At 45.6% G+C, this 143,314-nt stretch overlaps 2 protein-coding genes and 1 non-coding gene across 4 annotated transcripts; 1 reads left to right on the forward strand and 2 right to left on the reverse strand.

Annotated features, from left to right (window-relative positions):
- Positions 1-2,303: 2,303 nt before the first annotated feature.
- On the reverse strand, positions 2,304-6,712 carry LOC100721058 (ATPase MORC2-like). The gene has a single exon (XM_063249353.1). The coding sequence runs from the start codon at positions 5,568-5,570 to the stop codon at positions 2,454-2,456; it is 3,117 nt and encodes a 1,038-aa protein (XP_063105423.1). The 5' UTR covers positions 5,571-6,712; the 3' UTR covers positions 2,304-2,453.
- A 30,240-nt stretch (positions 6,713-36,952) lies between these two features.
- Gpat3 (glycerol-3-phosphate acyltransferase 3) lies at positions 36,953-95,851 on the forward strand. 2 transcript variants are annotated; one of them, XM_063249354.1, is made up of 13 exons: positions 36,953-37,397; positions 46,295-46,361; positions 60,296-60,349; positions 75,781-76,051; positions 78,346-78,420; positions 78,987-79,076; positions 81,073-81,166; positions 85,202-85,317; positions 87,686-87,741; positions 88,707-88,792; positions 90,389-90,517; positions 91,353-91,432; positions 94,468-95,851. In XM_063249354.1, exons 1-13 carry the CDS (start codon positions 37,257-37,259, stop codon positions 94,574-94,576), a joined length of 1,368 nt encoding a protein of 455 aa, XP_063105424.1. In that variant the 5' UTR covers positions 36,953-37,256; the 3' UTR covers positions 94,577-95,851. The 2 variants fall into 2 exon arrangements, with proteins under 2 accessions (XP_063105424.1, XP_003469448.1); XM_003469400.5 differs by lacking the exon at positions 60,296-60,349 and having other exon boundaries at positions 36,955-37,397.
- A 42,256-nt stretch (positions 95,852-138,107) lies between these two features.
- LOC111756733 (small nucleolar RNA SNORA2/SNORA34 family) lies at positions 138,108-138,244 on the reverse strand. Its single transcript, XR_002791144.1, has one exon. It is a non-coding gene; the product is annotated as a small nucleolar RNA SNORA2/SNORA34 family (small nucleolar RNA).
- Between the last annotated feature and the right edge of the window lie 5,070 nt (positions 138,245-143,314).

Consider the following 143,314-nt stretch of genomic DNA (forward strand, 5'->3'; position numbering starts at 1 on the left):
GGTGCCAGAGAGAGATGGCTGCAGCCTCTGTAAACACAACTGACAGATCACATTGGCTGTCACAAGTTTGTTTTGAAAATAAATCACTATAAAAAAAGAAAATGGGGGCTGGAGATTTAGCTCAGCGGCATAAGTGCCTGCCTTGCAAGCAGGCAGTCGTGAGTTCGATCCCCGGTACCGATAAAAAGGAAAAAGATAAAAAAAATAAATCACTATCTTCACAAAGTTGTTGGAAAGTTATTCACATTTGGATTGGATAATTGTATGGACATAGTTAAGAGAAATAGAAAATGCAAAAAAAAAAAACCTTACGAAGCAAAGATATTTAACTACTTAAGTGAATGGTTTGTTGAGTCCACTGCTGAGCAAATGAAGCAGCAAATGAAATAAGGACAAATGAAATAAGGACAAATAAGGGCAGGGGAGTACCAGGTATTGAACTCATGACCTTGCTCCTGCCAGGCAGGCATTTATGCTATTGAGCTAAATCCTGGGCGCAAGGACAAACCGTTTGAGAGCTGAAGAGACAGAGAAAATATATATAATTCCTTCTGCCCTTTACACATATGCTTTTCCTTCTAAAGTAAACATTTCCTTCTTTAGAAACTAGGCTGATTAACTTATTGTGTGTGAAGATATGGACAACTATTTTGAAGAAAACAAGAGACATTATGGTAGCCACAGTTGATTTCTTGCTCTCTTTTTCTGAAATCCTGTTATTTGCATTGTTTTACTATGCTCTGTTTTGTTGTTTTTTTTTTTTTGTTTTTATTCTCCTTAAAACAAAAAAAAATTAAAAAAGAAACTAAGCTGAATTTTTGGCTTCTTTAAACCACTAATACGTACCCTAAGTGATTCTATGCCTGTTCCATACTGTATTTATTCATTTTTCTTAAGTTTTTATCGGTACCAGGGATCGAACTCACAACTGCCTGCTTGCAAGGCAGGCGCTTATGCCACTGAGCTAAATCCCCAGCCCCCCATTGATTTTTCATTACTGTAATAAAGTACCTGAGGCAGGCTACTTTATAAAGGGAAGAAGTTCATTTTGGTTTATGGCTCTGAAAGTACAAATTTTAAGGGCTTAATCTGATGATGGCTTTTTTGCTGGCAGAGTCACTGGGTGGTGTGCGACAATACAACATTGCAAGTGCCAAGGAGTGTGTGTTCTCTGTCACCTGTTTTATTTTGAGACATGGCCTTGCTATGTAGTGCAGCCTAGCCTTGAACTCACTTATGCAGCCCAAGATGGCCTCGAACTCATGGTCCTCCCATCTCAGCCACCTGAGTGCTGGGATTACAGGCATGGGCCAGCATGCCCAGCCTTCTCTGTTTCTATCCTTCCCTCTGTTCCTGTATCTGACTTGCAGCTGGGGTTGAACCCAGGGTTTCACAGGTGCTTTCTTCTCTTTGAAGCCTGTTGGATTTGATCATGGACCTGCCAGCTGGATGCACCCTTGTAGCTTTAGATGTGACACACAAAACAGATTACCCAATTTAGTTCAGTCATCCACAGAACTATGAGAAATCATTTATGCTGAAGACAATGCATTTCAGTTACTTTTGTGAGGGAAAACACCCTAAGTGATTCTATGCCTGTTCCATACTGTATTTATTCATTATCTGACTTTTATATGGTGCTATGGTTTGCATGTGCCGCCTGAAACTCATGTGGACACGTCATTGCCATTGTGTCGTCACTGAGAACACGGCCTTTGGGTAGCTGACAGGGCCTTGTGAAGGGGTGTGCTGTCACTGGGGGAGTGTTATAGAAATTAGTGGTGTTGGTCTTTCTCTCCCCCTTGCATGGTCACGTGCCCTTCCCGCGTGTGGCGATACTGCAGGAAGCGCCTCGCCAGCTGCCAGTGCTGTGCTCTTGGGTTTTCCAGCCTCCAGAGTCCAGGGAACAGCTATTGTTTATAAATTCATAGTTTGTGGTATTATGGTATTGTTGGTTTGAGACAGGGTCTCACAATGTGGCCCAGGCTGGCCTTGAACTCACAGCGATCCTCCTGTCTCAGCCTCCTAAGTGGTGAGATTAGAGGTGTGTGGCACCATGCCTCACCTGCATTTTTAAAAATGCTACTTTACAAGTAATATTTTTACTTTGGGTTTTGGCATGATCTACATGGGAAGAGAATGTGTTAAATTCTTTCCTTTTGTTAATATACTAAATGTTCTTTTGTGAAACTTTGAACTACAACCTGAATTTTAAATTGTATCTCAATATGTGATTTCTTCTGGTATTGTACAAAAACAAAATGAAACAAAACAGGCTTTAAAGTTTATTTAAGCCTTTGTGATATTTGTACTTGTTTTCTTTTAAAAATACATATTTATAGAGAGAAAGATTAAAAGAATTAAGGTATCTTTCTCTTCAAAAGCACACATCTCACAGGAATCAAGTCAATGGCAAGTCCATCAACCGCTAAGTGGAATCCCCTTGCCAGAAGCTACTGTTCTGAGGGCCCTGTGGGCAGGGGAGCTAATCTCTGGCTCAAGTCGCTCAAATTCCCTGTGGTGACAAGGTGTTCAATGTACGCATCCAGGTCATCCCCAGTTTTGAAGTCTGGGTCTTTTCCCAAGAACACCATGATGTTGGTCCTCAGCTTCTGCAGCTTCTCCTGGACCTCTTGGAGCTTCCTCTCAGATGCATGTAGGCTTTCCTCAGAGGCCCTGACCCTGGAGTCGGCTTGGCTCTGGTAGAAATGGCACAGGTTCTGCAAATGCTCTTCATAATGCTTAAAGTATTGTTCCATAGGAAAAGATAATATCTTGTCTAAATTCATAGTTTTCAGCTCCTTTTTGGACATGGGAAACTTTGGAGGCCGGAAATACTGTAAGCAGTCCCGGAGAAGCTGTACCAGGAAATCTATGGTTTCACACTTTTTATTCACAGTAGTGGTGTCAGGCTTGACATGGATGCAGTCAGGGGCAGAGGGCTCTGCCATGGCTGTAGTCTGCTGACCCACCACAGCTGCTTTTTCTTCTCTGTTTTCCAGCTGTGTGGTGGGGGGTTGATACTCTGCAAAAGGTGGCTTCATCAGCCGCACACTGTCACTACATTTCTCCACCCAATGATTTCCTGGAGTTGCATCTGCAGTCTCATGGTCAAACTCCACTTTCCACCACACCACATTCTTTTCCACCTCTGTGGCTGTGACATGGCCTGTATACCACTCTTTGTTCACCTGTACTTCCACAGGAAGCCCTAAATCTTCCTCAGCCCTTTTGAGGTCAGCTGAGTCCTCTTTCCCAGCACTGTGTGAAAGTTCTTTTGATTTCTTTTCCTTCTTCACAGCAAATTTGCCCTTCTTGCACTTCTTCCTTCTTCCAGGCTCTTCCTCATCAGAGTCCTGAAGACTCCGCTTCCGACCAGTGGTATCTCTGGAGAGTTTAACAGGTGACTCTAACATCCTAACCATTGGAGTCTTGATGGCTTTGGGTTTGGGGGGCTTCCAAGAAGTCTTGGAGTTGGGCAGTGGAGATGATAACAGTGGCTGCACCAGAGGAGTGGTCAAGGATGCAGTCTTGACTGGGGTAGCGACACACTTTTGGGATGCCTCAGGTGACTGGAGTGGGCTGAAGGTACTAGGCTTTCCCCGGGCTGTTAGTACAGGAATCTTTGGGATTCTGATGATCGGAACCTTTTGGGGTGGAGTTTTGGGAACTTGCAGAGAAGAAGATCTGCTTGGGGGTTTTCTGATCTCAGGAGATAAAGGTGGTGGCCAACGACGCTGTGATTTACAAGCAGGTTCCTCAGAGGAAGGTCTGGTTGTCACCTCCAAGGGCAATTTCTTCAAGTCTGCTTGGGAGCGGATGGGGGTGATTTTCTGAAGGGCATCCAGCTTTTCCTGCTGCTGGCGAATTTTCTCTGCTAGCTCCTTTTGCTTCTTTTCCTGTGTCTTTGCAACTTTTTTGTATGTGCCCATCGGAAACTTCTGATTTTGTTCAGGAGCTTCACAATGATCTTGCTCAGGATCAATGTTCATGGAACAAACCCAGGTGTTAGGATAATCTTTTTCTACTGAGTTCAACTGGAAGGGGAGGGTCCTCCACTTCAGACACAAATCACACTGGATGGTGGTTGGGATTTGCATTGCTCTCTTGCGTTTGTAATGTAGCTCATTGGACGGGGGCTGGTTCCAGTTGGCAGAAAGATAACCAAACTCATCCCAAAACCTGATGATTCCACGTTGGGCAATGGCAGTGTCCTTCCAGTACTGTGCCAAATGCTCCCCCATTGCCTTCAACAGGTACCGGAACTCCTTGGCATCAGCAAAGTCCTGCTTGTTGTGTGTAGGCTCCAGGACCAGGTAGGGCACATCAACAACCCCAACAACTCCACCACAGGCCATGCCCCCTTCCAGCTGTGGGCCCACTTTCTCATACATCTTGATCAGGCGGCTACAGTTGTAGATGAACATGCCATCTAGCTCCCGATGTTCAATGTTGACCCCAAAAACAAAATTCAGTTCCTTAGGTTCCTTGAGCGCTTGCTCCTTGGCTTCCTTGACCCTCTTCTTGATATTGGCTTCTCTGCGCAGGTTTATGGCAGTGTTCTGAACCTGCCTTAACATCATCTTGGATTCCCGAGTAAGATTGCCACCTATGCGTACTTCTAATGTTCGAGCTTTGCTCTCGGCTTCCCAGGCCTTCTCTTGAGCAATCCATGCTACATGCTCTGCTTTCTCCACCTCCTGCTTTGCGCGGGTCTTGAAACGGTTGGATGTGTACTTGTACATCCTGGGCTTGTATAGACAACAGGCAAGCCTCTTGGTCTGCACCTTGTGCCCGTGGATGAAGATCCTCATCCGGGGATCAATGTAGAGCACAGATGTGTAAGCTCTGAAGGACCAGCGTTCTGGCTTTGTGCCCACGGGGGAGGCCTCTGCCATCTGGATATCTTTTGGATTTGAGACTATGTCTAGCTCAGGCTCTCCATTATCCATGAGTTTGAGATTAAAGATGATCACTAGTGTTCCACTGTCCCCAGAAATCTTCATGAACTGTCTCATTACTTCCTCCTCAGTGTGGAAGGGAGAATACTTGTAAATGAGTTCTGTCTCAATGGAAAACTTCTCCATATTTTCTGTAACAGCTTCCTGGGTCTGAGCATTCCAGGAAGGCAATGGGACTATCACTTCATCAATGCCTTCTTCCTCGTGAAAAGTTCGAGAGAGGAAGAGACAGGTCATGGTATCTTTCTTCTTGGTGAAAAGAATAAAATCCTTCCCAATGCGCATTGAGCCAGATTTTAACCCATTCCCGTACTGCCCAATCTGGGTGGACTCTGGTGCTCGTTTGGTTGATCTCCCAAACTGAGTAACACCGGCAGCCTCATTGGGATTCATTCCTACTCCATCATCCAAAAAACAGAGCATAAATCCCCCTTGAAGGTTCTCTCGTCTTTCTGCATAAATATCTATTCTGGTGGCATGTGCATCTCTTGCATTATCAACCAGTTCAGCAAGAGCTCCAAATAAGAATTCATGTGTGGTTGAATTTGTGTGCAGATATTCAAAGGTTAACTGAGCTCGATTCAGACTGCTGTAATATGAGGAAGCCATGACTGCTGCAAAATTGCCAGGTTTTTCCAGTAAAGGTGAAGTCTGCTTCTTAAAGTCTGCTGAAGCAAGTTACCTAGTGTCTATCTGTAATATATTCAGAGATGTTCCAAACTACAAGTCATTTCTTATGTATTTTAAAATTATCTATGACAGAATATTTGGAAAGAATTTCATATTAAACCTGCAGTCCCAAGGCCCTTTTGGCATTTCTACACTTCAGTTCAGGCAATCTGAGTTCAAGGTGGATAATCCCGGAGTGGACAGTCACTGTGCTTATTGATGGTTATTTCTTCTCCATCTTAACGTTCGTCCAGTTCTTCCAGCCCTTTCCTTGTTGCCTTACCTTTTCTGAAAACAAAATATGACAATCCGGAAGCGCACCCGCGTCTGTCATACAATTTAACAGTCCTCCACGCTCGTCTCGGCCACCAGAGTCTATGTGACCTGACTGGGGTGCAGCTGAGCCGAGCTCTGAGGGGGGTTTATGACGCCACTTCCGGTCCCTGCTGCCCCGTATAAGGCTCAGTGACGCGGTTCCTTTCCTCAGGGCTGGAATAAAGCCGCCCGGTGCGGCCCCAGCCTCTGCAGGTCGGTGGGTCCAGTCACCTCCACGCCAGGATCCCTCCCAGCAGCCCCTCGTCCCCTCAGCCACCGCGCTGCCCCGCCTCGGCCGCCTCGGCCCAGACCTCGCTGCAGCTGCCCTGGGTCTGGCGAGGCGGCTCGAAGGCCCGTTTGCCAGGCGCGTGAACGAGTCAGGTGGGCGTTGTGGGGCTCTCGCTGTGCTGTGTGTCCTTGGGCCCAACCGCCGGGGGCTGCTGCCGCGCGGCCTCCGCACACCAAGGGCGCTGGTGGGAAGGGCTGACTGACGGGAATGGCTGACAGAAGGGCTGATGGGAAGGGCTGACGGAAGGGCTGACGGAAGGGCTGACGGGAAGGGCTGATGGGAAGGGCTGACGGAAGGGCTGACGGGAAGGGCCGCTGTACGCGGGTTCAAGGAGGCAGCTTTGCATAAGGGGAAGACTGCGGAAGGGTTTTTTCTTTTTCTCTCGTTTTTTGTTTAGTTTTGCTTTTATCCTTTCCTCTCTTTGGTTTGCTCTACAGAGCCAGTTTTCCCCATCCCCTATTTTTCAAATAAACTGTGGTACCGGTTTTGATTTGTCTGTTTCACTTCTTTGAGATAAGAAGAATCTGGGCCTGGGATATGTGTAATTGGCAAGCCATTTCTACAAGAACTACCCAGTAACAGTGGCAGTGTCAGAGCTTCAAGTGATTTCTTATCAGCCAACTGCTTTGCTCTTGGTATTGCTATTTCTAACTAAACAACACTTTGAATTTATTTGTCCTTATGTAACATAATAATCCCCAAGAAGGTTTACAGTGACAAAAATTTTAAAAATATTGAAAGGTTTCTTTCCTAGTATAAATTGCTAGGTAATATTATGGCGATAGTCTAACGTGGAAGAACAAAGCAGAAACCTCACTTATCCTGATAACTGCTTCCTCCTTCCTCTTTCCTCCTCAGCCCTGAGTACAACTTCCTCCTTTTCTTTGAGTGAAGAAAATTCCAATCAGTTCCTCATAGGTCATCAATGCCTGCCCCAAACTCCACTTCTGGCCAGAGATCATAAAACTTCCTTCCATGCTTGTCCTTGGTCAGGGCACAAAGCCCAACCCCAGAAGTTGTACACTGCTCTCACATCCTCAATAAAGGCCTCTTTTTTTTTTGGCCTCTCTGTTGTGCCAAAAGACCCTAACAAATAGGTCTATTTAGAGATATATAGTCTATCTCCAGAGTCCTTGATTAAATGTACAACAAAGAAAGAATTGAAGATGATTAGAGTCCACAAATAATGTAGACAGTGCTGGAAAATACAGATGCCACACCTGCTGTTCTTACACACAGGACTGTGATGATATGCAGGAACATATGGCTTCCACAGGGAAAAGAAGCTGAGAGTGGAAAGTGGCCTGGAAACTCAAGCCTCATTGCTGAAGGCTTACAGGTGTGGGAAAAGACTGATGTAAAACTATAAGAGCCTTTCATGAACTTTCTGTGGTCCCAAATCAACACTACTAGTACTGCACGAGTCCCAGCCCCCTACTCTGGGTGGACTTTAGGACTCTCATCCCTCAGATCTAAGCCTAATGACAGACAAGACAAAGGATAGGTTGTGTTTCCTGCTTGTGATGAAACCTACACCGTGCCTAGGAAACCATTTCTTTCCCATCACAGTCGGGAAAATTTATATTTGTGATCCCATGGAGAAGTTACTGGAATTCTAGGGAGTTAATTCCAATCTACTACCACTTCCAGTGCACCCCAAGCTGAGAGTAAAGACACTAAGACATATATATATATATATATATATATATATATATATAGAGAGAGAGAGAGAGAGAGAGAGAGAGAGAGAGAGAGCGAGCGCCCAGGGAGGTCCTAAGTCCAGCCAAGACCATGGTTCAACAGAACAAAGGCCATGATCCAGAGCTCAGGCTGGGTTTTATTACTTCTCCATGAGGGGAGTGGCTTGGGGATTAATGACTGTGAGAGTGGCAGGAAATATGTGACCCCCATGAACTGGATTAGGTAGAAAGCATGAGATTACCTCTGCAATATTCAGAGGGCAAGAAATGCAGAGAGAGTGCTCTGCATAACACAGCTGAGGTAGTGTCTAATACTTTGGGGTCAGTGCTTCACAATCTTTTTACCCTGAGAAGTCATAGCCTCTTTCTCGAAGTTCAGTGTGGGGCATGGTTTGGCTTAACTGTGTTTTTCTGGGAGTCACTGAGCAGGGAAAACCGTGACTGTGCAGTGTGGCCTTGCTTCAGAGATTACACATCAGCAGCTCATCCAGCCCAGTTTACCTTGCTTAAAGCCAATTGAAGGGACAAAGAAATGGCCCAGCCAGCTCTGTACATATCAATACATGGAGATACAGTCAAGTTTATCCAAAATGGATATAATTGCTCTTCTTTCTAGGAGACTCCTCCCCATGATTCCCCATATCTTCTTTCTTACTGTCCCAGGAGGGCAAGGGAGAATAGCACACCTCAGGGAAACTCTTTGTGGGCACAAGGAAATTGTGGCCTTTCCCTTCAAATAGCTCCATGAAAGTTATCTGGCATTTGAACCCAGCAAACATCTTCCTTCAGTGGCTGGCATCCTTGGACAATGAAATGGCATTTGATACCCATTTTAAGTAAGTTAATTTAGTTTCCATCCCAACTAAAAATAATGTACTAGGACCAGTAAATGATGATTTTGTATAAACAGCTGATGAAGAACAGTGAAATTAGGAAGTAGTTCAAATAGTAGGGACTGGGCAATTGGGTTTTAATAGACCAGGAATTCATCTGCTTGTGGAACCATATTTCTGTACAAGACTTCTCTAAACAGTGTAGTCATTAAAGCCTCCCCAAGTAGGGAAAGTATAAGAAGGCAGAGCCTAAGACTGTGATTCTACAAAAAAATGTAAGATTGAAGATAAAGTTCAATTTTTGCTAGTGCATGTTGCAATACATAATGATTATATCCCTTGCTACATGTACATACACATTGTTTCGTTTTCCATCTCCTTCCCTCCTCTCTCTCACTTCCCTCCACCTCCTAGTCCTTTCTTCCTTATTATTATTATTATTTTTCCAGTCGAATTTAGCAGTGGGGGGTGGTATACCAACTTTAGTGACACTAATGTTAGTAAGTTCTGATAACCCACTGCCATCGGACCAGCCCTTATTTTATTATTATTACTTTTATTTGATTTTCTGAGAGGGGTCTCACTATGTAGCCCAGGCTGGCCTTGAACAAGTGATCTTTCTGCCTGAGCTTCCTGAGTGCTGGAATTATAGGTGTGCGCCACCATGCCCGACTTGTCCCCTTCATTTTTGCACAAGATCTGTCTCCCTGTTTCCTATGATCTATTTTTTATTTTTCTCTTTATTTATTCCTCGGGTTTCTCATATAAGAGAAACGTGATATTTAAACTTGTGTGTTTGATGTTATTTCGCTAAAACGATGGTCTCAAGGTGCATCTGTTTTCCTACAAATGACTCAGGTTTGTCCTTTATTGCTAAGTATTGTGTGTGGGTACTTTATTTTCTACCTGCTCCTCTGTTGATGGGACATATGGGCTGCTTTCAAGATCTAGTTACAAACTGTGCTGCTGTAAACATGCGTATGATGTCTTCAGCTCTTTTGGGAAGATCCTTAGAAAGGGAATGTCTGGGTAGAATGGAATTTCCAGTTTTATTTTTCTGAGAAATGTTCCTATTGATTTTTTAAAAAAATTCTTTATCGGTACCAGGGATCGAACTCACGACTGCCTGCTTGCAAGGCAGGTGCTTATGCTGCTGAGCTAAATCCCCAGTCCCCTTCCTATTGATTTTTATAGGAATTGTACCAGTTTACACTCCCACCAACAGTGTAGAGAAGGGTTCCTTTTCCCCTACAACCTCACCAGCATCTGTCAGTGTTTGATTTCCCAAGTGGAAAAGCCTCAGAGAGAATTCAGGGATCCTTGAGAGCATCCTGTGTCTCTTGTGGGTTTCTGGGATTTCACAAGGAGAATGTCAGGGAAGAAAATTGATTTTACCTGATCAAGAACAAGTTATCATTTTTCTTGGATTTATTTATTTTTTGGTTTTGCCTTTTTTTTTTTTAAGACAGAGTCTTGCCATGTACTTCAGATTGGCCTTGAACACACTGTAGAGTCCAGGCTGGTCTCGAATTCAGTTTCCTGCCTTAGTCACCCGAGTGCTGGGATTATAGGCCAGTACCAGCACACCCACCCGGCTGTTGGATTTATGTTGAGGCTTTTCCCAAAGTAAGAAAAACTTTTCTAATGGGTTTTATGGACAGGAATAGTGGAAACAAATGCAGCAAGGAATTGTGCCAAGAATTAAGGCATATGGTACCACTATGTTTGCAACTTTGTTCAGTTAACTCAGGTTCAACAAGGAGGTGTTTTCCCTTCCGTCCTCCGGTAGACAGGATCAAGAGGAGATAAAATAATGACTGAAGGGTTGAGGGTTTAGCTTGGTGGTGTAAGCACCTGCCTGACAAGCATAAAGTCATGAGTTCAATTCCCGGTGCCACACACACAAAAAATGATTGAAGCATTAAAATAAAAGACTGCAGCATTATAAATAGTGACGGTGAGTGATGAGGCATTATGGTTGAGGGGCTTTATTTTTAATAGAGGCCAGAGTACAGTGAGGTTACTAATTAGCAGATTGTTTTCTATTTAATTGTTGTCACATAGTTGTTCTGAGTGCAGAAGTGAACTTCAGCACAGTCTATCACAGGGTGGGGAGAGCAGTTGATTAATTGGAGGCAACTGTCACGATTTGAACTTATGAATTTGCAGAATAATAAGTAACAAAATAAAAGATAAAGAATAAAAGGAGGGAGGCAGATCTCTCTTAGATGAGAAGCAGACCAAGAGATGAAGGAAGGGAAGGAAAGGAAAGGGAGGGGAACGAAAAAAAGACTTAAGATGTGTTGGGTACATGTGCCTTCTCCACACAAGGGATGCAGAAATTATGCACTGCAAACGTGGGTAATAATTTCTGTCTCTCACACACATACACACACACATACTGACTCCAAGATTAATTCTAGGATAAATTTGGTCTCCTTAAATATTGATCTCCTTATCTTTATTCTGCTTTAATAAATGGACAGGATGCCTCTGAACATTTTAAAATGCCAGTTCCCAGCTATTCTGTGGATCCAAATATTAAGATTTACTTATTTATTTTTTGTTATTGTTGTTAAAATTTTTTTTTATATTCTGGGGCTGTGAAGCCCTGGATTCCATAGCTAGCACGCGTGTGCACACATACACCTATCAATGAATCCAGAAATACGTTAATCTAACTTTTTATCCCCAAAGGTTTCATTTTCCTTGGACTGTGACTACTGTAAAGACAGAAGACAGAAAAAAAATATATGACAACTTTTCTAATCACAGTGTTTGATTTTACTACTAAAGATAGATTTATTTGTTTATTTATTTATTGTCTTTTCGAGAAAGGGTCTCTCTACAGTTCAGGCTGGCCTTGAGCTCACTTTGTAGCCTAGGCTGGTCTCGAGCTCACAACAATCCTCCTGCCTCAGCCTCCTGAGTACTGGGATTACAGGTATGAGCCACCACTCCTGCCTGATACTAGAGAATTATAATCATGTTTGAAATCACCAAATCAAAAAATGAAAGAAAAAAAAAGAAAATCACCAAATCATGTGATTTGGGATGTGTGTGTGTTCAGAAGATTTTTACTGACTGAAAAAAGGTTAGTATCAGCAACTAAACAAAATGTCGCTATCACTCAGGGAATTCTCATATAAAGTCAATTTTAGAAATTCATTGAATTTTTTATGATTTTTGTTTTAGGTTTTTTGTTTGTTTGCTTTGTTTTAAGATAAAATCTCATATAACCCAGGCTGACATTCAACTTTCTTTCTTTTGGTATCAGGGATTGAACTCAGATCTTGCATTTGCCAAGCAGGTACTTGTGCTACTGAGCTAGACCCCCAGCCTCTGACCTTCAACTTTTTATCTTCCTGCCTCAGTAAAAAAGTAATTTCTCCTTAGCCATAAGTTTGTGGTTGAATAGATCTGTCAGCCTGCTTTATGTTTCTATGATGGTACCACTGACTGAGTGATTTTAATGAACAGAAATTGATTTGGCCTATGTGTTAGTTTTCTTATAGCCAAGACACAATATCTGACACAACTTAAAAGAGGAAACTTGATTCACAGTTTCAGAAGAGTTTGGTACATGCTGATCAGGCTCCAAGGCAGAGTCTTCATGGGAGGACAGCACTGCAGCTGGGAAGCAGGGCAGGAAAGAGTGCTAGAAATCACCTGAGGCTGTGCCTCCTGACTCACTTGGACACACCCAGAGAGTGTGCTTTATTAATATGTTAGGCATTTCTTAATCTAATGAATCTGACATATCAGCCTTAATAGTCACAATCCACCCGTTTCTGACGTCACACTCAAACACTTCTCTTTAAACCATGCTTCAGCTCCAAGTAAAGATAATAGCAAATTCATAATCCCACCTAACATAATGCAGCTACTCTGAATATAACTCAGAATGCAGTAATCTCTTCCCCAAAGTCTCAATGATTTTTCAAAACTTCAAGTTCAAGTCTCTTCTGAGATTCAAGGCAAACTCTTATCCGTGAACCTCTGAAATACAAACTCAAGGTGCAAGGGAACATGGAGAACATTCCCTTTCCAAGATGGAGAAATAGGGGGATAGAAAAGAATCAAATCAAAGCAAGACCAAAACCCACTAGGTTTGGGCCAGATATGGTGGTACATGCCTGTAATTCCAGCACTCTGCTAGGCTGAGGCAGGAAGAGCACTAGCCTGGGGTACATAGCAAGTTCAAGGCCTGAACTGCCCAACGAAATGCTGTTTTAAAAAAACAGAAAAAAACAGGGCAATGCTGGGGGTTTAGCTCAGTGGTGTAAGTGCCTGCTTGGCAAATGCAAGGTTGTGAGTTCAATTCCTGGTACAAAAAGCCCAAGAATACAAAAAGCCAAAAAAACCAAAAAACCAAACCAGGGCAAGCTTTAAATTCTATGTCTAGCATCTAGAAAACATGATGATAAAACCTGAATTTAAAGGGCATACCCCAGCCCTTGGCCTTGCTCATTGTAGACTACAGATCCTCCCTTTAACTTGCTCCTCACAGCCTTAAGCTTTCCTTGGACGACTGCTACATCCTGGCAGCTCTGATTTTCTTAAGTCCATTGTACCTTTTGCTTCATTCCTACAACTTTATGCGCTCTCCATGTTTCCTTGCCTGGCCTTCAAAGCCTTCCTTTAAAATCTGCATTTTGTTTTGTTTTGTGTTTTGCTTTTTGAGACAAGGTCTCCCCTACATAGCCCAGGCTGACTGTTAACTCATGGTGATCCTCCTGCCTCGGCCTTTGAAGGGCTGGAATTCCAGGTGTTTACCAGCATGCCTGGCCAGAATCTGGTTGCAAATTTCCTGGCCCCCACAGCTCCTGCATTATGCATGCTAGTAAAATCACACCCCATGGGTGATGCCATGGCTTGTTGTCAGTGGTATCCAGGCCTCCTTGGACCATGGCTACAGCAGCCTCTGAGTACATGGGTGTCCAAGTACAATAAACTCAATCCAGGGAAACCAGTTTCCTAGGAGATCCTTTTAGAACAGGTGTTTCAGGACTCTTTTCTCAAGAGAGGTTGACACTTTTGAACCTGGAGGCAGTGGGGAAGATTGCTGATTCCTGAAATGTCTTCAGGGCATCTTTTTTCTCCCTGAACAAAGTAGGTACTTGGTTTATTTTTAACAGTGCTAATCTCTTTAGCAGCCAGACCTCCTTTGGCACCCATTTTACCCTAGCTCCTTCTAGGCCAACTTTTAAGCTTTTCAAACTTTCCTGTTTTCTTTTTTCCCCAGTTGTCACTGCAAATCTGTGAAACCTGCCAGCAGTATCCATGCCACAACCTCAATGTTGGGCTCTCATGAAATTTCTTCTACCTGATGAATTAGTCCCTGCTCTGAATCTTAGCACCCTGTGTAGTTTAAGGACATGAGTGAAGTATAGACACATTTTCTGTAAGAGTGACTGGCTTCAAATCCAACAGCCAGAGTCCTTGTTCTCAGCTAACTCTGAGCTTCCTGTTTACCATCTTCATTCTTATCAGCACCCTGGTCTTCTGAGATATGACCACAATCAGGTATCAAGCTCCATTTACAGCATTTTAGGGCTTCTTAAGTCTGAATCTCCAAATCTTTCCAAACTCCTCTCCCAAAACGTTTGCAAAAGCTTCAAACCTCACGGTTGCGTACAATCTCAGGAACAACCTCATGTCTACGGTGCCAGTTAGTTAGCCCTCCCATTGCACAGGTACAACACCTGAGGTGCACAGTTTAAAGGAAGAAGGATTTAGGTTAGCTCCTAGTGTCAGCAGGTTCAGCCCACGGCTGGCTCCCAGGCAGACGTCCATGGCAGAAGGGTCTGGGAGACAAAGCTGCTTCATTCACAGTGGTCAGGGAGCAGAACAGGCAAGCAGAGCCAGGGAATGGGCCAAAAACCATGGCTGATACTCAGTGGTGTGCCTCCACAACATGCTTGGATACCCAGAAGCTAAGCCGAGCTGAGCTGCTAAGAGTTTCTTGAGATGCCAAAGGTTTTTTTTTTTTGAAGTTTTTTTTTTCAAATTCCATTTTATTCAAGGATAAAAAGAAAGAAAAAGAAGAAAAACAAGGGAAAACCCTTACAACAAAACACATCAATCAGGGGGCAATAATGGTGCATACATTGCACATTGTCATCCCCAAATCATTCACCCAGAGCACCAAACATCTTCAATCACTTGTCTGAACAATGCCAGCAAAAATTTTACTTGCTAAGAGTTTCTTAATGTAAAAAATCTTACTTTAGAGGTCCTAGATTGACTTGATGATCTCTAAAATGTCTTTAGGATTTTTCTCATATTGCCTCTAGAAATAACACTAAGCTTGCTCCTATTAATGTTAATTCCCTTATCAAAGGCTTCTTGGCTTGCAGTCTGATAGTTTTCTTCTTTTTTACATGGTCAAGCTGTGACTATTCCAAATGCTTGTATTCTGATTTTTTTTTTGGAGTGAGGGTCTCATTTTGTAGTTTAGGCTGGCTATCCTCCTTGAGCTCACAGTGGTCTTCCTGCCTCAGCCTCCCCAGTGCTAGGATTATATTCATGTGCCACAACATCTGGATATTCTGCTTCCTTTTAACTGTAGATTCAATCTTCTAATCATTCTATCCTCACCCATTATTACAGTTGAATTACAGTTGAATGGGGCTATAAGAGTCCAGGTTCTTGTGTACAATGAGAAAAGAATTACAAAGTATGTACCTGGTAGTACACAAAAAGCAGCTGTATCTGCTGCAGCTTGGGGAAGTTATGCTCAGGGGCTGTGAGTGCCACACAGAGGTGCCACACAGACAGAGAGAGGTGCTGGGCCAGACAGAGAAGCACTGCGCTTGGTCCACAGCAGAGAGGAGGTCAGGCTTCCGGAATGGAAAGGCCAGAATCGCCTCCCCTGGGGTCTTCAGGTGGATTACAGGGTGCTGAGCCATCCTGTGGTCAATCAACACACATGCTCATCCCAGAGCTCCCTGATCTTAATTGGGGTTATGAGATGCAGTGCATATTTATGAGCTTGTAGCAAGACGGAAGTAGGGCGAAGGTGATCAAAAGGGAGTGGGAGGTAGGGAGAGGGTGGGGAGGGAGGGGAGAAAAAACAAGCAACCATCCTTTTTCTTGGGATTCAGTTCCTAGAATACCAAACTCTAAAATCAGATTCAAATGCTAAGAGAGGTTGTTCTGGTGATAAAAATGAAGGAGTAGACCAAGGTTAAGAGAAAAAACTGATAAATGCTTCAGACTGAAATAAGAGATCAGGGCTGGGACAAACAGATGGGATTTACAGAGACGTGCACAGAATACAGGACTCACAGTGACTGCAGGGCTCCCGAGCCCTGCACAGAATCAACCAGAAAGCAATGTTCTCAGTCCCTCATTTGAATCTGGTCTGTCTTCAGGACAAACCAAAATTAGGCTTAATCCTTCACCCACACATAGACAGAGGCAGGTGAGGCTTTCCATAGGGCAGTTCACATCTGACCCAAGGTCAAGTTGGGGTTTGAGAGGACACTGTCCTGCTGCATTATTTGCACTACAGGGAAGCCGGCCAGGAATCTGGGATACAAAACCCCTACCCTTATTCTCAGGCCACTGGGAGCATCTGTTCCCTGGCCCCTCATCTACTCACTCTACAGGACACCTCTTCTCCACCTTAAATAATTACTTTCCAAGACCTGGGATGTAGCTCAGCAGCACAAGCACCTATTTGCCAAGCGAGAGGTTGTGAGTTTGATCCCCAGTGAAAGGGTTTGGCCCAGACAGGACACTGTAGCCAGGAAAGCTTCAACCAGAAACAGGAAGCCCCTAACTCCCCTGCCCCATGAAGTTACCTGTGACGTCATCTTCCTGCCCCTGGAAATTTACCTATGGCACCAAACCTAGGACCAATGGGCTACCTGTGCATCCCTAATGCCTGCCTTAGGTTCCACTCCAAACCGAGGCTACTTACATATCCCTATGCCACGTGTCCGCTGGAGAGATCATCGGATGCCAGTGGTTGGGGTGCCGGTCATCTCTCTCCGTGTTGTCAGAATAAAGGCCACTTTTTGTTTTATACTTCTCATCTTTTGGAAATATTTTTCATCTTTTGGAAATAATCCTAGCATTTGGTGCCGTGACCCGGATCGGCAGTCGATTGACTCCTGGGACACACCTAGTTGAGTCCCCTAGCCAATAACCAGATAACATCCTGGATTAATTCTGAGCTTTTTCCTCTCCCGAGACGTCCTTGTCACCAGCCGCCTGTACTCACCATCAGCCAGATTGATTTCAGGTGAGCACTCGTGGGGAACTTTTGGCACTGGGCAGCCCCTGTCGACTGTTCTCCCTGTTTGCGTGAGTCTGTGCATTTTCACATCCTTAGGACAGCCCAGGGCAGGGTTCTTTCTGGGCAAACCTGTGTCCACACTCTAGAAAATCTCTCATGTTCTTTGGGTTCGGATAGCCCAAAGCAGAGATTTTTGGACCACCCACACTGAAAGGACCACCTCACTTCCCTTAAAGCCTTGCACTTTCACAGGCAAAACTGTTACTGACCCCACATGGGCTGCACTCATAAATCTTTCAGTGACCACTGGAATATACGAGTTTTTGGAACCATAGCCGCCGTGTGGTGCCACAAACAGGTGACAGCTTGTTCTGGACCATGGCCTATTTCTTGCCTGAGTCAGTCATGGGAAACATATTTTCTAACTCCCAAAAGACACCTTTACAATGCCTAATTTCCAATTTACGTACTCTAAAAATTAAAAGTATCATAAAAACTAAACAATTAACTTTTTACTGCCAGGAGTTCTGGCCAACCTACCCAATTATTGGCAAGCATTGGCCCAAAGAAGAAACATTTGACCCCTGCATTCTCAGGAATTTGTATGATTTCTGTCAGGCCGGTGACAAGTTATTAGAACTCCCTTATATTCAGGCCTTTCTTATTCTGAGAACACGCCCATCTCTCATTAAGTCTTGTGCTCCCCCTCAGATACTTTTAGCTAACTCTACTACGCCACAAACTTTTCTATTTTGCCCTCCGGTGTTTTCCCAGCAACCGCCTGCCTACCCCAAACTCCTTCCCTGCTGTTACCTCCCGCCAGACCGCTCTCCCCTGCCCCTATGCCTGATTCTCTCAGCAGTCCTGGTCCCAATGTGTCACAGTTATCTCCTGCTGTGTGATCCTCTTCCCCTCTGTCTCCCAGGACCCATAACTCTCCCAGAGGCTCTAATCCCTCTGTTAGCTCTTCCTCACAATCTCCAACTTCTTCTTCTCCTGAGAATTCTCTATCCCCTACAGCATTCTCACTGCCCGCCCACCATACTAGGTCTTGGTTGCTATGTCCTTTCAGCAGGCCGCGTGATTGTTTCAGCTTGTGCTGGGAACAGACACCATGTTGCAACCCTCTGCCATGTGGCATGGAGCCGCCATGTTCAGGAGGGTCACATGGCGACAGGGCGCCGCAATGTTTGGGGCCCCATGACAGGGTGCCGCCATGTTCCCAGGACCCTGACTGTCAACGGGCCCCCCCATTGTGGCTCCTCTTGTGAACTTCAACAGCCGCCCTGTTGCAATGCACATGACGCTTCATTGTGCTGCCGACAGCAATCCTCTCTCTGCAAGGCACACAATGAGATGCCATCTGCCTGTTTCCTCGACCCAGGTTGATTGGCAGCCACTCTATAGCCGCTCTACAGACAACTGCTCACATGCGCCTACGGGACGGATGGCTGTCCAGTGGCCCTCTGCTCCGGAATCTTCTCCTCAGGCTCTGCTACCACTTTGGGAGAAAGCTGGCCCCAAGGAACTTGTTAACATCCATGTGCCTTTTTCCCTTTCTGATCGATCTCAGATTACCCATAAATTAGGTAGCTTCTCTATTGACCCACAGAATTATATCAGACAATTTGAATTTATTACTAATTGTTATGATGTACATTTTAAGGATGTTTATGTGATTCTAAATACCACTCTCAGCTCACAAGAGCAAAATCAGCTGTGGCAAGCAGCTCGAGAAGAAGCTGATCACAGACATAAGGTAAACATCACTGATAATGACCCTGGGCCTATAGCTGTGCCAGAGCAGGACAAGCATACTAACTATAACAAACTTTTAAAACAGTTCCAGGAGGCTAATCAAAACCCAGCTGTGTTCCTAAAATGGCTTTCTAATTCTTGAGCCCCGTGGGCAGTTCCAGCTTTTCGCACTGTGTTGGGCCGCCTCATAGCCCCTCCCCCATGTGCCCTCAAAGCCACGCTGCCTTACGCATTTCTGGGGGCAGTCCCATTCCGCCCCTGCATGCTGTGTCCTGGTGCTCGCCCACCCCCACCCTGGGCGTGCTCTGCCGGCACGCTGCAAAACAGCAGCTCAGTGGCTCTGCTCAGGCATGCTATTTTTTTTTACAATATAGCTCACTCAAGAGATGCTATTTTTTCAGTCACAATTCTCAAACCATTTAATCAAGGTTACTGGCCACCTGATAATTATACCAGCATTGTTTATCAATCAAAGCCTTCACCTGTTTAACAACTAAGTTTATAAATTCCTTTTTGCTGGGAACCACTAGCTCTATTTCAAGACAAGGGTTTTCTTCAAAGTTTTATTTTATTTGTCTTGGTTCATACTACTGCAAATAACAACTTTAAAAAGTAAATGTGTTCAAAATTTGACAGTATTAGATCAGTTTTGATAGATTTATTCATAAGATTGCTAAAACTTTACTGCAAAATGTTTCCATTAAAGCCTTTTTGGGCAGACTAAAGTTTTTTTTGGTTAATTGTATGTGTCACCCTATAAAAAAGCAGTATGCCATCCAGATAAAGCCTGCTCTCTGATCTGAAATGCCAATATTAAACTCCAGTATACTAATTCTACAGATACCTTTTACTGTAGTCCAAATCCCAAACAAAAAGGCAAAACTTGACCTTCAAACCTTATAGAGATCTTAATATGGTTTTTCATATTTTTAACACTTGTGATACTTGGAGTTCTGAGGCAGGTAAACCTACAGAAGGCAGAGCTGCCTGGTCCCCCCATGGACCATGCTCAAATGCAGCAGAAGACATTGGGCAACAAAATGCCCCATCCTGGTGTTCTTTGAGACCTTACTCCAGGGCTGCTGGACTGTCCTAGCCACCAAAGAGTGGGTAAGCCATCCTAACTTATAGCTCTCACAGGAAATGTTGACACTGCCAGATTTGTCACCATCAGAATATTGCTGCTGAAGACTGAGAGGGCTCAGAGCCAGCATCCCCCTTTGTGGGTGTCCGTCTCGGAGTCCAAGTTCCACTAAAACTCTCAGGTAAGATATTCTCTATATTTGTGAACATAGAGGCCATATAAAAAGAGTTCTTCCTGAGTTTTCAGGCTGCTATATTAAGTCCTCAATCTCTATGATGGGGTATTGATGGTCAACCTATGCCATTTATAAACAGGGCCTATTTTGTGCAGGTCCCAGTCCTAAATCTTAAAATGCTTTCACTGCCTTATGTTTATGCAGGCTCACTTAGACACACTGAGGCCTCAGCAGCTTCCACCTGTTGTCACTGGTAGACCTCTCCTCAGTGATATAAGACCACCCCCTTACTTTCTTATTCACCAATTTCTCAGACAATCCTGGTCAAGACTGACAGATACATTTTGTCTTCTCACTCTGTTTATACTTTTTCAGGGTACATAAAAGCCTTTCTCACAACCAGGGAAACTGTTGATATACTTGCTAAAGTTCTGTTGCAACAAATCATTCCAAGGACTACAACCAGGTTACAGTGACCCATGCCTAAATCAAAGTTGTTAGACTGCCCTTCTGGTTTCGCATCACTCAAGCCCTAGATCTAACCATCCTCTTCCTACTCACCTCTGTCTTACCAAGGCTTCACAGTCACAGTTAACAGGGTAAGTCATGTTTTGTTATCCACTTTGGTTCCTAATTTCTTATGTTCTATTAATGATCATCTTCATAATCTTCTATATGATAACAGTCGCAGTCCTTTCTACCCTTTGCTGTCTGGTTAAACATGACATCCCTGAAAACCTAAGCGCTTACCTTCCTTATACTGGTACAGCCACCGCCTTCCCTGCTCCCCCTATTTCTTCCAGTTCAACTCCTGAACCAGAGACAAGTTTTATACACCTACTCTCTTAACTTTTATGCTTTCAGATGGGGGAGTCATCACATCATCAACTTCACTCCTCCTAATCCCACATTTAATTTTCAGAATTCTGCCTTACCGTGGAACATGTCTAAATCAAAGGCACCTTTCCCTCTACCTCACCTGGGTCCTTAAATATGACAGTGCCATGTCTCCTCATAACATCTTGTCTCTTTGTTTTTCCAGTCTAACATATGTGCATTCACCAGTGAAGTTGTCCTGGCTAAAACACCTGGCACCAGCGTCTACCTAGGCATCAACCATCATCCTGTCGACTCCCCTAGTCTTCAGTACAGTGCCCTCTGCCAGCAGGAAGTAGTTTAAGAGAGAAATTTTCACCCCTTTTCATAATAATAATCATAAGATGGGATATGAAAGGGTTTTGGCCCAGATAGGACACTGTAGCCAGGAAAGCCTCAACCACAAGCAGGAAGCCCCTATCTCCCCCAACCTAGGAAGTTACCTGTGACGCCATCTTCCTGCCCCTGGAAATTTACCTATGGCACCAAACCTAGGACCAGTGGGCTACCTGTGCATCCCTAATGCCTGCCTTAGATTCCACCCCAAATCGAGGCTACTTACATATCCCCACGCCACATGTCCGCCGGAGAGATCGCCAGATGCCAGCAGTGGGGCATGCTGGTCTTCTCTCTCCATGTTCTCAGAATAAAGGCCACTTTTTGTTTTATACTTCTCATCTTTTGGAAATATTTTTCATCTTTTGGAAATAATCCTATCACCCAGTACCAAAAAAAAAAAAAAATGGTAATTTAAGAATGTGTGCTTTCCTTGCCTTTTTTGTGTATCTTGTCCAGGTCTTTGTTCAGGACACCAAGAACCTTGAGAGGATCCCCATGCATCCTTCCATGTGTTCATAGACATGAAGTACACATCCTTTTAAGTCTGTCCTACTACGATGACAGAAGGAGAAGGGACAGTAGAGAGGCTGTGTCCCAAGGATTGTGAGCTCAGGGCACTGTGCCACCCTGTAAAAGAAAGCACAGGGCACTCTGAAACACACGTCATTATTGTGTGCTGGTCTCGGACTCTTCAATCTACTCAACCCAAGCAATCTGTTTGCCCTTGATGGCTCCTCTTCTCCCTCCTTCTCTGCTCCCCCATTGTCATTTCACCTTCCACTCTGCTCATCACACTTGTTCTCTCTCAGCTACCCGGTAAACCAAATGGTGTTTGGCTGCCATTTTGGGACCCTGTCCCATATGATCCTCAGCAGCCATCTTGCTGTGAGTCACATGGATTGTTGCCACCAACTTCTGGTCTTCTACCATGTGATGGCCTGCTGCCATCTTGTGACAGGTCACATGGTAAACAGCCACCATTTTATAGTCCCTTATCATGTGTTCAGCAGGAGTTGTCTTGTTGCAGGCCACATGATGACCAGTTACCATTTTGTGCTCCCTTGTCATGTGACTGACAGCTATCTTTTCATGGGTCATGATACCCAGTTGCCTTGTTGTGCTTCACTGTCACATGGTGATGAGCAGCCATCTTATGGTTGATCACTCTATAACTGCCCACAAATGCCTCCTGGGTGATTGGCCATTTGGTGTCCCACTTTTCCCAGTCTTCTTAATTCCCTCTTCAGGAACAGGGTGGTTCTAAGGGACTAATTCATATATGTTCATTTTTTCCTTGGTAACCTATCTCAGATTAACCATAAATTAGGTTCTTTTTCTGCTGATCCACAAACATATTAGAGAGTTTAAATTTATAATTAATTGTTATGAATTACATTTCAAGGATGTTTATGTGATTTTAAACACCATCCTCAACTCACAAGAGAGGGCACAAATATGACAAGTGGCTCAAAAAAAAAGCTAATCATAGATATAAAGTAAATACTACTAAAAATGATCCTGTGCCTGCTATTCTTCTTGAAAGAGTTCTCTGTTAATTGACCTACCAAAAGATTTTCATTAGTTTTTGTATACTTACAAAGATAAACACTATAAAGGACTTATTGTAATTCAAATTGGTCAAATATATTTGAGTGCACTTTGATTGTGTAAGGTGTTTGTTAAGCTGTATGTGTCTCTATGTCCAAATCTGTACAGATCACCCATGTATGTTTCTGTTTGTCATATCCACAAACAGCTGTTCTTTTTTTATTTGAGCTCAATAATCTTTTCTCTTTTCCTTTTCCCTTTGTATTTTAAGGTCATTTAATCAAGGTTTATTTGGGTTATGCCTTTTTTTTTTTTTTGGTACTGGGGATTGAACTCATGACCTTGCACCTGCCAGGCAAGCACTTGTGCTGCCAAGCTAAACCCTCAGTCCTGGGTTATGGATTTAAAAAGCATCCTTCCACCTGGGTTGCCAGCAGGTCAAAATGATGTTAAAATTCGTTACATAAATGTAATATACATTATTGTTTATTATTGACTTGAGTCTCGTTTAAAAATTAATGGGTTAAATATTATGATTGGGTTTTTCATGTAATCAAAAATGTTTAAGATAATTAAAAAATCTGTTTTGTCAGTGAATAAGAAAGTAGCTGCTCAGTAACATTTAACCAGTTCTTGTTCAATAATCAGAGGCTTCAATGATCTCCATAGACTTATGGGAGCTACCTCAACTAAAGTTACAAAAATATATTATTGTAATATGTTCATAGTGGTCATCATCAAAAGAAATAATACAATAAAGTTTTTGATTTAAAGATGCTCTAATACAAAGATTTCATAGGCTAAGACAATTGATTATTGCTGATCTTATGGTATATTAAATGTATTCATGCCTTCAAGTATAAAAATCTTCTAAAATGTAAAACTGAGATTGTTTATGATGATAGACATCTTCTTTCAGATCCAGACATCTCACCTTTTTCTTGTGCTCCAGCCAGGAGATTCAAGTCAAACTAACATGAGGTCTCCAGTCAAATGATAATTTTTTAAACAAAAATTTATATACTATATATGTTACATATGTGCCACTATACTTAGAGATGCTTAGACATTGAGCAGTACAAAGCATGTCACAAATTTCTTCAATGACATTCTACTAAAAGACAAGTTAAGCAAAAAGCTTCTTATGTATTACATAGGAATGACTGACCAAAAAGGGAGTATCTTATGTAAAAAATGCAAATTCAGGTGTTACAAAATGTCATCGTGATTGTCATGCTTTAATATAGTTATGGATTTGATTTCTAATTTTCTGTGTAAAATGTGCAACTTTGTTAACATTCTATAAGGATTTTAAGGTTAAAACACTCATGGTTAACAGAAAATAACAGTTCTATTTAATGTTCTAACATGCTTGGTATTTAGATAAGACAGTAATGTTAAGCTTACTGCCTCTACTACTCTGTACTGTTATCAGTCTCTTTTTCTGGATGTTCAACAACTGAAGTTTAGAGACCAAAAAATTAGACAGGAAAATCAGCTAAGGGAATAGCCAGTATTTTGGCCCTCAACCTCCAAGGTCAATGAGGACTCAGGATATAAGAGAACCTCTGCTGTGACATCTGATACTCAGTGAATCCCTGGTCTTCTGGTCAAGGAGATTGTGAGACCATAGAGAAAAATGATCATCAATGTCTGGTGTGCCTAAGGAGAGTCACCAGGAAAAAATCTCCCAAGCTGTCACAGAAAGCAAGTTGGTCAAGCAACGGCTGTGACTTGCCCAGATGGCTGACAGACAGTAGAGCTAAGAGGTGCCGTGCATCATTCCAAGGTAAGTCCTGAGGACACTTAACTGACCTTGATAGATAGCAAGTGACTAATTAAATTTAATACACCTTAACTTGGTCTTGAACATCCTGCAGAAAAGTATAACTTCAAGAGGTATAAGACAATACCATAGTAATATGTTAGCTATAAAAGGCAAATCACTGACACCTTCTGACAATTGTTGGCTATACTGGTGACTGTCTACTATTAGAGATTAATGGATTGTAAACCCCAACAGTAAACTCTCAGGAGGCTATAAAACCTCATTCCTATCCCAACTCCACAATACACACTTCGCCTCGGAAACAAGGGCCCTTTGTGTTGCAGTTCTTGTTGGTGCAGGTATTGTCTCTGTACCAGGAGCTGGTCTCAGGGCCAGGGAAATAGGCACAGCAGCCCATATTTATCACCAACTCGCTCCGGAGCTTCACCAACAGATACAAGACATAATCATCTCCATTCACTCACTGCAAAACCAAATAAATAGCCTTGGAGTGCACTTTCCAGAACCAACGAGCTCTAGATGTCCTTATGGCAGAAGAGGGAGGTACCTGTGCTATGCTGGGAGAAGAATGCTATTTCTTTAGAAATGAGTCAGAAATCATGGACAAGGTAAGAAGTCTCTGCAACTACCTAGGCAAAAATCGCCAACAGTGAGGCTGTGGGTATTTCTTTTCCTCATTGTAGTTCGGGTGGAATGGCACATTTGGATCATGGTCTCCCTGACTCTCCCTCTACTGGGTCCTTTATGATAATGACTTGCCTCCTCATAGCACCTTGTCTTTTTAAACTTTTTTGAGGTTTCTCCAATCTAGGATGTGAGCATTCACCAATGGTAAATTCCCTGTTCTGGCTGAAACACCTGGTACCAGCTTCTACATGGGCATCAACCATAATCCCATCAGCCCTCCCAACCCCCAAGGTGATGCCACCCATTCAGCAGGAAACAGTCTGATCTGAGCCGTCGCCCTTTCTTAACGATGAAAGATGGGAATGAAAGGTTTCTGTTCTAGTATAAATTACTGAATGTTAGCCGGGCATGGTGGCTCATGCCTGTAATCCCAGCACTCAGGAGGCTGAGGCAGGAAGATCGTTGTGAGTTTGAGACCAGCCTTGGCTACAAGGTGAGTTCAAGGCCCGCCTGAACTGCATAGTGACCCTGTCTCAAAAAGACAAAAAAAAAAAAATTACTGAATGCTATGGCAGTGGTCTAACATGGGAGAAGGCCAAAACAAAAACCATAGCTTACTTCCCTGGTGATCATTTCGTTTCTCTTTTTCCCTCAGCCCCAATGATAACTTCCTCTTTCTTTTCCCATAGGTGATGAAAATTCCAATCAGTTCCTCAGGCATCATCAATGTCCGCTGCAAGCCTCTGTTCAGAGGTCCTATAATTTTCAGCCTGCCTTTGTGTCCAGCCAGAGAAGGAACCTAGCCCCACAAGTTGCACACTTCTCTCCTCAATAAAAGCTTCTTTTTCTTCTTTTTACTTCCCTATTGCACCAGAAAATCTAACATGCAGTATTTACTAGGTGACTGTACATTAAAAAAGGTAAGTAATCGCATTTTCAGGGAATACTGGATACAGTTTCTAAATTGATGCTACTACCTAGAAATCTAAAATGTCACTTGGTGCACTAAGGAAACTAGGAATTTAGGGAAATCGGTGCCATTTTAGCTTAGGATGATCCAACACTGGACCCAAGATCTTTGAACCCATCCTGCGGTTTATTTCCCCTGCTTTGGAAGGAAAACATGCACAATCATAGTCAACAACTGGGAGGGTTCCCACGGTGGGCTCCTGACCCACTTGGAGTGAGAGATCTGAATGAGAGGACAGGAGAGATGTGTGTGTGCGGCACAGTGGAATTGTGATGTGTCAGAGAGCCAGACAAGAGACCCTACACAAAGCAGAGAAGGCCAAGGTTTTTCTGGAACATGTTGGGAATTAATGCAGACTCTAGAGTGTGCAGGGATCAGGGGAAATGTCCCCCAGAATATGGCACCTTGGTGTGCTGTCTGTTCTGTCCTGGTTTATTCTATTCTAATTTGGGTGCTAGAGATAGAACCCAGAGCCCTGAGCATGCTAGCTATCCTATCATTGAGCTACGCTCCAGCCCTGGCTATTTTAAATTGGAAATCAGCAGATGCTTCTCACAAGAGCTTTTTTAGAGGGAGGTCTTTTTTTTTTTTGGTACTGAGGATTGAACTCATGACCTTGTGAATGTCAGGCAGGAGCTGGTGCTGCTGAGCTAAATCTCTCCATGGGGGGAGGTGTCCTCTTTTCTTCTTGGTATTTTTGAGACAGAATCTCAATACGCAGTTCAGGCTGGCTCTGAAAGTCACTTTGTAGCCCAGGCTGATCTCAAATTTGGTACAATCCTCCTGCCTCAGCCTCCCAAATGCTCTAGGATTACAGGCATGCACTACCATACCCAGTTTATAAGAGCTTGTGTTGAAGTTTCATCTGCTTAAAAACCACATCTCCTAAAAGTGTACACAATGGCCTTCTAACCTTTATTTTACCAAGAAAACTTAAACTCAGATAAGAGGCTGAAAGTCAAATACTACATATATAGCTTAGAGCAATTTTGTCCCAGACCATAGTCTGTTATTGGAGCTCAGGGAATAGTACATATGTAACCAGCAGAGACCACGAGGCTTGTGCAAAAGCATCATGGCATGGAATGTATCATGCATGACTTTAGGCTGAGAGCATGATTATGACCATCTGCCCTGAACAAAGAGGAGTGTGTCCCTTTTACAGGGATGGAGAAAAGGCAGGAGATATTACGGGGAGGACCTCAATGAACATCGTGGTCAAAGTTCTCTGGTAATCTTGCGTCTAAGGGGCAGAGTCTTTGAAGTGTCTGATGTAAGCTCTCAAGTGTCTCCAGATGTCCCCAGGACCTACACACTTCCTAGTCCTTTCTTATGTCTTTTTTTGGTGCTTGTGAATGACAGCCCCGGGGGCGGGCGCTGAAGTGAGTTCGCTGTTTGAGAATTGAGTTCCTTGTGGACAGCAGTGCTTCTGCTGGCAAGTAGGGAGGGGCTGAGGGAGCCAGGTCCAACTACAGACTTACAGGGTTCAGACACCAAGGCGTGGGGGCACACACTTCTCCTTAGTTTTCTTTTAAGAGCAAAATATATTTTTTAAAAATACATTTATTGAGAGAAGGAAAACTGAGGAGAAGGCGTCCCAAGTGGGTTGCCAAGGACCCTGCCTTTTCTAGGGATTTTTATAGAGCAAAACCACGAGGTGAGGCAGATCCAAGGTGTAGAAAAATAGGAACTCGCAGGGTGGACATGAGGTGTAACAAAACTATTGGTAAACAATAAGGTTATGAGTGTAATTGCTCAGGTAAGATTAAGTCAGAATCCAATAGAGCACCAAGTCATGTAGCAAGAGGATCAGGGCCTTGACCTGCAGGGTTTGGATTAGTCGCTCCTTTGATCTAAAGAAAAAGCTTGCATTCCTTCGGGCCATCCAGTGCTGGGAGAGGCTCTCTGGAATTCTCTATCTGCATGGAAGCCAGGTGACAAAAGGGGACAAACTGCCTTGTACCCTGAAGTCTCCTGGTCAGTCTGTTTGTAAGAAACTTTCTGGACACACTTCCCCCAAAGATTCCTCTACAAAATGACACTGGCCCCTTGTGTTCAAATTCCAAATAGAATCTTCTTGGATCCTAAATCCCCCTTTTTCCTCCTCCTAGGTAGAAAAAGAAGCTTAAGTTTCTGAATGTTACTGCTAATGATGGTCACACTCCTGTGATTTTCTCCTTTTGGCATGTTAATAAAGGTGTATCCTTTTTCTCCTATTTAATCTTTGCCAATTTATTCCAATGAACCTTCAGAGGAGGAGGGGAAATTCACCTTCACCCCAGAAGTGTCCTTGAGGCTTGCCTTCTAAATATCACCTAGGGGCTACAGTCCCTAAGTCCCCTTTGAAGAGAGGAGCCCTAAACTAAACTGCCTTTATTGTTGAGTGGTCACCTTCCTGTGATGCCCTGGGCTTGTGGTGAGCTTGTTGTTAGAATATTCTGGTGCAATAGAGAAGCAAAAGTACAAAATGAACACGTTTATTGAGTTGAGGAGGCCCGGAAAGGAGCATATAACCCATGGTGGCTGGGCTGTCTCCTTCAACTAGGTACAGAGAGGCAGAGAGTTACATGAGCTCTGATCGGAAGTGGCACATGGAGCGGATATTGATGAGTATGAGAAACCATTGGAATTCTCTGTGCATGCAAACAGGAAAGGGAGTTGCAATTAGGGCTGAAAAAGAAGCAGGAAGTGGTAAGCACTCCTGCCTTCCACCATGTTAGACCATAGACCATAGCTGTGCAGTAATTTATACTCAGCAAGAACCTTTCACTTGTAGGCTTCTTCTGTGTTAATTTTTTGTCTCTTTCCTTTTTATCGGTACTGGGGATCAAAATCACGACTGCCCGCTTACAAGGCAGGCACTTATGCCACTGAGCTAAATCCCCAGCCCCCTGTGTTAATTTTTGTCAGTTCGTTTTTCAACCGCTAACATCTCACCTGGACAGAATGGAGAGAAAGGACTCTCTTTCCTCTCACAGGTGTGTTAGTTCCAACCTGACGTGTCCCAGTTTGGGCCTTAATCAGTGGCTGTTAGTGGCTACTGCTGGCTTTGCCCCTGAATGTGGGCTGAAATGACTTTGTGTGTAGGATGATGAGCAGGAGATGGAGATGACCATGCAGCTCTTCAGGCCAATCAGTCAGAGAGGGGCAGCTCAGCAGACTCACACATCCAGAAAGATGCGACACGAAGTCAGGATGAACACCTCCGAGACTGGAGACCAGCATTGCAAACACCTGGCTGTTGAGCTAAACACCTCAGCCATCTGCTCTGCTCCAGACTTTCTGCTGCACTCTACTGCTGTAGTGTGGGTCTTTTTTGGTGAGTGTGTACTGGGTGTTGAACTCAAGACCTTGCCCTTGCCAGGCAGGTTCTTATGCCATTTAGCTATATCCCTGGCTATAGTTCACATCTTTTTATTTTTTTAAATCGGTACCCTAACCCTTAGGGCAAGCGCTTATGCTGCCGAGCTAAATCCCCAGCCCCTATAGTTCACATCTTAAATGTCCCCCCAAATCCTTTGCTTACCAGCCTCTGGTCTCACTGGAAAGTGGTGGAACGAACCCTTAGGAACCCATGGCCTAGAGAAGGAAGTCAGGGCACTGGAGGGTATGCCCTTAAGAGGGACCCCAGCCCCTTCTGCATGGCCTCCCTGGCATCAATACCTCCTTTCCACATACTCTTGTGACGGTACCTTGCTTCCCTGTAGGGCTGTAAGCCACTGCCAGACAGCCATTGACTGAAATCCCTGAAGCCATAAGCACAAAATTGTTTTGCCTCCAGATATTTGGTCTTTCATTATCTCTAAGTTCCCCTAACCTTGTTGAGATCTGGAGTTTATAAATTATAATCCCAGGGAAAAGTTATTGAAATTTCTGTGAGTAAATTCTAATCTACCACTTCCAATGCAACCCATGGCGAGAAAAAAAGAGACTGAGCCATATCCACAGTTGTAGGGCACCAGAGTACCAAGTCTAGGTGCAAAGAAGGATAACTGGAACAAGGGCAGTGACTGGGCACCAAACCTAGGCTTTATTAATTCACAAAGAGGAGGGTAGATGGGGTGAGTGACTGTGAGAATAACTGAAGCTATGTGAATTCTGTGAGCTGGGCTAGGCAGGAGGCACAAAGGCACCTCTGAAATATGCAGAGAGAGAAGTCTGCAGAAAGAGTAAGGGATTCAGGTGACAGCTTGTCCTTGTGGAAGAATCTGTATAACACAATTTGAGGAAGTATCTGGTGTTTTGGGTCTGCCGCCTGAGCTCAGATGCTGGCTTTATTTGCTCTGAGACATCACTGCCTCTTGCTAGAGGCTCAGTCCTAGCTGACAGCTCCTTGTCTTGGCCTAGCTCACGTTTAGTAGGAGAGAGCCTTAGGCAGTGAAAGGGTTTTGGCCCAGACAGGACACTGTAGCCAGGAAAGCCTCAACCAGAAGCAGGAAGCCCCTATCTCCCCCACCCCTAGGAAGTTACCTGTGATGCCATTTTCCCGCCCCTGGAAATTTACCTATTGTGCAAAACCTAGGACCAATGGGCTACCTGTGCATCCCTAATGCCTGACTTAGGTTCCACCCCAAACCAAGGCTATTTACATGCCCCCACGACACGTGTCCACCAGAGAGATCGCCAGACGCCAGTGGTGGGGGTGCTGGTCATCTCTCTCTGTGTTCTCAGAATAAAGGCTGCTTTTTATTTTATACTTCTCATCTTTTGGAAATATTTTTCATCTTTTGGAAATAATCCTAGCATTTGGTGCCGTGACTCGGATCGGCAGTCGATTGACTCCTGGGACACACCCAGTTGAGTCCCCTAGCCAATAACCAAATAACATCCTAGATTAATTCCAAACTCTTTCCTTTCCCAAGATGTCCTTGTCACCAGCCGCCTGCACTCAGCATCGGCCAGATTGATTTCAGGTGAGCACTCCCTGGGGAACTTTTGGCACTGGGCCGTTTTCCCCGTTCACGTGGGTCTGTGCATTTTCACATCCTTAGGACAGCACAGGGCAGGGTTCTTTCTGGGCAAACCTGTGTCCACACTCTATAAAATCTCTCATGTTCTTTGGGTTCAGATAGACCAAAGCAGAGATTTTTGGACCACCCACACTGAAAGGACCACCTCACTTCCCTTAAAGCCTCGCACTTTCACAGGCAAAACTGTTACTGACCCCACGTGGGCTCCACTCATAAATCACTCAGTGACGACTGGAATATACGAGTTTTTGGAACCATAGCCGCCGTGTGGTGCCACAAATGAGTGACGGTTTGTTCTGGACCTCCAGCTTTATTTTCTTGCCTGAATCAGTCACGGGGAACGTATTTTCTAACTCCCAAAAGACACCTTTACAATGCCTAATTTCCAATTTACGTACTCTAAAAATTAAAAGTACCATAAAAACTAAACAATTAACTTTTTACTGCCAGGAGTTCTGGCCAACCTACCCACTTATTGGCAAGCATTGGCCCAAAGAAGGAACATTTGACCCCTGCATTCTCAGGAACTTGTATGATTTTTGTCAAGCTGGCAACAAGTTATTAGAACTCCCTTATATTCAGGCCTTTCTTATTCTGAGAACACGCCCATCTCTCATTAAGTCTTGTGCTCCCGCTCAGAAACTTTTAGCTAAGTCTACTGCGCTGCAAACTTTTCTGTCCTGCCCTCAGGATTCGCTTGAGGACATTCCTCCAGTGTTTTCCCGGCCGCCGCCTGCCTACCCCCAAACTCATTCCCTGTGGATACCTCCCGTCGAACTGCTTTCCCATGCTCAAATGCAGCAGAAGACATTGGGCAACAAAATGCCTCATCCAGGAGTTCTTTGAGACCTTACTCCAGGGCTGCTGGACTGTCCTAGCCACCAAAGAGTGGGTAAGTCATCCTAACTTCTAGCCCTCACAGGAAATGTCGACACTGCCAGATTCGTCACAGACAGAAAATTGCTGCTGAAGACTGAGGGGGTTCAGGGCAACAACAGCCCCCTTTAAGGTGTCCCGTCTCAGAGTCCAAGTCGCACTAAAGTCTCAGGTAAGACAATTCTCTATATTTGTGGACATAGAGGCCATATATACAGAGTTCTTCCTGAGTTTTCAGGCTGGTATAAAAAGCCCTCAATCTCTATGACAGGATATTGATGGTCAACCTATGCCATTTACAAACATTTTGTGCAGGTCCCAGTCCTAAATCTTAAAATGCTTTCACTGCCTTGTGTTTATGCAGGCTCACTTAGACACACTCAGGCCTCAACAGCTTCCACCTGTTGTTGCTGGTGGACCTCTCCTCAGGGATATAAACCACCCCCTTCCTGTCTTATTCACCAATTTGTCAGACAACCCTGGTCAAGACTGACAGATATATTTTGTCTGTATAAGTATAAGTATAAACTGTGTTTATACTTTTTCAGGATACATAAAAGCCTTTCCCACAACCAGGTAAACTGCTGATACAACCAGGTTACAGTGACCCATGCCTAAATCAAAGTTGCTGGACTGCCATCCTGGTTTCACATCACACAGGCTAAGAGATGCCCTTCCAGCCCTAAATCTGATCATTCTGAGTGGTCATCTCATCTTTTGTCACCTACCTGTCTCTGTCAGGTAGAGGCCTCGCAGCCACAGTTAACAGGCTAAGTCATGTTTTGTTATCCACTTTGGTTCCTAATTTCTTACATTCTATTAATGATCATTTTTATAGCAGTATCCTTTAACAGTATTGCCTATAGACTCCAACATCATGCGTACCAGAGATAAGCCTTACCAACCTACCATCTTGACTTTTATGCTTTCACTTGGGGGAGTAATCTCCTCTCATAACATCATTTCTCCTAACCTTACACTTAATTTTTCAGAATTCTGCCTTACTGTGGAAATGTTTCTACCTCAACATGGTCCTGATATAATGACATGTCTAAATCAAAGGCAACTTTACTTCTACTTCACCTGGGTCCTTAAATGTGACAGTGCCATGTCTCCTCATATCCTCATGTCTCTTTGTTTTTCCAGTCTAACATACGTGCATTCACCAGTGAAGTTACTCTGGCCAAAACACCTGGCACCAGCGTCTACCTGGGCATCAACCTTCATCCCGTCAACTCCCCTAGGCTCCAGTACAGCGCCCTCTGCCAGCAGGAAGTAATTAAAGAAAGAAATCTTCGCCCCTTTTCATAATAATAATCATAAGACGGGATATGAAAGGGTTTTGGCCCAGACAGGACACTGTAGCCAGGAAAGCCTCAACCAGAAGCAGGAAGCCCCTATCCCCCGCCCCTAGGAAGTTACCTGTGCCATCTTCTTGTCCCTGGAAATTTACATATGGCGCCAATCCTAGGACCAACGGGCTACCTGTGCATCCTTAATGCCTGCCTTAGGTTCCACCCCAACCTGATGCTATTTACATGCCCCCACGCCACGTGTCTGCCAGACAAATTGCTGGACGCCAGTGGTGGGGGTGCCGGTCATCTCTCTCTGTGTTCTTAGAATAAAGGCCCAGAATAAAGGCTGCTTTTTATTTTATACTTCTCATCTTTTGGAAATAATCCTAGCAGGCAGGACTGCACTCAGACCTGTGGGTTTGTTTCAGGCAGGCGCTGTGCCACTGAGCTACATTCCCAGCCCTTGTGGCTTCTGAGCTACATGCCCAGCCCTTGTGGCTTGTTTCAAAGGCTACACACTGGCATGCTGGCTAGATGGTCTGCACTGATTAAAGCCAATTGAGGGGGTCGAGTGTCTCCCTAGCCAGCTTTGTGCACAGAGCATTCAGACAGAGGCTAAAAGCAAACCAAAACAGAGGCAAGCTGTCTCCTTCCGGGGAGCCATTTCTGTGGTCCTCCATAACTCCCTATTCAGCTTCCCTTTTTGTTCAAACTCTGAGGCTTAATACTCGAAATGAGAGCTACAGACTGAAGTCAGAATCACCTGGGTGCTTGGTGGGACTCAGCCTTGTAAGCCCCAACCCTGCCTCTCAGAATCCACTCTCTTGACCATCTTAGGAATTTGCATTCGCATCAACAGAGCTCTGGCCCCTACTCCAGGCCCTTTCATTCCTTCTGTACTTTCTTGGGCTTCAGGTGGTGACAAAGAGCCTCAACACCCACATTTAGCTGGGCGAGGGGAGGACACTGAAGGATGGACTGGCTTCACAGTGAGCCATCACAGAAGGGGACATTTCGGGGTGCAAGGGGCACCAGAAACTGTGCAGCATAAGAGAGTGTGTGTGTGTGTGTGATTTTTTCACCCAAACTAGGCTATTTTGAGAGAAAAGGGGAGTGCTATTAAAAATACATGCCAGAAAAAAACATGGACAGAGTGGATCAGGAGACGAGATCCATCAATATCCTAAATACAAGGAACACATTTGGTTCGAAAGAAAATTCATGGACTGAAGGTTGGAGGAGAGAAGACAATGTTCCAGAAAAATGTAGGGGTAGCTTACCCATCAACCATAACCACAGAATGGACCAGAAAGATATAGTATTTCTGTGCAATGGAAAGCTACTCAGCAGTAAAAATGGATAACCTTGAGACACTCGTAGGTAAATGGATGCAACTTGAGATCATGCTCTTGGGGTGAAATGGTTTGGACTCACATGGGTGAACACTGTGTTGTCTCCCTAGTATGAAAAACTGAAGGAGTTAATGAGTTCCAAAATGTATAAGAGGAGGGCTGGGGATTTAGCTCAGCAGCATAAGCACCTGCCTGGCAAGCACGGGGTCATGAGTTCAATTCCCAGTATCAGAAAAAAAAAAAAAGTGGATTCACACCAAGATGTATAAGAGGTGTTGTAAAGGAAAAAAGAGAGAGAAAGTCTAAAAAGGGAAGGTAGTAGCCATTGTTAATTTCCTGTTACCTTGTTTTCAAGTCTTGCTCATTTTCATTGTTTGGTTTGACTTTATTCTGTTTTGTTAGATTCCATTATGTCTGATGGTATGGGCAGCTATTTTGAAGATATATATTACACAGCTATTTTGAAGATAACAAGATGTATTACACAGCCATTGTGGATTTACTATTCTTGTTTTGAAGTCTGCATTGCTCTTATTGTTTTGTTTTGATTGGCTTTTTTTTTGGTGGGATTTTTTTTTTGCACCAGGGATCGAACTTATGTCACTGAGCTAAATCCTCTGCCTCCTTGTTGTGGTTTTTTTGATACAGGGTTTTTATTACGCAGTTTGGGCTCGCCTTGAGCTCATTTTGTAGCCCAGGCTGGTCTCGAATTTGCAATGATCTTTCTGCCTCAGGCTCCCAAGTGCTGGGATCACAGGCATAAGCCATGAAGCCTGGCTCTGTTTTGACTAGCTTTACTGCTTCAGTTTGTTTGGTTTTGTTCTTTAAAATAAAATTTAAAAAAAATGCATGCCAGCTCAATCCGTGAAAAGGTGGATTTTGTTTTATTCAGGATTTACTATTGCTTCTCAGTCTTTTGACTACATTCAAGTGTAGAACATTTCCTGTCAGTTAAATTTTATTTATTTAGTCTTTTTGAAACAGGGTCTCAATTTGCAGTTCATCCTGGCCTTGAGGTCTCTCTGTAGCCCAGACTAGTCTCAAACTTGCAATGATTCTGCCTCAGCCTCCTGAGCGCTGAGATTACAGGTGTGTGCCACCATGCCTGGCTTTAAATTTTAAATGATAGTACATAGCTCCAGTCCCAGTTACAACAGAGAAGGAAGTGCAGTAAGGTGAGCTGTAGATCTGGCTGAGCCCTGATTCTTGCAGCCCACACATGTGACCTTATCTGGAAAAGTCTTTGCAGAAAAAATGTAATTAACTGGGGGATCTTGAGATAGCACAGTGCTAGATTAGGGTGGGTCCAGAATCCAAGATTAAATGATGCTGTAAAAGAAAAGAGCTGGGTGTGGGCGCATGCCTGTGATCCCAACACTCAGAAGGCACAGCTCAAGTCCAGCGCAGGCAACTTCCTGACTTAGGGAGACTTGCCTCAAAATATAAAAGGGCTGGGGATGTAGCTCAGTGGCACAGTTCTTACGCAGAACTCACTAGGTCTTGCATTCTATTCCCAGCACTTAAGAGACAGACAGGCACATATTGGAATTATTCAAACAAAGGAGGAACCCTGGGAAAGGGCCTCCTCTCGAGCTACTGTAAGGGAACGTGGCCCCTCAGACCCCTGATGTCAGATTTCTGGCCTCTGTGAAGTCACTAGATGTGGGCGATCTGTTAAGCACACAACCTCGTGAGTACAGAGTCCCACAGGCTTGAGCCCCTGGGCCAAAGAGACACAGCGGAGGCCGAGCCGGCCCTCCGTCCTCATCCTGGCCAAGGTGAGCTGCAGAGCGAGACCCTGCCTGGCCGCGCGTGTCCTCGGCCCGGAATGCGCTAGTCACACGGCGCTCCGCAGTCGCTGAAGTTGGAGCACACACCCGAGGGTGCGGCTCACGGCTCACCACCCGGCGTCTGTGCGGTCAGGGTCCTGGGTCCACGCACGACCCCTCCTCCGGGCCGCGTGGGACCGGCGTCCCCGCAGCAGGGGCGGGGCTGCCGGCAACCTGGCGAGGCGAGGGACGCGCGGGCTCCAAACCTGGGGCGCCGCCGCCTGAGGTCCCGGTCCACGCGTGAGACGCAGGTCCAGCAGGGTCGAGCGCCGCCCAGCGGAGCTGACGGCCACCGGCTCGGTCTCCTCCTCTGCAGCGCGCGTTCTGCACTCCTGTGACACGCCCTCCGCTCTCCCGCGCGGGCTGGGCGGAGCCTCTCGGCGGGGTGGGCGGAGCCTCCGGCGCTGGAGTAGGGTCTGGGGCGGGGCCTGGGCGGGGCCAGAACGGGGCCGGGGCGGGGCCTGGGAGGACCTTGGGCTTGCGGGGCTGGGCAGGCGCCGAGGGCTCGGGCTCAGAGCGCTGGAGTCGCCTTCTTCAAGCTCCCTGGGGCTGCCCTGCCCCGGCCTCCGCCCTGGCCCCTGGCGGCGAGTAGACCGCAGCCTGGTGAGCCCGGAGGAAGGCTGCGAGGAGGAAGGAAGGCGGGCTCGGCCGCGCAGTTCTCAGTCGTCCTTCCTGTCCCACCGCAGGGTCGTGCGAGGCGGGCCCGGCCACCAGGGGACAGTGACAGCGGCCGCGCGTGTGTTCCGCGGGGCGGGCATGGAGGGCACGGAGCTGGCCGCCAAGGTGCTCTCCACCTGGCTGACGCTGGTGCTCGGCCTCATCCTGCTGCCCTCGGCCTTCGGGGTGTCACTGGGCATCTCCGAGGTCTACATGAAGATCCTGGTGAAGACTCTGGAGGTGAGGGCCGGGGGACCTGATGGCCGGGAAGCGCGCTGCGACGGCGAGCCGGGCAGAGCCGGTCCCAGGCAGCGGCCGGGCGGGAGGTCGGTGTCCCTGTTACCCCCAGTCTTCCCCATGGCGTCTCCTCGGATGAGACCCCCGGATTAACTTGTGGGGCCACCCCGCCCGGGGCCTGGCTTGGGCATCCTCTTACTGATTACTGAAGCAGCCTTTGGCTCTGGAGCACCGGCTCACAGCCCCTGAGCCCTGCGCGGTCCATTCACTGCCCTTGGTTTACACAGCTCAGGTTCCAGAGGTCCTTGGGGCACTGGACATCCTCGTCCGGAAAGGCATCGGGTTCTGCTTTACGCCCAAGATAAGAAGCCAATTGCTAGGTGTTAGAAGGGTTTAGTGGAGTCATGGAAATTTTATCTAACCGATGACATTTGAAATGCCATTGCAAAGGTGTATTCTTTGACCTCAGATCTGCTACGTTTTGTTTCCAGATTGAGTGGAGAACGGTGAAAGATGGGAGAGTTTGTAGGGAACAGCTTCTCTCGCTCTGTTAGCCGGCTAACCCTTACAGGGCTGTTTTCAGTTTCAAACGACCTGGTCAGATAGGGAGGGCAAGCGGCTTTCCAGTGAGAGGTTAGTCTCCAAATCAGTGCTTTGCTGGCATTAAGGTGAGATGAGTGGACTGAGAGCCCCAGCTCGCTGCATCCTTTTGTTTAGCTTAGGTACCTGGATCCCAGCTCTGGTTCTCGGTGTGTATCCTTGCAAAGGTCACCTATCTGTTGTGCCTCATTGTGCCCCTCTTTATGATAGGAGTAACAATAATACCTAAATTCCTGGATGTCTTAGGTGCTGGCTATATGTTTGCAGCTATTAAAAAGTGCATGATTACTCGGAGACTACCATCTTTCTCCAGTTTCTACCTTATGATATAGGTTCTCATTTTTCTGCCCTTATTTTCTGTCTGTCTGTAGGACTTCATCCATTCTTCCTTAATATTGGGGTGGCTTCCAGACATCTCTAACTGGCTGCTGGCTTCCATCTGCTGATTCCCTTCTTTCTGTGGCTGTTTCTTCGCTGAGGCTTTGCTCTCATACTTGGGTTTTCATCCTCAGCTGTCATACTTTGAAGTTCTGCTGTTTCTGGCTGGGAGATGTTTCTCTGGGTTGGCTTTGCTGACTGCTGACCTGTTCGGAGTGCAGTCACACTCCAGTTTCTTGGCTGCTTCCTATTGTCAGACCTTTGGAATTCCTGGCCGTAATACAGTCCTCTTGGCCAGTGCCCTAGGTCCTCAGGACTCTGAAATGGTCTACCGTCCTCCTGGCAGCGTGGCCCTCCTCTAGTGGGACCTGATGAAGCTGTGTCATACCCACCCAGGTACTCATCTGTCCCCCTATAGTGTTTCTGGGACAGCTAATGAGGTGCTAAGGGGAGAGATCAGCTGGTTGTTTCAGCCCTTGAATTACTCTAGCTGGTGGGATTATCTCCAACCTGAGTTTGACCTTCAGTTTTACCAGGCTCTAATTTTAATTTCTGTGCACCAGGAGTTAGACTTGGAGAGATGAATTCATGTTCAATCAGGACTTTTATTCCCCTGAAGAACTTCCAGTTAACAGTGGAAGACACACCCTGGAACTTGGAAGCTAGGCAGGAGGCAGTGTAAGGAGAGCCTCTGTTGCTAAGTGAGGAGGCCAGAAGGAATCTTTGTGTACAATGAACTGAATTGGGAATTTCTTTGATGCAGCCTCACTTGTTGATCATGACTGCCTGGAGTTTCTGTGTTTGTCTTTCCTTAGATTACAGTTGCAAGAATATTCTTTGGGCTATTAAAATCAGAACTGGATAGTTTTCAGTTCTTTGGTTATAATTTACATGGCATGCATACTTTAAATTTATTTACCTTTGCCCACTATGTATTTACTTATAGAAATTTCACTGTCAATGGATGGCTTTTTAAGGACCATAAATTCAAACTAGAAGTTAAACTGTATATGTAGCAAACTTTCCAAATAGCTGACCGTGGTAGCCGTTACTTGTCAAGAGTCTCCCAAGCTGTGTGCTCTTCTCTGTCCCCAAAGCGTGACAGTATATGTGATAATCATTTATTGTGCACCTATTGTGTACCTTCTGTATCCTGGGGTCTCTAGATGTATATATAGTTTCCAGACAAGACAAACTGCGTGAGCACCGAGTTAAATACTTGGCCTAGAATAGTTGAGTGAGTCTCTAAACCAGTGATTTAATATTTTGTTAGGCAATATATATGTCAATGTGATAATATTTTTTTTTTTAGTTGGTACTGGGGATTGAACTCACGATCAAAGGCTTACAAGGCAGTCACTTATGCCACTGAGCTAAATCCTCAGCCCCTATTGTGATAACTTTGTATCACTGGAAAATTTCTTAGGAATACAGGCTATGAGAAATACAAATTTCCATTGAGGGAAAATGGAGAGGGCAATCCATGCAGGTGTCAGGGTGTGTGTGTGTGTGTGTGTATGTGTGTGTGGTGTGTGTAAAATGTGTGTTTAATCCAACAGGAGCAACATCAATGGATTACACATTGAAAGATGCTTCTTTCAACCATGAAAATTAATTATAAGGGCAATGACTAGAGGCAGAGTGGGAAGGCTATTTGTAAGACATGTTATGTGTATGTGCTAACTTCTTGACAATTGCAATCAGTGTGTACTGCAAACATGTATTAATATACCTTTAGAAAAAAGAATCAATGGAGTGGAAGGAAGGAAATGATATATAAAATAAAAATTATTTAATCTAACCAAATAATAAAGACAGTGGACATACGTAGCAAGGACTCATTTCCCAAACACTTTTGAGGAGTAAAAGCACAAACAGGTTCCTCCAAATTTCTAGCTTTGTGACTTGAGGCCGATCCCTTGGCATCTGGACCGTGGTTTATAGGAACATGCCCTGTTATTCTGCAGACTAAGCGAGGAGAGGGAAAGCACTTTGCTGTATGTTTTGTTTTGGATAGTAGGTGTCCCAGGTACCGTAGGCTTGGAATACTCCTGCCTGTCACCTTTGTTCCTCCCTGCGCCCCTTGGGATGCTTCATCAGTGTTTGTTCCGCGAGGCTCAGCGTACATCTGTCCTCAGATCTGTGCTATGCCAACAAAGGTGCTGACCTCTGTTGTGTTGTTCCCCTTTCTCTCTCCTCCACCTGCCTGTTAGTTTTTTGTCTTTTTAAACAGGAATGTCCCCGTAATTCTCTGATAGTTCTCAATGCCTCTGTGTAAGAGATGCTTTCTCCCATGTTGGAAGTGTACTGTGCTGGAAGGCCCTGATGTTTGGGCATCTTACACTTCTTACAAGACTCGACTCAGAGAAGAGTGGCCCACTCTAAGAGCTTCCTTCTTTTTTTTTTTTGTCTTTTTCCTTTTTATTGGTACCAGGGATCCAACTCACGACTGCCTGCTTGCAAGGCAGGCGTGTATGCCGCTGAGCTAAATCCCCAGCCCCTAAGAACTTCCTTCTAAGTGAATCACCTCTGTGAAGGCCACATATCCCAATATAAGGGACCTAGGTACTTGTTGAAGTACAGGGCATTCCAGCTTCAAATTTGCATTTCAGGGTAGGGTAGAACAGCTATAAACTGCGGCAAAACACCAGTACTTTCCACTGTATGTGTGTGTGCAATCATTGTTCTAGTTTAAGATGGCTACATGTATTTAAAATACAAAATCTTTTGTCTACAATCAAAAAGCGAGTTATCACATTAATAATAATGGATTGTTTACACACTTATTTTATCTTTGGTTACTTACAAATGATATTGGGTGCCAAAGATTGAAATGAAAAGCTACATAATTTAACCTTTACCTCAGCAGGGAAGAGATGGGGATCAGCGTTTGGGAAGTGCTGCACCGAGCCGGTGAGAGTAAAAAGGACACAGCCAGATGGTCACTGGGAAGGATGGGCCTCTATTTATAGGTCCAGCCCGTGCCTGGTGGGGCCCACTTGGCTTTGGGGCTGCTCTGCAGGGTTGAGGCAGCAGGCCAGGGACAGTCCCTGACCTTCACACACAGGTGTCCAGCTATTCACCCTGGGTTGTTTTTTTGTTTATTTGACAAAAGCTTTTGGTTCCTCCTGTTAATAAACCTGACTTGAGCCTTGCAATAGCTGAGGTTTTAATCTTTACTTAGTAATAACTGTTATCTTGGCCCTCCTTGAATGTTGATTGCTAATCATAGTTACTACAATGCTTTCCTCTTTCTTTACCCTTTCTTCCCTCTCAGATCAGTCAGATTAGGCTTTGCTTGTGAACTGTGATGCTGTGGATGTCATTATAATTATGTGTTTATTTTAGGGCATGGTGGTTCTGAGCAGTGCACCTAGGCCTCCTACATACTAGACAACTGTCCCACCACCGAGCTGTGCTTATAGCTCTTACCTATTTCTTAAACTAGAAAACAGCTTTTGAGGATTTTCTAGAATTTGAGTTGAAAAGTTCACTTATACTTTTGAAACTGTGATGTTTAAAAAAGAACATATAGGGGCTGGGGATTTAGCTCAGCAGCATAAATGCCTGCCTTGCAAGCAGGCAGTCGTGAGTTTGATCCCTGGTACTGATAAAAAGGAAAAAGACAAAAAAAAAAAAAAGAATGTATGACATTAAAGAGTAAACAGTGTATAAATGCGTAGGAAATATATAAAGAGACATATTTAATCCTAGTACTTGGGAGGCTGAGGCAGGAGGGACATGTATTTAAGGCCAGCTGAGGCTACATTGTAACTTCAAGGCTGCCTGGTGGACTACACGGTGAGAGCCTATCTCAAAAATCAAAGCAACAGTGACAATAGTAACAAAGAGAAAACCCCATCTTGGTACATTTCCTTACACTTCCATGTATATTCAAAGTGAAATATGGGATGTATCAGGGTCCCAGTGTTAGGGTGAGGCTGTCGAGCTGAGCTCAAGTCAGTGGCAGACCCGGGAGCTGAGTGCTGGCAATAGGCATACGGAGCGCTGCAGGCTGAACACACCGGGTTCCAGCCTCACAGCCACAAACTGGCCTGAACTTTGGGGAACTGAAGGTTCCTGGGATTGTCCACTACCCCACCATAAGGCTGTAGCTGTTTGCTGAGATTAATCAGCACAGATCTGGACTCCGTCCACCCACATTGTCTACCAGTGACAGCAGGGACATGCCTCCAAGTGAATGCTTTTTTCCTTTGTCCTCCAGCCTTGTTTATTATTTCTTTCTCTTTTATTTCTCTATTTCCCCCCTAACCTCTTAAATTTTCACCTCTGAGGGTAAAATTGGTATATGGAGGACTTATTTACTGTTTGCAATATTCTAGGTTTATTATATATTTTATTATGTAGGCAATAAATAAGTGTAATACACCATATTAACAGCAAAAGACAAAAACCATATGATCATCTCAATAGATGCAGAAAAAACATTTGACAAGTCACTCATTCATGATAAAAACACTATAGAAAATTGGAATAGATGGTCTTTGTCTTAGTCTCATAAAGGCTGTCTATGACAAACCAACAGCCAACATTATACTAAATGGACAAAAACTGAAAGTTTCACTAAAATCAGTAATAAGACAAAGATGTCTACTGTCACCACACTTTTTCAATATAGTTATGAAAACAGCCAGAGCAATTATACACGAGAAAGAAATCAAAGGGATAAGGGTAGGAAAGGAAGAAGTTACATTATCATTGTTTGCAGATGACAAGGTACTCTTTAAGACCTCCAAAACTACCAAATGCTTCTAGATTTAATAACCAAATTCAGTACCATAGCTGGATACAAAGTCAACACTCAAAGCTGGGTGTGGTGCACACCTATAATCCCAGCACTTGAGAGGCTGAGGCAGGAGGATCATTGTGAGTTTGAGACCAGCCTGAGCTATAAAGTGAGCTCAAGGCCAGCCTGAACTGCATAGTGAGATCCTGTCTTAAAAAAACCAGAGATAAAACAAAGCAATAGATTAACAAAAACAAAGTCAACACCCAAAAATCAACAGCCTCCCTGCATACAAATAATGAACTCACTGAGAAACAAATTAATGCAATAACATTTTTTGCCAAAGCATGCAGAATAAAGAAATACCTAGGTATCAATCTAATAAAGGAAGTAAGACCTTTACATTGAAAATAACAGTACTTGGAAAAAGGAGATTGTAGAGGATATCAGAAAATGGAAAGATATCCCTTATTCTTAGGAAGAACCAATATAGTGAAAATGGCCACACTTCCAAAATCATTATACAGATTTAATGCAATCTCAATCAAAATACTAACAGCATATCTCACAGAATTAGAAAAAACACAGTCCTAAAATTTATTTGGAACCAGAAGAGATCTAGAATAGTAAAAGCAATTCTGGGCGACACAGGTGAGGCTGGAGGCATCACAATCCCAGTAGTAAGTTGAAATTATATTACAAAGGTACTGTGACATAAATAGCATGGTACCAGTACAAAAAGAGAGCCAAGGATCAATGGAACAGAACAGAAAATAGAGAAACAACTCCAAGCATACTTGACAAAGGAATCAAACACCTTCACTGGAAGAAAAGTCACTTCTTTAACAAATGGTGCTGGGAAAATTAGCTTTTCACATTCTGAAAATTAAAACTAGACCCATGTCTTTCACCATGCACTACACTAAAATCAAAATGGACCAAAATAGATCAAAAGTTCTACATATTAAAATGGAAACCCTAAATTTGCTAGAAGATAGAATAGGTAGATCTCTTCAAAATGTTAGTGTAGACAAAGACTTCTTGAACAAAACCTGGATTACACATAATTATCACAAAGAATCAACCAGGCTGTCATCTTATTAAAAAGCTTTTGCACAGCCAGAGAAATCACCAACAGAATGAAAGAACAATCCAGAGTGTGAGAAAATTTTTTTTTGCCAGGGGTTCCTCAAAGGACTGTTATCTAAAATATATAAAAAAACTCAAATAAAAAAATCAGATGCCTCACATTTAAAGACCCAATCCAAAAATGAACAACCGAGATGAAAAGGGATAGAAATGGTGAATAAATATATGAAATAATGTTCAGCATCACTGGTCATTTGAGAGGTGCAAATTAAAACAACACTAAGATTCCATCTCACCCCAGAAAGAATGGCTGTTATCAAGAAATCAAACAAATGCTGGAGGGGCTGTGAGGAAAAAAGAATACTTTTCCACTGTTGGTGGGAATGCTCACTGAAAATCAGGGTGGAGATTCCTCAAAAAATAGGATAGGGGCTGGGGATTTAGCTCAGCAGCTCAAGCACTTGCCTGGTAAGCACAAGGTCATGAGTTTGATCCCCAGTACCAAAAACAAACAAACTAACAAACAAAGGAGGTCCCATTCCACCCAGCTATTCCCCTTCTTGGTATTTTCTCAAAAAGATTAAAAACATCATAACATAGCAATAAATGTATGTCCATGTTTATTGTGGCACAGTTTGTAATAGCTAAATCTTGACAATGCCCAAATGCCTATCAATCAATGAGTGGTTAAAGAAGATATGTTTTTTTTATACAATGGAAAACTACTCTTCCATAAAGAAGGATAAACTTGTGATATTTCCACTGAATAAATGCACCTTGAGACCGTGCTCTTGAGTGAAGTAAATCAGATACACATGTTGAACTATCCCATTGTTTCTCTGCTGTGAGAAACCAAGAGTAAATAAGGACCCAAATGTGTAATGGGCATTGAGAAATGAGAAGAAAATGTTCAAATGAAAACAAAAGGGGAAGGAGGGGGATAGGAAAGAAGGAAAAAATGGAAGAAAAAAGAACAAAAAAATGGAAACAAATCATTTGTAAATAAGCAGAGGAAGAGGGATTGAAGGGTGGGGAGGGGAATTGGAAAAAATAAGCAAGCTATGTCTTGCATAGCTACAAATTAATATATATATGTAAAATGGACCAATAAAATAAAACACATGCAAAAAAGAAAAGAATGGCAAGAAAAAAGTAAAGTGAGAGTTGTTTCTCCAGTTTTCCTTTTAATTTTATTTTTTACTTTATTTTGTCTTATTTTTTTGTGGGTTCTAGGAATTGAACTTGGGACCTCACACTTGCCAGGCAGACGCTGTGCCACTGAGCTATATCTCCAGCCCAAAAACTCTGAATCTTTTTCTTTTTCCAGTTTTTAAATTCTTTCAACTCTGGATCCTCATAGGCATCATGCCATCTTCCCTAGGCATCTTAGTAGATAAGCAAGCAGGGGGATGCACAGTTTTCTTTAGCAACCGATTCTTTGGTTCCTTTGCAGGCTGAGGATGGAAGCCAGGGCCTCCTGTATGCCAGACAGGCACTTTACCACCTGGCTGCATCCCTGTGCCTCTGCAAGCTTTTGTCTCATGTCTATTTGAGTGTGTCGCACACCCAAATGCCCAGTTTCCTGTGAAATAGCTAGTTTGCTCTGTGCCCTGTTTTAGCTCTTTGCATGTTGTTTAATTGCGTCAGCTACCCTGTGGGATGGGAATGTTTATCCTCCTGTTAGGATGAGGAAACTGATGCCTCTTTAACAGTGCTGGGGATCAAACTCTGGTCCTTGGCAGGCCAGAGCTGCACACCGAGCTGCACTTCCAGCCCTTGTGCCCAGGTCTTCCGGACACTATCACCTGTTTGGCCCACTGTGCCTCACGACCTTCAGGGAGTAATAGATGGATGCGAGGGGATTTAGATAGGGTCAAGATTGCTCTGTATTTATGGGGGCTTCCTGAGTGACTAAAGGAATGTGTATACCCAGGACTTATAATGCCACAATACCAGATCAACTGGGGTGGTTCGTTAGAGCAGGAAGTGCCAGGATTTAATGTTTAATTTCACTTGTGCATAAGCATGGTTTAAGTATTTCCCTGTGTCTTTGGAAGTTTAAACTAATACCTGTTTCTTTGAACAGTGGGCCACACTCCGAATTGAAAAAGGTGCCCCAAAGGACTCGATGCTTAAAAATTCCGCTTCTGTCGGTAAGTCTTCCTTTTCATTGTGATTGTTAAAATACTGAAATTAGGTGGGTTTTACCATTTGAAATTGTAATGTGCAGAGGTAAGTGCCCACTGCAGGCTTGAGTCATTTGATTCTGTCCTCATGCAGAATAGTAGGTGCCTGAATTTTGACTGGCTTTTGTGGTAAAGGCACTGGGTCACTGTGTGTGGCTTCTCTTCCTAAGTGCATTTGAATATGATTGCCTGGGTTCCTAAGGTGCATTCGGTGGTTTTAATAAGGGGGAGGTGGTGCTAGGGCAGCTTGTCATCACTACAACAGAACGCCTAAGGGACCAGCTCACAGCTCTAGAGATTCCAGGCCCGGCACCTGCATCTGCTCTAGTCTGGGGAGGACCTCAGGGTGGCAGGATCACTTGGTGATAGAGGAGCAGAGAAGGTGACTCAGGTCAGCCTCAAGCTTTTCTAGCAATGTTTATTTACGGAAACCACTTCAGGGCAGCACCCTCAGCCGACCAGGGCCTATCTCTGGGCCCCACCTGGAAGGGACCGCACCACCTCAGCCCAGCAGTGTTGGGGGCCGAGCTTCAGCCCATGTCCAGACAGAGCGGGAGTGATGGGGGAACCTGCACATTGGCACCTGTGACGGAGGTTCTGTTAGCACTTAACTCCTAGTGTGAGGTTCTCACAGGGCATCCCTCAAAGCAGTGCTTCACGTGAAGGCCAGCGGTAATACCATATGTGGAATTTAAACCTTGGCTGGTGGCGTGGCGGGCTGAGTGGGTACGAGGCCTTGGGTTCAGTCCTCAGCAATAAAAGCCCCTCACAGCAATGACGATGACAACAACAAACTACCATCACGTATCATCCTTTCCTGCGAAGGATGGTACCGTTGCATGGTGGAAAGGCCTAGTGAAGTCCTGCAATGGAAATGAGACGTTTAATTTTATCTAACGGAGTGTTACCTAAACATATTTGACCACGGTGCTCCTTTTCCCATATTATACCAGTTAGTTTTTGGTAGAAGTAAGCGATGAGTCAGCCTAGCTCACTGTCGCCCCAGTCTCTGTGTAAGTTTTGCCTTTGTACCTGGGGCAAGAACTCTAAGAATTGTTTAAGATTCTGGCTTCATTGCGGAGCAGGTGCTGCAGGAAGGGTGGCTAAGCAATAAGGAAGAAATATAGCACTAGATTAGTGAACAGGATAAATGTCTATGTGCTTTTCTTTTTTTTTTTTGTCTTTTTGAGCCAGGGTCTCTCTATGCAGTTCAGTCTGGCCTTGAGCTCACTTTGAAGCTTAGGCTGGTCTTGTACTCACAACGATCTGCCTCAGCCTCCAGAGTGCTGGTATTACAGGCATGAGCTACCATGCCTGGCTATGTGCTTTTCAAAAACTGGAAAAGTTTGTGCCCATCTTAGGGTCTCCCACACATACGCACACACTAATGGTAAGAGTGTCCAACACTTCACTAGAAGGGATTTATCTTTGGAGGCTTGTCTAAAAGGAGTTGTTGAAATTGTGTACTGTCACAATGTAACTGGGACATTTCTGACTCTATGTGATCCTCTTTTTTTGCCAGCCCTTTCAGATATAGCAGATCTATTAATTTTTAATTTCTCTGGGTACATTTGAAAATATGTGTCCTTATGATTTAGGGAAAGAACAAACTTTTTTGCCAGTTTTCTGTTGTACTTGGTGAGACTTGAGTGAATTCTGTGGGCCCTGTATTGGGGTAGCTACACAGCTGACCCGCTGTGTAGGTGAGGCGTGGTTGTCACGTGTCTCTGGTTGACACAGGCCTCATAACAGCACTGGGTGAGCTGCGGGACAGAGCCTGGCTAGCCAGGGCCAGCAGCAGCCGTTATTTCCTGCACACACAGGCACACACACACACATACACATACACATGCCTCGGGCCATGAATTTAAGAGGGTGCAAGGTGTTTCAAGGTTAAAGGGATTAAAAGAATCACTGGGGGCTAGTTCAGGGGCAGAGTATTCGTTCAGCATGCTTAAGGCCTGGGTTCAACTCCCAGGACCAACACCAAAAATCACTGGGTGAGTGTGTCTGGTGGCAGAGGTGTAGGGGGATTTCATTAACACCTCCATGTGTCATAACTTCTCTGTTCTTTGGTCCTGGATTTTCGTGGTCCCTCCAGAAAAGAGTGGATGTGAACAGGAGGAGAAAATATGAATCATACTGGGTCTAAGTAAGGCCTGCACCTTCTAGAGGTGTCGTATTTCATCCAGAGTGACTGCCTTTCCTTTCGGCCTGTGAAATTGGGAATTGATGCTTAACAGTTATTGAGCACAGTGCATTGAAGGCTGTCATGGAGCTAGAGATGACAGGGAAGTGTGGTTCCTGGGAGACAGACAGACATCGGTCTCGCAGGCTGCTGTGATACCCGCTCACCTGAGCCCATGAGCAGAGGATAAGGCGATATCTGAGTTCGTCCCTCAGTCCCACAGCAGTGCCTTCTGGGCACCTCAGCTCCCTGTCTTACCCTGTGCCTGGGTAGCTGGGACTCCCAGGTATGTGCCCTGCAGATGCAAGCTGGTCCTCAGTGTCACCATCCCGGACCACAGAGAGAGGCGACAGAACACACTGAGCCCTGCGTGCTTGAGCAGGGAGCACGTGGTCTTCAGGACAGGGCGCTTCTGCCCAGAGGGGCCAGGGCTTCCATAGTTTGCGCTGAGCCGCTGTGTAGGTGAGGCCTGGTTGTCACGTGTCTCTGGTTGACACAGGCCTCATCACAGCACTGGGTGAGCTGCGGGACAGAGCCTGGCTAGCCAGGGCCAGCAGCAGCCATTATTTTCTGCACACACAGGCACACACATATGCACACGTACACGTGTGCAAGCCCTCTGCTGCTTTGCTTAGTGAGGTCTGGATTGTGGAACAAATTTCAAGTCTTCCTTCCCGTCAGGACCATCTCCTGTTCTGTTTCTTCTGTGCTTTTATTAAATAACCATCTGAAACTCCTCGAGCCTAGGGAAACATTATTTTTGTAGCTAAATAATTCTCTTTTCTCTTTAGCCATACTCTGCTGAACCATTTATTGAAAACTGTCTTGGGCTGGGCATTTAGCTCAGTGGCACAAGCACCTGCCTGGCAAGTGCAGGTCCTAAATTTGATTCCCAGTACAGAAAAAAAAGAAATCTTGATCTAGACATGATTATGAATAAGCTCTCCTTAAGAAGCTGTGCTGAGGTGGGTGTGGTGGTGTAGAGCTGTAATCCTAGCACTTGGGAGGCTGAGGCAGGAGGATTGCTAACAAGTTGGAGGCCAGCCTGAAACTACATAGTGAGACCCTGTTTCAAGGAGAAAACAAAATCCCACTGTACCTTCTTCCTCCAGGCTGAAGGTACAAAGATGAAGGTGATTCTTCCCCCTCAATTTAACCTTTTACCCTGAGCAAGGGCCTCATGGAAGTGTAACCCCCCTTCTGGTCCCGAGAGTGGACGTGGTCAGACCATGGTCCAGGAGCTCAGATAGAGAAGATGCTGATGGTGATGAAGCTTTGCTTCCCCCACAATGGCCACAGGGGAAGGCATTCCCTTGGCCTACGACTGCAGTCCTGCAAGGTTGCGGTAGGTTTCGTGTTAGCCTCTTGGGAACAGGGAAGGACACTGCTCACTCGGAAGAGCTGCGCGGCCCATAACTCAGTGCCAGGAAGCTGTTCAGCGTGACTCAATAATTTTGATTCTATCACTACTGAGATGGTTACTTGTGTAATTCTGGTGACTCAGAATGAATTCCACTGTAATTGTATGATGACACCAGGACACTGTAATGACTGATTCAAAGTCAGCAGATGTGAATGAAGGCACTAGTCTGACTTGAGGGTGAGACCTAAGCACTGCAAATACTGTGCAGAGAGCAGCCCCGGTGTCATCCCACCTTGTTCCTCCTCCCGGTGTGGCGGCCTGACTCAGCCTCATGGGTGGCGGGAACGCCTGCAGCCTTCACAAGCTCCCCTCGGATGGGTGCCCCATGTGGCCTGCCGTTCCCATTCATCAGCACCCTGGCCACCCTGCTCTTTTGCTGGCCCCTCTGCACCCTGCCCTGCCCCTTCACCCCTGCAAGCCCTTAGAGAGCACTGAAGGCCGAGCTGAGCTTTCTTGTTCTGCGTGTTCAGAGAGCAGTCAGGTTGCCTAACTTTCCTCCTCCCTCTAGTACCCTTGTACTGTTTTCCTGTGAGGTATTGCACTAACCAAATTGGTACCCTGACTACACCGACAAATTCTTTCAAATTCACAGAAAAACAACAGAATTTGAGGAGTGTTGCTTTTTCATACTTTTTAATTTTTTTTTTTCTAGTACCGGGGATTGAACTCACGACCGCCTGCTCACAAGGCAGGTGCTTATGCCGCTGAGCTAAATCCCCAGACCCCCATACTTTTTTGGGGGTTGGTTTGGGTATTTTTTTTTTTTTTTTGGTACTGGGAATCAAACTGGCAACTGTGTTTTTTGTTTTGATACCAGGGATTGAACTCATGACTGTGCTCTTACAAGGCAAGCACTTAAGCCACTGAGCTAAATCCCCACCCCTTAGTTTGGGTATTTTTGAGGTGCCAGTGAGGGACCCAGGGCCATTGCTTGCTAGGTAAGCACTTTGCTTGCTGAGCCACTGACTGAGTCTCTGGCCTGATGGTTTATTTAAATCTATTAGGCTGAAGTACTGAGGTCTTTTTTTTTTTTCTTTTGTCTTTTTGAGACAAAAAAACAAAGCAGTTCAGGCTGGCCTTGGGCTCACTTTGTAGCTCAGGTTGGTCTTGAACTTGCAATGATCCTCCTGCCTCAGCCTCCTAAGTGCTGGGATTATAGGTGTGTGTCACCGTAGCCAGCTAATACTGCAGTCTTGATGTAAACTCTCTGAATGGAAAATCAGCTTCCACTGCCCCCAGATGGGGAGTAGAGCACACTAACTGGGCATCTTACCGATTAAGCACTAGAACCTGCCTTGCTGTTTGTAGAGATCATAGATGGGTTAGGACGGTGCTTCCCTCAGCATTTCATCACCGTGACAGAATTCAGAGATAGCACCTTAGTGAGGAGAGTTTTATTTTGGTTGGCAGTTTGAGGGCTCCCTGCTCGGTAGTGATAGTGCAGTGCAGCGTGGTAAGGGAGTGCGGTGGGGAGTGGTGGAAAGGAGCAGACACAGAAGGGTCTCCGTGACTTCTTGCAGCCATAGGACTTCCCCACGGGGACCCAGACCCCTTTTGGAGGGTGCCACTGCCTCCGAGAATGCTGAGGGGCTGAGGGGCGGTGACCAGCTCGGTAATGCACGAGCCTCTGGGGACGTTTGGGTCTAGGCTGTTGCAGAGGGGGGTCGCCGTCCCTCCTGGTGAATCCTCTGCTGAGGCTGGTGATTGCCAAGCACAGGCAAGGCAGAGAAAGCCCCATGGAGGCCCAGCACAGCTCAGGGGTCTGCTACACTCATGCATTTATCACCCTTTCCAACTTTGGCCAAGTGTTTAATTTGAATGCATAATTTCATGTCTTCTCATACATTTTGAAAATAAGACATTTCCCAAGAACCACAATGCTATTGTCTCTTTTAACAGGTCAAAAACTTCTTTTTTCTTTTTGGTGGAACTTGGGACTGAGCTCTAGGCTTTCACACTGAGCTACATCCCCAGACTTTTTAAATTTCTGAGACAGGTCTCACTAAGTCTGCGAGTGGTCCAGGCTTTCCCCAGACTTTCAGTCTTTTGCCTCAGTCTCCCAGGTTGCTGGGATTACTGGTATGCACCTTTGTGCACCTCTGTGCGCAGCCCAAGTTTAATAATTTCTTAACATAATTCAATTTATATTTCCCTAATTCTTTCAAGATATTTTTATAATGTATTTGTTTGAATAGAGATTGAGTCATAGTCCACAAAAATATTTGGTCATTTTTTTTACATTGTCTTAATAGAAAATAGCATAGCTTTGGGGAGAGGAATGAGGCACAATTTTTGTACTTGGAACAAAAATTACTAAACAGCAAGTGACCCTGAGAAAATCATTAGACTACTATACATTTTTATCTACACATCTTAATATCATTTCATAGAATCCAACGGTTTATTTGTCTCAAAACCTTCAGATTAGTCATCTGTATTTTTCTTAAGTACAGTGTAATAAAACCTTAGTTCAATCAGTGTGAGAGCAATTTGCCAATATCTAGTGTAGCTCAAGACTGCGAAATTGTACTGCATCCTACATTCAGCTTCCCTCTGCTGTCCAACCTGCAGAGGCCTTCAGAGTGGCTGTGTTGGGTGACCGACTCAGGTGTATACACTGAGCCCATTTTCACACGCCAGGAGGACAGCGAATATGTAAATGTGCAAAAGTACCATCAGCAGTCATGATGAATGCACTGATTTTAAAACTTACAGCATGGGGATGGGTGTTGCTCAGAGGGTAGCACCTGCTTTGTACATGCAAAGTTCTGGGTTTGATCTTTTCTTCAACCACAGATGGAAGCCACACATCTGCGCAGAGAAGTGTAAAATACGTGTGGAAGTGATGCGTACCACATGGGCCTGGTTATCTTCTGGGAGGAAGGGGGGAGGTGGCCAGGTAGGGTTTAGCTACATCTAATTTTTTCTTTAAAAAATGCCTAAAAGCCAGTACGACAATGGAACTCTTATGAAACTCATATTGTTGGTTAAACTTTATAAAGATTAAAAATATATAACTAGATAGCTGTTGTCATTCAGGTAAAATCTTTAATTTGACAAATGGTGCTAGTTTTATATGAAAATAGATGCTTGCTGTGTGGGCATACTTGGTGCTGACCTGCTTCAGAGCATGTCCCCCTCCAGCCACCCAGGAACCCAGGAGCCCTTCTGGGAATATGTTGTCACCCAGCTGGGTGTTCCCTCCCTGGCACTGCAGACCTTCCGGACCTGATGGTCCTTATCACAGGGCATCAGGCTGGGGATTTAGCTCAGCAGCATAAGTGCCTGCCTTGCATGAATGCAGTCGTGAGTTCAATCCCTGGTACAAAAAAAAAAAAAAAGTCTACCCACAAGGCGCCATCCTCTGCTTTGTGAGCATCCTCGGTCCTAAACGTGACCTTAGTATCTCTCTAGTGACAACCAGTACTGTGTACAGACGTTACCACATGTCCACCCGGGGTGGACTCCTCCTGTCCTGCTCTTAGAATGGTGTGTTTGGTACCAGGAATTGAACTCAGGACGTCAGCTTGCCAGGTAGTGCTGGGCTGCTGAGCTGTCTCTGCAGCCCTCTCGGATACTGTATTTGTTGGTCGTTACATACTGTCCTTAGTAGACGGAGTTTGGTCTAGCAGAACTTGATTTTTAGTTGGTGGTGTCTGCCTTGGTCAAGGATGGCAGGAGCAGGTGAGCCACGGGTGGAAAAGGGCAGGCAGGCTAGGTGGCCAGGGGGTGAGCAGAGGGTTCCAGAAGCCACACAAGGGAAGGCAGAGGCAGGCAGCCTTTCAGACTCCTCCTCCTAGATCCAAGGGCGTTGATTTCCTTTACAGTGGATGAAAGTCTTGCTTGTAACTCAGTTGAGCATGGACTGAATGTTTGTGATCTCTCTGCCCACCCAGTTGATATGTTTGAAATCTTTTTCCCATTTAATACTATTGTATTAGGTGGCAGATCCTTTGGTGGGTAATTAAGTCTTAAGGGTAGAGCCCTAAGATATGGAATTAATGTCCTCATAAATAAATAGTTTTTTATACCTTGTGAAAACACCGTGAGCGTACATAGAACTGAGGGAGATAAATATGTTTTTGTACCCAGTCTGTATGGTTCTCTGTCCTAGCAACCCCCATTAAGACACAACTCCAAAACGCAGAAACTAACACAGTGCTTCCTCTGACCAGCCGGGACAGTGAAAGAGCAGGTTAGATGAGTGGCATCCCCAGCAGAGGTGGCACACACCTGTGAGACCGAGACAGGTTAACCACAAGTGCAGCTCAGCCCAGGCAGTTTAGCAACTTAGTGGGACTCTGTCCAAAAAAAGCCTCTGTCACAGGAGGAAGGTGGGCCTCGTTCCGAGATCAGAAGGTCACAGAGTGTACCCTGCTGCTTTCAGACTGCTGTACCTTTCATATAGCAGTGAGAGCGGACAGTGTCTTCCTCTGTACCCCTGCCGCTTTCAGTGAGGTTAGTCTTTTTTTTAGTGTTAGCACTAACTGGTGACCGGAGAGCTGTGTGGTGGTTTAGTGCATCCTCAGCCCCTCTGCAGTGTGGAGAGGGTACCTGCTTCTCAGAGCCCAAGGCTCAAACAGTCCCGGTGGACACAGAACCCAGACAGGAGCTGACGGAGAGCGGGTAAGGGGACCAGAAGGCAGATGTTGGCCGCTGACAGGGCCAGGTGGTAGTTCTCGAGGGCCAACTTGAGTCTACTCCTTGTTTACTTAGAAAAGTGTTCTTTATTCTGTTTAGCATAGCATAGCACGGCATAGCATAGCATAGCATAGCATTCTTTATAGTAGCAGGGATTCAGCAGGTGTCTACCCAATTGAAAAATCACCTGGTTGATCCAGAAGTGTCCTCTCCAATTCTTCCTGGCCACCTGCTCCCTTGAAAACCCTAATCAAAATTCCAGGCAAGAACCTAGCCATTGTCGTCACCACTACCACCACCACCATCATTATGATGTCACCACATTTGCTGTGCATTGGCCCCAGTGTGCAAGATCACTTACAGGAAGGAGGTCTTATTAATCCTCATTTTAGTCAGGTGTGGTAGCACATGCCTGTAATCCCAGTAACTTAGGAGGCTGAGACAGGAGGGTCACTGAGTCTGAGGCCACCCTGGAGTACATGGCGAGACCCTGTCTCACCCCCACCCCAACAACAACTGACAAAGCCTGACTGCAAAGGAATCACAATCTGGCTGTCCTACTCCAAAGCCCTTTGTTATCACTTCCTGTCACCAGGCAGGGTCTAAGGACATCCCTGAAGAGGAGATGGAAGTCTGAAGCTGGACAGGTTGCTGGCCCATTGACTTCCAGCACAGAAAAACAATTTTCATGAGGCATCCTTAAGGGGCATCAGAATGTTTATTGGCAGAATTTAAAAAAAATTTTTTTTTTCAAATCCTTTTTTTGGGAAAACAATCAGAAGAGGAATAGCTGGATTGAATGGGACCTCTAGTCCTAGTGTTTTTGAGGAATCTGCACACTGATTTCCAGGGTCCCTTTACAGTAGAAAGGAATCAATGGCCTGAACTTACTGTATCTTTAAGGACCTTACAAGTTTTGTGTGTGTATGTGTGTGTGTGTGTGTGTGTCTTGAATCTGTAGTTTGTATTACAAGTGCAGCCTAAAAGTCTGTCTTCCTCTTCTTTCTGCCTATCTTGTCTTCCCCTCTTGCTTCACTCCCTACCCTGGGCCGTCATCTTCCCTCCCTTCTGGTCAATGCCTGCTCTTTCTCCACAGATGGTTGTGGGGATTGTTCTACAAGTGGAACCTCATTGCACAGTGTCGGCGTGGTTACTGTACCTTACCCTTTCCTGGCTCTTGGCTAATATTGCCGCAGCAGGGAAGCAGGGCACAGAGCAAGGGTATACGGGAATGCCCTTAACTTCAGGTTTTCCATAACTTATGTAGAAAGAACAGAGGCATTCCTGGAAAGACGGGAGGCACCTGTCTATGCATTATCTGGGCCCACTGGACAAGGTGGCAGCAACTACAATATAACCTCAAGCTGTTGTTTATCTCCCGTGGACTTGCATCTTGAGGCCTGGATTCCTTTAAACTCACCTCCAGCTGCAAATTTCACTGATTCCCTCAGGGGCCAGTTCCCTCTCTGTTTTTACCTATATAAGCTGTTTTTTTTTTGTTTTTTTTTTTGTCTTTTTCATTTTTATCGGTACCAGGGATCGAACTCTGGGGGAAACTCTTCACATCTGGGGCCACAGAAGTGTTCTGTGTTATGTTAAGGGTATAGTTGAAAACAACACCTCCCCATTAGTTAGGAGAATATTTAGCATTATAATTAGAAACTGTACATAAATGTCAAACATGAGGCTGATATTTTTGATGACTCATTTGACAATGGAATTTTAGGAACCCTGTGTTACAGAATTTCTCATTGAATCAAATTAGTTATGTTCAAATCAACAGAGTTAATGTGGACTCTCAGCAGTCAACAGTGTAATGAGCGAGCTGTAAGATGTTTGCTGTTTGAATGGAAGTCTGCCCATTAGCCTGAGTGAGGCCTGCTGGTCGCTCTGGGGTGTTCACTGACGGTTGATTACAGTACCCGCAACCTCCCACTCCCATTTATACTTCAAAATGAAGTTGATTCCAAGATTAATATTTATATTGGGAGTTAAAAATGTTCCCATGTTACCATCAGGACTGATTGTTTTCTGCTTTCCGTGGAAAAGGATTACGTGAGAACCAAAAAGGGAGTCAATTTTCTCATGTGCTCTTTTCAGGAGAACGAAGTAAATCTCTAGGACTTCAAACTTGGTATTTTTTTGGTCTCTTTGGGCTGCTATATCACAGCACCGTAGCCTGGATAGCTCGTGTGCTTCTGAAACATTTTTGGGGCATCTGAAGGCTAGAAGTCCAAGACCAAGGGTCTGCTTGACCCAAGCCACCTGCCTCCCCCCTCGACCTCCTAGAGTGGAGGGGTGGAGGGCCCTCTCCAATCCAGTCACAAAGTGGACTACTGAAAACTAGGATTTTCCTTTTTAAGGCAGTTTCTCTAGGCTTGCTCCTGCTTAGAGGGTCAGCAGCCACCCCCAGGCCTGAGAACATTATGGTTCAAGGTTACCAGCCCCTTGGGCCCAAGCTTTGCTAAGTCTCCAAGAGGCAGGAGAGTAGGGTGGGCAAGTGGGCATGACCTGTCAGTCACCACAAGCGCAGTTGCTGTGCCCAAGCCCTGCACTTGGGGCCAGTCAGAAAGTTCTATCTTCAGTTCTGGCATCGGATCAAGCAGGTTTTTGACAGGACGGCCTAGATGTGACGTCAGCATGTGTGGGTGGGCGCACAAAGGATGGCAGCAGTAGGCTTCCTGGCCGCTGTAGTTTCTCAGTGGTCCACTCTTGCTCAGCAGCGCGTACACTTCTTTCTCTACCTTTAATAAATGCAGAACCTCATTGCCTTTACATGTGTCTTGACGACAAGAACCTGGAAGAAACCTCCGAGGACGCCACAGCGCGGGAAAGCCCTTGCGCCAGCATGGTATTGAGCTGGAGTGCGGCAGCGCCTTGCTGGGAAGGGCGAGGGCTGCTGTCCTGCTTGCTTGGCCCTACTGGAAATACACACGCTTTTCTGTTTTCGTGGTCTTTTCTCACTGAACCTGGTACCTGATTAGCTGAGGCCCATGTTTGGGCTCGGCAGAGCGCTGTCGTAGGCAGAGGGGGCAGGCTGTGCTGTTAAGGGTACGTGAGCCAGTGGACATGAGAATGTGGAAGGCACTGCCATCTCGGGAAAGCTTTGATTCCACTCTAATCCCAGGTAACAGCCAGCAAATCCACTGGCCACCCTGGCAGACCTCACTGGTCAATGAAGTCTTTGTCCCTGAACGGAGGTGTGGTCGCAGAGGTCCCCACACCATGCAGCTGACTCAGAGCTGGCTTCCCACGCGCCAGGTGCTAGGCTGAGTGAGTGGCTTACACCCTATGTGTCACACATCTCTGTTCAAAGGGGAGGAGCCTGCTGAGGAATTGAGTTTTGGCCTACATCTGTTTCCACTGTTTGAGGTGTACCTGAAGTTGACATAATTGAAAGTACTGTGTAGCTGATTGACTGCTTTTAAATTATTCAGGGTTTTAAAACTAAAAAACAAGACTTAATCCTGGGGTCTGTAGCATTATGGTAATGTTTGGCAGGCCTAAGGCCCTGAGTTCAGTTCCCAGTGTGCAAAAGAAAAAAGAATTTAAGGCACCTCTGCTGTTTTTTATGAATGAGTGATTACAGGGAGGAACTTATTCTGGATCATTTACCCAAAGACGCTGCTTTGAAAACAGAATAGAAAAACCAGGCTTGTTTACATAGCAGAGGAAGGCTGGCCACAGTGTTCTAGGCAGAGGCAGTCAAACAGCTCTCTGGTCACCAGAACAAATATTGCATTACATAGCCAGCAGGTCAGCCACACAGGGCTGAGCCATTTGAAGTTTCCCGAGTCTCTTCTGTGTGCTAAGGTTGTATGCTGCTTTTTATGGAGGTTGGGCATTTTGATTAAGCTGGAGTGTCAGTTGGAGTGGCTTTGAGCTGCCAAGGGAACACTTCTCAGTGTGTCACGATCGAGGGCTTGGGGGCTGTGAGTGATTCTTGGCTCCTTGTTTGGGGCTGCCATGAATGACAGCCTTGCTCTCTACCACCACGTCCTTCTACTGCGAGTCCTCTGAAACCATGAATAGAAGTAAACCCTGATTCCTTTTATGTTTTTGTTTTTTAAGTCAGGATTCACTTTGTAGTTAACACTGGCCTTGAGCTATGTATCCCAGGCTGGCCTTGAACTCACAGTGGTCCTTGGGCTGGGTTTATTCCTATAACAGTGGGCACATCTGCCTATGACTTGTTCTATAGGTGAAGGAAGCAAGGATGCTCTTCAGGCTTTACCCTTTCCTTTCCTTTCCTTTTCTTGTTTTGACAAGGTCTTGCTATGCAGTTCAAGTTGGACCAGAACTCACTATGTATCCCAGGCTGGCCTTAAACTCTTGGCAGTCCTTCTGCTTCAGCCTCCCGAGTGCAGGGATTACAGGCAGGCGCACCACATCCAGCTTTTAGTCCTTCTATTCTGCTAGCAAGGAACAGCTCTTCCATTGTTGTTGGCTTTTTTCCTTTTTTGAAGAGCCTTTGAAGCTGACCTTTCTCACTTCTCCCTTTCTTCCTACAACTCTTGGGACAGGATAAGTTCTCAAACAAACCAAGTAAGGGGACAGAGTGTCAAAGCATACTGTGTGCATGAAGGTTGGGGATGAAGGACATAGTGGCTCGGGACTGGAGAAGACTGCTGGGCTTGGAAATGAGATAGAGCCCCCTGGACTTGTGCTAGAGAGAAATTTTTTCTTGGGTTGGAGTGGGGAGAAACAAGCTGCATTGGAGACAGCTGTATTCATAACAGTGTTAGGATATCCTGGTGTGGACAGACCCTGGTGGGACCGTCCCCTCTCCCTGTGTGCAATCTCAGAGCAGTGTGATGGGAGCTGTGCTGCATGTTGCCTTCACTTGTCTCTCTTGGTCACACACCTGATTTTTCAGCTTCTCTTTTTCAAAGCTCTGGGTCCTCTGAAGCTTGGACTGGCTAAAGAAGAGCTTTGATTACCCAGGCGGGCTATTTAGATTACAAAACGTCCCTCAGGGAGCAGAGCCCTCTGTCTGCTGTAATTTCCGGGGACCTTTGGTGAACAAGACCCAAGAGGACATAGGAGTACGGCCTGCCCTTCACCTTTTGTCAGCATCAGTGTTTCTCTCGGGGACTGAGAGGAACTGGTCACCGTGTTCTCTGGTGCCGACACTGGGTGGTGGTACCTGCTCATTTCACCTGCGCAGTAGGAGTGGACCGTGGTGGGAGGAGGTTGGAAACGACCGCACAGTCTGAGGGTAGGACACCTTGACGTGTTCAGGTACTGGGCAAATGCCCCGGATGCAGAAAACAGCAGCTCCGTTTTGGAGACAGCTGTATTCATAACAAATGATGCTCTCGTTCAGATCGTTAGCGAAAACAGTGACATGGAGAGTTGTGGTATCCCGTTACAGCCTGTGACACTTTCTTGGTGCCTGTGTGTGTGATGCTAGGGATGGAACTCAAGGCCTTGTGCGTGCTAAGCTTGAGCTGCATCCCCAGGCTCCTTTGGTTTAAAGGAAGGAAAATTGATAATGAATTCATCGACATTAAAAGAAACCTTCATCTTATAAACGAGTGAAGACTAAACAGTCTTGGCTCTGTGTAACTACAGTGCCCACCTACTTGGTAGGACACACAAAATGGTGAAAGTCCTTTTTTCCAGATTGGTATGCTTTTCTGCTTCTAGGTTGGTATCTGTTGGTTCCTCTTTCTGCTACATTGTGGTCACAAGTCTGCTCCAGTAAGTTAACTTCCTTATTTTCATTGGTTCATGTTCAGATCTGTGTGTTTGTGTCCAGTGTGGCCAGCACAGGCGACCCTCAGTGTCTGTGTGTGCCAGGTCTTGCAAAAGCTTCCAGTGCCCTGAACTTGGCAGGATGGCCAACTGACAGAGAAGTCCGGGTAGCAGGGCTTTTGTGAAAGAAGGAGATAAACAGGCATTTTTGTAATCTACAAGGAAAAAGTCTTGTTTTTTTATTTTCCCCTTTTGGACAAAAAAAAAAAAAAAAAAAAAAAAAGAGGAGGGGTACATTTACCCTCATAGGACAGACTGACCCTTTATACCATCTGATTGAGCCAGATTTAATTTTACAAAGTAAAGTGGTTCTTCCTAAGTACGGTGGAACTTGGTCAGTCTTGTTTTGGTCTTTGCTCATAATCAGTTAAAACAACCCCTCCATTATATAATGAGTGGAGCTAGTGGTTCCTAAACTCTAGAAAAACAAGGGAAGAATGAAGTTCTACTGACAGGAAAAACAGACTGGTTTTAGGAAGAGGTGGAAGGCTACTAGTACCATAAGTGACTAATTTGAGGCTAGCCTTAAACCAAGGGAAGAGGATCAGGCTGCAGGAGCTGAGCGCGAATATTCCGGGCCTAGCTCAGCACTTCCCTAGCTTGGGTGAGGCCATCAGTTCAATCCCCAGCATTTCTGAAAAAACCCAAAGCCAAACTCCCACTGTATTCTTTGAGGCTTTGAAAGAATGCCAGGCTACACAGCTAAGGCCTTAGATGTTTGCAAGGAGGAATCTGGCAGTTTTATCAAGTGAGATTAGACAGGAGAAGGGTGAGGAGGTGGCAGGAGAAGGAATGGCAGACACAGGTTGCGTGCTGGAACCTGAGCTGGGGGTGGTGGAGAGGGAGGTGGATTTTCTAGCAGCAAGATAAAAGTGGGAGCTTTGGGAAGGAAGTTGGGACTGTAGGTAAACAGTTGGGAGTTATTTGCAGATGGTGACAGTTGAAATCGATTGATTGATTTGATTGATTGGTTTTGTGGGATCTCTGCAATTCTGAGCACGCACTGAGCCTCCAAGCTGTGTGATTCTGGGAGAACCTGCAACAGGACCTGCAAAGAATGAGTTTGTGTAGCTTCTTGTGGGGATACTTTAAATCAGGTTTCACATTCATTTAGACATTTTTGTATTATGCAGAAATAATAAGTTTACTTGGTTTAGAAATCACAGGAACGGGGCTGGGGATTTAGCTCAGTGGCATAAACGCCTGCCTTGCAAGCAGGCAGTCGTGAGTTCGATCCCTGGTACTGATAAACAGGAAAAAGACCAAAAAAAAAAAAAAAAAAAAAAAGAAATCACAGGAACTTAAAAGGCTTCCGCTCTGATACTGACTACCTTGCCATGTTGGTGTTTAGGTGTTTAGATGGTATTACAAGCATGCTGTTATCTAAATGGTTTGCACTTTTTCAACTTGCTGAGTCTTGTGTTTTTCACTTAGGTCCTATGGACCTTTCCATTTTACTACTTAGAAAAAATTTTTATTTTTTTTTGGTACCGGGGATTGAACTCATGACTATGCGCTTGTTGGGCAGGCACTTATGCCGCTGAGCTTAACCCCTGGCCCATTTTTGATTCATTTGTTCTGATATATTTGACCAGATGGGTATCTAGTTTTCTCAACATTCTATTAAAAAGTCTATCTCTACATGATTTACTTGAAATAATTCTTAGTAACATGTCTTTTGATGTACTGGGATATTGTCTTAATTACTGAGGTGGGGTTTTTGTTTTTCATTTGTTTATTTTGAGACAGGATCTCACGGTAAAGCCAGCCTGGCCTCAACCTCCCAAGTGCTGGGTGACAAGCACCTTATCCTACCATTTATTCATGTTTTAATAGATTTATGTATTTTTGTGTTTTTGAGACAAGGTTTTGCTATGCAGTTTAGGCTGACCTTGAACTCACTTTGTAGCCCAGGCTGGTTTCGAATTTGCAAGGATCCTCCTGCCTCAGCCTCCTGAGTGCTAGGATTATAGGTATGCACCACCACACTCATCTAGTTTTAGTTTTTGATACAGGGTCTCACTGTAGTTCAGGTTGGCCTTGAACTCACTATGTAGCCCGGCTGGCGTTGATTCACAGCGATCCTCCTGTCTCAGCCTCCCAAGTACTGGGGTTACACTCACGCCACCACCACACCTGGCTTGGAGTGTTCATTTCTTGACTAGTAGAGTTTGATTTTTAGTAGAAAGTTATGCATTTGCCCATATTTTGATTAAACTTACTTGCATAGGATGTTGTGCAGTTGTTTCTTAGGATACAATTTTTTTTTCTTTATACATTTTTATTTTGTATTGTATATGAGCTTTCTTTCCTATCCACTTTATCTTTCTTCATTGGATTAAAAAGTGTTTTAAGTTTTATACTGTTTCATGTTAAAAAAGTTGGTGTAACTCTGAATTATGCAATCAGACCAACATTACTGGGGGGATCACAAGCAGTTTTGTAACTATAATGAAGCCTTGCTTCTTTTCTGTTCTTGTTTTGAGACAGGGTGTTGCTATGCAGTTCAGGTTGGCCTTGAGCTCCTGGTAGCCCAGCATGACTTCAGATTTGTGGTGATCCTTCTGCCTTCGCCTCCTGAGTGCTAGGATCACCTGTGTGCACCACCACATCCATCTCCCATACTTTCTTTAAAAACAGACAGTCATGACTGAACCATCATGACTGAGCAGCACTTAGGAAAACCGAGGGCTTGCTTGTGTTTTGAACACATTTCATAGATGTAAAAGGTTGTGGTAATCCTTTAATGGACCTATTTAAAGGGATTGACTATAATTGAGTTCTTTTTTTTGGTATTGGGGATCAAACTTGTAACCTTGAGCTTGCCAGGTAGGCGCTTACAAAGTCCTAGTCCTTAGCTCAGGAACTGCTGAGCTAAGTCCCCAGCCTGAGTTCTTCTAAAGTAGAGTAACTGCTACATGAAAACTTGTATGTGGTAAAATTTACATTTCCTATTGTATCTGCGTTGTCTATTTGCTATCCCCTTCCATCTTCACACTTCCAAGATGAGAGAGCTCTGAAATCTTAAAGGAACACCAGCTGCCCTGCCCCTTGACCGTGCTGGGAATTGAACTCCCAGGCCTTAGGCTTGCTGGGCAGCTGCTCCACCACTATATTATATCCCCAGCCCACTTAGTATATTGCTCATGTGACCATAAAATAGATAAAAATTTATTCATAATAAGTGAAATTAAGCAGAAAGATTTTAATGTGCATGCATGACGTCTCTATTCTGGTAGTTACTGATAAGATAGCTCTCTTAATTTCTTTTTCTAAATAACTTGTATTTGTAAGGTGGATAGTTGAACTTGGATCCATGGTTTGTATTAACACAAACACATGTGATTTAGAGTACAAAGCTTCTCTAATTTGGAGGCCCCTTTATAAGAAATATGGAATGAAAAAATAAAGTACGGAATGCTCTATGCAAAATTAGGGACCAGACTGTGTCAAGGACCCTGGCAGGTTTGGACCCTGAAGTTTAACCTCACTAACTTCATGGTCAATCTCCCTTTTGTTTTTGTTTTTGCTTTTTTTGTTGTTGTTGTCTTAGGCCGGCTTTGAACTCGTGGTGATCTTCGTGCTTCATCTTCCTAAGTTCTGGGAGTACAGGTGTGTACTGCCACACCTGGCTCTGTTTTTGGCTCAGTGGCCTTGAACTCTAACTTGAAGTCACGTATGAGGATGTGACAAGGTTATGCATCTCCTTAGACAGAAAGAAATAGGGGCTGTTTCTGTAAATCTTGGCTGGGTGATAACAGCAGAGGGAGAAGGTTTGAGAATCTAACAGCACAGCTCCAGAGTGACTGTCCCTTTCTGATTTCTAAACTTGGTGAATCTTCAGGCTGCATAGGAGGACCCTGATAGGACGTCTGTGTCCTGAAGTTACGGGACTCTTACCTGGACAGGGCACCTTTCTCACACAAGTCAGGCCTACGGAATGGAGGGACTCTGGTTATTTCCCTGGGCTTTTACCATGGGAAGGCCCAGAGCCAGTGTGTTCTATGCTGGAGAAGATTCCTTCCCCAGTGAAATAGAGTAAAAGAAAATGAAAGGTGACCCGTTACAGTTTTGTGCAGCAGATAACCCAGTGTAGGTGAGCTGGTGACAAGGGCATGTCCAGGTCCATGTTAGAGGCCAGCCACTGGGCCAGGGCTTCTTTACTATCAGTTCCTTTTCTTCATCAGAAAGTGAGGAGAGAACTGCTCCGTGGGGCTTTCCGTTTGGCAGGGAAGAGCTGGGGATGGTGTGGTGTCAGAGGGAAGATCTGAGTGGGTTTGGAGCCTGTCAGAGGGCAAGTGTGGGACTGACTGGGTGGGACTTCACAGTTAAGATTTGAGGAAGCCTTTGGTTTCAGAGTTACAGGCTTGCCTTCAAATGCGGGCTCTGTTCTGTATTCTCTTGGGCTTCAGGTGGGTCACACAGCCCTTCTAGCTTTTTTTGCTTTGGCACACAGTGGGGATAATGTGTAATAACTGTCAGGCATGTGAGGGTGACCCCAGTGTGTGTGCTGAGGGCCGAGCGTGCACCCTGGAAAACACCAGGAAGCTAAAGTGACTGTGACCTTCTAGCTGTGGAAGGAAGGTTTAAAAATACACACGAGGGAGGTACTATGATCCCACGGGGCTTCTAATTGACAGTGTCTAATTGACAGGAGTTTGGAAGACTTGAAAAGTAGATTTTTTTCCTGATTTGAAAGGTTGGGGTGTAAGTGTATACAACGTACTAGTTCCATGTGTACGAACCCACAGATGGACCTGGGATCGTGTTGGGTCCTTGAAGTTCTGGCAGCCTCCCGTGTGTGTTCATTCCGCAGTCCTGGTGGCTGTAACCCTCTCTGCATTCGTGTCATTCTCAACTAGCTTTTCTTGTTCTTGAAATGTAGTATATGTTCCTCAGGTGTAATTTTCATTCAGGAGAACATTTGGGGGGTTTCCCCATGTTTTGCTTGAGTCCAGCACATTTTTATAAATGCCACGGAGCATTCTTTGTACAAAGACCAGTCATTTGCTTATACCTTGTTGTGCTGGTTGCATTTGGGTTAGTTTCACTTCTTATACCTTAGGAGTAAAGCTGATCACAATGCTGTTGTGCAGATATTCCTGTGAATATATGGGCCGCAGGGTAAGCAAATAAATGTTTAACCTTATTAGAAAGCACTAAAATGTTTGCACTGTCAGCGCCAACGTGGACCTGAGTCTTTCACCCAGATTAAACAGTTATTCAGAGTATGCGGTGTGGGTGGATGACAAGGATGAGGCAGAGGTCAATGACCATGATGTGATGTGTAGCAATACCTCAAAGTGAATGTAAACTGTATGTATCATAAAATACCAATACAAAAATTAGACATTCTTTATAGAGGTACACATTTTTTTGGGGGGGGGCTTTCTTTGTGGAAGTATTTTGAGTTAAAAATTAACTGCAGATACAGTATAGAAGATATGTAGAAATTTCTAAAATAGATACATAGCCAATTAGAAATACCATCTTATTTTAATGTGTGACCTTTTATGGAACTATTTTAAAGCTAGTTCTAGATACCATGTGCTTTTACATTCTTTAAGCTATATCTCAAAAATGTACTTTTTTGTTTGTTTGTTCGGAGACAGGGTCTCACTGTATAGTTTAGGCTGCTCCTGAAATCACTATGTAGCCCAGGTGACCTTGAATTTGCAACAATCCTGCCTCACCTTACTGAGTGTGGGGATTACAGATGTGTGTGCTACCACACCAAGCTTAAAATGTACATTTAAAAACTTTCAGTTCTGTTATTGACAACAGATAAAATTGAGTTTTAAAAAAGAATTTAGGAAGAAGCAGGAACCCAACAATCAAGCTGCCTAATTTCTGTCCTGAATAGTTTGTGGTATTTTAGAGCTTAGCCTTGCAGTGTCACAGTCAAATTATTGTGAAAAACCATAGCAAAAGTAGGATGGCAAAAGCAGAGTGGAAGTAGTGTGCAGTTATGTGACTCTGTAAATGTGTGCATTAATTAAATATATTAATGTCAGTTATGGATTGAAAACTGGTGGTTAACTTAACACCAGCTGAATTAAATCAGCATGGTGCTGAGTGGAGATGGCCACCTGAGGAAAGTGGCCAGCATAAATAGTGATGTGCAGAGGAGGGTGTTGAAGTGGGCTCTCCTAAGTGTTGCTGTTGTTTGGAGTAATTGTTTCTCCTGGAAGAGCTCGTCATGATGGGCTTCCCCAGTGTGAGTTCGATCACTGTCATTGGAGGAGTCGGGACCTTATAGCTGAGAGTGGCTGTGGTTCACTTTGTGGGGCTCTGCACCTTACATTGAGCATTGCTTCCTGGCTCCGGAGGGGAAGACGTATGCTGTTCAGTCTCAAGGAGAAGCTTGTCACGCTGGCTTTCTGGAATGTACTCGACTGTCTCATTGTTGGAGGAGCTCAGGAGCTCATTGTTGCTGAGGGTGGTTTGGTACTTCTTTGGGGAGCCCTGGTCCTTATTCTGAGCATTGCTTCTTGGCCAGTGTAGAACCTTCAACCTCCTGGCACAGCTCCTTAACCCTGCTGGCATAGACTTCCTAGCTTCCACTGCTGGCCTTTGGGCCTTCCCAGTGCAGGTCTATAAAACAGACTTGCATGAGTCATTGTTCTGGGCTCTAGACCTCCAGTTGGACTCATGGGAGGCATTGTCATGGGCTCTAGGTTTTCAGCTGGACTCACGCAGGACATTGCTATGGGATCCAGGCCTTCAGCTGGATTCCTGCACTTTCCTGTTTTTAACTCTGGGTAACCTTCATAAAATAGTATTACATAATTCAGTTTTGTTAAGGGTATCAGGAATTGAACTCAGGACCTTCCGCTTGCCAGGCAGGTACTTTGCTGCTGAGCTAAACCTCTGGCCCTAGAATAATGTTACAAACTCTGCGTCCTGTAGGTACGTGTTCTCCTTATAACCCCTGACTACAGCAGCATCAGTAGTGATTGTGAGTTGGAGCAGAATGACACTGAGGCCAGTGGTATGTTTCGGGGTCCCTTCTCGGTGCCACTTGTTAGGGTGGCAGGAAGCTCTTTCTGCTCAACGCTGGCCGTGCCTTTCCTTTGGCTTTGAATATCCGTGGTGGTTAACCGCAGCAGCAGCAGCAGCAGCACAGATCTGTCTCATCATATCCAGCATGCAGCTGATCATAGCTCTTTCACCTGGGGCTCCTCAGTCAGGCTGTCCACATTTGTGGCTCAGGATGGGGGTGGTAGGGAGGCACTTAGACCTGGCATCCCTGCCACGGACCTGAGCTCTCAGAGGAGCTCCTTGTGTCAGGAAAAGGACACCGTTGCCAAAGTTGGTTCTGGGTGGGTGAACTCTTCCTTGGCCAATTCCTTAATAATTGAAGTATAATGAACAAAGAAAAGAGTCTAAAATTATGCATGTGCCATTATGTGCATTTTCCAAGGTGAACTTACTCATTTATCTTTCATTAGCTCACAAAATAGAAGATTAGCAGCTTCCTATAATGTCCCCCCCCAGTACCCTTTCCAGACACTGTGGGAGTCAAGAATATATTTTTGTTAATTCTAGAGACCAGATCTGCCTTAAAAATTTCTCATGGAAATGGTGTTAGAGACACTGATGTTTCATGCCAGTAGTTCTACTGTGTAACTGCCTCTGTCCTTAAATTGGGCTAACATTTGAGCAGGGTTTTTACTCAAATTGACCTGTTGAGACGCGGTTTCCGTGGGAGTATGGTTCAAATGATGAGCGTCTGACTTTGAGCACTTTGGTAAGGTAGGGTCTGCTTCTGTGTATAAGCCACCATGCCCTTTTTTGGCCCACAGTAGGCCAGGTTTTCTCAATTGCTTTCTTAAAAAGCTTGGTTTGCAACTGGAAGATGGAAAAACTGGTGTGATCTATAAATGAGCAGTTATTCCAAGAGTTCACTCAGCTAATTTAGAATTAATTATGTTTGAGATGGTTTTAATTTCTGCCTTCATTTCAACAAATCTTTGGGTCTAGTATTTATGAATGAGTGACTTGCTAAAGACACAGGCTACAGGGAAGCTTGTGCAATTGACATCTTGCATTGGATAGAGGCCTTGCATTAGACAGAAGACTTGCGTTAGAGGACTTGCGTTAGTTACAATTTTTTTTAGTCTAACCATGGGTTGTCTTGGTTTGGCCAAAGCATTTGGCCAAAGTTCAAATATTTATGACTTTACCCTTTTAAACTGCCCAATCAAATACAAACTTCATATTTCCGGGAATCAGTATTTGATCAATTTAAGAAATGTGGTTTGCTCTAAAGGACTAGGATTAATTTGTTCATAGCAATTGGGTTGTCTTAATGACACTAAAATTAAAGATTGTATTGGTGCCAATTAATTTGATATCTATCTTTGGTCTCCTTTTGAACATTTCTAGATGTCAAAAGACAAATTTCCCCTTTACCTTTCTAATAGTAATTTGATACCTGATATGTAGTGTTTCCTATATTTTGACTGTATTAGATATTTTTTTCCTGTCAAAAGTTTCTATTTGAGTGAGCTGGACCGATAATTTTAACCCACACTAGTAAAAACTTCACAGAAAGTTACCATAACATTTTCAGGAGTACTTCTGTTACCAGGGCTCTGAAGGTGCTGTGGACTCCTTTCAGAGATTCTTTCCAGGTTCTTGTGTCCTGAGCAAAGAATTAGACAACACACCCAGAGAAAGTAGTGAGGTTTTAAATATGACGCAAACAGGAGAAGTGGTGTGCTCTGCAGAGTGTGTGCGGGCACTGGGGGAGCTCACAGTGGCCTCAGAGTTAATGGCCACCATCATTCGTACCCCTCATTCGGACGTCAGATCTAGGTCATCCTGTCAAGAACCTGCTTGGTTTCACTCCAGAAGAACTGAAAAATAGTCTCAGGTGCAGGGCCAGGGCATTTTGTGTTCTGAACCTCTGTGATTGATAGGTGATGCCCACTTGCCCAGCCTGTTGGCCACACGCTAATCCCCTGCTTGCTTCCTGTACCACCTGTTTTAGACAGTCCTCATTGCCAGGTATGTGTGCTGCTGTTGAGAGGCCTTAGGCTGGAACTTGCTGCTTTACAGGTATTTGTCTTAGGAACAACCAACAGTACCATGAAATTTTTATTTGTATTTTTTGGCTATATCACATGTGTACCTACCATCTAATTAAATAAATTAAAACAATATCTCGAGTGACAAAAATACTTTACCATATTTAAGGGTCCTTAAAGAATTGACACATAAGTATAAGGGATGATCCTAGGTTGAAAACTGGTCCGGGGGTGGGGAGAAGGATATTATTGGGACACTTGTCAAAATCTGAGTGAGTTATGTAGATGACATACTCAGATTGCATTAGTGCCAACTGCCTGCTCTTTGGTAATTATGCTGTGCTTAATAAGCAAGTTTCCGTGTGCTAAGGAAGATGTATGCTGGACTGTCTAGGATAAAGACCAAAAGGTGGAACAGCCCATCCAGGAGCTCTCTTGTCTTTCAGAAGCTATTCCCAATTCCCATTCCTATTCCCCATTCCTTTTTCTCCAATAAATTTTTTCTATTCTTAAAAAAAACACCATGAAGTGTGCAGTTTACTGTAAGTGATTCAGGAAAAATTGTCTGTTCATAGACAAAGAGCAATAACAAATGTGAAATAAAGGCAGTTAGAGAATCTATTATTGCAACATTTTGGTATATTTAATAGTGTTTTTAAGAAGTGTTTCATGTGATATGCCTCGGAGCGGAACTGAGGCAGGATAAATGAAAAACCAGAAGAAAAATGACAAGGAAAATCATTATTTTATTATTTATTTATTTTTAATTTTAAAATATTTTTTGAGTAGGAAAAGTTAGCTCTCCAGAGCTAGCTCCTGGAAGACAGGAGGAGACCCAGAAGTGAGTTGCCCTGAGGTCGTTTCTCCAAGAATGTTGTATCTTCTTACTGATTTATGTGTTTTGTGGTTGTTTTGTTTTTTGAGATGGGGTCTTCTATGTAATTCAAGTTGCCCTCGAACTCACTATGTAGCTGGCCTCAAATTTGCAGTGATCCTTCCTTCCGCCTCCATGTTAGTATTAGGAAAATCATAATTTTAAAAATGCAAACTAGCTTCAGGACACAAGCCCGTTTCATTTTTTTAGTTTTTTTGCCCCCTTCTTCTCTCTCCCAGAACACAATAGGCCTGGGAAGTTCTGTTTCACCTGCAAGTGGATTCTGCTACTGCCACGTCCCGTTCTACTTGCAGACACCCACTTTCACCTGTAAAGTGGAGGAGGTCATGGTCTTACCGTGGGTGAGCCGTCTTCCTCCCCAAACCAAGGTGGATAATCAGTTTCCACAGGTCTCACGCACAAATATTCTGTCTGTAGTGGTCTCATTTCTCTGGTGCCCACTCGGTGCACCCAAAGCCTCTGCCTAGTAAACCCTTCTCCTCCCTTTCTGATGAGCCTTCAGGTGGTCTGGGTTCAGGGCGGGTTAAGTGCTGCATTTCAGCTTCAGGACCTTCTCAGGCCCAGGGAGGGTTAGAGTTGAGTCACAGGCGCCCTGTGTCTCTTTGAATTTACCTTACGTACCAAGTTGTTTCCCAGCACAGTGAACCATGTTGGTGTAAAACAGCGTCTCACTGTGGGTCAGCTCCTGCTTCTCTGATAGAGTGAGAGCTGAGTGTCTCTGTGAATGTTAAGCACTGAGGCTTACTCCTCCTACGAGTTGCTTGCCATACTTTCTCCCAATCGTTTTGAGTTATTTGATTTTTTTTACCCTACTTATTTTTATTATGTCTTAACATTCTGGAAATTCATGCTTTGTCAAGTTAATGCTGTCTACACACTTTTGCAAGATGCTGAACTACAAAAAATTGTTACCTTTTTATTTGAATCACACAGAATAAACTGATAGAGAGCAGAGAAAGTACCGCACGTCAAGTGCGCAAGGGTAGGACCTCGTTCCAGGTGCACATCTCTCTGGGCTTTTGTTACATAGGTCTCCATGTGCAGTTCAGGTTGGCCTTGGGCTCACTTTGTAGCCCAGGCTGGTCTCGAACTTGCAGGGATCTTCCGGCTTCAGTCTCCTGAGTGCTGCGATTACAGGAGTGTGCCACCACGCCCGGCTTCAAATTGCATTCTTACGTTTGGCATTCTGAAAAAGTATTTTTAGAAGGTTTAACTGCTATCCCCAGTGTATTTCATTCAGAGAATTACTCAATAACTTATTCTTCCCTCCTCTAGACCTTAAAAAAGACTCCATATATTGCTAAATAGTAAAGCTCGCACTGCCTTGTACTGGCCAGTACAGCAGTATTGGGTTGAGTAATCAGCCCTGAGTGGTATTGCAGTGCCTGATGGGTAAAGGAGTAATTCAGTGGGGATACCGTCTTGGTCATCCTCTGAGTCTCTGCTGATGTGATAATGTCAGTAGGCTGGAGGTGAAGAACTGTAACATGCTTGAAACTGATTCCTGGACATGCTAACCTAATAATAATTCACAAATCTCCTTTATTGCTGTGATTCTTAAGGTAGATATTAGCTACCTTAGCATAAGGGGCACACAAACAAAAAAATACATGCTCTCCAAAACAACATAAAACCCAAACCCAAACCTGAAACCAGAAAATACTAACTCTACAGAAACTAAAAAAATTTTCCCTCTCCATTTATAAGACCCCGGTTATGGAGCTGGTGGCTGTGTTATCCAATGTGGTGGGGGTGTGCTATCATCCTTCCCAGAGACGTTTTTCCAGGTTCTTGTCCTGAACAAAGAATTGAACAAGACAAAAAATAGCCCTTTTTTTTGGTAGTATCAGAAATCGAACTCAGGACCTTGTGCTTGCCAGGCAAGCTTTGTTGCCACTGAGCTATATCCCTGACCCCAGGATTTGTACTTACTAAAGAGAGGAAAAGAAACAATGGATATTCTGCAGAGTGAGTGTAGGCAGGGCACAGAGGCCAGAGCAATGGCGGGGTCTTGGATAACCGCTATTGCTCAGGCTGATGTCAGATCTAGGTCGTCCTGTCAAAAGCCTGCTTCATTTCTGACCAGAAAAAAATTACTTTCTGATCGTCCCAGGTGCAGGGCTGGGGGAACTGCTTCTCTGTGCGTGAGTCCCGGGTCACTGTGATTGACAGGTCAGGACCGCTGCTCGGTCTCTTGGCCACACCCTAATTTCTGGTCTGATGGTCCTAAACAGAACTTTATTCCATCCTAGCCAAAAGGCAGAGAAGCAATAGAACTTGACTTCCGGCTCCTGGTGGACTTTCCTTTCTCCCCCTGGGCACCATGCTGCCATTCCTTCAGAAATCGGAAGAACAGTCCCACCTGTCTGCTGATGCCTGCATCAGTTTTATGGGCATCTGTGATGCAGCAGCGTTCTCAGCTTCCAATGATCTCTGGGTAGCTTCTCTTCTGGAAAGAGAAACCCAAAGGATATCTTCTTCCAAGGATTTAACATCTTCGACTCCACTACAAAAGGAAAGCTACTCTTCTGTAGACAGTGGAGCACCACGGAACCTGTCCTAACTCCGTGCATTGCATTATATGTACAGAGCTGCCTAGGAGAACACTGTAGCCCTCAACTGGCTTTCAGCAGTGGCCGTGCTGATGCGCAGCCCTTGCAGCAATGCGCAGACCATGATAACCTGCCTATTCCTGCCAACTACTCTGTGTGAGGTGGGCCAACGGCAGTCTGCCGGGACTGAGGCTTGAGGGAGAGCTTGTGAGGTTTCGGGGCAGGAAGGCAGACATCAGAGTTGAAGCACTAGCTCCAAAACCTAAGGTGCTTCCTCACCAGTGTGATGCAGAGGTGCCCTTGGGCCTCCTGCCTAGCCTGGTGCACAGCGTGTACTGCATCCCCCCACTGTCACAGTCACTGCCCTCTGCTCAGGTTGAGTTCAACCCTGGCCTGAAGCCTTTGCTCCAGTTAGCAGTTGTTCTGACTGGATTTAGGACTGCCTTGCCCCCCCCCTCCCCACGGTAGATACGTGTTTGCCTCTCTACTGTTGCCATGGGTTGCAGGAAAAGTGGAAGATGGGAATTACTTATTGGGATTCCAATAAATTTCCCCTGGGACTACAAATGTGGACTCCTTAGTGACAAGATAAAAGCTCTGCAATGTGACATCAGAATATTTAATAAAAAGCAAAATAAAACAAAAAAGTGTGGACTCCTTCAGACCATGGCCTGGCACATGGAGTGGGCTCTCCATTGCAGTCTGGAGGAGGTGAACCCCTTCGCACACCCCCAGAGGAGCAGATACCCCATTGTGGATTGTGTGCATAGCCATTCGTTGTTCTTTGATGACCCTCTCGTTTATTATCCGTGTTGAGCACTTAGTGCTGGGTGATAGTGGTCATTTTTCAGTTTAGTGAGAAGAATATGCTGCTGTAAAATTCTTTGAGTTATTTTCTTTATGGAAAATATATCGCTATGGAGAAGAAAATCTAGCTTCATTGCTCAAAGATAAGGTTTTCTTGTTGACATTTTTCCTGTGGATATATATTTCACAGAGTTAAACTACAGTTTAAGCTTCTTTCATTGAATATTATTAACTAATGGACATTAGTAATGCTGTAGAGAGCAACCTCTTTGCAATTCTTATGACCAGAAACCTGGAACTATAATTGTTGATCATTAGAAACTATTTTTAGTCTTTTTGACAAATCATATTTGATGCCAGTTGCTAATAATTCATTCCACACGCCTATAAGTGGCATATGAGAGTACCTGTGTCATTTTAGTTATAGGACTTTCCATGAGACCAAAGTATTGCTGACTTTGATATAGGGAAAAATGTTAACTCTTGACTTGCTAGATGTCAGATATGCTGCTGAATTTGTGTTCCCTGAAATTGAAGAATGAATTAAGGGACAACGTAGGTTAGGAGTAGGAAGATTTTATTGAGAGAGAGACAGCTCCTGAGAGACAGGAGGGGACCCAAAAGTGGGTGCCAACAAGCCCACTTCTCAGAGGAAGTTTTATAGAGTAAAACCATGAGGTGGGTACGTTGTGGGTCAAAACTACAACCAACCAATAAGATTAGAAATATAACTGCTTAGGTATCAGTGTTCCAATGGGAAAGTAGGTTACATAGCAAGGGCACAAGGAAAGAACAAGGACATTTTCACGAAGAGGTCACTCACTGGGTGACTGATGTCGATCTAGACCTTATTGGATCAGGCGATACCAATTATAGTCTTAAATTTATAAGACCAATTGTCTTAAACTTATCGTTTATCCCTTGGGGACCCATGCAGACCTGGTAATTCTTTACCTTGAGGCCTGGTCTCCAACAGATGCACCTCCAGCCATAGTTATAATGTGTTCTCACCTCCTGCACTGATTTTTTTTATCCTTGTCTGGGACTGTCTAGATTATTTTTATTTAACTTAGCTGTCTATAATAATTCAGTAATATACGTAGGTCGTTTGTGTCTCATTCATATTTTTTATTGTAGAGAAATTTCTGATTGATTGATTTTTGAGACAGGGTCTCACTGTGTAGTCCAGGTTATCCTTGAACTCACTATGTAGCCCAGACTGGCCTTGAGCTCACTGGGATACTCCTGCCTCAGCCCCCTGAGTCCGGGGTAACAGGGGTAGGCCACCATGTCTGGCTTTGAGACAGGATCTTGTGTTCAGATTGGCTTAGAACTCACTCTGTAACCTCAAGCTCAGAGTGAGCCCCTCCTGCCTAAGCTTCCTGAGTGCTGAGATTATAGGCACATGCCACAACACCCAGTTTAAATTCTGAATATTTATTAACCATTTACACTACTTTTATGAATTCACTTCATGAACTTGCTTTTCTGCAGTAGCCTGTGGTTTTCTTATTAAACAATTTTTATAGTATTCCCAGAACTCTGAGATGCTAAGGCAGGAGAATCACAAGTTCATTCCCAGCCTTGGCAATTTTAGTAACTTAGTGAGGCCCTGCCTCAAAATAGAAAGTAGAGAAAGGATGCACCGCAGTGAAGGTCCTTTGTTCAGCAGTACTGGGCAAGACAAAGTGTCATGACCCTCAACCATTGTCATCTGTGGTAAATATTTTTGCCATTTTGCATATGTGTTTTGACTTTCCGGGCTTTACCAGGAAAGCACAGAAATCCTTTTTTTTTTTTGCACAGTTTGGATCTGTGTCTGAGAGAGTTTGTTTTCATGAGTTCTTCTGGGGATAGTGTTTGCAGAGGAAATCCAGTCCGGGAGTTAGAAAGAGCCGAACTGAAAGAGCTGGGGAGAGGTTGTTTTGCTGTGGTGTCACCTCTCTCCTGGCCATACCATGCACCTTATTTTAAAGTCTGCGTGTCACTCCACGCACCCATACTTAATTTCTGTAAACTCCACAAAGCTGCCCCATGGGTGAGTCGTGCGGTCCTGTGGCATTTTCTCATGTGCTGATGCTTTCTTTTAAGGTATTATCCAAAGAGATGAATCACCTATGGAGAAAGGGCTCTCTGGTCTTCGAGGAAGGGAGTTTGAGCTCTCTGACGTGTTTTATTTCTCCAAGAAGGGGTTGGAAGCCATTGTGGAAGATGAAGTGACACAGAGGTTCTCCTCAGAGGAGCTAGTGTCCTGGAATCTCCTCACTAGAACCAATACCAACTTCCACTACATCAGCCCTCGGCTTACTCTGGTGTGGGTGCTGGGTGTCGTAATCCGCTATTGTCTCCTCCTGCCTCTGAGGTGAGTCTCCTGCCTGGTGACCTGGCCTGTGTGTAATGGCTGCAGAAGAGCTCGGTGGTGGCCTTCTACCCATCCCCGTAGGAGATGCCCTCAGAATGTGGCTCCTGGGGAAGGCAGCGTCTAATCCCCCCACTGTGTCACCGTGTTTCCCCCAGTGAAGTTGTGCATTCGGAATTCAGTCCGTGTCTTACAGTCTGGGTCCACTTTGGGTTATGACCCTAATTTAAGGAAGGATAGAAAGGGGACTTAACAGAGAAGAGGAGAGAGACAGGATAGCTCCATTTTCCAAGTTGGTGGCTGATTCCATGATGATCACTCGCAGCTCTCCTTAGGAAAGCTCCCCAGCTGGGTCCCCTCTGCTTTTAGGCTTGAACAGTGCCTGAGGAGGGGGAGCCCTGAGCCTGTCTTACTGGAGGCCCAGTGGGGGAGTCATCAGAGTAAAAGACCCTGGACAGTTGGGGTGAAGGCACAATGATGCAGGAGGCAGCCATGGCCTTTGGTGCTGGCCATCTTGCTTCCTTTCCCTGGAGTTGTTCTTGGCTCCTCTTAACAGCTTTCAGTCCTGGTCACAATGGAACCCTTGTTTCTACCCCGGGTGGCTTATACTTATTCCACTGATTGAGTACCAGGAAGACCCTGCTTCAGAAGGGGCCCGTGCATGTGGCTGTCCTCCCTTTTCCTTGTGTTGCCAACGTCATGACATTATGGCACAGCCTGTCTTTGGGGAGTTGCTTCAGCAGTGATAACAAAGTGCATTTCAGGGTTTCATGCACTATTGCTTGAGCCTTAAGCCAGTGTCCCGGAATTGGGGCTCCTGTGCTCTGGGGAGACCTGTGACCTGCCATTCGCATGCACGAAAGAAAGACCTGAGCTTTTATTTTTAATAAAAGCTTCTGTCCTCTTTGTAGTCAGAGCCCTGTTGTTATTCTTAGAAAGAAGCACAACTTTACTGAAACTTACCATGGCTTAGCTCTTGCATCTTGTCTTGGTCCTCAGTCAGGCAGCGTCTCAAGGGTAACTGGGAAAGCCAAGGGAGCGGCACAGAGCGGGAGAGACCACCCTTGGCCTTGGTTAGCTGTCCCCCGGTAGTTGATTGGATTAGTTCATTAGTAAACCAGTACTTACTAGAGTCAAGTGGCAGAGAGAGTTGTGCAAATCAATCACAGATTGAAAAGAATCCAGTAGCGAGGCATCCGAGAACAGAAAGGAAATGCAGAGTGAAGACTCCTGCTCTTAGTATGTACTCTTCAGGGAGAGGAGCCGCTTGGTAAACGATGAGTAAAAGAAGCAGGTGTTACAGAGTGAGCATTTAAAAAAGATCACCCTAGCCGATTGTGGTGGTGCATGTTCGGGAGACTGAGGCAGGAGGATCGCCATGAGTTCTGAGGCCAGCCTGGGCTACATTGTGAGTTCAAGGCCAGCCTGAACTACGTGGTGAGACCTTGTTTCAAAAAAACAAACAAACAATCTTACAAATAAAATGCGATTAAGTTATCTTTATTCCTTATTTACTTTGAAGGATTTTAAATCTCAACATTTCCAAGTAATTGTGTTGACTTTTCTAGAGATGCTTATTTTCCTTATATAGTGATTGGCATGGAAAGGGACAATACAGTGACATAAAGGGATTTCTGCATGGTGATTTGTTCTAATTATTGAAAGAGCTTTGAAGTCCATTCCCTTGTCCAGCTCTCTCAACACCTTGATGATTTTATAGATTGAACGTGACAGTTTTTGAACTAATTTCCAGGCCTTCTATAAGCACATGTAGGCTGGTTATAAATATATGTATTTGGGGCTGGGGGTTTTAGCTCAGTGGCACAGTGCCTGCTGGCAAGCGCAAGGTCCAGAGTTCAATTCCTGGGAACAAAAAAGTGTGTGTGTGTGTGTGTGTGTATGAGAGAGAGAGAGAGAGAGAGAGAGAGAGAGAGAGAGAGAGAGAAAGAGTGTTAGAGACAGGGTCTTGCTATGCAGTTCAGGCTGGCCTTGAGCTTACTTTGTAGCCCAGGCTGGTCTCAAACTTGCAACAATCCTCCTGCCTCAGCCTCCCCAGTGCTGAGATTACAGGTGTGAGCCACCATGCCCAGCTTTATGTTGTTGTTTTGAAAATGGTATCATTTGTTTTTGCAATTATGAAACTTTTTTGCCCTCTCAGAATCTATAGACTTAATCCAAGTTTTTAATGGCTATGTCATATTTCTGCAACTTACCTATGCTTTAGTTATCTAGGACTCTTTAAGTTATTTACCTCCTAGTCACCAACTTTTTGCATGGCTTTCTCTTTTGTTTTTCAGGATTACCCTGGCTTTCATTGGGATCAACCTGCTGGTTATAGGGACGACTCTGGTTGGGCAGCTGCCAGATAGCAGGTGACGTGGCTCTCTTTGTCCAACCGTCAGTAGTAGAATGTGCTTTTCCTTAGCAGAAAGAGCGTTTGCTTGGTTCCTACATGCGGCCTTCATGCCTGCATTGTGCACTGAATGTCTCACAGAGTACTTACTTTCCACTTACTGTGTCTAGTGTGTGGCCCAGCCCACTTGCTAGAACTCTGCTCAGTGCACCTTCGTAGTCTTTGCTTTTCCACAATACTTCCATAAAAATTGAAAGAAGTCTTTTTCAAGAGAAATGAAGAAAAAAACCGAACGCACCAAGGATTTCAAAGGAAAGAAGCCGTCTTGCGGTTGGTGGGGTGGAAGGCCACGTGCTCACGTTGGTCAGTAGTCCATTGTCCTGCAGCAGAAGTGGGCAGCCTCTCTAGGGCGCTGTGCAGTTCTCCTGAGGAGTGTGTGCCACACACTGACGGGCCTCAGACGCTGCCTGTGCTGGCTCGGTGGGACACAGCACAGCCTGCTGTCATCACTAGCACCTGCGGCGTCACTGTCCTGTCCCCTGGAAGTGTCTGGAACCGCGGGGTGAGACATCCTTTCTCTTGCAGCTTCAAGAGCCAGCTGAGCCAAGTGGTGCATCTAACCTGCTGCCGGATCTGTGTGCGCGCCCTCTCGGGGACCATTCATTACCACAACAAGTGAGTCCCTGCCCAGCCTCCCTGGCGGGGACACCCTGGGCCAGTGCTTCCCACATGTATCCTTGGTTTGTGATAGACACTTCAGTTGTAGAACTCTCCCCTACCTGAACAGCAAAGTCAGACAAAATCTGCCTGGCATTCATAACTTTGCTTGAACCAAAAATCCAGTGTGAAAAACCTTTCAGGCTGACAATGAGTTGCATGTGTTGTCTTGCTGTGCACACACGAAAGGGGTGACGCTTCATACAGTGCTGTGTGCAGTAAGAGCCTGGTCCTCACCTTGTTTGTGTAAATACTGTAACTGTGGCTCCAAAGAAAGTCAGTGGTACCAGCAGCAAAGTTAAGAGGAAAGCCGAGAACCACAATAAAGAAATTGTGAAATCTCTTAAAATCCAGGCAAAGTGAATTTGTAAATGGAAATTTGGACCTCAGAATCGGTTCTTTAGTTTTCTGTTACTTATGGGAGAAACATGCTCAGTTCTTCATCTTTTCTGTGTTCAGACATGGCTTTGTAAGGAGCCTCACAAAGCTGCTCAGCTGGCTTCACACTGGTTATCGGCACGGAGGGTCACAGCAAACGGGCACGGTTAGGCCTGGCGTGAGGGTGGTGTCTGTGGCCTGCAATGTGCTGAGGTCTGGACCAGCTTCCTGATTTCGGCCTTGCCACGTGTAAAATTCCAGAACAGGTCCGGAGAGGGATACACTGTGGTGCTCTCATCCTTGAATAGAGAGGGTAAAGGTAGTTGAGGGAAAGCACCGTATAAGCTAAGTGAAAATTGTTGGGTTTCTAAACTACTGGTTTTGGTTTGTTTTTGAGATGGGGTCTCACTGTGTAGCCCAGGCTGGCCCTGACTTGCTGCAGTCCTCTTGCCTCAGCCCCCTGGGTACTGGGATTATAGGTGTGCACCACTGCACCTGGTTTGAATTACTTTTCTGTGAATTAATTTAATTTTTATTGTATTTCATAAAATACCATTTCTTATAAAAAAAAAAAAAGTCCTAGGAAGCCAGGCATGGTGGGGCAAGCCTGTAATCTCAGTACTCAGGAGGCTGAGGCAGATGGATCACTACCAGTTTGAGGCCAGCCTGGGCTATACACAGTTCAAGGGCTGCCTGGACTGCATAGTGAGACCCTGGCTCAAGAAGACTACCAGAAAAAAAAAAAAATCTAGGAAGGATATCCATGTCTTGCGGAGTGGCTCTTTTTGTCTCATTTGTTGAAGAGAAACATTTTGTTTCACCATGTATTACCAACATAAAAAGATCCTTAAAATTTTAAATCCTGATTTTGCAGTTGGGCAGTCTGGCAGAAGTGTGGAGAAAGCACTTTAGTGGCTTAGAGGTTCACAGTTTACTGGAGAAGTGCTTCTGGTGTCCAGGAGACTGTGCTAAAAGCTATTATTTATGTATTTGAGGCTTTTGCTAGGAGGGCCCAGGCAAAGCTGCTTTGCTATACTTGTATAAAGTTCTGGTTTAGCTCAGGGGCAGGGATGGGCAGACCATTCTGCTGGCTCAAGGCTGAATCTGACTTTGCTCTGTAAACAAAGTTCTGTTGGAACTCCACAGGGCTCCTTCCTTTAATATTATCTGTGGCTGTCATCGGGCCACAGGGCTAGTCCAGCAGATGTGACAAGGATGTCTGGCCCTTAGAGCCTGAAGTGCTCACTCTGTCCCTTGACAAGAATGGTTTACCAACCTCAGTTCCAGGGGGATGAGGAGGCTGTGGTGAATGTATTCAGGGTCTCCAGGAAGCCACTAAACAGTGATGCTTATGGAGGTCAAAATAATACGAAAATATTTAAGGTTAAACAAGCATGACTATGAACTACAAGGGGAGGGTTGTGGGTCCCTTCTCCTGTCGTCAGCACACATTGGGATTACCTTGTGAAGAGGCATCTGTGGACCTCCTCCCTCAGAAGGATGCGTCTCTTCCTGCTGCTTTGCGAACTCTCGGCCATTTACCAGGGCTTCGTGTTTACATTGTTTGTGATTGCAGGCAGCACCGGCCCCAGAAGGGCGGCATTTGTGTCGCCAACCACACGTCACCCATCGATGTGTTGATCCTGACAACTGATGGATGCTATGCGATGGTAAGAACGGCTCACTAGTAACGTTCCAGCAGTTGTGTGCTTAAGTTGTTCAAATTTTAACATTCTGACAAATCAAAAGTGTCCCATTAGAAATTCAGCTTATCGTGTTGTAGATGTGTGAGTTATGTAATGTATTTACATCAGAAGCAAACAGTGAAAGGAAGTTGTCATTACATTTAAGGCAGTAAAACTTAATGAAATGTAGACTTGTCGGAACTGATGGTGCTTTGAAAAGTTGATTCCATTTCGCTTGTAAAATCCCTGCCAGTATTTAATAATACTTCACGAGATTCAGGCTTTCCTCCTTAGAGGACACAATCCCCTAGGCCACTGATTCTTTGCTTCTCCAGGGAGATGCACACTGTGCATGGCTCTTGATTGACCCTCTGGCAACAAAGGCAGGTATTGACCCCACGCTGCTTTTCCCAGACCCGCACACAGCCTCAGAAGCAAAGCAAAACATGAAACCAGCGCATCTAAAGTCAATGGTAAAAGCAAACCACAGCAGAAACCACTTCCTAGCAGTTTTTCAAATTTGTGCTTTTTATCGCATATATATATATATATATGTATATATATATATATTTTTTTTCCCCTTTTTCTTTTTTTGAGGCAGAGTCAGTTCAGGCTGGCCTTTAGCTCACTTTGTAGTCCAGGGTGATCTCCTCGGACTTGCAATGGTCGTCTTGCCTCAGCCTCCTGAATGCTGGGATTATAGGCATGCGCAACCATGCCTGGATTATTGCTCTTACATATTTGTCAGGACTTCCCACGACTAAGTGTCAGGTGAATTCGGGACAGTAATGGAAGGTGGCCTCTCCTGAGCAGTGGCTTCGTGTCCCATGATGTGCGGGTGTGTGCAGATACAGGGATTAGACAGGGCCCTGGAGGTCTTTCCTCTTCCCATGGTGGAGGGTTGGGCTTTGCGGGAGCATGAGTTTTATTTCCCTGGTACTCTGTAGTGTTGACAGTTTGTTTTGGTTCTTTTCTTTCTTTCTTTTTTTTTTGTTTTTGAGACAAGGTCTCACTGTGTAGTGCAGGCTGGCCTTGAACTCATGGGGATCCTCCTGCTCAGCCTCCTCAGTGCTGGGGTTACAGGTGGGTGGTGCCCCCCTGGCCCTGGTCTGGTGCCTTCCTGAGAAGGTGCCCTTGGTGGTTGGGTGCTGCTGCCGCAGGTGAGTAGAAAGGCCTGTACACGTGCTAGTATCTGATGTCTGGGTTAGGGTCAATGAGAGGCTTAAAAATCATTTTCGGAGAGTTGAGATTGCACCGTGTTTTGGCACTGAGCTGCATCCCTGGCCCTTTTTATTTTTCACGATGAGACAGAAGGTGTTGAGCCACTGAGTTGCCCTGGTGGTGCTAGATCTTATGATCCTCCAGTCTCAGCCTCCTACAGTGCTAGAATTAGATGTGTGTGTCACCTCATTAGCTAATAATGGAATTTTGAAGGCCTCTTTGAAATTTGTCATTTGTTTAAAGCTGTCTAAAATATAAATTTGGTTGCTATTCTTGGACAGCTACCCGTTAACACAGTATTAAATTCCTCTAAATAATGAAACACTTCCGAATCTAAGACGCTTCAGCTGGCTTTGTGAAAATCATAGGAACTGGTGTGGCTTGCTCCTTTTCAGGCTTAGCAGTTAGCCAACAGGGAGGGAGTTTAAAATCGAAAGCCACTTATTATGCATCATACAGATGTGAGTGGGGTACAGGTCACTGTACCCCCGAAGCCCGGGCACAGGCAGGTTGGGAGTGCAGGGGCTGCCCCTTGCAGCCGGCGATCCGCCGCCCCTCGCGGATCCTGCGGTGGCACCGGGCTGGGCAGGGCTCTCGGGAGCCTGCTCTGAGAGCGAGCGCCAGGGTCTCGGCTGCTCCCGGCCAGCCTGCACCACCTCAGCGCCCCAGCTGCGGCCTGGGATGAGGTTTCTGCAGTGGCCTGAGGTCACCTGGGCCGTGACTGCGATGCCGAGTGGGGATCCCCGAGTGGGGTGCTGCGGCCATGTGTGACTAGGTGCAGTGCGTCGCTGGCCGAGGGTGCAAAGAGCCGGAGCCAGGCAACTGCGAGTCCTCTGGGACTGGCACGCGAAACCCGCACTGACCGGAAGTGTCTGGCACGGAGCAGAAGTGCAGGAAAAGAGTCGCTGTACTGGAGGGCAGCCGGGATTGCCATGGTGACTTTTCTTTACTAAAAAGAAGAACTTTTAATTTACAAGTTAAAAATAGCCAGAGATTTAGCTCAGCAGCGTAGCGCCTGCCTGGTAAACGCCAAGTTTGAGTTCGATCCCCGGTGCCAGAACAAAACACCCCACTAAAAGTTAAAAATAATGTGTATTGTGGAATGGCTAAATCAAGGTAATGCACGTAGCCATGACCTCGAGGACTTTTTTTTTTTCTTTTGAAGACCTTTACTTTTCAAATTAGAAGCATTTGCAGTCTGGAATAAGGACAGTGTTTCCTGGCACAGCCACATCCGCTCCCCGCTTTTATCCGTTAGTGACGCGCTGCCTCATTTTCTTCAGGGCTTGTGCTCTTGTGCCGGTTCCTTCTGTCTGTACATGAAACTGTGTGTAAAATATTTGTGTTTTTGATATACATATGTTAAGGTTTATAATATTTATACTGGAGATCTGAATTATATGCCAGTGTTTCCAGTTAGTAGAGTTCTTTGTTAGTATTTTTGAGTAACTATTTGTATCTTCTGTTTTTTCATGATAAAAAGTCTATTATCTAATGATATCAATATACTCATTTTCTCAATCTTATAATTTATTTAAATTGTTTCACCTGTGTAATATTTATTTTTTTGGGTGCTAGGACTCGTACTCAGGGCCTCATGCTTGCCAGGCAGCTGCTGCGCCTGTTTAATATTTAAAAATCAAATGTAAGTCAGACAAGGTGACACACACTTGTGAAAAGCAAAAGCCCGCAGAAGTACAAATAAAAAAGCAAACAGAAACCCCAAATTCAGGGTTAAATTTTTGTAGTCCTATCCAAGTTGGTGTATGGTTGGATACAATCAGTGTTTGTGAATTTCTTGGATTTTCTCCCTTTTGCTTCAGCCTCTTTAAGTCATTTGAGATACCTTTGAGTTTCCCTCAGCTCACTTGTAATTTATTACCATCCTTGTGGTTTTAATTTTACTTTTTGAATATGTAGGCAGTTCACATGCTGCCAGATCAAAAAAGGTGGTATCAAGGAGACATCCCTCCCCCGTCCAGTGTACCCTGCTCCTTTTCACACTTGTAGGCTCCCAACTTCAGTGCTGTGGGTTATCCTTTCGTATTTGTTTCTGTAGAAAGAAGCAGGTGCACATTGTGTTACCCCCCCCCTTTTAGTCATACCTGCAAGGTAACATCCTTACTTGTTCTTTGGTGCTTTTTGCTTACCCTCTCATGTGCATCACTGCTTATCAGTCATAGAAAGAACCTTGCTGTATAACATTCCACTGTAGTGTGTACCCTGTTTATTCACCCATTTCTCAGTATTCGTACATTTGCATAGTCACAGTATTTTACAGTAATAAGCGAAGTGATGGTTAATGACCTCGTTCATTTTCATTTTGTTGAAGATATGGCTTCAGGGTCAATTCGTAAAAGGAAAATCCCTGAGATGAAGGACAGATGCATGTGTAACCTTGATAGGTGTTACCCGTTTCCTTCTACTGTGTTATAATCCCCTCTGGAGGATGGAATCTGGTGTGTTGTCACGTTGAATAGCTGTGAGTGTGATGGGTATGAAATGACCTTTCAGTGTAGTTTTAATTTGAATTTTACCAATCCTGATCAAGTTGTGCTCCTAGTTTTTAAAACTAATGCATAGTTCACGTAGCTACGTACGCTAAAGTGCACTTGTACTGCCAGAGAGTGCTTTGCTTACATTTGGCCTTTCAAGAGCTTCGGTTAGACTTAGGATTGAAGTATTTAGAAGGCAGCTGATCTTGTCTCCAGGTGGGTAGAGGAATTGTTACTTTTTTAAAAAGTTGTTTCTGGATCACTGCACTTTTTCATTTTTCTCTTTTTGCCCTGGTTCTTCTAGGTTGGTCAAGTTCACGGTGGATTGATGGGGGTTATTCAGAGAGCCATGGTCAAGGCATGTCCTCATGTCTGGTTTGAGCGCTCAGAGATGAAGGATCGACACCTGGTTACCAAGAGGTAGTACTGGGCTGGGGATACAGCCCAGCAGCATAAGCATCTGGCTGGCAAGCGCAAGGTCCTGAGTTCAATTCCCAGTATTCCCCTCCACTTCCCAAGAAAAAAACCAAAAAAAAGCAGAGAGGTAGGACTGAGATTACCGGGTTAGCAGAAGCTGATAAATTGAGGCTCTGGCCAGAGTAGGCAGGGACCTATTATACTTCAGAATTAGAACATACAGAGCTCTAGTATAGTTGAAGTTTTCCTGATGAATCACTCAGCAAGATTTTAGAAAGTTCTGTATTCAAGGTGGGATATGAAGAGATGAGAAGGCTCATAGGTCTATGTTGCTATGGCTTAGGTATAGTCCTGGCAGTGAACTTTTGAAGTTGTTGTGTTGAAGGCTGAATAATTGCCAACTGCTCAGTATATAGATGCTTAAGCACTGTCACTGAAGTCCAGCTACAGTCAGAGCTCATGACCTTGTGTCAGTCAGCTTTCTGTTACTGTGCCAAAATACTGGAGACAGTTTAGTAGAAGGGTCTTTCTCTCCTGGGTCCTGATTTCAGAGGGTGCAGGCCATGGCTAGTGCAGTTCAAAGGGCCACTTGGTGTGGCACAGCAGGACGAGGAGGCGTGTTCACCTCCTGGGGCCTGGGAAGCAGGAGAGCAGGGCCTCAGAGTTCCAGCAGGACTGGGAGAGCAGCCTCCAGGGCCGACTGCCTTCCAGAGGGGGCCCCACCTCCTGAAGTTCATTCTGGGAGTGCTTGGGCTGGCAGCAACTCCCTGCACTACACCTGGCCTGAGCACACCCCCCCCCCCCTGGTGTGGGGAGCACAGCAGATCCCCGTGGAAAGGGAAGGGGGAACATCAGGGCCCAAGAAGAGGCAGCCACCAGGAACTTCTGTCAGGGAGAACAGCTTCTTGCCTGCGGCCCTTAAGTGGAGGTGACTCTGGTCATTGCTTCTATAAATGTGTGGTGGCCCAGGCCTTTTCTTCTTTCCATTACTGGGAATTGAACCCAGGGCCTTTGCACTGAGCTGCATTCCCAGTATTTTTTTATTTTTTTATTTTTGAAACAGGGTCTCACTCAGTTGCTAAGTTGCCCAGGTTGGGTTTAAACTTGTGATCCTCCTGCCACAGCTCCCAGAACAGCACTTGTTAGAATCTGCTTCTGGTTGGAACCTGTGTTTCCTGTCTTGAGGTGATTGGCAGTGGGGTACTCGGGCAGCTGTCTTCTCTTACTTTACCAGCTTCCAGGGAGCGGTGAGTTGCAGTTGTGTCCAGCTGCGAGGAGGACAGGCCTCATTTTTTAGGATATGTGCTGCTGAAATGAGCACCAGGTAACTTCTTTTAGAAACGGCTCACCAATTAAACATACTCGAGGTCCTTCTCACCAAACAAAGAATTAAATGATTTAAGCCCAAAATGCTGCCGAACATTTATTTGTAAAGTGGAAGTGAGGCAGAAACTGACTGCAGAGCAAACTTGGAACAAGTGAGGAAGAGAGAAAGCAAAAGCAAAAGCACATCCTCTCTGGAAGACACAGGGCAGGCTACTGTTGAGAGTCAGGAGAGCAGGCTCCTCCTGGTCCCCGACCCCGCAGCCCGCCAGAAGTCCCACAGAGGGGTCCCCGGGCTGTGCTGTGCGAATCCTGGGTCTCCCATGCCTCCCTTCTCAGCTAGTCTAAACCACGCCCTGTGGGAGAGCTTCCTCCTGCGCTCTATGGCAGGTGCTTCCTCGGAAGTTCATCCTGGCTTGCTTTACGAGTCTCCTGCTCCCTGGCTGGAAGGCAGGCAGGTGTGGCCCTCAAGGGCTCAAGCTCAGGTCACAGTGGCAAGGGTGCTTTTCAAGAGTGAGCCAAAGACACCAGAAGTCACTCACTTCGAAATTAGAATAGAGCATTTGAAAGACTGCAGAACTCATTTCTTTTACTTTTTTAATTTTTTAAAAATATTTTTGAAAAATGGGGGCTGGGGATTTAGGCCAGCGGCATAAGTGCCTGCCTGGCAAGTGCAAAGTCATGAGTTAGAGACCTGGTGCCAAATAATGATAATAATAATAGTAATAAACTTTTTTTTGTTTTTTTGAGACTGGGTCTTGTTCTGCAATTCAGGCTGGCCTTGAACTCACTTTGTATCCTAGCCTGCCTCAAACTTGCAGCGACCCTCCTGCCTCGTTCTCTCGAGTCCTGGGATACAGGTGTGCACCTGACTCTTGGGTTTTTAAAGAAAGGCACATCTGGAGCTTAATTCCCTCACCTGTCCCTGACTGCTGCTTGCCCTGTTGCTTTTAAGTTACATTTGTGCTTGTTGAGTGTGAGGAATATGAGAAAGGACTCCGGTCTCCCTCTTTTGAAAGATAAAATTTTGATGTGTTTTTCTTTACAGACTAAAGGAACATATTGCTGATAAGAAAAAATTGCCCATATTAATCTTCCCTGAAGGTAAGAATGCAGATTGCCTCTCTACTGTTTTGTTCAACTTTATAATATCTAATGAGATAGACAATTCTTTTTAAGGAAACAAGAGACATCGTTGATAACCATTGTTGATAACCTTGTACTCTGTTTTACATCATGTGCTATGTCTATCCTTGGTTTTGACTGACAGCTTTGTTTTGCCATATTTGACTTTATTCTCTCCCCCCTAAAAAGTAATAAGAACTAAGGAGTAATAAAACCCAAAATGTAAATTTTGTTGTAAAAAAGAGAGGGGAAAAAAGAGCTCTAAAGGATACAACAGCAAGTGTGTTTAAGGGTGTTAAATAGCTGACCATATTAATGTTTTTGGTTGGATCATTGAACACAACTGTTTGCAGTCTCACTGTTTGAATGTCCACTTTGTATTCTTTGATACTGTAATTTGAGCAACTATTTCTAAGATGATAATATGTAATCTATTAACTGGTGATTTCTTACTTTTTTTTTTTTTTTTGTAGTTCTGTATTACGTGTACCCTTACACCGCTTTGTTTTGTTTTGTGTTTTTCTCTTTTTCCTTTTAAATAAAATTAAAAAAAAAAAAAAGAATGCAGATTACTGTCCACCACACTCCAGGGAAACGGCGGTCCCTGAAAGTGGTGGGTGGAATGCATTGGGGCTGGCCTTCTGGGTCAGGTCTCTCCTGTCCTGTAGGAACGGGTCAGGAGGGTAGGAGTTTTTCTGACCCATCAATTTCTTATTGTCTCTTGAGCTTTGGTGGCAGTCATGGCACACTTTTGAATTTGTCTTTTCTGGGTAGTACCCTGAGAAAGGTATTGTCTGTGACTTTTTAATGGTTGTGTCTTACTTTGGGTTGGGTTTTCTTGAGAGAGGTCCTATGTAGCCCAGGCTGCCTCCACCTCCCAAGTGCTGAGATAACAGGTAAATTTTAAAAAAATGACTCACACTGTTACTCTTGTCTGCCTTCAGGGACCTGCATCAACAATACTTCGGTCATGATGTTTAAAAAAGGAAGCTTTGAGATCGGAGGAACTATACATCCAGTCGCAATCAAGGTGAAGCATTTTAAAAGGGCATTGGATTGGTGCTGGTGTTTTTGACATAATTACAAATGTAAAATTTGCAGGAATGAGGGACAGCTGCATGCTCTGTTCAGGTCTCTGCTAGTTCTTCGCTTTTGCCCCATTTCTTTTTCTCATCCTCTCTCCCTCTCCCCCTTTGTATGTAGGTACATACTGGGCAGCTGTGTGCCAGGGGTCAGTTATATTGAGTAATAAGAATGTGGTCACTGGGGGCTGGGGATTTAGCTCAGCGGCATAAGCGCCTGCCTTGCAAGCAGGAAGTTGTGAGTTCAATCCCTGGTACCGATAAGACCACCCCCCCCCCCAAAAAAAAGAGAGAATATGGTCACTGGTTGCTTCACCGTGTGTGGAGAGCCGTGTGCCCTGCATGCTGGGTGCCAGCAGGCCTGGACCCCGGGAACCAGAGGCTGCTCACTCCTTGTCCTGGTGCAGCCCAGTACCCTGCGACTGTTGGGTGCACCGTGGCTGGGACCGGTGTCAGCTTGTTTACTGCTGTTTTTAAAAAGCCAGAAACCTGAATTGGACTCCAGGGTGTGCTTCAAAGGACGTCTTCACACACACTCTGTGCTTCCTGGAATTGACGTTTAGAAGTTTAGCTGTGAGACTCAGCAGGGAGAGAAAAGCAACCAAGACAGATTATAAGACGTTTTTCCATCATATTCCTCTCTGAGACTCCCAGGGTTTTTAGTATCTCCAGAATATATTTTTCCATTTTTTGTAAGATTCAAAAGTAATATAAACTCTAAAAGGTCCTCTAAAAAAGCTCTGCAAAAAGTAGAAATGAAGAGGACCTGATGAGGAGAGAGACTGGAGAGCAGCGTGCTGCAGCAGCAGGCGCTCGAGGAGCCCCGCTGCCCCGTCAGACTGGAGGCCCCGGAGGAGGTGGCCCAGGGTCCATTAGGATGACCTCCTGCAGTGCGGCCTAAGCATTGGGAACCAAGGGGAAGGTGCTTCCACAAAGGTGCACCCAGATCGAGTGGGGAAAGGTTAGGGAAGGAACTCAGGGCGCTGAAAGGATCGCCTCCCTGGGGAGGACAGAGAAGCAGAAACAGAGGCCGTAATGCGGGTTTTTATGAAGGGTTTTCGAAGAGAAGACGGAAGGTAACAAGTTCGGAATGGTCTTACCAAGGTGGAAAAGCCTCAAGCTGCCCGGAAGAGCACATTAGCTCTGAAGCTGCTGCTTAGTGGTGGGAGGAGAGGCCACACAAAAAGAAGACTTTAGCAAAATAAAATTCTCTTACCATTTGGGGAAAGAAACAAAAAGAGTGTGGTCATTAGTGAAAAAGATATTGTCCCTCCTTTCCAGTTCCGGCCTTCTGGCTGTAGAGACACCTATTTGCTAGTTCCATGAGTACCTCCCCGTGGCATTGCCCTGGGGCACTGTCTAGAAAAGCACTGTCTCTAGTCAGGGGAGTTAGCTCACCTGGTTTTCTTTTTGTGATCAGTTCTGACAAAAAGAAGAGTATTTGCCTTTTGGAGTCTGACAGCTGTTTGCCTGCCGTTCCAAAAACGCTGACGAAGCCACCACTGTGTGCCTGACCAGGGTGCATCTTTCTTTTCTTTTCTCAGTATAACCCCCAGTTTGGTGATGCCTTTTGGAACAGCAGTAAATACAACATAGTGAGCTACCTGCTTCGCGTGATGACCAGCTGGGCCATCGTCTGTGACGTGTGGTACCTGCCACCCATGACCAGAGAGGTATTCCTCAGATCACACCTGGGCTTGTGCACTGACCCAGGAGCTCGGAACCTGGGCCCTCACCTCTTCACACTGTGCCTTTCTGTGTTCCCAACAACAGTAATATGTCCATTGCTCTTCAGAGCGGGGCATTTCACGTATTTTTTGTTTGTTTTTAAAAATTGTTTACTGGTACACTTTAGGTATACGTAATGAACACAGTTACTGTAGGGAATTTGTATCTGTACGTGACATAGCTTATTTTTTATTTGTCTTGTTGAGACAGGGTTTCACTATGCAGTTCAGGTTGGCTTTGAACTTACTTTGTAGACAGGCTGGCCTTGAACTCGATGGATCCTCCTGCCTCAGCCTCCTGAGTGCTGGGAAATAAGTGTGTGCACCACACCTGTTTTACATGATGTGATCCTTTTTTCAACATTTCCCTACCCTCTACCCTCCCTTCAGTCTCTCTTCCCCTCCCAATTTCTAAAAGCTTTTGCTTATGTTTTTGCCTTTTTTGGTTTTCTTTTCCCTTCCTTCTAATGCACTTCATATTGAGAAGAGACTATTCCATCATAGTCTTACAATTGTTCTTGGCTCATTGAACCAGCAGAAACTATGGAACATTGTGTCCAAGCAAAATAAAGAGCATAACAAAGATCTGTCCACATGATAAATTAAAATACGCTGCATTTTCTTAATAGGTAAATGAGATTTGTTACAATTGAATAGAAAGCATTTGAGTCTTACATGTCAAAATTAGAACCTTACATGTCAAAACAAATATAAATGATGAGATATTCTGAGCTTTAAAAAAGATCCTATGTCTCTGACATATAATTTCTTGTTTATCTAGGAAGGAGAAGATGCTGTGCAGTTCGCAAACAGAGTTAAGTCTGCTATTGCTGTGCAAGGAGGATTGACCGAACTTCCCTGGTGAGAAGGTTTTTAGAAACAGCATTCATTAAAAAGTCACTGTTAATAAGCATTCTTTACTGTGCTAGTTAGCTGTAAGCTAAGCTAAAAGGGATGGCAATTTCTGCAGAATAACAGACAGTAAGGGAGACAGATGTTTGTCTCTTCCTTAAACACGAAGCCTCCAGGCCAGGCCAGTGTACCTGCCCAGCCAGCTCTGTGCTCTTTCATCTCTGTGTGCCTTTTCTTCACAGTCTGAGATGGCTGCTCCGGTTCTGCCCAGTGCAGGAGGAAGGAGTTTACGGAGAAGGACACAAGCCTCTGTCCCTTTTTAAAAAATTTTTTTTGGTCTTTTTTTTCATTTTTATTGGTACCAGAGATTGAACTCACAACTGCCTGCTTGCAAGGCAGGTACTTATGCCGCTGAGCTAAATTCCCAGCCCCTTTTATGATTTTTTATTTATTTATTTTTGTCTTTTTTTTCATTTTAAGCCTCTGTCTCTTCAGGAGCATACTCTGGGTGGGTGTTAGGTATCCACTTGTGTCCATTGGCTGGTACTGAAACCCCTTGAATCAGCCACCTACAAAGGACACTGGGGGACATAGTCCATGTTCTAGGTAGCCATGTTCTTAGCTAAGGTTTAGGGCTCTGATATCGAAGAAGAAAGAGAAAGTAGGTTTAGGGGGGGTACAGGGGACTGCTCACAGGCTTGTTCATGTTTTTAATCTAGCTGTAACTATATTGAACTAATGATAGCTATTAAAGCATAAGTAGAGTAGTTTAGTTATGAATGACTATGGCTTTCATTTTTTTGTTTGATTGAGGAAGAGTTGATGTAGGTGACTGTATTAGCTTGCAGTGCCATAGTGGATAACATAGGTTTGGTGTGAAAAGATTTTTCTCACAGTTGTAGAGGTTTGAAGTTAGGGTGCCACAAGGCCAGTTGCTGGCCATTTGCCTCTTTCCCTGGCTCACACAACCTTTGCTTTGAGAGGAGCCAGGAGATCGATAATATCTCCTCTGTGAAGTGCTCTAATCCTGTGGTGAGGGCCCACCCTTATGACCATCTGATCTATCCCCACTCCCTTTCCAAAGGCCGTGGACTGGATGTCAGTGCTTTAACTCGGGAATTTGGCGGGTCCACTCTGTAACAGTGAGGGTCACCTTTACCTACTTTGTAATGGCAGCTTGGATCCTTGCACAAATGTAGACCTTATTTTATCAAGCTCTCCCAAGACGGTCCTATATTTCAAGTCATACAGATTCAACAAAATCCCCACTTCCTTTTTTGGTATTTTAAAAGTACTCTACGTGAAAAGTTCATTTATAGTCATCAGGTGGCCAAGTAGGGCCTCAGGATTAAGGTGGAAGCCTCTAGAAGAAAGGCGAACTGGAGCCTTATGCTTTTTGGTACAGCGATGGGGACCCAGTAGACTACTGCACCCCTTGACTTCTGAACACAGGAGTGAGCAAAGTATACAGTGACTATTTACACCTTTAAGAGCTTATTACAGTAAAGGACACCTTGCCCTGAGTCCCCCAGAATCCTGCCCCTCACTTAAAACACCCTTCTTCCCTCCGTCTCCCGCTGCCGAGGGCAGTTCTGGAGGCTCTGCTCTGGTGTCTTCATGGGGCGTGGTTAGAAGTGCAGCGAACGCTACCCACTGCTGGCCGCCGTCCATGGGAAGTCCTCCCCAGGTCCGGATCTTTCCCACAGTCAGTGCAACCACGAAAGGGAATGCTCTGAATCCACTCAGGACACTGAGGCTCCAGGGCGTGCAACTGCAGACACGCAGGAAAGAGGACTCAGAGCTGCTTTAGAAGGTGGCGGGGCGATGGGATGAGTGTGTTTGGGGATGGGACATGGGGTGCTGTCTTCAGGGGCTAATAACAGCATTGAATGGTTTAAAAACTAGGTGTTCATTGTGCCTTTGGGTCACACCTCATACTCTGCATCATTTCTGTGCTTCCTGCTGCTGCAAACCAATGCAAATGCTAGGAGCAGCGGGGTAGCGCGCTTGGGTAAAGAGCCCACACGATGCTTCTGAGGCCCGACCGCAGTGTTGCCCATTTGGCGGGAACCTCCCACCACCGGCCCCAGTGTACTGTGGCCTGTGGGCTGTTCTTAGCGGGGGCCTCAGGTGCACGCTGAATCTGGGCTTCATCCCCCCAGTCCTGCAGTGTGCTGGGTCTCAGCCAGGCGGCCGTGGAGGCTGCCTCTGTCCTGGTGGCATTGAGCTCACTCAGGAAACTGCAGTCGTTCATCACCATCTGAAAGTGCTGGATGGACATTCATGCCTGACTAGGTTACAATTAAACAGTGACAGCATGCAGTTCAGTCCCCCTCTGCTGGGGTAAGGCCTGCAACACTGGCACAGCAGGGAGCCCAGGCTCCTGGCTGCTCCCTGAGGAGGGGGAGGCACAGAGCACCCTTTGAGCCTGGGCAGATCTGCCTGCTTCACCACGGAAGGGTCTCAGTGAGCACAAGCTGCGGCTTAGGCATAGACTTCCGGTCGGGTGCCTAATTTATGATTTGATTTGTTTCCAGTCTGTCTTGGAATATGAGAGAGTTTAAATATTCAGAATTCAGTGCTTTGGATAAAAACAATTCTTGGTAAACGTGGGATTATAGTTGTCACAATCTGTTTATGGGTAAGGAATTTGCTCACGCAGATGTAACACTGCTGTTTCACAAGTATTTAAGTTTTGCATATGGTTTTCCAGTAAGACATAGGTAGATGAAAAACCTTTTGTTGCCTTTGGGGAAAATATAGGGAAACAATCTTGGTTTTAATAATCCGTATTTAAATTCAGATGTGTAACACAGCAACCCTAACTTCTAAAAAGTCGCCTGAGCCGAGAAGATGCTGTTCCCTATTTACCCCGGTGACCTCTGGTTGGTAGGTGGTAGCTCAGAGACTGAACTCTTGGTCTTCCTGCTGCCCAATGCAGTGTCCTTTGTCCCCCTGTTGTCACAGCAGCTTGTGGAACCTGTTAATGTGTGCTTTGTACATCCTGTTGGGAGAATCTTTGATCGATTTGACTTTGTTTCCAGGGATGGCGGGCTGAAGAGAGCCAAAGTGAAGGACACCTTTAAGGAGGAGCAGCAGAAGAATTACAGCAAGATGATCGTGGGCAACGGTGCCCTGGAACTGGACGGGTGACCCCCAGGAGCACTTGGCATCCCATGCCACTCTTACAAATGCGTGATTGGGGGATTTGTTTTGGTTGTTTTTAAACAATTGATTCTGCTTCTTTGTAGTTTTGATGTTTTGAGACAGGGTTTTGCTATGTAGTTCAGGCTGGCCTTGAATTATATAGCCCCGCTGGCCTTGAACTTGTGGCAATCCTGCCTCAGCCTCATGTGTGTAGTGGGGTTTTTTTTGGGTACTGGGAATTGAACTCAGGACCTCGTTCTTGCCAGGCAAGTGCTGTGGCTCTGAGCTGTATCTCCAGCCCATAATGTTTTGCTGTTATTATTAATCTTTTCTATAGAATGATTGTCTGTACCTCTTGATGCCAGAGGCAGAGCCAGCAGGTGCCCTTTGGGTCCTTGTCATTGCTCCAGCATGAACCGGGGCCTGAGTTTCCTGAGTTAGAGCAGATTCTGACCTCTGTGAAAGGCCAGTGTCATGGGCAGTGGGATGAAGGAAGAGCTTCCGGAGTGTGTTCGCAGCGTGTTGATAGACTAATTCTCCACGTCCACCCTGTTCCCTGACTTGCTTCCCCACACCTTTCACTCCGGCGTGGGTGGGCACCACCCTGGGGTGAGGGTGCCGTCCTGGTGGTGTCCCTGCTGCAGGGCCGGCTGTGGGTTCAGGGGTGGGTTCTGGTCTGAAGGTGGAGAGGAAATGTTCGTTATCTTCTATTAATGTGTTGCAAGAGAACTGCTTTTTGGTTCTTCCCAAGGGAAAACGGTGGCCCCGGGTGAGGGTGTTTATGTGTGGGGACACGCGGCACATTTCATCCTGCCAGCAGTCACAGAGGGCTCGGCTGTTTCCGTTTGTCTGCTGAATGCACCCTCCTGTTGACAGGTGTGTTTGCTTTTCTAACTAAACATGTTTTTAAGTGGAATCTTTAAAATGCCATTGGTTGGGGGTTTAGCTCAGTGGCATAAGCGCCTGCCTTGCAAGCAGGCAGTCGTGAGTTCGATCCCTGGTACCGATAAAAACGAAAAAGACAAAAAAAAAAAAAAAAAAAAAAAAAAAGAATGAGGGAAGTGTGTAAAGTCCCCTTCCACCCTCCAGCCCTGTCTGGTTTATTCTTCAACTTCAGAAAAATAAGTAAAGCAATTGCCTTTTGAGAACTGAGCCTTAAGTTTTTTAAAGAGAGAAAGAAGCTTCCCCAACAGAAATAAACTTAGCAATGTTTGGTAGCAATATAATGTACAGAATGTGAACTATCTCACCGTGGATATAAATAAATTTTATATTTTTAAACGTGTGTTGCATGATTTCCCATCTCCTCTCCCTCCTGTAGGTTTTGAGTTAAATTCCTTCTTAGGACAGGGGTGGTTTTCATTCCTCACTGAGAGAGCGGGGTGGAGCCGTGACCCCCAGGGGAGCTTGCACACAGGGTCAGGTCACTGCCTTTCTCCCCCCCTCCCTGCTGTGAGCTAGCCCCTCCCCAACTCTGCTGGGGTAATCAGTACATCCACCTATGCTGAGGTGACCCTTGTCTTATTGTTGTTTTTCTCAGAGCAGTTCCTTTCCCTTTTTTCATATTCAGTATGGCTTGAACTAATGAATCCATTTAGTCATCTGATGGTCAGAAGCTGATAGAAGAGCTAATAGCTGTTGGTTTAGACATAGATTAACGGTGTCTTTCCAAGCGCACTGAATGCGGTGGTGTTACTGGGCATTCCCTGCCAGTGCCGGGCTCCCTCAGCCAGAATGTCCGTCTTGCAGGCTCTGGCTTGTACGGCTTTCAGGTTGCTTGAGGAATTCTCATGTTACTGGAAACATATTTCTGGAAAGCAAACATTGCTCAGATCTGGAACCTCCATACTCTTGTTTTATATCCATGTTGGAAATAGAGCGTCCAGCCTTTAGTATTTCTGCATCTCCATACAGACCTCGTAATGACACTTCAGAGGTGGGTGAGACTCATGAATTGAGTCTCAAGTGCGGTTGCCCTCGGTCTGTTCCAGCTCTGACCTGGCTGTATTTACACATGGCAGGCTTCAGCGATGCCAAGGGTTCTGAGGTCCCTTGGCACAGCCAGGCATGGAGAAGCAGCTGTGTGTGAAACAGTAAACAGACCCGAGGCACAGGGAACTAGTCCTGAGCAGCAGCTGGCGCAAAGGGCGGTCTCCAGGAGGTTTCCTGGCACAAACAGACCTTCCAAAGCGTCGTCGGCATCTTGCTGGTCCCCTGGGCATACAGAGCACGTGGGCATTGTGCCGGTGTCTTGGGAGGCTGGGCCATTGTTCCTGAAATACAGAGCTCCTGAGCTACACCTCCAGCTGGGCAGAGAAGGGGAGAGGGGGGATTGGATTGGTACTGGAGGTTGGGGGCCCTAGTGTGGATCTTGACAAGAGCATGGTGCCTGCCTGCTTTTTAACGCTTGTTCCAAGTGGTTACAGTACTGGTGGGCATTTGTTAGTAATGATGAAAGTGAGCGGATAAAACCTCCTGAGACTTTTTAGTTCTGGCTCTCGCAATGTTTTTGCAATCTCTTACAGTTGTCCAGCTCCCCTGGTCTTAACATTTCTTGATGAAACAAAATACAGTGAATGTAATGGAACATGTCAAGAACAGTGGCAAAAGCAAGTCCCTTAAGGCTCATTACCCAGACTAATAAGCAGAACATGACTCTACCGAGGAAAATCTGAGAAACTCGTTTCTGGCCGGGCGTGGTGGCACATGCCTGTCATCCTAGCACTTGGGAGGCTGAAGCAGGAGGATACTGTGAGTTTGAGGTCAGCCCAGGCTACGTGGTGAGTTCAAGGCCAGCCTAGATTACAGTGTGAGACTCTGTCTCAAAAATAAAAAGTCAATTTCTTGTTCCAGTTCCATTTGATGGATAAAGGGGCTATTTCTAGCTTTGTCATAAAAATCCTTGGATGTGTTTCCCGGTGGACTTTCCCAGGAATTTCTCTAGTTTGTAATTTAGGAGGAGCTGGGGCTGCTGCATGAAAAGGGCATAGGTTTAGGGTATAAAAAGCCAATCTTGTACCATTTTATTCAAGCCCCAGCATTACGTGAGAACATCTGTGTCTAGTGTGGTGACATACTTGGATTTATTGTTATATTTGGGTCTTCTCTTCCACCTTTTCTTGCAATTATTACGTCTCCCATTTATTTCTCTACATAAATTGAGGATTATTGAACTTACTTTTATTTGTTCTGTGTTACCTTAAAATTTTCAATTTGGATGCTTACCACATTCTAAAGTTGAAATTTTTCCTCTCCAGTAATCCAGGAGTCCTGGAGGTTGAACTCCAGTGGGCCCTGCCCCATTTATGTACTGTAGGTTTGATCTGCCGCGTTCATGGCTGCATGGGTTAGGAGGTGGGACACGGCTGGGGGACACAGGTCGTGGGGTGCGAGCCTCTGACCCCATCCTCTCTGGCCCTTTGCTTCTCTCTCTGCTTCTCGGCCACCATGAGATGAGTGACTTCTCTCTCTCATTCCCATCTGCCGTGATGTTTCTGCCCCACATGGGCCAGAAGCAGCAGAGCCCAGAGGTTGTGGACTGAAACCTAAAACCGTGAGTCAGTATAAACTTTTCCTCCTCAAGTTGTTTTCCTTGAATGTTTTGTCACAGATCTGTCATCTTTTGTGGAATGCCATCTTCTCATCCTCCAGAGGAGGGATTAGAGCACGTAGTTGCCTACTCTACTTTGCCTGTTTGTGTCAGTTACTTTTTATTGGAAGGCAGCTACACTTTTTTTTTTAAAAATTCATTTTATTTCAAAGAGAAAAAAAGGGAAGAGAATATAAAATAAAATTCCCGAGCATGCCACACTCACTGGTTTCCATATTGTCTGTATCCCCTGTCCCAGCAGAGTTGGGCAGTTGCCATGAGGATCCCGTGGTCCACAAATCTGGATATTTGCCACCTGGCTCTTCATTCTGCAGCTTGCCTGCCTGCCCACTAGGCCAGCATCAGTCTGAGAGCACTTGAAACAAGATTACTGGCTGCGATTTATTGGGCCTTGTAAACAGTGAGTCTTTGTAAACCCAAATGAACGTCATCTTGTGCTTTTCTTTTTTTTGTCTTTTTGACACAGAGTCTCACTGTGCAGTTCAGGCTGTCTTGAGCTAACTTTATAGCCCAGACTGGGCTTGAACTTGCAACAATCCTCCTGCCTCAGCCTCCCGAGTGTTGGGATTTCAGGTGTGTGCCACCACACCTGGCCATCTTGTGCTTTTCAATTTCTTGCATGACATGATAATATTTTTGATTGACCCATGTGTATTTGTAAGTAGTTTGTTTATTTTTTAGGAGATGCGGTCTCCTGCTGTAGTGCAGACTGGCCTCAGACTCACTGTACAGCTCAGGCTGGCCCTCGCAGCTCCTGACCTTGCCGCAGCCTCCCCAGTGCTGTGGTGCCATCTGTGCGCTGCCACACCCAGCCCGGTGCATTTCTTGTGGTTGCCAGGAGGTTTTAAGTCCTTAGAGGAAACTTATTTTTCCCTGTCACTGAGCCCTGTAGTAGCTCCCAGTGGAGATGGGGGATGGTGACATCCTCATTTGCACACGGGATGTACCCCTTGTGTGTCCCCCACCCAAGGCGGGCCTTGGACTTCCAACCTGGGCAGCCTCCAACTGTGTCTGTTGTCCTTCAGGCCCTGGTCTGTGCAGGAATCAACGTCAGGGTCAGCCAGTGCCTGCAAGGTGAAAGCCAAGCCTGGGCCTGGGCTGGGTTCCCCAGCCCTGGCCTGGCACAGTCCTAATCTCAGGAGAAGCAGATGCAGTCGCATTAGTTCTTGTTACTTATGGAGGTTGGCAGATACTTGTTGTTACCATTAAAAATTCTAGAGATATCTGTAAATTAAAAAATTATCAGTATTTTAATCTATATCAGAGCCCCTATTTTAACAAAGAGTAAAACTGCTCCCTTAGAATTATTTATTTGGAAATTAAATCGTTTGCTGGAGGATTTTTTCCCATCCCCCCTCTCTCTCCCTTCAACCCTCTTCCTCTCTTTGTTTACAAAAGCTTTGTTTCCATTTTTTCCAGTCTCTTTTCCTCCCTGCTCCTCTGTTCCCTTTCCCATTTGAACCTTTTCCTCCCATTTCCCAGTACTTATTTTACATTCTGGTCGTCCTTTACACTCTTGGTTTCTCACGCCCGAGAAACCATGTGTTACTTGAGCATGTGCATGTGATTTATCTCATTAGGAGTGTGGTCTCCAGGTGCCTCTTTACCTGGAAATGCTGGAAGCTTATCCTTCTTTATGGCAGAGTAGTACTCCACTATTTAAAAAATCACTTCATCCACTCACTGACCGTTACATTCAGTTCCTTATTACTTCCATCACTGCCACTTCAGAGAGTCCAGTGGATGGCTTTCACGTCGTCCCATCTCAGTGCCCCCTGAGTTTCTCCGGTGAGCTAGAGTCTGGGGTTGCATCTTGCTGATGTGTCTTCTCATTTTTCTTTCTTTTTTTCGTTAATTCCTGGGTTGATTCTTGTCAGTTGCTTATGGCAGGTAGCTTTATTGCTAGTGTTTGCTACCCTTAGGAAGTCACTACCTCTTAGAGATATTTTCCAGGTATAGCTGGCCCTGGGTTTTGAGTCTGTTAAGGTGTTAGTTTTCCATTTGTTGGAGATGAGAAGGTGCTGCCTGCTGGGTCTCCGCTCTGGCCCACCGTGTTTTCTGTGACTCTTAGGTAATCTCAGTCTTGCTACTCCAGGGAGAACAGCTCATTGACAATTGTGTCACCTTGCTTGAAGTAGTACAGTTGGCAATCGAGCATCTAACAGCCTAGCAGGTGACAAACTGAAGTAAATACTGCTTGCCATGCTTAACCGTATGAACTAGCTTTGTGGTTCTATAACAAGATCTAAACTGAACCAGAAAATTGTGCATAGTAAATAAGCCCTCAACATGGCAATTTTACCTTTAGGGGAGAAATTTAAAGTGGGTTAGGGGAAAAACAGAGAAATAGAAGAGGAAGAGATTAGAAGCCAGGCTGGAGGACAAAAGATTAGGTGAACTCTGGGAAACTAGTGAAGAAGACAGGAGGGAAAGAGAAGGAAAAATAAATGTAAGAACAACAAATGCTAAAAAATATTCATATTCACGTGCACTGGCAAACAGAAACACTGAAAGGAAACCCCGGATTTGGAGATAGATTCCTTTAATCATTGGCACTGATTGGGCTCACTCCCAGGACACCAGGCCCTGCTCTCAGGTCCAGGGCTTATCTGAGGTAAGCAGGCAGGAAGTACAGAGGCAGAATGGTGGTCAGTTGAGGGCTGGTTCTTCATATGCACAACAGTGGCCAGCTATGTCTCCCAGTGACCAGCGCCAGCCGTTTCTAAGAAACAAAAGGTTTTTAGAACTGCAACCGGCTCTATTACCTGGGCATCTAACGGACTGAAGTATCCTGGCTGGGGAAGGGGTGACTACACATAAGAAAGCAAGAAAAGAGGAAAACAAAAAAAGAAATGTGCACTTTGAGGTATGTCTCTGCTGTCACTGGTGGAGTGAGCAGACAGTTCAGATCCGAGTTGGTTAATTCCAGCAAGCCTGCAGTAGATTTACAGTGAGGTGTGGATGATCCCAGCAAGCCTGCGCCTTTAGTTCACTGCGGTCCAGACTGGTTTTTGCCTGTGCGGCTGGGACCACGTGAGCATGCAGCGCTCCGTGTGCCTCCTACCAGCTGGAACCCTGCTCCCTGCTCACAGGAAATTGGCTTCCTGACTGCTGACTTGAACCAGCAGCCTCAGCTGTCACTGGGGACCTCTGGATGGAGCCAGCCCTGAATTGCTCTGAGTTCTGAGCTCAGCTGGCCTCTGCAAAAGCCCAAATAACTCACAGCCACTGCAGCTGCTATGCCCACTGCTGCATTCCACCGATGTGTTTCTCTGTGGAGGTCTCCAGGTCTCTACTGTCACCGTGAGTCTGTAGGTTTGAGCTGCTCCTGGAGAAAGTGCCGCCTTCCACCTCCTCCTCCTGTATGGAGGTCTCTTTGCTCGCCCCGTGGGTTTCAGTTCTCATTTCAGATCTTTCCTCGGTCCTCCAGACCCACTGCCGTTTTCTTCCTCACATTGCTATTTTCCAGCATCTGGACACCAGATCTTGGAGAGGCTGTTTCTCTGCTCTTCACCACTCCACCACCTTCTAGAAGTTCTATCCCCTCTCTTCTCTCTCTCTGGAAAACAGTCTCACTGTGTAGCCCAGGTTGTCCTCAAATTCATGGCAGTCCTCGTGCCTCAGCCTCAAGTGCTGGGGTTACACATGTGACTCACATCCCCCTAACCCCTCAAAGGCTTTTTTTTTTTTTTTTTTGTATAAGGTTTTTGGTAGAGATTTCTGGGAAGTTAGAGACCAACATAGGTTGAGCAAGATATTTAGCGCAAAGGGAGGACCTACCAGATTCAACAGCAGGAAGGCTGGAGAAGGAAGCTGCAGTCTGCAGCTCTTTGGCACTGAGTGGGCGGCATGTTCTTCAGGAACCCTCCTGTTTACAGACTGGGTTGAGGTTCCCATCACAGCCTTTGGGGATCATAAAGTCGTGTGAGGGGTACCCCCAGCTGTGGTAACAGTAGCAATGCTGGCTACTGGAGGCCTTGGCTTTATGTCTAGAAAAGATCTCACGACAACTTTCAGAGTAGCTTGCATACCTTGTCATGCTGACCTTGAACTTACTAAATAACCCAGGCTGACCTTAAACTCCCAGTGATGCTCCTGGCTCAGGCTTCCAAAGGCTAGGTTTACAGGTGTGCACCACCGCGCTTGGCTGGCATGCATTTGTTTAAAAAATAGGTGAATTTAAGAAGTTTTGAGAACTTAAAGGTATCATATCTCTTGACAAGATATATCCTTAACAATTATGTGGATCAATTAAGTATTGCAGATTAGAGTTGGAGCTGATCATGGTGGTGCCTGCCTGTCATCCTAGCGCTCAGGAGGCTGAGGTAGGTGTGCTGTGGGTTTGAGGCCAGCCTGAACTAAAAAGTTAAGCCCTGTCTCAAAAAACAAAACAAAACAAAGCATTGGACAAGTTTTCAAATCACTATTTCTCTCTAAGGCAAATGTCCTATATTTGGTGTCTACTATGTAGGTAGCCTGGGTTCCTAACAATGACAAAGAAAAAGACTTAGGCTCATAGAAATCTATTGAATAAGTGGTGAAAAATAAAAGAATTTGGGAAACACATGTGGATGGAATTGTCATAGAGGTTTCTGAAGTGGCTTTTTTTTTTCTTTTAAATTTTGTTGTAAGCCTGGGGAGTAAAGGCCTTGCCTTTTGTCAGCCTCCACCAACAGGATCTCCAGGCAGAGCGGGGCAGGTGGTGGCAGGGAATGGCCTGAGCTCCACGGGAGGCTCCCTGAGTCACCAGTTCTGCTCCTTGAATCAGGCGTGGTGAACTCTGCCACAGTTCCTGGCTGGAAGGAGTTTTCAGGGCCGGTTGTTTGTGAGAGCCTTTGGAGATCATTCCTCCAGAACCAGAGCTTTTCAGGACCGTTGGAGACATGCCTTTGGAGACCCTGTCCTATCCTGTCATTGTGGAGAGTTGGGTACCCAGGAGAGCGGCTGCTATTTGAGGTAACAGAGCTTCACCCACGAACTCACCCCCATGGCATCCTCTGAAGTCACCGCCTTGGCACTGTGCAGCTGCTATTCAGTGCATACCAGGATTCCAGCTCGGTCAGGGCTGAGGCCGGATCAGACCAAGGCATGATGCTGCCCTCAGGAGCTTGGAATCAGGAAGCAAATGACCAGCAGCGCCGCCCAGAAGAGGAAGCACCAGGCCTTCTTTTGTCCCGGGAGCGAACTGCTGTGGTGGCTGGGGACTGTGGTCCATGGGGGAGGGGAGGTCAGGAAGAGAGGACACGGCAGGGGCCGTTGCTGGGGCGAAGAGCTCTCTGAGGAAAGGAGGCCTGGCAAGTGATCCCTTTCTTCACAGGTACCGTCCAGAATCCAGCTGTGTGGCCGAAGTCCTCTGTGCCTGGTTTCACCCCTTTCCTGTTCTGGGAGCCATTACTCCTCCTCCGCACCCACCCCGCACAGGCCATCGCGTGGCACCGGCCATGGGGCCTCCTCTGATCCAGCTCTCTGCTACCAGTAAACAGCAGCTAAGGGCATCACTTTACATCGTTAATCCACTCACCACTCCAGACCGCGCCAAAACAGCTCGTTCCTGTGGCTGCTGTCCAGCCTGCTCTCCCTCGCTCAGACTTCTCCGTCCATTCCTGCCTCAGGACCTTGAGACTTGCTGCGTCAGCTCAGAATGGTCTCGGAGGGAAAACAGCCCTAGTCCCGACTGTCGTAACTGTGTTTGCTGAGATCTGTGGAACCAGGTGAGGTCTCTTTCTCTGTCTCTGTCTCTGTCTCTCTCTCTCTCTCTCTCTCTCTCTCTCTCTCACACACACACACACACACACACACACACACACAGCTCTGCCCTGGGTTTTGGATCAGGTGGGCAGCAGGAATAGTACTTCATCCTGCTTCTCGTTTTTGCTTTTTGCAGTGTAGCTTAGGGTCTATCTAAACCAGTGCCCAGTCAGCTGAGACTCAGACAGCGCCTGTGAGTGTCCACCCTGTGAGTGGCCCCCAGAGACTCGCTGACCACTATGCTGGACTCGCCGACGACCACGCTGGGCTCGCCCTAGTTGTTCTTGGCAGCCGCCCAATTCAGAGGCAGCATTTGCTTCCCTGGGAGATCCACAGAGCCCACTTCCCATACATTCGCAAAAGGCCCCTATTTGCCTGCTCAAATCTTCCCCTCCGTTGCCTTCCTGGATGTCTGACTTAAAGCAGCAACTTGGTCACTCCTTACCCCTACATCCTAGTTTCCCAACATTTCCAAACATTACATGTTTGTCTTAAGCATCTCAGGTGGTGTGAAAGCTTGGTCAACATTTGCAAAACAGTGGGTGATACTATCTTCATCCCGCAACCCCTCCTTGACTTTCACGACCTTGACAATTTCAAGACAATGGGCCAAGGGGCTGGGGATTTAGCTCAGCGGCATAAGCACCTGCCTTGCAAGCAGGCAGTCATGAGTTCAATCCTCGGAACCGATTTAAAAAAAAAAAAAAAAAAAAAAGACAACGGGCCAGTTATTTACTAATTTGTGGTTTCCCGGCAAGCACTCTGCAACCAATTCAGTGCATCCATGGGTGGAGCCAGTTCCTGTCCCTCTTTCCTGCTAGAGTCCCTCTGACAGAAGGCGTGTCAGGTAATAAACCGTACAATCTCTGCACTTAGCCAAAGGCTCGAGAGGGGACAGGCAGCGGTTTCTTGTGGTGTCCTGTCTGGGTGCTGCCGACGTCATCTCATGATATCACGCACCAGGGCAAGGGAAACAGGCGACAAGTGGTGCCCTTCCATCAGACCCTCTCAGTGCTCTTTGCTGTTTGATTCGCCCTCGTTACTGAGTCTTGACAAAGGAGGTACCTTAGGCAGAGAAGACTGCCATAGCAAAAGTTTTGTGGCTTTAGCTACTGGTCTCTGTATGCTCAAATTTCTCTCTCTTCCATCTTATTGAGATAGTACTTCAAAATGTTGTTCAGGCTGGCCTTGAACTCACTTTATAGCCCTAACTGACCTTGAATTTATAGTGATCCTCCTGCTCCAGCCTCCCGAGTGCTGGAATTACAGGCTTGTGTCATCATGCCTGTCCCTAATCTTTTTTTTTTCAGTACCGGGGATCGAACTCATGACCTTCTGCTTACCAGGCAGGTGCTTGTGCTGCTGAGCTGAGTCCCCGGCCCCCTAATCTCATTTTTTGTAAGAAAATGAATCCGACCTCATTTTACCTTAGTCACCTCTTCAAGGGCCCTGTCTCCAGATACGGCAGCGTGTGCCTTACAGGGCCGCAGCTTCGGCACACAGCTAGGCACCATTTTGCCCATCATGCGTGTGTCTGCTCAGCTTTGCCACTGCAGGTCTATCTTTTCTCCTTGTTAATAAAGCAGTCACTTGGAAGGGTGCTTGGAGCCATGCAGGAATCCCATTCCTCTTCTTTTGATCTATTCACTTAGTTTACACTATGACCTGTATTTATGATTTCCATATCATTTAATGGATTAAGATCCATTGCCACCATTGTTCAACTTGATGTTAGATTTGCCCAAATTTGGGCCATAGCACTCCCCTCTCCGCTGGCCTCTCTGTCCTCTTGACATCGCCCTGTGATTTATGTCCTTCCTTTCAGGCACAAGATGTCCCAGGCTCAGCTTCCCTTTCCCTGATCTAGCCCCAAGCCAATCATCTCCTCGGGAAGCCCGGGTGCTTTCAGGGAGGATGGGGTTCAGAAGCCAAGACTTGGGTGCCAGCCTGTGTGCTGCTTCTGGGGTGTGGCTTCCACCTGTCCTGTCAGTGGACAAGGATGTGCACAGCGCACATTTATTTTCGTCTGTGTGTCCATCTACTTATCTTCCAGTCACCCTCTCTGCCTACTCTGGCATCTCTGTCTCTATCCGTGTGTTTATCATATCATCTCAATAGTATCTGTGGTCCACCCACCCACATAGTCCTCTCCTCCAGGTCTATTTCTAGTCGAATGTATGTTAGTTTTCTCTATTTTAAGTCCCTTTGCAGATAGGAAGGACTTGGTGGCCTATTTTTGATGTATTTATGCCTCTGTAACTTATGTCAGAGTCTTTGCCACCCTCAGGGGCACCTTCATCTCCTCACTTGGGCTCTGTCTGCTCACACATGTTTACAGAATCTAAATGTTTCCCTGAGAGTAATCTTGAGGACATCAATTTTAAGGCTAAGTTGCATATTCTTGTACCTAGACGCAGGCCTGGCTGGTGTAGGGACCCCAGTGCAGCTCTCGTGGATCCTCCAGGGGCTGCAGGAGGGCAGGCAGTTCTCTGTTGTCCATATTAGCGGGACAGAGAAAGGCACACGGAGGGTCCCCCTGCTAATCTATAGCACCCTGAGGGGAATCCCCGTAGTCCACACTAGACCAAACCATTTGTCTAGGGCTGCAAGATTTGGCGTGAAATGCACCCTCGCATCTAAATTTAAGGGAGATTGCTACCACTGACAGAACCTGCGGGATCGGTTGGCACTGGGAACCCGAGGTTCCTAATGTCACAGTTCCAATCTGAGGGGATGGTGAGAAGGCTGGCAGGGCATTTCCTCTGTAGAGAAGGAAGCTGCTCCACAGAAAGACTGTTCGGAGGGCCCCGGGGTGCAAACCAGGGAAGCCTGCAGGAAACTCATGCAAGAACTCGCCCATTTTCTCACTGCAGCCTGGGAAGCAGAATCAGGTGTGAATGAAGGAGAAGCCTCCCTTCTCCCTTTCTGCTTGGCTTTGCTTTCCTTTCCTTTCTAACTTCTTTCTTCCTTTCCAAAGGAGATTGAACACAGGTTCTTCACACTGAGCTACATCTCCAGTCTTTTTAACTTTTTATTTTGAGACAAGGTCCTGCTAAATTATTATGTTGCCCTGCCTGGGCTACAACCTGTGACCTGTCTGCCTCAGCATCCCAGAGTGCAGGAATGACAAACGTGCGCCCTGATGCCAACCTAGCTTGTGTCTTCGGCCTTGTTTTCTGTCCATCCTCCCCTCCTCTCCCTTCTATACAGTGTGCCCCTGGAGCACATGGTTGGCTCAGGCTGCCTGGATTCAACTCACTCTGCTATTTTCAGCACTGTGTGGATGTAATGTTGGATCGGAGTTGCCCGTCTTGGCAGCAGGAGTCACTGAGCTAACAAAGGCACTGCAGTCTCTAAAGCAGCTTCCACGTTAGAATTGTGCTAGGAGTAGATGCTCCAGGTAGATTTGTGAATTCTGTCAGATCTGCCTTGCGCAGGAAGCAGTTATTTCCTAGCGCCACTCTCCTGGAATCGTCTCTCACATAGTTGGTTACCTCATTAGAAGAAAATGCAGCATCACAGACATAGGTCAAAGCCCCAGGCCAGAAATCCAATTCCTGCATAGAAGACAAGTCCTCCAGCCAGTCAGGGTGGCCCAGGCTGTAACCCTAGCGCTCTGAAGCAGGAGGATCACGAGGTCTAACCCTGCCTGGGCAACTTAGCACTTAGCAAGACCCTGCCTAAGGAAAAAGCTGAGTGTGTAGCTCAGCGTAAAGGCCACGTGTTCAATCTTTAGTACGGGAGAAAAAAAAATCCTTTGTTGGGAACGGCTTTCCCGCTTTTCCCCTCAGCCTTCTCCTTTTAGTGGGAAGCTGCCCCAGGCCCCATCTCCAGGGCCCCTTACATGGGGACATGGGGGGCCATGGACTGGTTCTTAGTACTGGGATCTGAATGGCAGTCACCTGGTCACTTCCAGCATGCGATGCTAAGAAGAGGTGCTGACCCAACTGGAGGAGCCTGCACCCTTCTCTCACCTCGAGAAGGAAAGCTGCTCACTGACCAGGAATGGAGTGAAAAATAAACCTGCCGGGACAGCCACCGACTCCCTGAGCCTCCAGCAGTGTAGTACTGACCGGTTCCCTACCACAGTGTCAAAGGGGATCAAATCACTGTGAGAGAACACAGCAATGTACTGGAAATGTTAATTAAACTGTGTAAACTGTCATCCTACTGTGAAGTGTTACTAGTGTCTCCCCAAAACACTGCTGTGTAACCAGGGAAGGAATTACTTCTTCATTCATTCTTCAGGTGATGAAACTACGCTGAGTGGTCATGTAGCTCGGGGTCACTGTGAATCGGTGAAAGGGAGGTTTCGAGGATTGAGGTGCAGGCCTGGGCCAGTGGAAATGGGGCGGGCAGGGAGATGTGCTTCACTTTAAGCATGAGCAGCTGAGCCACGATTCCAGGCTGTCCCCGGGGTTGGGCCAAACCCTGCACTCTGCAGAGGCTGTGTATTTAGTTGTTACCACGTGAATTAAAAACACCATTACACCTTACATGTGTTTTCATTACATGAGAAGATCGATATGTGTTTATTTGGAGGTGATGGTTGGAATACCTTCCTGGTGTGTAATGGAATGTTCTGCTCTCCGCGGTGCCAAAGCCAGCTCATTTAGCTACATATGCTGTTGGCGAAATTCCCCACATGCGTCCATGAGACATTTGCCTGCTCCAGATGGCTTGTGTAAAGCCAGTTGTTCTTGCAAATAAATTTGCAGTCATGACAAATGTACCATCTCACTATAGATTAGAAAGAGTTCTTTCTGGGGAGAGGAAATGGTCTCCCACTCTTCCAGACGGGAGAGACACTTTTCGGTGGAAAGTTCCGAGGCTGACGTTTGCAGGCATCTGAGTTTAATGAAATGCGCAGTTTCGATATGCTGCCCTTATTTCCCCTTGTAGCCCTAAAATCTGTAATCTTGTTTCCATCTGTAATCTGTAATCTGTAATCCATCAGAAAGGTCAAACAAATAAACTCTCCTGAAGAAAGTCCACGTCTTTCAAACCTCTTGCTTCATAGATATTGTTCTCCAGTAATGCCTCACTTTGTTAAATAATCCAAACATCTACTGCTTAAAACATGAAAAGAATGTTTGCAACATATGCAAGTTCAGAAGCGTGCTAATAAGCTGAGTGTGAGCAGTGTAGGATGGCTGAGGAACTGGGGAGCTCCAGTACAGTGGCTCCTCTTCCCGCCACCCCTCCTCTGCCAAGAACCGCAATCCTGCTTTCTGTTCCTCAATTTTTATAAGCCAGTTACAGGGGTTTATGAGTAGGTTTGACACTGGCAGTGGGAGAATTTGCAGTCCAGCCTCAGCTTGGTATAAACAATACCCCTTAGCCTCTTATTCCGAGCTTTCAGAACTGTATTCGGCAAATCTGTGAAATTCATAGTTGCCCTGTGAGCTAACCAGGGGTAATATTCATCTTTTTTTTTTAAAGCCAATACTGGACTCATCACTAATAGATGGCAGGGCTGAGGCTAGAACTTGAAGCTTAACTCTAAGCCCCAGGATCTTTGCACCTAATGACATGGCCAGCAAGTGTGGGGAGTGGACCCGTCCTCTCTGACTCTCACAGAGCAATCACTGCAGGCTGCACTGCAGTAATCAGGAGATGGATAGTAGTGGGTGTGTCTGATCTTCCTCTTCTTGCTTTCCAAGCCCTTGGCATGGCATTTGCCACCTCCTAATCCATGTCCCGAGTCTGGGTTCCAGCATGGCTTGGCACCGAGCCTTCCACTGGGCAAACAGATAAACCTGTGGAAGAGCCTCTTTCTCCTCTGCACAACAGCCTAACTATGTCACCTCTCAGGTGCAGTGAAGACGTGAGTGAAACAGTGACTGTCTTGGTTACTTTTCTCATGTTGCTGAGACAAAATACCTGACACTCAACGTGAAGCAAGGAAAGGTTTATTTAGCTTATAGTTTAGAAGTTTCAGTCCATACTCAGCTGGCTCCAGGACAGGGTGGCATGGCTCAGGGGCAGCTGTTCATGGTAGCTGCAAGCAGCAAGAGCAAAAGGGCAAAAGGAAGGGCACCTCCTTCTCTCCCTTATATTGTATGCTAGCTCCACCCCTGGGCAGGTACAGCACTCACATCACCAATCCCAGTGAGGGACAATGAACCAATCAGAAATGCTACACTCAGCTGTCTCCATGACTGCAGGAGGCTTTGGGGGGACATTTAAACAAACCACAACAATGACCTGTAGTGATTGGATGAATGAGAGGGTGGTTAGATATCAGTTAACCAACACCCCATCCAGCATGACAGCCTGGGTCAGGGATGATCCAGGAGCTGCTGTAATGTGTTCAAAAGCTCATGCATTGCACAGCTGATCCCCAACAGGGTTGGGAGGTGGTTAAGTCCTGAGGTCTGTACCCTTGGAGAGGGATTAATGTCACTGTCACAGACATGGCTTAGTTAACTCTAAGGTAGATCTGCTGGAACAGTGAGTTCAATCCTCGTTCTCCTCCTCTCTTTCCTCCCTTCTGTCTACCACGGGACAGTGCCGCATGATCCTTACACATTCAGGCACCTTGATGTTAGGTTTTTCACACTCCAGAATCATGAGCCAAATCAACATCTACTGTTTATATATTCCCCAGCCCATGCGATTCTGGGGTCACAACATCAAGTGGACTAGGAGAATCCCCATATGGCCAAGGGGGTTTAGGGAGAATGCTGGCTGGGACAGAAAATAGCTAGAGGTTTATAATCGGCCCATGCTAGGTGGAGGACGGGATGCACTGGAAATGACGCCTGGTGTAGCTCCCAGGCTCTCTCATAAGGCTTTTCTCCTAACCTGGATAGGAGAGGGTCTGGGTACCTAACCACTATTTATAAGCACCCATTATATCTTGATAGTGACTACACTTAGTTTATAGAAACTTTCTCTGTTCAGCAAATTGATTTGTACTTGTGACATTCATTTCTTTATTCATTTAACAAATATTTATAGAATTCCTCTGTAGATATTTATTGTCAATCATTGGCATAGGTCCTAGGTATGTAGTGGTCTAAAGTAGATATAGTCCTTCCTTCATGGAGATACACAGGTATAGAGAGGAAGAGAAAAACATTAAGCAAATCATTAAATAGAACTGTATAGCTATAAACTGTGTCTGAGGTCAAAGGGAAAATTGCAGGCTATGATCAGAATATTCACATGGGGTTATTTACCGAAAAGGAGGGGCAAGATGGAAGAACTTTTCTTTTTCTTTTTTTAATTTTATTTAAGGAGAAAAAAAAAGCAGAGAAAGGGTACAAGTTATACAGATTTACAGAAAAAAAATAAACAGTAGGAAATCACTAGTTAATGGATTACATATTGTCATCTCAGAAATAATTGTTCAACTCACAAAATTAAAGCTTGTCAAGTGGACATTCCAACAATGATACTGCAAACAGTTCTGTTCAATGATCCAATAAAACTCAGTGATATCATTTTCTATCTTATACACTTAAATATACATGCAGTTATATCATTTAGAGCACTTTCTTTTCCTCTCTTTTGTACAATGACAATTACACATTTTGGGTTTTGTTACTCCCACAGTTCTTATTACTTTTTTGGAAGGGAGTAGAACCAAATGTGACATAACAGAACAGAGTCAATCAAATCAAAAGGGTGGACATAATAGATAATGTAAAAGCATAATACAAGGTGATCAATAATGGTTACCATAATGCCTCCCGCTATCTCTAATAGAATTGCCTATATCATCAGTTATAATAAAATTGAACAAAACAGTAAAGAACAAAACCGACAAAACCAAAACATTGGAGACATTGTAGGTCTTCAAAAGTAGATAAAAGTCATCGAGAATGGGCGTCATAATGAATCTCACTATCTTCACAGCTGTTGCCTAAACTTTCAAACCTGGTACTATCAAGCAAAACAGAATAGGGAGACATCAGTCAAAAACAAGATGGTGAGAGTAATACAGGGCTTTAAATCAAGATAATGGAAAGTCAAAGTGGGTTACTATAATATATCCTGCTATTTTTATTTATTTTTCCCTTAATTAAAAGGATAAAAATAAAAAAGTAAATAATGGAGTGGAGATTGAGATAAAAGAGGGCATAACAGCAAAACAGCGCAGATCAAAACATAACCATTTAAGCAGAACAGTGTTTCACCACAAAATAATCCTGACATAAAAGTAGTTACCATATTGTCTCTTTCCTTGAAATCCTTGAGTACAACTTCGTATACTGTAGCATTAAATATATCAAAACAATGTAAAACCATTTAAGAGAATGACAGCATTACAGGGTATTTAGGATCAACTAACAGAAAATGAACAATGGTTTCTGTATAATCTCCTTGTCTTTAAAAGTTTTTGCTTATACTATCATACATAATAAAATCCAATAAGATACCTGTTTAGACCAATGGAGACAGAAGAACAAAAGCTTGATGAGACTTCAAAACAAGATGATACCAAATCAGTATTACCTATTAAGATATCATTTTCTCCAAAATAGCTGTTCCTATCATCCAATCTTCTCTGTCTCATTTCTGTTGAGCTCTTTTTCTGTCATTAGTTGTCAGTTTGTCTTCTTCATTTTGTTCTCTGCTCCATTCATTGTGGCCTCCCTGCCACTATTTCTGGATTCTTTGTATTTTTCTTTTTAAGAATATCCTGCAATACTCTCTGTAGAGTTGAATTGGTGGTTGCAAATTCCCCCAGTTCCTCTTTATCCTGGAAGCACCTTGTTTTTCCGTCAATTTCCAGGGACAGTTGTGCAGGATATCTCAATCTTGGCTGGAGATTATTATCTTTCAAAGCTTGAATTATTTCCCCCCACACTCTTCGTGATTTGATGGTTTGTGCAGAGAAATCTGCTGTAATTCTGATGGGTGTTCCCTTGTAAGTGGTCTGTTTCTTGTCTCTGACAGCTTTTAATATTCTGTTCTTGTATTGAATTTCTGGAATTTTTATTATTATATGCCTGGGTGTTGCTCTGTTTGGGTTGTAGGTGGCTGGGGTCCTGTATGCCTCATACATCTGAGTATCTTTACCTTTTGCTAAATTAGGAAAATTCTCCTGGATTATTTCTGTGAGTAGCTTTTGTAGTTCATTTGTTTGTGTCCCTACTTCTTCTTTTATGTTCTTAATTCTTAAGTTATGGATCCTCTTATCATCTTCTTGTCTTTGTATTATTGCTGTTTGTTTCTTTGTTACCTTTAAGAAGTTTTTCATTTCATTCTCCCATATTACAAGTCTGCCCTCCAGTTCAGATAGTCTGTCCTTAGTTTCTTTCAAGCTGTTATGCCAGTTTTCGATAGAGTTTTTAGTTTCCTGGTAGTCCCTTTGAACCTGCTTCACGTCTTCTATGCTTTCTCTATTTTCTCCATCAAATAATTCTCCCCTCTTTTTCTGTTCTTCCATTCCACCATCCATTCTCTCTTGGGTGGTGCTTAGCATTTCTCTAACTATTCTGCTTACTTCTAGCTTCAGGTAATTAATAACTTCATTCCTGAACTGATCTATGAGGCTCTCTAGATGGCGCTTTATGTCTATTGGTGCGGTGTCTGCTATTACCTGTTTCTCAGGATTAGGGGCCGAGGAGCCTTTCTTGTTGCTGCTTCTTCCTATATTCTTTGTTCCTTATATATGCAAGCTTATATAGGAGGCCCAGCTTCCCTCCCTGTCAGCCACAGTCTGATTGAATTGTGCAGGCTAGGTGTTCCCGCCCACCGCAGCACACCAGGAAATTCCAGACCAGGCAGCCTACATGGGGCCCGCCCCTCCAGGCCACCCTCAGGCTCTGGGATCTGGGTTGGTCTAGCCTATTGGGTCCGCCAGCAGTGTCACGTAGGCTAGGCACTTCTCACCAATCCCGCTTGAGAGGGGGATACGTGGCTGGAGTAGCTGCAGCTCCCTGCTCCCGCAAGTCTGCCAGTCCCAGAATGTCCTCCGCTGGAGTCAAACTGTGGTAGAGTGTCAGTTTCTCTCACTCACCTCACCACAAGTCAGTGCACAGCTCCCCGCCCGTCCTGTTTTTGACTCCATTCGCCGATTCCCATTCTCAGAGCTTCCGCGCATCTCTCTCCTTGCCAAGCCGATGTAGACGCAGCCGCCGTGCAGCGGGAAACCCAAATCATGGCTTCCAATGGTGCAGGCTCCAGCCTCCACACTGAGGCCCCTCTGTTCCTGATCTAGCACCAGGATTGCATTCCCAGTTGGTTTCTCTCAGCCCAGTTCGTTCCTGGGTCAGCAGAGCATATCTCCACCTGCTTATGTCTCCTTACTCCGCACCATTCCTGAATTCTGAGCTGAGTCTTTCAGAGAGCCTCCGTAGCTGCTGCTATCTGTCCGCCATGTTCTCCTGGAACAGAACTTTTCTTTATAGCTCACAAAACTTTGATTCTGTTACCAGCACTATAGTATGTAATCCAAGAGGTCTTTCCACTTTCATGAACTCATATTAAAACACAATTCAGCAGCAGAATTTGTAAGAAGAGGTGGAATATTTTGGAGTTGACTTTATGCATTGTAGGCTGTAACCTGAAGCTGGAGGCAAGACTTAAGGAGACCTCAGGGCAGTTGGTGACCACTAGGTCTGGGTTAGACAAAGGGACAGAAACTAGTGACCTGAAGTTATCAACAGGGAAAGTAATTTAAAAGTAATAGCAGGGTCAGTTTGGTTGGGCATGGTGGTGCATGACCACCGTCGCGGCACTTGGAGCCTGAGGGAGAAAGACCCTGCTGCAGACTCTGGGATGATGGCAGAGAAGTGAGCAGCAGAGAAAGGGCTCTGAGATTTGGTGTCCAGAGGCTGGAATACAGAACATGAGGAAGAGAAGGAGGGAAGTGAGTACCTGGGGCCCAGGAGGGGTTTGAGGTGAGAATTGAAGCCCACAGGGAGAGTGAAGAGAGAGATTTCAATCCCGAATGGAGTCGGCAAGCAGCGCTTTCCCCCTGAGCCTGGACCCACTGCATGGGAAGGGCAGCTGAAGCTGCAGACACATGGCAACTCCTGGTGACTCAGAGGCCTCCATGGGGAAATGCAGCAGTGGATGCAGAGGTCCGCAGTGGCTGGTGAATGGTTTGGGGTCAGACATCTCCCCAGGAGGGGGCGGCTGGCTGGTAGCCATCTTGGAAAGGGGATGCATTGAACTCAGAACTCAGAATAGCTGTGGGCTGGGCTCCCAGTGTTGGGGTGAGGCTGCCAGGTTCACGCCAGCAGGAAGCACACGCAGGGTGACAAGCTGATCACACTGGGTTCCAGCCTCATGGCCAGAAACCCACCTGAACTTCTGTGGAACTGAAGGCACAGGCTTGCTGGGATCACCCACGATCCAGCTGTAAATCTGTGGCTGGTTTGCTGCTTTTAATCAACTCAGATCTGGACTCTGCCCATGTTGTCTACTAGGACAGCAGGACATGCTTTGACATTTTTTCCTTTTCCTTTGTTGGAGCCGTTGAGGCTGAGCACGTGCGGGGCTGTGAGGTGGCCCGGGAAAGATTGACTGAGAAGGAGGAGACCCCTCAGGGGGCAGGATAGGCCACCTGGAGACTTTCTGGATAGTTCTCCTTAATTAGCATCGTCTGTTGCTCTGAGGGGTCCCTAAACCCCTCCCAAGATCCTGCTCAGGTTTCTCCATGTCCACGCAACGCCTTGCTTGTTCTGATTGAATATCAGGCTGCCCAGTGCCAGGTGGCTGCTGGCTAGCTCTGCCAAGGATCTCACTCCTCCTGCAGCCCTAAAGACCACGCTGTGTGTCTCATTCCTGGGAGCCTTTGCCGTGTACCTGTTTGGGGGTTGGGGATCTAGGCACAGACCCCAACATTATTTTTGTTTTTCTCTTTTGTTTTCATATGAATATGGTTTCTAGCCTTTTTGTTCTGTTCTTATTTTTCCCTTCTCTCCTTTCCTCTTGTCTTCTTCACCAGTTTCACAAAGTTTAAATAATCTTCCTTCGTCCTTCAGCTTGGCTTTTGATCCCTTCCTCTTCTATTTCTCTATTCTCTAACCTTTTTACAGCTTTCTCCCCTGAGTGGAAAATTGCTATATTGAGGACATGTTTACTGTGTGCAATTTTATGGTTCATTTGAGATTTTGTTATATAATCACAAACATACGGAAAAATGTGCAAATTCATAATTACCACAGTTTGTCATTTTCTAGCCTGTGCTTAATGCTACACTGATGACTGTACTGCTTTAGCCAAGGTGACATAATTGTTCAAATCAGCTGTTCTTCCTGATACACCAAGATTGAGCTTGCCTGAGGGTCATAAACAATACACTAGGTAAGTGCCAAAGAACCAAGAGCGGGCAATACCGGTAGGCAATGCCTGTTCATCCCCAGTAAATTGAAGTGCTGGGATCTTGAAAACCCCAAAGCCAGCTATCCCTGGAAGACATCTCTGAGAAGTAGCCATTTCCTAAGGGTTCTAAATAATCACAATAAATCTACCCACCATCAGCAATTTAAAAACATCAAGTCAGGAATTAAAGTAAATGAGAAGACACTTAAACAAGATGCAACCCGAGACACCAAACCCAGGGAGCTCTGAGGTGGAACAACTGGAAAGCCACCCACCTGAGCACTGCAAACCTGGGACAACACAAGTAACAAAGCACACGAACAAGTTTCTTGAAAAAAATCAATCAGATGATTTGTCAGATAACTATAGAGATGGTGACCATAAAGAATGAAATGCTTAATGACTCTAGAGAAGATACAGATTAAAAAATAGAGAAGCTTAGAAAAATTACAGAAAACATGAATGTCCAACATAGGAAAGAAATGGAATCCATGAAACAAGCAGATGCCCAAGAGACTAAACATTCCATTGAAAGTATACTGCAGCACAGCCAGGCCTGCTGGGGCATGCCTATAATCCAGCACTCAGGAGGCTGAGGCAGGAGGATCACTGCAAGTTTGAGACAAACCTGGGCTACAAAGTGAGCTCAAGCCCAGCCTAAACTGCATAGTGAGACTCAGTCTCAAAAAATAACCAAACAAAACAAAAACCCTAAAACCAAACCAAACCAAAACCAAAAGAAAGTATATGCAGCAGAATGAGCCAATGTAAAGACAGAATATCATCAGATGTAGAAGAGAGGATTGCTGTTAACAATCAAGAAAATTTTCTTAAAACTAGCAAGGGATCATGAAATATCAATCCACCAGCTGCTAGATGATTCAAAGAAATAACATAAGATTGATCAGAGTCCATGGAAAAGCAGAAGATCATGCAAATGACCTTACAGAAACCTGTTCACAGATGTCACAGCAGAAAAATTCTCAAGTAGGGACAAAGAATTAAACCAACAGATACGTGAGGCATATAAAACTCAAACTAGCCATGATCAAAAAAATCTACACCAAGACATATAATAGTCAAGATTCCAGAAATTCAGCATTAGTACAGGATATTAAAAACTGTTAGAGAAAAGATGAAATTGAAACTCAATGGCAAAAGAAACCACAAGAACTTCATAAAGATATGGAGATTACATAGCATCCTCCTGAACAATCAGTGGGTCACAGGAGAAATCAGACAGTTCTACAATTAAATGGTAAGGACGATTCGACATACTGGAAACATGGGGCACAATAAACGCAGTCCCAGGAGGGAAATTTAGAGTGCTGAATTCCCGCATCAGAGAAACTGAGCAAGCTGAATTAAGCAACTAACACTGAACCTCAAGCTTGTAGAAAAAGAAAAGCAAGTCAAGCCCAAAACTCATTGGGAGGAGGAGATTAAAGATCAGAACAGAAATTAACATATTGGCAACTAAGAGAACAGTACAGAGTCAATGAAACAGCACAAATTCCCAGCAAACGATGACTGGATAAAGATGTGGTTTTAAAATTTATTTTATTTTATTTTTGCAATGGAGAACTACTCTGCTACAAAAAGGCTGAGCTTGAGACACTTCCAGTTACACGGGTGCTCCTTGAGATCAATGTTCTCTGCCATGAGATCTCCCAAATGCCACATTTCCTCTTGTATGCGAATCTGAAAGTGTAATTAAGGACCAAAATGTTTTATGTATTGGGAGATGGGAGGAAAATGTTCAAACGAGATGGGGAGAAAGAAGGAGGGGGAAGTTAAGGAGCAAGGAAAAAAAAAAAAAAACCAACAGCAGGAAGAAAGGGGAACCAAGTTTGTAAATAAAAGGGGGAAAGGGCCTGAAGGGAGGGGGGTGGGAAAAAGAAGCCAGATCCATCATGCCCAGGCGCAAAGCCCTTAAGACGAACGGCATCACTCGTTTATCTAAAATGTAGCAGTATAAAAAGACGAATATATAACCAGATAGCGGTAACAACATGCTTTATAAATAATTTCTAATGCAATAAAGTCCCTGTCTCAAAATGAAAACCATGAAAGCGCTGGCACGCGGCTAGTGCCAAAGTTGTCCCACCAGTGCCCCAAACCATCGCGGAAATATCAAAAGGTTGTTTGGTTCAGAGGGGCGAAACGGACGGTCTAAAGTAACGGCCCGCAACGGGGGGCCCCGGACACCGAGCCGTCTTCACGGCTCCCTTCCCAGCGTTTTGTAGATGATCCGCCAATCGGAAAGAAAAGACCAAACCTCCCTCTTGGCATCTGCTGGTTTCTGCGTTTGCCCCCAGAGTGAACCCCTCGTGCGCAGGCGGTGTAACCACCGGAGCGCACGGGTCGGGACCCCTGGAGGAGCCCACGCGAGGCGCCGCTGAGGCTTCAGCCGGGGACCGTCGCGAGGACCCGAGCGCTGTCTGTGGCTCCACCTCGCGGCGGCCGCGCACGCGGAACACTCATCCACAAGTCGCCGGAAAGAACGGGTTCCCAGCCCCGAGGGTGCGGGCTGCGGGTGCACGCTGAAAGCCCGGGTGCTCTGGAAGCTGAGGCAGGGCGATCACAAGTTCAGCTCCGCGAGGCCTGCGCAGCTTAGCTAGAACCTTTCCCAAAAGTCAGGTCCGGGGGAGCAGTTCAGTCCCCAGGGCGCGCACGCACACACTTATGGGGACTTTGGGGTTCGGGGACTTGGAAATAAAGCCTGTTTCCCGCGAGCTACACTACAGGAAGGAGCAGCTGCAACAGAGACCCAGTCTTCCGGGCGAGGACAGAAAAGGGGGCCCGGGGAGGGCGGGGGTATGGGTGGGAGGAGGGGGCGACAGAGACTAGCAAAGCGCGCAGGCGCACACCCTGCGCACCCGTTCCCTCGCCGTGCGAGCCGCCCCGCCTCTCCGCCTCAAGCCTGCACCCCTAGACTGCCCCGGGGCCTGCGGACAAGGGTCGAAAGCCCCGCAGCGCGTGGGCTCCACCGCGGGTCGAGGGGTTCGGGGCGCTGGTGCTCATCCGGGGCTCCGAGACGCTGTGTTCATCAGGAAAAAAGCTTGACTGGAATTCATCTATTGCTTGCTCATTTAACATCTCTGTGATAATTTGTCGCTCCGGAATTGATGTTGAACTGAATTTGCTTATTAAATCTTAGCAGTTTTTTAGTGTTTTGTGTGTGTGTGTGTGTGTGTGTTCGATGTTGAGTATCTTGTTATCTGCAAATAACGATAATTTAACTTCCTCCTTTCTTATCTTTATTGCTTTTATTTCTTTCTCTTGTCTAATTGCTCCAGCTAAAGTTTCCAGGACTATGTTGGATAAGAGTAGAGACAGTGGACATCCTTGTCTTGTTCCTGATTCTAGAGTGAGAACTTTGAATTTTTGTCCATTTAGTATGATGTTGGCTATTGGTTTGTCATAGATGGCCTTTATCAGATTGAGATAAATATTATCTCTTCTAGTTTTCTGTAGGTTTTTTAAAAATCATGAATGGATGTTGGACTTTTTCTGCATCTATTGAGATGATCATGTGGTTTATGTCCTAGGTTCTGTTAATATGTTAAGTTGTTTATTTGTGCTTGCTCTGTTTTCCTGATGGATTGCTTCCGTTGTGTCGCGTAAGTTGCAATATGCTGTATCAGCATTATTATTTAATTGTAGACACTGTTTAATTTCTTCTTTAATTTCACCTGTGACCGACTGGGGCTGATTTTTAATATCCATGTGTTTATAAAGTTCTTGTGGTCTCTTTTGCCATTGACGTCCAGTTTCATTGCAGTATGGTCTGATAATATGCATGGGATAATTTCAGTTCTTTTCCACTTAGTTAAGCATGTTCTCTGAGCTGTATGTGGTCTATATTGGAGACTGTCCTGTGTGTGCTGAGAAGAATGTGTGTTTTGATGTTGAGGGGTAGAACACTGTAGACATCCACTGAGCCCATTTGTTTAAAATCCTAGTATTTCAATGTTGATTTTTTTGTCTAGTTATCTATTTGTGAATATGAGATCCCCCAATGCAATTGTATTACTGCTTATTTGATGTTTTACATCCATTAAGATTTGTTTTGTGTAGTTTGGTACACTGGTACTTGTTGCCTGTATATTTATGATTTTTATCTCTTCCTGTTGGATTGTTCCCTCTACAAGGATGTAGTGACTTTATTTCTCTTAATCAGTCTTGGCTTGAAAATCACTTTGTGCACAAATGGAATAAGTACCCTTGCTTTTTCCCGGGTTTCTGTTACATGGAGTATTGTTTTCCATCCTTTGGGTTTTAATCTATGAATTTCTTTTTGAATTAATTGTGTTTCTTGTATGCAGCATATTGTTGGATCTTGCTTCTTGATCCTTCGTGCCAGTTTGTGTCTTTTTATTGATTAATTGAGACCATTAACATTGGTTGTTACAACCAATACATAGGGGCTGGGCATATAGCTCAGTGGCACAGCACCTGCCTGGCTAGTGCATGGTCATGAGTTTGATCCCTGGTACCAAAAGAAAAAAAAAAACACACAAAAACAACCTGATATGTATTGACTTATCCTTGTCATATTATTTTCCTTTTGTTGGTTCCCCCAGTCCCCCTCCCCGTTTAATTGTTTGCCTTGCCAGTTGGATTCCTTCTGATGGTGTTCATGGAGCTGTCGTCCTTATTATCTCTTCTAGAATGTCCTTCAGAACATTTTGGGGTGCTGGTTTGGTGGTCATAAATTTCATCAATGTTCTTTGTCATGTAACTATCTTATTTCTCATTCGGTTTTTTATTTTTGTGCAGGGAATCAAACTCATGACCTTGTGCTTGTCAGGCAGTCACTGTGCCCCTGGTTGTATCACCAGCTCTCTTCAGCGGTTTTGAAAGATAGTTTTGTGGGGCACATCAATCTGGGTTGAAGACTGATTTCCTTTAGAGTTTGAAGTACTTCACTCCAAGCTCTCCTTGACTTGAAGATTTGTGCTGAGAAGTCAGCTGAGATGCTGATGGGCTTTCCTTTATAGGTGATTTGTTTGCTTTCCCTAACAGCTTTTAAAATCCTATTTTTATGTTGAATTTCTGGAATCTTGAGTATGATATGTCTGGCTGAAAATTCTGTGGCACAGTGCAAAGAACAGGGATGGAGACAAACAAGCAACAGCTTCTCATCTCTGACAAACTTAAGAGGTGGGATCTTCCAACAGACTCAAAACCCAAAAGCCAGCTACACTCGAAGATCCCTCAAACAAGTGTTATCACCTAAGAGGTCTAAATACTAACAATAAAACCACCCACCATGGGCAGTCTACAAGCATCAACCCAGGAATTCAGCTAAAAAAAAAAAAGTAAAAAGCAGACACTTAAAAGCAGATACAAACCCAGACTTCCGGTTCACCAAAGGCAAAGCCAACGGGGTTTCAGGTGGGACAGTGCAAAAACCCCACCAGGTCGCTCTGAAGTACAACCAGGTGAGTTTCTTAACCTTAATCCTTCTAAGTCTCAGTTCCTCCTCTTAGCAGTGGAAATTATAGGCTATTGTGAGGATCAAGTAAATATGTGGTCATTGTAGCACAGGATAAATGCCCGATAAATGAAAGCTTTTCCTAAGTCCTCTTCACAGCCAGGCACTGAGTGGTTAAAATCCGTCTTAGGCTGGGTGTAATGCGGTCCATTTGCCTAAAGATATAAATCACAGCCCTCAGCATTTGCACAGTGTCCAGGCCCCTCTGCCTTACTCTGTGATCTGCTCAGTTGCCTCTCATTTGTGATGAAAGAGGGTGTTTGTTTATCCTGTTGACATCACAGCAGTGCTGTCATCAGAGGTTGTATCTCGTCTGATGGGGATTTAAAAAAATTTTATTTTAAAGAGAAAAACAGATAAATGAGTTTCAAAACAGGGCAGTAGGATAGTTATGATACTTGATATAGTGGGCATTGGTGTCTCGTAGTCATTTAGCCTGCGGGCACAGGCTTGGTATCCTGCCTAACCAGCGTTAGCACAAATAATTCCTTTCAAGGACAAACAGAGGCTGGCTGTGTAACTGCGTTAACTATCTTGTATACACATATATTTATCCATTCTTCCTTTCCCCATCACAGTTTGTCTTTTTTTTGAAGTTTCTTCCCAATTTACAGTATCTATTGTACATATTTTTTATTTTAAAGAGAAAAAAGAAAAATCAAGATGCAAACAAACTTAAAAAACAAGAATAAAAGCTCAAGGCTGTGAGTGTGATCCCTGGTACCCAAAAACAAACTAACAAACAAAAGACACCAAACGACAACACAACAATAGTAGCTATATGGGTTTTCAAAACAAGATGATAGGAACTCAACAGTGGCTGTTATACTGAATATTGTTATCTTCAAAATAGTTGCTCAGGCTATCTGACACAGGGATAAATGAGACAGTAAAATGGAACAAACATTGCATTTCAAAAACATGATGGGTAAATCCCCCAGAGGTTCCACCATGTGCACCACCATCCTCCAAGCAGACTCCCAGACTGCCAGTCCAGGCCTGCAGAGTCAATCAGACAACACGAGCACTGAGCTGTCACCTCCCCTCGGCTGTTGGCATCTCACCTGAGTCCTGTGAACCAGTCAGCTGCCTGCTGGGGGTGCTGGTGTGGGGTGGTCTTCTGGTTTTCCAGCCCACACACCCGCTGGCCCACAGGAAGCCATGCTTTGTCTTCTTGCTGAGTCTCCTCCTGATCCCTGAGGCCTAGTGGGGAGTCTTTAAGAGAGGAGTAGAGCAGTTTTGAGGCAGGAGGTTGGGGTGTGGTAACTGGCGGGGCTAAGTGGGCATGACCTTTCAGTTACAAAGTTCCGGGAAGGTGTGCAGAGCAATTCCCAAAGCCTTGCACCTGGAACTGTCTGGGAGTAGGATCTCAAGCAGGCACTCAAGCAGGGTTTTGGTGGGGGGCCCAGACTTGACGTCAGCCTGAAGACAGGGAGATGCAGAAGACACTGCCTGAGCTTAGGCCCGCAGTACTCTGGCCCAGTGGCCCAGTGGCCCAGTGGCCCAGGCCCTGTACCACGGAGCTGTATCCCCAGCCAGCCTCACTACCTGGTCTGCTCGTTTTGTCCAGGACAGAGTGAACAGACTCCAGCACCCCAAAACCTGGTGACACCTTAGATTTACCCACTGAGATACTTTCCACCACTCCCATTTCTCCCTGGCTGAGGGCCTTTTCTGTCTTAGTTTGTGATGAGCCCCTGTCTCCAGGGAGGAAGTGCAGGTGTTTGAAGCAGGCAGCCATGAGTATGGGTGGAGCTACCTACTGCAGCTCCGGGCGGCTTTCAGGGTGTCCAGGGCTCCTGTGTAGACACCAGCATGCGCCGTGAGGTTGCCCTTGAACCCTGGGACTGGGGGTGGCCTTGCTCTGTGGTGCTTATTTTCCATTATAAATCTTATGACACCGTAGGACTGTGTATTATTTCTCTGGTTGTAAACCGTGCCAGGGCCAGGACCTAGGTGGCTTACGATGGTGGCCCCAGTTGCAGTAGCGATATCTGTTGAATGAATAGTCTGATCAGGGATAAAGAAAAGTTTACAGTGCAAAAATCCCTGACTATACAGTAAGGAAATTCATTTATGACACATGAAATGATATTTCTCAGTTCTTTTAACGAAAGACGTGAGCTGCTTGGTTTGGGCCTCCCTGATGTTGGTCTCAGACTTGAAGGAAACAATTGCCTTTTGCACCTTTATGAGAAGGTGGGGATCACATTTCTAAAGATATAAAGTGTGAGTAAGGAATAGGTAAAATAGAATAAGAAATTTGTTATAAGGGCAGAGCACTTATTTAGTATGCATAAGAGCCTGCATTACAAATTTGAACTCTCTTTCCTCTGTTCTGTTCTCAAATTTCCTTGTGAGAATTCCCCAAAGGAGTGGTGAGTTTAGTGGCCCTAACCCATTTCAGGCCGAGTGGAATGTGCAGTCCCGTCAGTAGGTGGCACTCGTTTGCGGGCCATCAGAGGCTTTTTGGATTTCAGCTCCATCAGATAGAGCTCACAACTTATGCTCAAAATGAATGAGATTAATCTTGGAACAATTAATAGAATTTTTAGAGTCAGACAAGATAAGGCAGAAAGATTTAGGCAAGGCTTCCCTAAGCAAAACAAACAAACAAACAAACAAAAGGAAAAAAATCAGAGGGCGACAGTGCAGTCTCTGTACCCGTGGCCAGGAGCAGGGCAGAGCTGCGCACAGCAGCCAGCCCCGGTGTGGCCTGGACACTGCGGTCTTGAAGTCTATACTGCAGAGGTGGCAGAGGTGGCGGTGGTGTGGTTTTCACTATGAAGTTGGGCAGCTTTAATGTCCGGCTTCACCACACAAAGGAAGGCTGATAAAGTTTCCCAGATTATCACGGATGAGCTGCAACGGTGCTCCTGAATTACCATGTTCAGAAAGAGCCCCAGCGTGGTCCCCGATGCCCCATTCTTACAACCTGACACAGGGCCGACTGTCTTAGCTTTCAGGGGACCTGATCAAGACTCCTCGTGGTCCACGTGCACCAGGCGCCTACCAAGCTGGGGAATCCGCAGGTCGGTGACAGGGCCTGCCTTGCTGGTCAACCACTGGCCCAGGCTTCGGAGGCTTCTCCACCACGAACAAGAACCCTGGTTGGGAGGTGCAGTGCAAGGAGGGGCGTTGGTACACCGCGATGGGGTCCTCTGTGGGGCCCCCCATGGGGCCAGGCCTTGCTTCTCTCACACAGCCCCAAGGCCAGGAAGAGGGCATCAGATGTCCCAGTCACACCAGTGCCACCCTGATCAGCGCCGAGGGAAGAACGGCGGTCATTCAGGTGTTTCTAAAATCCAGTCGCACCTGGCTTTGCTAATCAGTCTCTTTTTTGGGGTACCTGACTCAGGCTAAGAGATAGTGAAAATTAGTCCCTCAATGACACCTTAGTGTTCCCCCACCCCTGGTTTACCCAGAAACACCCCAGAGGTGAAAGTTTCCCCCGCATAGCTGCACAGCTGCCTGATGACCTTGTGGCAGGGTCAAATGTTTTACAGATAAGCAGTAACCAATCAGAAGTTGGGTCAGGGACTCATGGCTGGGGGGAGGGAGGGGCGTTCCAACTTAGCCACTTATCAACTTTGCAGTTTGGGGCAAAGTACATCACTAGTTTTCTTGTTGAGAAACAGGAATTATAATCCCTAGAGGATCATAGGGAAAAGCCCTTGTGATAATTCCTAGCGTGCCAGGCATCCTGGAAAACATTCGGGTTGCTCCTTCCCTGTTGGAGGGGGTATGACAGTCAGGTCATCAAATGTGTGAGGACATTAATGTCAAACTCATGGCACCAGTGTCCACCCTCCTTCCCCTCCCACTTGCCCCAAATGCCCTCATCTGTGAGAACATCAGTGGTCACCGTGGTAAAGCCCAGGAGCAGCTGTGATCTCGAGGATAATTCTGAAGGACAGGGGTGAATCTGGATGGGAAGAGCCACACCTGCTTCTCATCGGGCTGACCCTGTTGGTGCCTCCCTGAGGTGTCTCCGCAGGTGCCCGTGGTTCCTGGTGAAGCAGCCTGGTGTCTCTGCACGAGCTGCAGACAATATGGGCACACGGCCGCTTCTGCTGCTGCTGAAAATATTATGGCCTCAGTTCCCTGTAATCAATTTACTGCTTTATGGACCCAAAGTCCTCCAGAGAATTTAATAAATTCACATAATGTTTCTAAGTGCTGCATTGTGCATTTGGAGCACTGATTTAGCTGACAAATGTGAAAAATTCGTGTAGCTAGACAACTCCCTGGTGATCAGGCATGTATGGAAGCTAAGGAGAGCATGCTGCTTCAGAAGGTCAGCATTAGCATACGCTGGGCCCTGCTCGGTGGGCCCTCTGTTCCCCAGCCCTGCAGCTGCCCCAGCGCCAGGGGTCCGCCCACTTCCGGATGCACTGGTGTCCGGGGTGGGCAGGTGAGGGTCAGCAGTGTTCATAGTGCAGCCGGGATGAGTGACCAGGGGCACCCTCAGTGTAGACAGTGAAATGGCCGCGAATTCTGGACACTGGTGCTGAGGGTGTCAGCGGTTTCTGAGGAGACTTAATAGGGGTGGTTTCACTGAGTTGTCTGTAAAAGCCAGTTTGTTTAAGTAACTGTGAGTTTTTTTGCCCTTTCCCATTCTAATTTCCTTCCAAATGCAAACAAATTACCGAAAATAATAAATGGCGAATCTCTTTTGTTATTCAAAATGATCTATTTTTTACTAAAGTACTTGGGCACTTTCTGCAATCATCATTAGGGGGGTGGGAAGATGCCAGGAGTTGTTTTTGTCTTTTTGAGACAGGGTCTGACTATGCAGTTCATGCTGGCCTTGAGCTCACTGTGCAGCCCAGGCTGGCCTCCTATTCACAGTGATCCTCCTGCCTCAGCCTCCTGAGTGCTGTGATGACAGGTGTGCACCACTGTGTTCATCCAGCAGTCATGTTGTTTATATCCATGGAGGCAGCCGCAGAGCTGTTATTTCAAATAGTTTTTTAGTTTGAGTTTCTGGAAGTGGCCTTTAGGTGACAGTGCCAGGTGCTGGATTGTTGGAGAAACTCCTGGTTCAGAGCCACTGTGGGCTTTTCTGTGGATTTTGGCGTGAGTTGTGCAGTTTGGCTCAAGCAAAGATTGAGGATTTATCTCCAGTTCTCAAATAGAGGAATGAACGTCAGCAACAGGTCAACTGGTCCCAGAATTTCCGAGGAGTTGGTCTGGAAAAGTCCCACCTCCTGGGCCAGGGACTTGGGACCTGGCTAGACCTCGGAACTGAAGGACACAGGGCCTGGCTGTGCCCTGGTGGAGTTGGCCTGTGCTCTGGGGCTGCCCAGTGGTTAGCGGGAATTCCACTCAGAATCGGGCTGCAGCAAGTGGTGCTGCTGCTCCACAGGAGAACTTTGCAGCAGCCCCGAGGCAGCGGGGAGCTTGGGAAATGTGACACGGCTGTTATGGCCCTGACTTGGAGCAGCACAGGACAGAGTAGGGACCGAGGCAGGGCTCACACTCAGGGCTTCGGTGGAGTTGGGACGTACTCAAGAAACCACTGTGAGTAACTGGTGTTTAGGGCCATGGTTCCAGGCACAGAGCAGGAGGCTGGTTAGGTCCTGAGCATTTCCTTGGAAGCATGGTGTCTGACTTTCCTGACAAGCTCTGTCCCTGTACGTGTTCATTTGAGGTAGAGCTCAGGCATAGCAGGCAGAAGCTAGCCAGGCCCCACGCTGGGACAAGGTCAGCTCTGCCTCCCACTTGAGCCCTGCCTGCTGGACAGTGGGTCCCGCCTCTCCGAGCATGATTCTGTCTCCGTGTTTAAAGTTTGGGGGCCCTTGTAGGGTAGCAAATATGTTTGCAGTACTCATGGGACCTCTGAAAAGAGTCACAGACACTTTGCAACTCAGACTAGGGGCTCAGATTGGAACACTTTTTGCACACGAGGTTTTAATTTGCAAGGGCTTTGAGAGTGAGCTCTGACCCAGATGGTAATGTGAGGTGACTGCACTATTCGCCCACGGCTACTGGTGAAACCCTCTGTCCCCAGGAATGAACGGGGATGAGCCTAGGAGGACGAGTGATGTCCTCTTGGAGGGGAGAGGACTTACTAATGGACTCAGTGTCCAGGGATCAGCTGCCCCCATGGGAAGGGAAGAACACCAGTCTCATGGGGTCACCTTCCCACCAGCAGCCCTGAGAGGGCGAAACCTGGAGCCTGTGCCGTGAAGCAGGACCCGGTGCCATCACCCAAAGGACAGGTGCCCAAGGCTGATGTGCTCAGAGCTGGTGATTTTATTTGTGCCACTCTTCGGTGGCTGTCATTCTTGGTACTTCCATCTCCACACTTGTCAGCTCAAATATGCTGTCAAGCAGAACACGGAAAATGTGTATCTCCATATGTATACATTTTTTTTTTTTGTTTTCTAAAATGAACATCATAAAAAAGACAGAAATGTGACCTCCCAAGGCTGGATACAGACTCCGAATGCTGTAGAGCGGCTTCATCTTTTTATTAGATTTTCTGTATCCCCCTGCCCCAAGTTGCTGGATAAAATCCATACAAATGAAATACTGGCTCACTCAGTAAATAATAATGAAAAGGTGAATTCATTTTGCAGAGAAGACAGTGCATGTAAGACATCATCTTGAATGACTGTGATTTCTTGAACTGATCACTAGGCTATTAGAGTCTCTCAAAAATAATATCTGGCTTTTAGGCTCTCCAATTGTGTCTGTGACCGCTCCTTAACCCTTTGGCTCTTAAGAAAAATTGATTTTTAAAAAAAAAATATGCACAGCCAGCCACTAAAATTGTGCAGGTACCGTTTAGGTCATGTCACACCCTTGTCCTGAGAGATGATGGAGGGTCTGACCTCCTCTTGTCGTCCTTTGGCCTTTCCCCTCGAGGCTCTCATGGCTGTAATGCAACTGTGAAGTTCCTTAAAAAATAAAAAGATATCTTTGGGTTAAAATCTTGTATTTTTAAATTTACCCTGAAGCTGACAATGTCTTTAAATTTGTCACGTTAGATCCTTCTTTATGTTTTCTGGAAAAGGCCAAACAGAGGTACATATGTGATGCTGTTGTCTTTTCTTTTGGGAGAACGGGCAGGTGGACAGCTGATATGTGGGCACATGTATGCCCGAGAAGACCAACTATGCTGTTAGCCCAAAACTGAGGACAGAAGATTCCAGGGACCGCACTGAGAAGGGCCTTGGCTCCAGGAAAGCAGGACAAGTTGGTCACAATTTGGGCACGATTTTCTTTGGACCTTTTTTCTTTTCCTGTGTGAGTTACAGCTAAAATTCAACTCGGGCCTTTGCAATGAGCTAAATCTCAGCCCATTGTTTTTCTTTTTAATTTTAGGACAGGATCTTGTTAAGTTGGCAGGCTGAACTCAAATCTTTGATCCCCCTGCCTCAGCCTCTCCTGAGTGCTGAGAACACAGGAGTGCAACACCCAGTCTGGCTGTGACGATTGACTTTGGGTCACTGATGCTGTGCAAGGGCCTTGAAGAACAGAGGACAAAACAAGGTCTTCACTGGTGTGCTCTCTGCCTAGAATAGCTGGCAAATGGAGTCTCCAGGCCCTCGGAGTGCAGGGGAGCTGTGTTTGGGTTCCTGTTCTAAAAAAAGCATCGGCAGAGTCTGAAATCCCAGGTAGACCCAGCCACTCACTGCTTGGCAGAAGGCGGCGCGGGAACTGTGCTGCCAGGCAATTTCCCGTTGTGAGAACATGACACAGCAATGGGACGAATCTAGGGGACTCACTTTGTTTTTCTTTTAAGACAAAAGTTGTTAACGTGTGAGTTGTGTTTTTTTCTAAACTAAACCTCCATCTTCAGGTTTAATTGCAGTATTGCCAAAAACAAGTGGGTTTGGGGTTGTGTTCAGGCCCTCGGTCCCCAAAAGATTCATCATGACTGTGATACTGTGTATTCACACAAACTGAGATGGCCATGGCCATAAAACTGTGTGTGTGTTGTCCTGGGGATTGGATTGAGCACCTTCAACCTGAGCTACACACCAGTCTTTTCTATTTTTTATTTCTACTGAGCTGCTCAGGCTGGGCTTGAACTTGTACCCACAAATGCCTCAGCTCTCTGGAATGCTGGGGTCATTGTACAACCCAATAGATGACAGAATCTCTGGTACCGCTGTCATATACGGAGGCTGCCGTTAATGCAAATTTCCTTGTGTGGTGTGTGGCGGCAGCTCAGTCCTTGCTTAATGTTTAATATCTAAGAAGCTAAAGTGATGGGAAGGAACTCCTTGCTCAAAAGAGTTTGTTCACTGCCTTCAAGATAAATCTTGGGCTTCACTTTAAACTTTGACTGGGAGAAAGAGTTGGAACATCTTCATTTTAAACCAAGCTTTAATTCCTCTACTGTAGTTTAATTGTCAGGATTAAATGAGATAATACAAAGGCCTGATTCCTCCACTCTAGTTACCGGTGTTAGGTGAGACCGTAAGCGATTTGGCTTGATGCCTGCCATGTAGCACCTGATTCCTGGTGGCCACGAGCACAACCCTGGCTATAACCACAGTCATCCCACTCCCTTGCCATGCGGGGCCAGAGTTCTTTCTCTCGTCGGTTTGTGCAATCCTTCCACCCTTTATTTCTGTGCACTATAATTATGAGAACCATTTTCTAGCTGATGCATAAGTTAGAACAATGTAGCTCTTCCGTGACTCCTTAGGATTAAAATTTGACCTAAAAAAGGCTGACCTAGGATTTTTTAAAAAAATGAGCTTTCTTTCTGGAGAGGGTCTGGCTGCCTTTGATTCATAATTTATTTTCTTCTACGTTAGTGCACACAAACACATACATGTATACACACACACACACGCCACAGGGTGCTGCATCTCTCACAGGCTGAGAGCCAGGCACACAGTGGAGGGCTGTGTGTGGCCCAGGGCGCCTGTTCATTTTGGCTGTCCACTTTGGTGCTGGCTGACCAGGGGCTCATCCTTAGGAGGAGTGAGCAGCCTCGTAAGAGACCTCAGTAGCTGCCTTGGGTTACTGTTTCATTGCTGAGACAAAATACCCAGCAAAGTTGAAGGAGGAGAGGTTTATTTGGCTCACAGTGTGTAGGGGTTTCAGTCCACAGTTGCTGGCTCCAAGGCAGAGTGGCATGGCAGAGGGCATCACAGAAGAGAAACAGATCACAGCAGATAGAAGGCAGCAAATCAACCAGAGGCAGCCACAGCTCTTTCTGTCCTTCACATCTTCTCGCTTACCCAGGGTCTTCATACCCTGAAGGCAGGCAGCACTTGCACCCCCAACCCAGCGCCCTCCCTAGCCTTGCACCATGAACCAATCCCAGCGTCACACAGTCTAGATCCAGCCACCTCTGCAAAGTCTCACGCATGACCACATGAGGCTTTAGGAGGACATCAGGACACAGCCGTAACTCAAGCCCGGCCCTGCACCAAGGCAGGAGCGAGCTGCAGGGAGCGGTACGGGAACATCTGCTGTCAGTTCGCTAACAAGAGTAAGGTGAAGTACTAGGGAGGAGGGGCTGGAAGGCAGGGTGCTGTCGCAGTGGGGTTTTGCTGGGGAGCAAGAAGCTGCTGGAAGAGAACAGCAGCGATCGGGCAGTTTATTAAGAAGGTGCTGGAAGATGAGAGGGGCTGCACCGGGTAGAGGTGGAGGCCTTGCTGCTAGGGGCAGAACCTGCTCTTTGTAAAGACCACTCTCAGTGTAACTAATACTGAGATACTTCTTCCCTGGTTCTCTCTTAAGGTCCTGCTTTCAGCACGGTTGCATCAGGAATTGAGTTTTAACACTGGTGCTTCGGAGTTCACCCACAAACACAGAGTCTGGGCAGCGGTCCCTCAGTGTACGCCAGCAGGCTGGGTGTCAGGGCAAGGCTTTGGGCTGACACTGTCAGGCTGGCATCATCAGGGCCACTGGGTGGGCAGTGGTGTTTAGCTGGGGTGGGGCTGAGCCTGGGCGGGCCCTACTGAGCTGCCCCCAGCTGGAGTTTTACATTCCCAGAGTCACCTGCAAGTCTCTGCATGTGAGCTGAGCCAGCAACTTGCTTGAGATGGCTGTCTGCATGTAGAGGGTCAAAGGCTGGTGGGGAACAGCGCCCCAGCAGGTAGGGATTTCAGGGCACAGCAAGGGACTTCTACTTCTGAGACAGGGTCTCACAATGCAGATCAGGCTGGCCTTGAACTCAGTTATATAACCCAGGCTGGGTTTGAACTCATGGTGATCCTCCTGCCTCAGCCTCTCAAGTGCTGAGATTATAGGCGTGTGCCACCACACCTGCTGGGACTTCTTTTTTGAGACCAGTGGAACATACCAGAGCACTTCTGATGAGGGTGACAGATTTCAGGGTACCTGTGCCCGTGTCCCACAGGTCTGGGACCCAGGAACTGGCTGGGTTAAAGCTAAGCCGAGCCAGGATGAAGTAAATGAGGGCACCTTGAGATTTTGTTTCTGGTACACAGCGGGTGCTCTGCACACTTCTAATGGGTGCTGCTGGAGCAGCAATGGTCACAGTAACTGTGGTGGTCACTAATCGGGTGCCTGCTGTCTGCCAGCGTTCTCCTGAGTTCTCCTCAGTTGCCCCCCTAGTTATCCCTTATGACAAACCTTAGGGGTGGGCCATTTATGGCTTGCTCAGAAGGTGAGGACACAGAGGCACAGGGCTTTAGTGACTTGGCCCAGGTCACACGGCTCTCGTGGGAGTTGCAAACTCAGCCATGAAAGGCAGAAGGACAAAGCCAGGCCGGAGGAGAGGAGCTGTTAGCAGACACAGCATCTGCCTCCTTTGAGCTGCTCCTGGGGCTCCCAGGGAGGACAGCGCGTCTTCCCTTGTGGTGGGCGGGCTCTTGCGCAGCCAAGCTGACGGGCTCTCCCTCCCGTCCCCAGCCTGAGCAGGGTGGCCCTGGGGAGCACCATCCCTCTGAGGGGTTCCAACGTTTAATTCAGTGAGGAGCTGTACTGGGAGAATACTTCTGAAGGTAGAGCTGAAACCCTGAGCAATTTTCTTAATGCTTTCTTTTTAATCTATAGAAAGGATCTGTGATCTCAGGTTTGTGCCATATTTAGAAATAACGACCTAGCATATAGTGTTGAACAGCACAGACCCTCAACAGATAGGAGCTGTTATATTAAGACTTTGTTGTGCATCCTGAAAGGTGGAAGCTGACTTACCCGCTACAAAGGAGAACGTAGGACCATATTCTCTCAGTTGGTTTTGGAAGGCTGCATTATCTCTGGGGTTCTGTCTTAAAATAAGAGCGGAATCCTAGATTTTGAAGTTCGTGGGGGCAGAGATTTTTTTTCTAAACAACTCCTGGTACTAAAGTGGGAGTGGAATTTCCTGCTTCCATCCTACCCGCCCAGCCCTCCGATATTTTCAAGCCATGTTTTGCTTTTATTACCCTTGCATTAACAGGTCTTCTTCAAGGAGATAACCGTGACCCAGGAAATGGAGGCGGAGGAAAGATGGAGGAGGAGAGAGGACAAGGAGACATAAAAGGCATTTTATGTTCTTTTTAAGGAGTCATTAAAGTAGCATAAAATGACAAACTTTAAAATCCACACCGAGTCTTATTTAGACAAGACTCAGAAAGACCCATACAGACAGATGGCAAGGCTGAGGACTCCGTTTTGGCAGCCGGTTCCCAGGGGCGTGGTGGGGACCCCTCAGTTTCCCCCTGCGCATCCAAGGGGTCAGTTGTGTTCTTCATCCAGCAGACTTGGCCCATGGAGAGGGCTTGCAAGGCTGGGAACTGGCCTTACGCTGGCCCAGAGGGCCAAGTGATGTTGAAGCTGTCACCAACAGTCGGGGCTCTGGGGTGGGGTCTGATCTGCTTGCAAAACCTAAGCGTGGATTCGAATCTCACCCAGGCGCGTCTTCCAGTGAGTCAGGGAACTGAGGTTCTTATGAGTGCACTTCTGCAGGGCAGAGGGGAATGGGTGCCCGGGGAGCCCGTCTACTCCTCGGCTTTAGGACACTTGCTGGGAGTTCCTACATTTCACCTTCAACCCATAACGACTGAACCCAGATCAGCAAAGAGTAGCTGATGAAGCGAGCGTTTCCTCTGCAAATTCTAAGCTGCAAATTTTAATGTTTCCCAGTGAACTTGAAGTGAATAACTCAGAAGACTGATTCAGGATAGAAATTTCTAGACTGTGTTGTTATTACAAGCAAGATCTTGTGCTGGAATGAGACTTCTGAGGAGGACACGCCCTCTGAATGGTCTCTTCTCACATGTGAGATTTGTGTGAAGGAGGATGAGGATTTGCTTGCTAAGAAGACCAGAGGGGACTCCATCACTCCGCCATTCCAAAATGGTTTTGACCACTTGCTACACCCTAGGAATTGTTTCAGTTGCTGGAAACCAAACAGAGAACTGAATAGAGCAGACAAACCCCCTGTCCTCACAAACTCACATCCTGCGGGGATGACTGTATGAGCCACGGCAAAGAGTCTCATTCTGGGTGTGGTGGGCAGGCAGTGGAGCATCAAGAGCAGGGTGTCAATGTGATCTGGCCATGCGGCTGGGGCGAAGGACCTGCAGGCAGCATGGGGGGATGCTGGTCAGTGCTGGGCCACTGTAGCCCCTGGCTGGCTTGGACTAGAGCGCTGGCAGCAGGTTTGGATACGTGTATGTTTTCATTTTTGAATGACATTTATTTTCAATTTATAACTGCATTTCCGTTATTACTTTTAAGTCTGACAGGTAAAACATAGTAATTTTCAATCAGAAGCGCTAGTATCATTTTCCACTCTGTTTCTCTTGGTGGTACATGTTTGTGGTCATGAAGTTTCCGTTAAGGACAGTGGCATCTAGCTTTCATTCCTGCTGTGCCCTGGCCATTAGAGCAGAACTGGGCTTGGGTGGAGGGGAGAGAATTTAGTTTACATTCTCTGGGGTAAAGACATATTCTAGATTCAATAGATGACGGCAATGTTGTCTACCTTTCTCGGAGGTATTTCAGAAAAAGGAAATATTGATGATTTAAAGGGAGGACATTTTCCAAGTGAAAGGAACCATGTATTTTTTGGTATTGAGAGAGAATCCTAGCAACAACAGGAACTGGTGATGGACTTTACTTTTTAGAGCAGTTTCAGGTTCAGAGCGAAATGGAGAGAAGTGTGCAGAGCTGTCCAGTCCACTGTGACCATGACCACAGCCGCCCTCAGCACCAGTGCTCAGCTAGGTCGCCTCTTCTGGGGCTGATGAGCCTGTGCGGACCAGAGTTTGCCCTCAGGTCCACTCTTGGAGTTGTACCCTGCGTTTTTCCTGGTGTCGTTTCTGTTCTCCCAGGCTCTGTGCTTTCATTTCTTTATCAGCTATTGAAGCACAAGACTGGATTTCTCAGAGTGCTTTATCGAACTTCATCGAGGTCAAACAGGAGAACAGGTTTACACGCATATCTGAAAAATTTGGAACACAGGAAAAGTCTAGTTGGTTTATCAGGGCAGTATATGACTTTCTAAACAGGAAGTCAAGAGAAAGCCAGAGCTTCAAGGACAAACACAGAAAGGCTCATAGAACTAAGGCAGGAAATGGGAAGCATCTTCCAAAAAAGTAAAATAGAGCCCAGGCAAGGGAAGGCTGCAGCAGGGTGCTCCCCCTCAGCTCCTCAAGAAAGGGGACTCACAGGCAACACCAAAGGATAAGGGGACGGAATGTCTGTAAAACTCCTCTTTGCAGGACTGACTGAATGGGGCTCTGGAAGAAGACAGTGCACACTGAGGGAAGTGGAGGGGAGAGAAAGGAGACACAAGGGATCATTTAGTAAGGGTGCTGTGGACAGAAGGGGCAGGGCTTGGTGATGCCCTAAAGAAGAAGGAAATTAAAAGGACTGGCTGGGGTACTGCAGGCCATAAATGACTGTGCGTCAGCGGTTTGCAATGCTGTTACTTAAAAGGGGAGTGTGAGTGGAGGCTGTATTAACAAGAGGACACCATGAGCAGGGCATGGATATTTTTTGCTACTTGGCATTGACCAACTGTTATTTAGGATATAATTACCCAGCTTGGGTGGCTGTATATTAAAAGAGATGATTAGGTTCAAGGAAGAAGTCAAAAGACAAGGAATGGAGCAAGAAATACACGACAACGTCCCGCAGCAGGGGTAAAAACTCAAGAACCCACTTCTTTGCCATTTTGGTTGATACTGAATACCAGCATAGCTGCCTGGGACCGTGGCTTTGCCACCTAAATGATGCCCCCCACAGCCATATCTAAGGTTAAAACAAGTGGGCTGCTTTGCTTTGGGAAAGAGTGCACGTGTAAGAAGGAGTCTTGTGGAAACCTCTCTGGCTAAAGGACTCTGCTCTTTTCCAGAGGAGGATGAGGGAGGAGGATGAGGGAGCTGGTCCTCGAGGTCAATGTCAGCCTTGGACTCAGTGAGGTAAATAAACAATAGCACAACTAGTTCCCTGAGGGCAGGGAGAAAATGAGAGCTGGTGTGGATACCTAGGGCCCTGTTCTCTTTTGATGCCTTGTGTTTTGTTTTGTGTTGACTTCATTTATTTATTTTTTTGGAGACAGAATCTTGCTATGTAGTTCAGGCTGGTCTCAAATTCACTATGTAGCCCAGACTGGCCTCAAACTTGCAGTGATCCTCTTGCCTCAGGCTCCCACGTGCTGGGATGACAGGTGTGCGCCACCACACCCAGCCCATGTAGTATTTTAGTAGGGGCTTTCTGGAGATGCAAGGTCTTAACCCCTAAAAGTGGCAGAGTGGTAGGAATTCAGATCTGTGGCCAGGTTACGGTGGGAACCAGGGGACCCTGAGGTGCGCTTCATTTTGCCCCTTAAGTGTTCATTGCCTTTGAACCCTCTGTGTGCCCCTGGCCTTTGGTGACGTGTATATTATCATTGCTTAGAAGTTTCTGGGCACCGCATGGTCCAGCTGTGGGGATAATGAATAGGAAAGACAGCCTTCTGGTGAGCAGTGTTTTTACACTGGAGTATGTGGGTGACCCTGAACACCATACACCCGCCCTTCTATGTGCTTTGGCATCTTGATGACCCAACACCAGGGCTCCTGGGCAGGAGCTCCCAAAGATTCACTTTGGAAGGAAAGGAGGGAGGCCTCCCACTCAGAGATCCCAGGCATGGCTGTGCACATGCCCTAAGCAGCGAGGGGCCAGGAGCTGCCTGCAGTTGGCTCCTCAGCTCCTCTGCGCTCTGGAGGCCGCGGGCACACGTGTATATGGCACACACTTTGCATGCTCTAAGGAGATGGGCTATAATTGGCTTTCATTGATTTTGTTTTCATTGAGCTAAAATAGAGTCAGAGCTTCTTAGGCTAGAAGAACTGATTGATTTGTGGTAGAATTTAGGGCTATTCAGCTGAAGAAAAAATTAATTATGTTCTTGTTTAGCAATCATCAGGTGCAGCCTATTTCTTAGCAGGCGAGTGAGGTCAGCAAAATTGAACTTTGCCAAGCCAGAAATGCATTAAAATGGGTACTTTAGCCAAGCAAATGGATCCCACATGTAGCACTTGTTATTATTTCTAATAGAAATCTTTGTGCAGGTTAGAGACCATCAATTCCTAATGTGTGTGTGGAGAGCAAGAGACACCGTCTTTTTTTTTTTTTGGTCTTCATTTCCTCCTCACCGGAGGGTGCTACCTGCCTGTCTTCCCGCCATCCTCAGTTCACTTGCTCCTCTGTCTGCCTTGGCATCTGGCTTCAGATCTTTCCACAGTTTGTAAGCTCGACGTGGCTTAATTTGGTCTGAGTGAATGGTACTTTCTACATTGGCTTCCAATTCTCAGAACTGGGAGTTGGTCCAGGGAGTAGATGGGGGCCTCTCAGCATGGCTGGATCATCTTGAAGTGTGTAACACTTAAACTAGGAAGGATGCTTGAAAGGTCTTCCTGTGTCATTTGGGTAGCTTAGAAGTTGGAACTGGGGTTAAAATTTTTCCAAATAGTTTAGTCTCATGTCAATCTATCCTTTAAAAATTTTCTTTTTATTTTTATTTTAAAGGGGGTAAAATTAAACACAACAAAACAGAACAAAATAGGACATAAGAAAGCAATGTAAGAGATATAAATTTCAAAGCTAGATGACCTGAGATCTTTATATTGTCTCTTGTTTTCTTCCAAATAGTTGTCCATACCTTTGAATTCATATAAAACAACATAGTATAAAACTGATCTGAACAGAATGAGGAAGGTGTTTTAGGTCTTGAAAACCAGACAATAGGGAAATCCCTAATGGCTGTCGTAGTCTCTCCTTCTCTTCAAAATAGCTGTCCATACTTTCATGTATATTGAAGTTCTACAAAACAAAAACAGACAGGGGGGAGGGGTTGCTTGGTTTCCCAGGGCTCCAGGCCCCAGCATGGCACAGATCCCAGTAAACACCTATGGCTCCCTTCCTGGACCACCACAGCCTGTCACGCTCACAGCCACTCACCAAGGGGGTTAGGGGTTGCTTCAAGCTATTTCTTTCTAATGAATTGATTATTTCACTGTCCAAATTCTGAAATGGCCAACAGACCATAGAAAGACATCTCTTTAGGCTCCTGCTTGAAACCAACAGCATCAGGAAGCTGCCGGCCTTGATTCAGGGTCAAAAATTCTTTTGAAATTATTGCATGTGATTTTGATATAATTAATCCTCATTAGAATGAGTTTTAGCCTCTAATATGAGACTCTGTACATGTAAATGACATGGTGTAGATATAAGTAAGTTTAATCTTCATTCAGTACACACTTACCAAGTAGCTCAGCAGGTATTACGGTAGGTTTACAAAGATGGATGGATGTAGATGCCTGTCTAGGGCGAGGGTCCTGGCGGCTGTGAAGCAGTGGAATCCTGAAGCAGAGAGGAGGCAGGGACGGGCACGGTGGCATCCCCTGCAGGTGGGACAGGCAGTGGTTTTACCGCTTTCCTCTCCTGGAGCAGGCACCTGCACTGGAAGCACAATGTCCTTCAGCTGGCCAGTCCCACAAGGCTAGTGACAGGGTGTCCACTAGCACCGCTGTGGAAAAGTCAGATACAGGAAAGCCCACGATAGTGAGTGGGTTAAGTCCTCGTTTTCTCCTGGAGCAGGCAGGGTAGAGGGGAAGAGGTGCCAGGTAAGCCTGGTGGAGGAGGCATGGTATTTTCCCAGCCCACCCTGTGTGGGCAGGCATGGACGCTAATGAAGTCAGAAGCCCCTGGAGTTGCTGCCTTGGTGCTGAAACTATCACTGAGGATACAGCAGAGAAACAATAGTCCCCATCATGCCAAGCGTGAGATGGGACACGGCACACGTCAGCTACTGTGTTCATTTCATGATCATAGCAGCTTGCACTGCAGTGACTGAGACTCTTGGACCAAGCCCTCCCGTGATGCGTATCTGGCTGAGGTTCCCGGATGGCTGATCTGCAGGAGGGGGTCAGTGCTGGGGAGGCAGTGGCACCTCCCTTCTGCAGAAGTTGTCTAAGCCTGTGGCACAGGTTACACCAAAATCACACCTAAAGCTTCATTTATTTGTCAGGGAGCTGCGCTGTTTTAGCTTTTCTGTACAGAGATAAACACCAGGAGAATGGCATGACTGCTGAGTACCTCCCCATCCCATCTACCACATCACCTGGCTGGGGCTGTTCTCAGTTATTCTGCTGATTATTTCTGGTAGAAAAAAAGCAGCAGAGACAGGAGTGGGCTCGCAGTGCTCAGATACCTGCCTAGTACTGATGCTTCACCTGCACTGTGAAGAAAGGCCAGACTCGGTAAATCTCCTGAGCACCCGTTCTTCCAGGCGGGATGGGGTGATGGTGGTGGGGTGGAGGAGAGGGGCCGGCGTGCACCCTGGGCCCTGGCCCAAGCATGGCAGAGGCAGGCGGAGAAGCCTGGGCTGCACCTTCTGTGCTGTCTTCCCTGGTCAGTGCATCCTCACACTGAGAGGTGATGTGAAGAGAAGAGTCCTGGCTGGTTGGGCCTAAGTTTGCTTCCTATTTCTTACATAGCAGTGAAAAGATTTGCAGATTTTTTTATAAGGATAAAAATTATCAACAGAATATGGGCAGCAGCTGCAGGACCCCAAAGTCCATGAGTACTCAGGTACTTTCTGTGAGACACACGGTCTTTATCTACAATTGGTGCGGCAGCTCCTCCCGCACCTGCTGAGCCAGCTCTGGGTTTTTATGACCACTAATGCAATGCTCGGGCCGTGGAAATAGCTGTCCCTCTGCTGCACAGGGCACATGTCAAGCCACACGTATGTTCAGTACAGATGCAAACTTTTGAGAGTATTTCCTGGCAGCGTTGGCTGCCACCCAGAGACACAGAAGCTGCGTAACTCGGCAGCGAGGGGGACAGGTCACTTGCACTGCCCAGCACGGGCTGGATTCTTTTGCCTTTCCACATGACTTGTTGGTGTCCGGTCACCATGCATCTCTCTGTGACTTAGTAGACAAAAATCTCAGCCTTTCAGTCTTTCACTGTGGCTTCCCTTCTGGTACCTGATGATTTTAGGAGACTTCTTTCCTCCTGACACTTTCTCATGACTCCACTGTCTCATGTCTTCTCCCGCTAGCTTCTTTGGGTGTGGCAAAGAGCCCAGCAAGCAGCTCTAAGCCCAGCGGCTGCTCCGGAGTCTCTTTTTCACTTCAGAATTATGATGACCTGGAATCAACTGGCTTTGAGGCCAAAATTTTCTTTAGGACCTTCAGACGAACGATAGCCTGTTTGTTCACAAGAAGGATGGCTTTATGGGAACTGGGGACAAGCAGAGGATGGGCAGATGAGGCCTCGCTGTGCGCAGAGGTTTCGGCTTCCGTAGGGCTTTCCCCATGCTGCTGTTCCAGATAGACCAGCCCCCTTCTGAGGGATGACCCTGCACAGTTTCCTCCTGGGTACCCCATAACCCATTACTGATCTGTGCTCCTGCAGTTCTGTCTCCCCTTTTCCTTAAAGATCGGGGGCTTTGACTTATTCATGTCTCTTAGATACTGAGGGCCTAATGAAATCTTGGCACAGAGGAGAGGTATAAGGCATGATTTTTGAGTAAATGGCAGTTCTATTAGGGAACTATTAAAATCATGTGTTATTGTGTTTACATGCTTATCATTAGCATTCCAAAAAACAACAACAAAGTACAGAACGAAATCATAGATATTCACAGATTCTACCACCTAGAAATAGACATTGTTAAAATTGTGATGTCTGCCTTTTCTGATGTCAGAAAAAAATGTCCCTAATTTATGGGGTAGCAGTGCCTATATTAGGCAGGAGTGAATAAAGTTGTGCACTTAGTACAGACTTGATACTTCAGACATTAGACCTGATACCTTATGAAGTTCTCATAATTTTTACAGTAGTATCACTTAATGAGGAAACAGGTGCTTGGACCAAAAATAAAAAGCATGATATGTTTAAATTTTGGAATTGTTTATATATGAGTAATAATTCTGCACTGACAACCGTAGGTTTGAGCTCATCAAGAAACTAAATTTCTTATTGCCAAATAATTAAAAAGTTTAGAGCAACCTAATCTCCCATTAAAGAAAGTGCAGTCATTTTCCCAAGAAGAAACATCAGTAGCGAGTTATAAATGATGGTAATTTTTTATGCCATTGATTCATTTGTGAATTTAACTCAACGTGGATTTAGTATCTTCTGTGTTCCAGGCATTATTGTAGGCAATACAAATAAATTTTGACTGTCTTTTTTCCTTCCATTTATGTTTTACTTTGGAGTATTTTACTGAGATGGGCCATTATAAAGCTAAGTCCAGATGAAATGACCAGATATCCTGGGATGACAGGAGCTATCAGGGGACATTATTGTGCTCCATGAAGTTGATTTTCACTCATGATATATTTGTGGATAGGCACCAGCCTACCCAGCTTTTATGACCTATAATTACAACTGAGTTTTGCCCAAGATCTTAGAGATTTCCCAACTATTTTGGTAAATAAATTTTGGGCTCTAAGAAGCCCATTTACTGAGACAGGGTGTAGCGTAGTGCCACGGAGAGTCTGACCAGGAACCAGAAAACGTACATCTTCAAGAGAAGGTTCTGCCAGGCTGAGGCAGGAGGATTGCCACACATTTGAGGCCAGTCTGGGTGGTATAGTGAGCGCAAGGCCAGCCTGAGCTACACAGCAGCACTGTCCGAAAAAAACAACAAAGAAGAAGAAGGAGGAGGAGGAGGAAGAAAAAGGAGGAGGAGGAGGAGGAGGAGGAAATCGCAAAGAGCTATCTTCCAAGAACCTGGACCACAGATGAATTCTTTATTATGCCACGGTGTTTTAGAAAAGATGAGGATCTGTGAAGTCTGCTAAATGAAAGCACAGAGGAAACGGTGAGGGATTGAAGGGAATTTGATGGCTGTCTGCAGGATAAAGCCAGACCGTCAGGCCTTTTCTGGGGTCATGAACTTGGGAGCCCCTGAAACTCCATCCTGGGACATGTTCTGGACACACATGCTCCCAGGGGTCACATGTCTGCATGTCTGGGGCTTAGCCTGGTGTGCAGGATGGGTCGCTTGTGCCACGGGCTCCTTTATCCAACAACCACCGTGATGGATGAATGTCTGCTGCCGCCTGGGTGCTGGAGAGAGAGAGAGAGAGAGAGAGAGAGAGAGAGAGAGAGAGAGAGAGACAGAGACAGAGAGACAGAGACAGAGAGAGTGACAGAGAAGACAAAAATCCCTGCCTTTTTGGGGTCTCACTCTGAGGCGGGAGGCAACCTGGGCTCAGGGCAAAGTGTGTAATTTGTTGTTGCTGCCGGGTGCCCTCTGGGTTAGAAAAAAACCTGTCCCTGAAATGTTTAGCGAGCATGCTTGGCCTTTTGATTCTGCAGTGATTAAATGCCAGGCTGGTGGGAATTCATTTTATTCTAATTCAAGGTTAAATGTAGGAAAGACCTCCGTCTTCTCATCTATCAAAACTCAACTGTGGCTCTTTTAAGGGTGTCAGTCCCTCTTCGGGGCTATCCTAATTGCATTTAATTCCTCCTGTCTCTGCCTTCACAGCGTTTAATTTATGGCTCTGTTATATCACATTTCATTGCTTTATGTGGAATTACATGCTCGTGTGTTCAGTTTTCCCAACAAAACTTGTGATTTCCTTAGAAGTAGGAGGTTTTATAATCTGAGGTCTTTCACTGTGTTCACCTCCCCCCTATCCCAAATTTTAGAATGCTTGGTACACAGTAGCTGTTCAGTTAACTATTGATTGAGAGGAAGACCTTTGCACACATGTTTATCAGCACTGAGGTCTAATATGCATTGTGTAAGTTTCTTATCTAATTCCCACTGATTTCCCAGATGAACGGTCTCACAAACATCCTTAAGATGTTAGTTGTGACTGTACCTTAGGACAACATTACAAAGTTGAGACTTAAAAGAAATTATGATAAAAATGCACGTATAGTTTCATTACTCATTGCACAATATACAATATAGGAATGTAGAATATAAGAATTTGAGAAAAGATAGATAAGCACAAAGTAAAAATCACTTTCACTCATTCATTCATTCATCTAGAAGATGTCTATTGAGCTATTGCTGTTCTCTAGGTGAATGCAAAGCATTGGGAGGTAGCATAAATAACAGGCTAAATGCTACTTTCATAGAGAAAGTCAATAATTAAATGGGTGATTATAATTTACACAATTAATTAAGGAATTCCAATTTCCATAAATCCTACATACA

Source organism: Cavia porcellus, unplaced genomic scaffold (assembly GCF_034190915.1).
Source record: "Cavia porcellus strain 051 isolate PalLab524CR breed Dunkin Hartley unplaced genomic scaffold, mCavPor4.1 scaffold_5, whole genome shotgun sequence".
Classification (NCBI taxonomy): Eukaryota; Metazoa; Chordata; class Mammalia; order Rodentia; family Caviidae; genus Cavia; species Cavia porcellus.

Excerpts from the sequence above, each read along its gene's own strand:
- LOC100721058 (XM_063249353.1), bottom strand. The coding sequence starts at position 5,570 with ATGGCTTCCTCATATTACAGCAGTCTGAATCGAGCTCAGTTAACCTTT.
- Gpat3 (XM_063249354.1), top strand. The coding sequence starts at position 37,257 with ATGGAGGGCACGGAGCTGGCCGCCAAGGTGCTCTCCACCTGGCTGACG. Across the intron at positions 78,421-78,986 it reads GGGCAGCTGCCAGATAGCAG|CTTCAAGAGCCAGCTGAGCC; the intron begins GTGACGTGGCTC and ends TTTCTCTTGCAG. Across the intron at positions 79,077-81,072 it reads ACCATTCATTACCACAACAA|GCAGCACCGGCCCCAGAAGG; the intron begins GTGAGTCCCTGC and ends TTGTGATTGCAG.